The sequence below is a fragment of the Strigops habroptila genome, chromosome 2 (genome assembly GCF_004027225.2).
Source record: "Strigops habroptila isolate Jane chromosome 2, bStrHab1.2.pri, whole genome shotgun sequence".
Classification (NCBI taxonomy): domain Eukaryota; kingdom Metazoa; phylum Chordata; class Aves; order Psittaciformes; family Psittacidae; genus Strigops; species Strigops habroptila.
Window position 1 is genome coordinate 52,807,207 of NC_044278.2, and position 144,179 is coordinate 52,951,385.

The window sequence follows — 144,179 nt, forward strand, 5'->3', positions numbered from 1 at the left end:
TTAGCCTAAACCATGCAGCTATTTTCTAGACAGTACTGTACACAGCATGATGAATTTAACTTTTCCTCTATTTGTGAATACATAAGTATATTTTGCATAAATGTTTACAGACTTTAAATATACAGTTTCTTAGCTCTTCCTGCCTTCAGCTATGCAATGATAGACTTAAAAGAGAGTATCTGGTGGTATAGCAGATCCACTGTATAGCTGCAAAGAAAGCCTAAAGCCAAAATACATACACAAGAGCAAACAGCTCTACAACATGCTTTTCAGTAATTCTCCACTGAATAGCCATGAAAATGCATTAGGCGTAGAGATGGGTGAACGCAGCTGTGAATTCCTCTGTGATCCTGTACCAAGAGCTGTTCTGTGGATAATCCATTTAAAAATGCTCTTTGGCCTGAGCTAGCATGTGCCAAGTTTCTGCACCAATCATGACATTCTGCCTTGCCCAGATAGAAGCCAGTCAACAACTAATGCGATTACATGGCTACAATAGTTTTTAACAGGAAAATGGCTTAGAAACTTGCAATTGGATTTCAACTGATAATCCCTTGAATGCAAAGGTGGCTTTTCATGTACTGATGCTGAATGACTATTTCTAGCAATAGAAATGGGAGACAAAAGTCCAAAAAGAATTTTCTTCCCCCCCCCCCCCTTTTTTTTTTAAGGGTTCAATGTGTAAAGTATTTATGACTTAGTTTGGAGGTGACACGCCAAACGTTTCTCTGAGAAGAAAGATCTATTTGAATACAATGGATGTATTATGATCAGCAAAATATTTACTGTAAATTAGCTGTGTCCTTTGCAATCTACATTGCCGGGTATTGCAGCTCTATTAGGAGGCAACAACAGTCAAAGATGCCCAAAAGCATCATTTACTTCCTTTTGAAATTGCAATCATGGTATAGTGAAATTTGTAATACTTGCAGCTGAAAATTGCTTATTAGCTATCTATGAAAATTTAAGGTATTATATCCTAGCAGAACTGTTCAATTTAGCAGAATGAAATTCTATTTTAGTTTAGCAGAACTAATTTTATCTAAATAGCTGAAATGCTTTACTTTACAGGATGAATGAGACAAAATTCAAATCACACTAATGAGGCTAATTGTTCCATTTCATTCAAGTGAACCGAAACTTATTAAACATCAGCTTGTTGCACAGATTTTCCTGTCACCTATATTTTTCCTGAGTTTACTATGGAAAGACAGGAAGCAGAGCACAAAACCTAAAAGTTTTGCCTTTTGAACACATGGGCCTATCCCAGCAACAAGTTTTAATTGCCTCAATCACCCAGCACAAGGTGTAAACTCATCTCTAGTCAGAGCAATGAGAAGGTACTCAAATCCAGAATAAAATGCAGTAGAAGGATTACCTGAGGAGAAGCATGTAGAGCCCACATGCCTGCTTCCTTTTGTCTGTCACAAATAGCACTTCTAACGGAAAATCTTGGAACTTCTCCTGGGTCTTCTTATGCTAATGAACTAGCAATTACTTGATATTTTTAATTAGTCAATATTTAATTATTTCAAGTTCTCTGCAATTGTAAACATTTGCATTTTCCCCAGATTTCTAGCTAGGAGAAGCTATCTTCAGGAGCTAGTTGGCTGCCTGTAGTTTGAGGCAGTCTAGTGAATGTAGGAGTCCTTACATGACCTTAGGCTGACCGCTGCTTGACTCTCAGTAAATCTAGGCTGTGGTAAAACATTGTGGCTTCTCTGCAACACCATACATAGAGCACACCCCTCACATTAGGTTCTATTCCTGTCTAAGGTTACATGTGTCTACCAGTCCTTCATCGCTGGAGAAAACTAGAGCTGTTTTTCTATAGTGACTTTCCATCCATTGGACATCAGACACATCTGCATTCTTCTCTCTGCTACTTGTTTTAATACTTCTTTCTACAATGGGTTTTGGGGTGCATATATTTCCCCCCCATTTTTATGTAGGTTCTTTCATACTATGTATTCAGTTCTCCCTTTTTTTTTTTTTTTTTTAATGTAAGCCTTTCAAATACTACAAGTGAGTTTTTTGTTGGCAAAAGACGATGGATTTCCTGCATTAAAACCTGCTGTGTTCAACATCCTTTCATTTGAATAATTTATTAGTCCAAACCCCACAAGTACCTTAGAAAAACCTGAAACCATACCTCCTATGAACATATCACACCACATCCACAAATGCTGATCAGTTGAACACTCTCTCTACAACCTAATTAGTACATCTGAGCCATTTGCTTTTGTGCCAAAGTAACCTACAGCCAAAGATTCAGCCAAAAGCATGTCAACTGTAAGTGTTTTTGTTGCTTTGCATCTGAAGTTAAATGACTTTTCAAAACTCAGACTACATTCAAAAAAGGCCGATAAAAATTCATTACCTCTTCATACAGTGGGGAAGCTCCCTGTTCTTTGCAAGCTTCTTCTCAGAAAGTCGCTGGATCTTGCCTCAAGATATGAGAAATGTGGGCACAAAGTGAATGAGTGGGTAGTATTTAAGGGTGGGTAGTGTTTAAGGGTGGGAGTCATCAGATTTAAACCTCAGCAAAAGTTTCAAAGAGCTAGCTAACAACCAAGGACTTGACTCTCAGTTTTGAACTGTGCCAAAACAAACCCATGACCTAAAAATAAGACTCTGCATTGTGTCCACCATCTTCCTCTTTGTTCCCAAGAAAATTGGAGTGATACACTCCATCAGGAAACAGAATGAAAATGAAGTTTTTTAAACCATTTCCCAATGAACAGACAGGTGATTCAAATGAGAAAGGGTACGCAGACAACTGGTTTTAAGTCCATGTCAGACAAAGAAAGAAAGAAAATAAGTCAAGTCCAATTATCCTTCTAGCTTTTATAATTCATTCATTTAAAAAAAAAAACCAAAACCAACCAACACTAGAAAACCCCAACAAACATCTCTTCTAACCAAATTAGGTTAGCAGACTAGTGAGGCTGCCTGTTTCCTATTCCATCTTAATTATTTTTTTTTTGTTAATTAATTTTGAGAATATTAACATTAGCTTTCATGTTGAGGTTCTTACTTCTTCATAACCAGATTACATGATTCCAAGGTCTTTCATGTGTTTTCTAGTTCTCCTTTCAACGGCTTTCATAACCGCCTGCTTCTATTTATATTTCTCCTACCACAAAGCCAATGTCACTGAGATACTTCTGCTCTTGCTAATAAGAAATATTAAATCTGCTATTTTTGGAAAAGGGCTCAGCATCATTTGTGCTGACTAATTACTTTCATTTCTTTCATCTTGTTTTCCGTCTCTTTTGTTTTGCATTAACCCCTTACTGCTAACATTCTTTTGGCAGCAGTCTAGTGGAGCCAGGCTACCATGGCGCTGACAGCTCCTTAACAATAGGCAGAGATGCTGGAGTATTTCTGTGTCACAGGCTGCAAAAACATCCCCTTTCTTGATACAGTCACATTCAGAGATAAGCTGTGATGGGTCACGTTTTCCTTTCACGCTGCTTGTCCCTGCCCAATTGAGCAATGGCAGCAGAGACACATTCTTCTCCTAGCACTCATCGAGATGTAATAACAGGGTTCCTATTGTTAGAGAGGTAAGCCTTGCTTTTGTTGGCACCGATGAGAGCTTGAATGTAAACATCAACTTTGAAGGACAACATACTTGTAGCTAAGAGAATACAAAAATGTCTAATAATAACATAACTTCACTCCAAATTCTGACATGTGCTTCTGAGATGGCAAGTCTTTCCTGGTTGAAGTCATAAACCTAACACCATACCTTGAGTTATAGCAATCCTATAAAACACATAGAGGTCAGAATACAAGGCAGTTTTACCCCCCATGAAGCTTGTTCAAAGCTAATATTGAAAACAGCCAGAGCCTTCTCACAAAGAAACACATAAAAATAAAGGTCAGGATCTCGGCTCTGCCTGCCTGCGCCTTGGCCAGAAAAACCAGCCCAACAAAGACATGGAAGCAGCTCACTTTGTGCTCTTTCAAAGGACTAGCCAGGGTAACACTGACATGTGGTATGCATCAAAACACAGTGCCTGCTGTTGTTTGGTACTAGCAATCAGACTTGATTTTACTTTGCTTCAGGCCTGCAGGTGCACAAAACAGTTAAGGAGCTCCTAGTCCAAAACACCTTCCAGCTTGGTACATGCTGTCCCTACCTCTACTTGAAAGCAACAGATCTCAATACAAGATTTAGCATGATTTATATCTAACTGTGAAATGTTGTTTAATAGTGTTAAGTCTACCCATTAAATCTTTCTACAAACCAGATAATTTTAGGAGTAGTCAGAGATGATAATAACCTTTGGTACACTGGTCTGCTCACTTCCGGTTGCAGAAAATGAATGGAATGAAAAAGACACTTGGTATTTGGCCACTACTATAGTTCTGATCCACCAGAGCAAAATATACCATAGTACAATGCAAAGTCAGGAGAAAAAAAACCCTGCAGCTCTAAAATGTCAAGCTTGTACATTTAACAATAGTGATTTAAATCCATGCTCAGACAGGTAACAAACCTGTTCTAAGGTTTGTTTTAATCATCAGTTACTAAGGCCACAGGACCTTCACTGAGCCAAACGTCTGATTTTGCAGATTTGGTTTCTGGATGACAAAACACTGTCCAAATGTGAAGAAGTTTTTTAAAACATTGTATAGTTTATTTAAAAAGTCATCAGTGGCCTGACCATAACTAGCCACAAGATCAACAATATCATTAGGGCCAGAGGGACTGGTCACAATGATATTAATTTTTCTATTGCCCACATAAAGCCAAGAGTAATGACTGCCAGATGTATCCCATCCACTTTGCCTATGTCTTACTGTCAGGGAAGCGTACAATACGATTAGACACCTGGGCACGTTGCTGTACTATGTCAGATGCTTTTTTAAACTGCCATCTCCCAGATTCATGATTTATATTTAAAACATCCTTAGTCCCAGTGCTTTAAAACATAAAATGAGTGTGTAATCAATGCAGCCATGTCTCTCTGAGTTTACAGTCTGGAACAATGGCTTGAAATGACATAAATTGACTCATATTTCCTGGCAGGATGTTATTGCTGAAGTCTGGTGACAATTCTCTTAACATCAATCATTGCACTACTGATTCTGCTAGATCACTACTAACTAACCACCCGCACTGGATGTACCTACAGCTTTTGGCAAACGTTTGCTGTGTGAGGTTAGACATTCACATCTTTTTACTGAATGTTTAAAGTAAGTCCCTCCCTGGTCAGCAAAGTCAGGGAATGAAAAAATATATCTCTTCTGAATCTGGTCCCTCGATACTGAAAACCAAACATTGCCTTATGCTGGTTTAGGTGCCTGAGGACCCAATCATCCTTTCTCTAACTGCCACCCTTCAGTCTTCCTTTAGCTTCTCAAACGTGATTGTGTTGCTGTATCTAATTAAATGATATTTTATATAAATGTAATACTAGAGGAACAGATACCTATTCAACAGGGCTCTGCAAGAAGGTGGAAAACAAGAAAGAAAGCACACTGAGTGACCCAGATACTTAATTTCACAGTGCCTACCATATATTTCAAATCTAATGTGTGTCAGAATGCATGTCTATTGTATCTAAACTGTCAGTGATTTCAATGGATAGATAATGCTCCAAGGAGAGGTTATTGCTGGGTCCACAGGCACATCATCTAAACCTGCCTCACCTCCACAGAAAACTTTCCAACTTTCTAATTTGCAGCAAATACTGCAGCATGCAACGAATGTGCCATAGTCACCTTTCTGTTTTCTGACAGATTTTTGGCCATGCTTTCCTCAACAACTGTTAAATAGGTTACTCCACAATGTGCTACCATGTCTGTGGGAGAAAAAAAGCCAGAAACAGTTTTATTTACTAAAAACATGTGCTTCCTTTTTCTTGAAGATCATTTGGTTTCATTTGGTTTGCATAAGCAAACCAAAGAGGGGTAAAAGGAGTGAGCAAGCAACGTAGAATAAACTGTACCCTATCCACTGAAAGCAGCATTTGGCACACAGACAACTCACTAACAGTTTCTTAGAAGTGATAATTAGCAAGTCAGCTCCTTTCTGTTTGCCTGTCTCCTTTTCAGTTATGTTTTGCTATCACAGTAGTTCCAGTCATTTTCTTTCTTCCCACACAGCAAATCTATCAGTAGATGAATTATTATGGCACTATTTAAAAATTCATTTTTGTTATCTGCAGGGTTTACATGTAGCTATTTTTGTAATGAGTGAAATTGCATTACACAAAGCATTTTTGAACATTTGCCCAGTCACATCCTTTGCAACTCTTATACTTGTGGGGGTTGAGTTGAATGAAGTATTGTATGTGCTATGTATAGGCACCACTTAATGAAGGGCTAGCTCACGATGGGATCAGACTTCTGGGATTACAGTTACAGTACTGGGGCAGCAGCATTCCCAGAGGGCAGAGAGACATTCAGATGAAGGAGAAGGGTGATGAGCCTTGGAGAGGATAGCTTTATACAACATCCAGAGACCAGTTCCTTTTTCTTAGACTGTGGTTCTGGTTTACCTGTAGTGTCACAACAGCTCCAAGGACACATCATGACAGATTTCCCCCAGCTTGTGTACAGAAGAAATGCTCAGGAAAGGTAAAGTTGCATACTGCAAATGTGGAGGCCTCCAGGCATTGAGATAGTGTCCTTCAAACTCTTCTTTTCCCCTTCTTCTCACTTCTCCATTAGACAGCTTAATCTTTTCACCAGGTTTCTTCCATCTTTTTTTCTTCATCACTTACATTTTACTTGTTCTTACATTTTAATCGAAGTTCCGTTCAATTCTGCTGCATCTTCCTTCAATCAATGATATTTTTTTCAAATTGGGAATGGGGCGGGGGAGGAAATCCTGAGGGACTTTTTTCCCTAAATGTACAAATAGATTGCTTCTCACTCCCATTATATTAGAGGGCGGGCAGGTCAAAGAAAATAGAAAGGTTATAGAACACAACTGAATCAAAAATTCTGCTTTGCATTCATGAACTGTTTATAAGAATAAAATAATGCCACTTATTGTTTAGTTACAATCAAGATGCACATCCCAAGTGCCACTAGAAAAACTCTATGACCATGGCAATAAAGCTTCAAGAACAATACAAATCAGGCAGCAAGGCAAAATGACTCTGCCAGACAAAGTGTTTATAGCTTCCTTGAAAAGCTTTATTTTAGGTTGGTTTGGAAGAGAGAGAAGGGAAATAGCTAAAAGTATCAAAAGAGAAACTTTTCTCCAAATAAAACTTTTTATTTGGAGAAAAATATTCTTGTGTCACAATACCAAGAAGACAATGCACTGCAAAATAAATCTGAAATCCTGACTGAATAAAATATGTATATCATAAAAATGGAACTGTCTAGAACCATCTACTATCAAGCAAGGATGAACATAAACAGAAAAAAAAAATCACAAATAGATGAAAAATGTTGATATAAAGCTGCCTAGAAATGAGAATAACAAGCTCCAGTGAAACTTGGATGAGAAAGCAGCTTTTAAAAGCAAATTTTCCTCTTTGGGATAAACAAAAACCAGTTAGATTGCAGAGGGATATTTACCCATGATAAGTCATGCTTTTCACAGGCAATTTTTGAGTGCTGAATCTAAGGTTATGGCAAAGAACAGTCCAGACTAGAAGAACTCAATGGACAAAATCAAGCTCTCAGAAAAAAATCAAGCAACTAAATTAAGGTCACCTATGCCACCTTGATTCAAGCTCCCACTATATCATCTGCATTAGCATGGGTGTTATTACACGTTCATTACTCTTTTGCTACATTCAGTGAATAATTGCAGTACACAGAGTAGATGGTGTTTATTTAATAGCAAGTGAGACACTAATTTTTCAAAGCCTCCATCTGCAGTGAAAATGAAACTTCAGGTGCTATGATGAGCAGGCCCATGAGACCAGGTCCTGTGATCATGCAAATAAAGATAATTCCTGAACATAAGAGGCTAGCCTCTGTCTGGCATTTCTTAATTTTGAGTACTTGGAAAATTTGCATTTCCTTAATGTGTCCTTCTCTGTATGAATTTTCCAAGATTCTAAACTGAAGTAAACCAAAATAAAACAGAAGCTGTTGTATCATGGTGATGGTCTATATAGGTCATCAGTAGGGTCGGGAACTACAACAGAGGGTTAACAACATGTAAGGAGTATCTACTTAAACCCTAATTTCTGAATAGATGCATGTGACTGTGGTTGCAGAACCTTTTGCAGTCTTTACCCACTCTTTTCTATCTTCTCCAATTCATTCCACAATAGACTTCTCCCTGTGGGTTACCTGTTTGTTCCCTTTTCCATTCTTGGCTGCACAATGATTATTTCCCCATTTAGCACCTCACTTCCACAGTTTTTCAATCTTGTCTCAATAATTTACTAATAACCAGATTAGTCCTTGATGATCCCTGCCCTGTCCAGGTTCAGCTGAGCTGTGTATCACAGCCTCCTCCTTTACTTCCAGCTGACAGTCCAGGATTTTGCACCTCTATATTTGAGGCAGGGACTCAAAGAGATTTTCATAAAATGATCCTCTGGTTCAAAGAGGATATAATCTTCGGGTTTTTACTGGCAAAATCTAAGAAATCTACCCAGTGGTTGTATATGGTTCTTCAAAACCCTGAATGGCTGGATTTTGAAAAGGGCAGAAAAAGAAGAGGGAAACAGCACAGCGGACTACCTCTATTTCCAGGAGCAAATGTTCAAAAAGAAGGAACGTTCTGAATATTATTATATCTGAACAATTCACCATACATATGGATTGAGTCGCCTGTAAGAAATAGATTTTTCAGCAATTTAAGGGTACTTCTTAATTTTTTCACACCCTGTTACTAATGAGTGTGTTGCTTTTAATGAGACTCAATTATGTTATCATAAAAATATATATCCCTAATGTTTTCTTCTACATAACAGAAGTTAATAGGAAACATATTCTAGATAAGTATCTTCGTGTGATCACTCACAACTTCTTACACAATAAGAGTACATTGATATATCACCAATTGAGTTGCATAAAGACTACCACTGTGTGAAACTATCATTTTTCCATTTATTCAGAGCAAATCAACAATTAACTCATTGTATTAATTATAATACTGGTTATGTGCTGCTGCATTCTATTGTACAAAGCTAGATCTTGAGTGATGACTTCTCTGTAATTCATGAGTGACATTGATTTGATAGGGAGATGTAAGTAAAATTTTCTTCTTACACTAAAAAAATGTAAGATGAGGAAGGTTCTCACTGAAATTTTCCAAGAATTTTCAAGAAAATCAGTCTCTCTTCCATATTTAAGGTAGGTAAGATTTTGTTATTTAGAGTATTATCCGATTACCAAAGGTATAGATTCATTTTAATTTATTCATTTATTTATGTTAATTTCTGCATTTGTTCCAAATTATTCAAATCAGAGTTATATCACCCACAAGAATAAAAACTTGCTAGAATGAGTCAGTTGTAATGAGAAAATGTATATTTTGAATATGAAAGAAAGCACTCAAGTGGAAATTATTTTCTTTAAAATTGTGAACATCAATCTGAACTATAATTATAAAAAATTTCAAATACCATGATGTAGCTGAGCTATGTGATTTCATACTACAGACTCAGTTTATTTTTCCATCTAATTATCTAGTTTCTGGGGATCATACACTAAATCCTGTGGTCCAGTGATCCAGAATAAAAACTGGTAAGAATTAAGGAGGCATAAAGGTCACTCATGTATTCTGCCATTGCATTTTCTGTGTCTTGAACTAAATCCTTAGCTTCCTAGTCTCCATGGGGTCCAGCTGTAGGATATCATCTTTTCACCCATTTATAGCTCCACGCTTAGCACATCCAACTCATTCAAGGGGTAAAACCCTCTCAAAAGTCCAAGGTGTTACCTCCACTAATTTAAAAGAACTCTGGCAATGTCAGAATGGCATAAGAACAAAAAAGTTATCAAGTCCATCTCCCTCTACTGAAGCAGGCTGGACCATTCTTAATAGATGTTCACCTAGTCTCTCTTTCAAAGCTTCCATTAATAGAAATACACATATTTTTACACTAGGCAGCTTGTTCATATTACTAATTATCAATATGTTTTGAATATTATCTTTTTCCATTTGACTTGAACCTCTCACAGCTAATGTTGTCTTCCGGTGGACATGGAAGATAACTGAGTATCACTGTGTAACAGCCTGTATATACTGGAGGATATATCCTTTAACAATCTTATTTTTCTATACTAAATTAACTCAGTGCTTTCAAATTGTCCTCAGAGATCATATTGTCAAAATCTTTTACCATTTTTAGCTCTACTCTGAACTCATTCTAACTTGCCTACACCTATCTTAGGGAGTAATTCCTAAAATTAGACACTTCATTTTAGCTGAGGCCTCACTAGATCTGGAAAAAGCAGAGTAATTACTACCTGTGTCATGTATAGCCGCTAATACCCCCTAGATTGAAATTTGCATTTTTTTTTAACCACATCACACTGTTGAGTTATGTTTATTATGTTCTAGTATGCAATATCTTCAAAATCCTTTTCTGTAATTCTTCTGCCTGAGGAACAATTTTCCATTTTTATTTGATTTGAGTTTTTTGTTTGTTTTTATTTCCAAGTGCCTTAATATGCATTTTTCTTTATTGGATTTCATCTTACTGATTTAATGTCATTCCTCTAATTATCATATTTGTTAAATTCTCACCTTTTTTTTTTTTTGTATTGAGGTACTTTGCTGTTGCAAAATTTAATTCTTTAAGTGAGTTATAGCTTTCTACCCTGATATTGTTCTTTCATTCTATCTTCCCAAGTAACCCTATCTAGCAGCATTTTGAATTTGCTGTCTCTTTTGTTGGAATATACCTCTGTCAGTCTTTATCCTCCTCCTCTTCCATCCCTGCATCCTCATGCCCCATACACCTCATAACCACTTATGTCAACATATCTTCTGTCTTTGGATTTTCAAGTGGTATTATCTGGCTAGTTAGAATCACATCTAAAACTGCTAGCACTAACCATTTATTCAAATAAAAATATTGTGTCCATCTGACAAGTTGTTATTACGTGTGTGAAAAGCAAAATTACTCTTTCAAAGATCCAAATTTAATTAAAACCATCTATTACAACCCTTCTATTTCAATGCATTACATAGCTACACAAAAATAGCCTCATCCACCTACTCCTTCTGTTTGGCAGTTTATAGTAAATCCTTACCATTAAATTAACCTTATTCTTTTCCCCTTTCATCTTCACCCAAGTATCCAACCACACTGCCTCCTCCTGAACTTCAGAGCAGGTATGTGTACATTCTTGATCCACAGAGCAACAGCTCCCTGTGTTTTTCCTTCAGCACGGGCAGGGTTTCACCCTATATTTAAACTAGACAAGAGCATTGTAACTATTTCACATAAATGTTGACTTATGTCCTGAAGCCTCAAAACTTGCCAGGGTACTTTTCAGAGAAAACAAAGGATGACCTATTGTAATGACCTGCATGTGTACCAGCCCAAGAACAATGCAGGTTAGAAGTGCAAGTAAGGAGAAGCTGGCTGAGAAGGGATTAAAATGGATGAACATAAAAAGGCAGTATTTTATTAACACAACAAAATATCGCACAACATAGCCAAGCTAATAAACAAGAAAAATCTGTAATAGCTCTATAATTATCATGTAAATTGAGATTAATAATAGTAGAAATACCCATCCCATGCTCTTCTAATCAACAAATAGTAGATTATAGGGTAATTAGTATGGAATTTATGTATGATTATTAGGCTCTAGATTACATGGTGACTAATTACAGTAGCAATCTGAAGGCATACTAATGACCATGGAATCATCTGGCAAAAAGTACATAAATTAAAGGTGTAGCATGTCTTAGAATTGTATACATGATCAAACATGGACATAAATATAACAAAATTTTTTTCATTATTCATCTAAAATAATGAAAAACAGGGCATCTAAGCAATATTTCTGAGAAACCACAAGGTAGAGTATCAGCACAAGATTCAGTAGAAAATATTCTTCATGATTTATTGAATGACCATGACCATAAAAATAGCTGTATCAGTTTCACTAATTTGGAAAGAGGACAATCCAGAGAAAAAAATGAAAGCCTAAGAAGTATGATGGACTATCATGGTATTTTTGTGACTGTCACTCCTAATTAACTCCAGTGAGCAATGTACAGGATAATCTCTGTCCTTTCAGATAAGAGCACAAACTTAAGAACTTAAACCCAATGTGAATTCTTCCTGAAAATGTAAAACTAAAATTTATGAGATCTTCAAATTCAAACAAATATAAACCTGACTTCCTATGTCTACATAAGGACACCAAAGTATGATTTTCTGATTTGGTAGAGTATGCAGCAACTGTTTTGGGCTAAATTACCAGAGTGTGAGCATTAATGAAACTCAGACCTTAATTTAGGAGCCAAAAGTGAACTTTCAGTCCTAAGTTTAGATATCCTTAAAAACAATTCTCAGAAGAGATTACCATAAAGCACTATTTTAGTACGATTATTTTAAAACAATTTATTTCCTGGGAAAGCCAGAAGAGTGGCTAGTCTCTGGGCAATAAATGAGAATATTCACTGCCGTATCCTCTCCTTCACTTAATCAATGTCTGATTTCTATTGCAATCCAAAACTGTAACAATAATCTTTAAAATCGATAGAGAGTCTGTAACGAGCACGAAAAGAGAGCACGAGAGGTAATGGAACAGAGCATACACTCAGCATAATGTAATTAGAAGACTGGAAAAGTTAAACTCTAGTAAAAAGAATAAAGTGTGGGAGAAAGAATATCTAATGAGAACTAATATGGAAAGAGTGTGGACCATGCTCTTGTAGCTGCCTAAACCAGCTTGACTTTTAAGCTCTAGTTAAATGTTAAACAAGATCAATGGACTTGTTCTCAAGTGAACAATTTGACATAGCATGCTTCATTCTCATATTAATAAGGACCTGGGAATGTGCTAGAGAACATTAAAGTGTCCAGTGCTTCTTAGCCCTAAGGAAGATGCTTCAGAAAGTCTTTCTTACACAAAGGCTAAATTCTGCTTATCAACTAGCAGTTCTCATAAACTGTGAAGAGCACTTATAGAATCAGGACACATATCATTTGGTCTGTGAATCTTCCATTACTCCAGGCAGGAATTATTTCTGAAACTCTAGAACTGCCTGATTTCTTTTGAAAGTCAGCTTGGGAGGAGACCCTGCATGTACAGTTCTTTCCAGTTCTTCCCCTGCAGTGCAGAAGACTGGCTTGATTGTTCCTCTGGCATCATCCGGCCTCCTTAAGCAGGTACAGAAATGTCATGAGCTGAGGAATCACACAGAGAAGAATAAATGGTTATTGAGCAGCCCATTTTCTGGAGCTAGTGAAGCAGGGATCAAAAACAGGACTGTTCACAACCTGAAAAAAAAAATTACAAAGCCTGAAGCTATTTCTTTTCATTTTGTACTAATATTTTACACCTTCTTTGCAGGGCTTTCTCCAGGGCCTTTTGCCAGACAAAGTTTAGCAGTGAAGTGATTCTGGTGTCGCTGTGAAGAGCACAGTGAGGCCAGAGGTGGAAATGGATACCTTGGGCTGAGAGATGCACTTAAAGAAGCAGACGTTATAAAATTGTATATAGCTTATATCATACTCTGTCAGCATGTTTCTCTTCTTCAGCTGAATTTTTATTTCCATATGGTCCTCACTGATGTTTTCTTAAAAATGTTCCCACTCTAAGGTCACAACTACAGGTCCCAATAGCATTAATATTCACCTGGTTCAACATAGAAGCAGCATTGCCACATTAGCCATCATTTCACCTGAGTTAAAAAGCCCTGTCAGCAGGGTACTTGCATGACTTCACTGCTTCCAAATCCCAAGTGAGGATAACTACGGACTCTATTTTACCCTTCACTCCACAGTGAAAACAAATGCTAACCTTTTCCTGATTTCCTATCCTTTTTAGAGAAATTCTGCTGCTGCATTTACCTTATGCTTATGTATCATAGCGATAATTAACCAACACATTAATCCCCTCAAAGGGAAGTTTTTGATTAAAAAAAGGGTTCAGCTGATAAAATAAATATATATGAAATGGATAAGAAGGACAGAGAAGGATAACGGCATAGGAAATCTGCTAAATATTTACACTCCTGCAGAATAAGTAAAAAATTGAATCATTACAGACACATAGGAAAGACGTAAACGGATAGAAATACCACTACAGCAGGTAAAATAAAACTAAACAGCAGAAGGGAATACAGTTGTGAGTGAGAATGACTGAAATATGCCCAAAATTGTTACATGTTTTACAGAAATAAAAATGAGACAGAATGGAGGGTAAGTAGGTTAGTAGGCTACTAAACAACAAAAAATAGCAAGAGCTCCAAAACATACTGTTTGTATTCCAGAATGATGAAATATGTGAAAGATAGGGAGAAATATGGAGAAATAGAAATGTTAAATACATCATGAATGGGTTGCCCAAGGAAGTTGTGAATGCTCCATCCCTGGCAGTGTTCAAGGCCAGGCTGGACAGAGCCTTGGGCGACATGATTTAGTGCGATGTGTCCCTGCCCATGGCAGGGGGGTTGGAAGTAGATGATCTTAAGGTCTTTCCAACCCTAACTATTCTATGATTCTATGATTCTGTGAAGAAGAACAAAACCCAACTCAGGTAAATTAAGATGTATTTTACAGCAGCAAAGGGTCTAGTCTTCAAACTAAGAGCCATGACAGATTTCACATATTTTATGCTCTAAGTGGTGACATGCAATTACAGAAGAAAAGAGATTGCTAAAGACAGGAAAAGTAGAGATGTGAAATAATGGAAAAAGGAATGAAAAAAATGTCAAAAATCAGAAAAGATAATAGCACCTTGATAATTACTGTTGAGAAATTCATATGGGGACCTATCCAATATTTGTGGCAATGTGTTTCAAAGGAAGATAATAAATAACTATGAATGATAAAAAGAATTAAAGATTGGCAAGATCTTGGGATGAATTTGGCTCTGATGACAAATTGTAGTAATAAGATTAGAACAAAACAAATAGACCTTAGGATGTCAGACTTCTTTTTCAACTGCCTGAAGATGGGTTTTTCTCAAATACTTGTGAATATAAGGCCAAAATAAGAAAAAAAAAAGAAAACAAAAAAAGGCATGTCTGTTATAAAAGGTAAATAATGCGCTATAGGAATGCAAAAGAAATAGGAATACAAATGAAATCACTTGGAATCAACTCGTGGAGCATATTGTCAAGGACTACAGTTTAAAATTCAGCAGTTCACAGAATATTAGAAATCACTAAAGACAGGTTTCACTGTCATGTCTTTACCGACTATTCTCATTAATTTTGATGAACCAGATTATTTTGGAGGTGCAACAGCCAATTTTGTAATTAAATATAGATAAGCAACTCTCAGCTGGTTTTTGGTGGGGTTTTTTTTTTGTTTGTTTGTTTGGGGTTGTTTGTTTGTTTGGGCTTTGATTTTTTTTTTTTAAGAACATCAGTCTTATAAAACAGCTTTAGATGCTATCTAGATTCAGCAGGAAACACAGGCATTGTGACACCACTATATTCTGAAGTGAGTCAATGGCAAGAAATAGGTTGAGAAAAATATGTCTGTGAGGTCATCATCATCTTATGTGAGTTTCTACAGCTGTAGCACCATCGCACATGGCTCATATATCCTCTAGTCCTGACCGCCTCTTCTGTTTTTCTGGGAGAGATATTTTTACAGCAGTATGGCAACCCAAACCAAGGAATTGGCGAAGCTGAAAAAAAAATCTATTACTTCAGTTTTCAGCCTAATGACTTTGCCAGATCACTGGGAGGTTCTGGAAATGAGAAAAGTGGAAGGGGATAGAGGAAGAAGAAACAATCAGCTGAGGGCTGCTTATCTTGGCCTAAATCTCATTTTGCCCCAAAGGCTGAGGTGATAAGGCACCTGAATTTCCATCATGATTTTGTATACTACTAATCTGCGCATCAAAGGTAAAGACTTAGCTTTGCCCACACCACATTTGCCCTTGTCTCCTCTTATCTCCACTCACTCATGGATGACTGCTAGTTCCTCACTCAGTGCACTGGGCTCTGCAACTCTGGATTCAGTACTACGTTAGTGTAGTTAGCAGTGCTCATTCTTTTATTTTATGGCACAGAAAAATTCCAGTCCTTCAGGGAAAACTTCCACTAGACTACATTGCTTAAAGCCCCATCCAACCTGGCCTTGAATACTTCCAGGGATAGGACAGCCACAGCTTCTCTGGGCAACCTGTTCCAGTGTCTCACCACCCTCACAGTAAAGAATTTCTTCCTGAGATCTAATCTAAATATTTGAAAAATCTGAATATTTGAAAAATCCTGGCAGTCAGGTGAAGTTCCCGATGACTGGAAGAAGGGTAATATAACCCCCATTTTCAAGAAGGGGAAGGTGGAAGACCCAGGGAACTACAGACCAGTCAGTCTCACCTCTGTGCCTGGCAAAATCTTGGAGCAGATTCTCCCGGAAAGCATGCAAAGGCACATGAAAAACAACAAGGTGGTTGGTGACAGCCAACATGGCTTCACTAAGGGGAAATCCTGCCTGACCAATTTGGTGGCCTTCTATGATGGAGCCACGGAATTGATGGACAGGGGCAGAGCAGTTGACGTCATCTACCTGGACTTGTGCAAAGCGTTCGACACTGTCCCGCATGACATCCTTGTCTCTAAATTGGAGAGACATTAATTTGATAGATGGACCACTCGGTGGATAAAAAACTGGCTTGATGGCCGCATGCAAAGAGTTGTGGTCAACGGCTCAATGTCCAGTTGGAAAACAGTAACGAGTGGTGTCCCTCAGGGATCGCTGTTGGGACTGGTCCTGTTCAACATCTTTGTCGGTGACATGGACAGTGGGATTGAGTGCGCCCTCAGCAAGTTTGCCGATGACACCAAGCTGTGTGGTTCGGTTGATACGCTGGAGGGAAGGGATGCCATCCAGAGGGACCTTGACATGCTTGTGAGGTGGGCCAATGCCAACCTTTTGAAGTTTAACCAAGCCAAGTGTAAGGTCCTACACCTGGGTCGGGGCAACCCCAGGCACTGCTACAGGTTGGGTGGAGAAGAGATTCAGAGCAGCCCTGTGGAGAAGGACGTGGAGGTGTTGGCTGACGAGAAGCTTAACATGAGCCGGCAGTGTGCACTTGCAGCCCAGAAAGCCAACCGTATCCTGGGCTGCATCAAAAGAAGCATGACCAGCAGGTCGAAGGAGGTGATCCTGCCCCTCTACTCTGCTCTCATGAGACCTCACTTGGAGTACTGTGTACAGTTCTGGTGTCCTCAACATAAAAGGGACATGGAGCTACTGGAGCAAGTCCAGAGGAGGGCCACGAGGATGATAAGGGGGCTGGAGCACCTCCTGTATGAAGACAGGCTGAGAAAGTTGGGGCCGTTCAGCCTGGAGAAGAGAAGGCTGCATGGAGACCTCATAGCAGCCTTCCAGTATCTGAAGGGGGTCTATAAGGATGCTGGGGAGGGACTCTTCCTTAGGGACTGTAGTGGTAGGACAAGGGGTAATGGCTTCAAACTTAAACAGGGGAAGTTTAGATTAGATATAAGGAAGAAGTTCTTTATTGTGAGGGTGGTGAAGCACTGGAATGGGTTGCCCAAGGAAGTTGTGAATGATCCATCCCTGGCGGTGTTCAAGGCCAGGCTGGACAGAGCCTTGGGCGACATGGTTTAGTGCAAGGTGTCCCTGCCCATGGCAGGCAGGTTGGAACTAGATGATCTTAAGGTCCTTTCCAACTCTAACTATTCTATGATTCTATGATTCTAAATCTCCCCGCTCTGTTTAAAGACACACCCCCTTGTCCTTTCCCCACATGCCCTTGTAAAAAGTCCCTCTCCAGATTTTTTGTAGGTGCCCTTTAGGTACTGGAAGGCTTCTGTAAGGTCTCACAGGAGCATTTATTTTTCCAAGCTGAACAACCCCAACTCGCTCAGTCTGTCTTCGTAGGAGAGAGAAAAACAGGAACACTGAAATAGACTTAAATAAGTGATAGTCTACTTTATCTTAATGTTTACATGTTACAAAAGCAAAACCTAAATAATAAGCCAGTGAGTTAATAATTTGAGTTGGTTTTTGGAAGCAACATATAAAATTCTCATAAAAGCTTTGATATGAACACTTCCTTATTGTAATGATGTGAAACTTTCTAAGGACAAATAAATACCACCAAAAATTGTTCTGTAGCATAGCAAGAGGTCTTGAAGGGCTCCAGAGGTCATATAGTTTTCCCCATCTTAAAACAATTCTCTGCTTAGGCCTTGACAGGCTACAATGCAAAGGAGTGGCCTTGAATGATTGTCATACCTTCAGCAGGAACACTTCTCAGAACAGAGGCAGACCTTCCTCTCATGCAATGAATAATCTTTTCAGGATATTTATATCATTGCAGGGGTTTTTTTTGACATGTCTAATGCACTATCACTTCTAATGACAACTTATCGTTATGTCTATAATACAGGGGAACCCAGTTCTTTATACTATATTAACATGTGGGGACTAATAGAAAATACTTTAATTCTTTGGAAGGCCTTATCACAGAGATTTACATGTGTCAGTGATGAATCATTTGCTACTATTAGCTAGCATAGCTTTTATTGCTGCACTGAACTGCAGGGTTCATTTGGCAAGAAATGATTTCATATTTTCAGCAGATGTATAAAAACACAAAAATGTACATTCCTAATCTATTTCCTTTGCATCAGTAGTTCCACTTTCAATAATTTCACTGCTTTGTGAAACTAAAATTTAGTACATCTTTGGAAAAGAATAAATTGGGGTGCTAAAGAAACACTTGAAAGTGAACTTTTGAGTTTCCAGCAAACTTGTGTAATGGGCACACCTTTTCCTTCTCTTCAAATCACTACCCAGTGTCAGAAACCATCAGTAGGGCACTTTATTTTTATGAAGTATTCCTTTGCTCTGTTCTTATTTCATGCTTTTGGATTAGCAGAAAACAATTTCACACCCAGTGAAATTAGCATTACATGTAAGAAGAATAGTTTGAAGCTTCATTCTGCTGAATTGGACTGATCTGGTTCCTAGAGAGCCATGTCTATAATTTAAATGGTTCAGTGAGATCAAAGGTAATTTTTCACTCTTTCACTCTACTCTCACCGCAACTGGAGAAAACATTTAAACTATAAGAGTTTCAACCCAGTAAAGCACTTACTGTTAAGTATGTGCTTAGGTTTTTGTTAGTCAACAAAGCACTTAAATATTTCTTTAGTTCCTACTGACTTCAAATTATATATAAGCTTAAACTGAAACACACACGTTTGTTTTCATGAAACAAGGCCTAACTGAGAAATACATTTTAAATGGACTTATCCAAGAAAACCTTCAAGCTGACATCTTATTCCGTTAAAATCTATCAAAGATTTTATCCTGCTAAAAATCCCTGAGTACAGCTGAGGAAACCTTATCTAAGGATAAAACCTTTCTGTCAAAAAACTTTAAAGAAGTATCAAAGTTGTCAAATTATGTTCAACAAATAACTACTGATTTTTAAGAAATAAAAATAACCCATGTTGTAATGAGATTAAGATATGCAATATTTGTAATATTGCCAAATAAATGTTAGTAGCGCTTTTCAAATGAGCTAGTGATAACCATTTCTCACTGAATCTCAGAAATAATATCACCAATTTTTTTCACATCTCTATCAAATGTGTGAATCATCTTTGTGCTGTCTTCTTTTTTTCCCCACGAAACATTATACATGAAATAATTTTGGTAGAACAGCAGACTATACTGTTGAAACTCTTGAATATTTATAGTGAACAGAATATCAATGGCCAGGTAAAAGTTATTCCATCCTACAAAACAGAGTAGAAGATTACTGTATAAACCTGAAGAAATGTTTGATCTCTCCATCTTCCAATTTAGCCTCGTTACTCTCTTATCTGTAACACTATCATAATATGATTTTCACACATTAAGCTCTTGATGTGCCTAACTTCTGAAAACCTGCTGCATGTCCCTTTCTTAAGATACTTGCTCATCCTATGTGACATCCTCTGGGGAGCCAGGGTGGCATAGTCAAGTATTATCACTAACAGAAAACTGAGGTGAGCATCTGTCCAGCCTAAAGAGAATATGTTCATTCAGAAACACCTCACAAGGTGTTCCTCTGGTCAGCTCTGCATTTTTCTTTGGGTTTTTTCTCCCCCCCCCCTCCCCCCCTTCCCCCCCCCCCTCTTTCTGTATTCCCCAAGTTCCATCTATTCAAATTCAGGTACTAAAAACAAACGGTTGGCAGCCTTCCTCCTTGGCCATGCTACCTGAAGTGCTGCCCTTATTCCCACTACCCTACCCATCCTGCATGTCACTCAGTTTTCAAACAGAAATACTCATTCTCTTTGGCCTATATGTCTGCTCTTTTTTATTATTTACATTTGTCATTTTTCACATACTATGCTTTTCTACAATGAATTTGGGTATCCTTTTTGATGAAGAAGATGTGAAAAAGATGAAACTATCTGGCACAGTTTTCTATTCATTTTTGAGTAGTAACCTCAGCTGTGCAAGTGTCATTGGGAGATATGAACCTTGTTCTAAGCAAGGAGACTGCTTGGCTGTCTGATGAAAGGGGATGTAAAAACAGAAGCAGATAAGAAACCCACAGTATATAAACAGCTTATAACATGAAAGCAGCACCACTGATAAAATGGTTAAGGCAGTGAAGTATCTGAAGAATAACAGTCACAAAAAAGGAGTAACTAAACAGAGATCAAAACCTTATCCCAATGCTACAGAACCTACAAAGTAGTTAAATGCAGCCCAAGTTAAAAATGAAGTTAACAAAGAAACAAAAAGTATTAAAATACATATAGGGGTTTTTTTTAGTAAAGTAGATTACATGTATCTGTGATGCTCTCATGACACATGTAACATACAGGAAAGAGACAGAAGGAAAATAGAACCGTTCAAAAAGAAAGTAATTTGATTAAATGTAAAAAAAAAAGAAAGAATCTTACTGAAATAAGTGTAGAAAGAGCATTATTATAGTTTTTGTCCTCTTCCCCACCTCAAATCCTACTTTTCCCCCTGCCATTTCTAGTTACTAGGTTGCAGCCATGCACAGGCACATCTGAGACCAGAATAGCAACAAGAACTAAACTTACATGTGGAAAAAAAGTGAGCACAGATATGTTAGATAAAATAGACTACAGATACATTATGCAAAATGTATTAAAAATAATACATAATACTAAGGGTGCTCAAATAAAAGAAATGTCACACCCTATATCATACCTAAATGAAAGATCATTGCCTTATTCTTCTGTATCTGTTTATCCATGGCAGTATCAGACCAAAAGGAGCAGGAGTTCTAGGGGATTACTGTCTCCCCTTCTCAAGCATGGCTAGAAATGAGAATCAGGATGTTCAACAGAGCCTTGGACACAAGTGTTTGCCTTGTGAAGCCCGTCTGGAGCAGCGGGGACTGTGAAGAGAGAAGCCATGGCTGAAAACAAAACCTCACAATTCATTTCAATAGAAAACTCATGAGAGGTCTCTCTTGCTCTGTGGTATGCTGATCAGTAGTCAGCTCCATGTCCTGAATGGTCAGCCCAGTGAAATCAGAGGCAAAACTCTCCTTGTTTTTACCATGAGCAGGATTGCCCATCCCATTTATAAAGGATAGCAGTGGCTACAGATGGTTATATGCAGTTCCAGCACAATCTCTTAAACATCTCTGCTTCCTGCTGTTTCCTTTACCTTCAAATACAACAAAAAAGGAAAAAAGGTTCAGTCAGAGCCAGTGAAAGCCTTCTGCACAAGAAGAATGTCCACATGCATGCAAAATGCATCCAGAACACTGAACGAAGGTCTCTCTAAAAAATATCAGTGGGAAACACTGACCTCAGCTGCAGCCATGTACACTCATTCAGTATTCAAAGTGCTGATTTTTTCTTTCGAGGAGCAATGGGAGGGACAGCAACGGCATAAGGAGAAGGAAGCGGAGGATAAAGCTGAACCAAACTGATGGAAGTGCAGCCTGTCTCAGGATTCCCCACAGCTGAGTGATTAGGGCACTGAATGTCCTAAAACATTGTGAGTGGCAATGGTTTGAGGAACTGATCTGGCTAAAAACCCCAATAACTTTATAAATAAACCCTTGAACTAATTCCTGAACTGGCTCACCAGGGAGCTACCTAAATGTCAAATGCAAAAGTAAGAGCGTAGGTGGGACTGCTGATGGGAGAAAGAGAGGAGGAGGACAGGACTGTGGCAACCTGGATTTGGACCGGCTTAAAATGAACCACACCTTTCTATAGCCTGAAGCCTACATAAATTGTGACATGAGGAAAACTTGACACTAAAGAGATAAAGATATGATGGACTCTTAAGCCTGGCATCCTTTTCACTTTGATGCCTGTGACTAAAGGAAGATTCTAGCCATTTCTTTTTCCTCACGCAAGTCCCCAGTCTTGGATATGAAGATTCCAACAAGAAACCAAATAGAATTTAAAAAAATGTTGAATTAAAAGATTTATTCTGTTCATGCATTAGATGTGTGTGCCTTGGAAAAGACATTCTATGCACTTTCACTTTAAAAGTCCTTTAACTATTCTAAATATTGGCACAGAAATATTACATTTACCTAAGGACTCCTTGATGAGACAGCTTAGCTCCCTGAAGTTGGTAGCAACAGGTGGGCTTTATTATTCTGTTAACTACACTGAATGTTATAAAGTTCAGGTAACGCATGTCTTGCTAGGAAAAAAAAAAATTCAAAAAAAATCTCATACCAATAATTTGTGGAATTCTTTTATTTTACAATAATTTGTAAAAACACACCACATTTACATACCATTAATTCTATAAATAAATGACTTGTACTATATTTAATCTCTACAACTTTTGCAGCATTGCACAGAGTAGTGACCCAAACACTTCATATCATGGGCACAGTAAGAAAGGAGTGTTTGTGAAGTAGAAATGCAAAATATGGGAGAATACATCTTGCAGTTGCCTTCAGTAATTTAAAAGAAGGAGGCTGGAATGAGAACTTCCTTCTTACAATTAAGACAAAAAATGCTGGATATTCCATTTGCTGAGTGACTGCTGCTAAGCAGCATGCTATACTCACAATGAGATGTGCTGGTATGAATATACATAACTAGTTCTTTGGGGAAAAGAATGAACAAAATGATGTCCTAGTGTATTGCTACTCCATTCTGTCTTCCATATGAGGAAAATTCCACCATCTGTCTTTGAAGGCCTTGCCCAGCACGCTGGTATGTCAGTGTCTCATACTAGGTAACACAGCATTCCTCCAACATTTTTTTCTAAAAAGGTGGCCACGACTTAATTTTGTGAGGGGAGCTGTTTTGCATGTATGTGAGATATGTTTTCTGAATGCTTAACAGAACAAGTTCCTCAGCAAACGTAGGCAAAGCAATGTCTTGTTTCCAGATCTCAATCTAGTTTTGGCAGAAGCTAGGCCCAAACTTGCTCAGACTAGGCAGAAGTCTAGACACCCTAGTAACAGCATTTCCATGTTTGAACTGGCTAAGTTGGTGCACTTCCGAAGCAAGACATCAACTCGGCAAGACTCGACAGAATCATGGCTTTGGATGTAGGCATCCACGTTATATTCCTGGTGCTTAAATTCCCATTTGGATTCAGACACTATATTCATAATCATTTAAATGCTTTTAAAGAAAAGATTAAACATAATCATATTAAAATACAAGCATGATAGTTGCTTTATGAATGTGTAGATCCATTTGCATGATGTGTGACTGTTCATTACACAAATGATCTTATTTCCATACCATGGAGGAACTACTTCAGATGGGTGGAACAATTTCCCTCTTCCTTTGTCACAGGCAGGGATTTCTTGCACGAAAGGGTGCTAGTTTACTTCACAGAACTTGCCTGACCATGAACTTCTTTAGCAAAACAAAGCAAATGAAAAACAGATACCAGTACTAATTATCTTTACTAGTAATTCTTTCTCCTCAGAGCTAAGTCCCACGTTTTTAGGCACTGTGCATAATGCGACAAACGGAGAAGATACTCAGCTGTTTATTAGTAATAAGCACCACTGAAGGACTTCTCCATTTCCTTCCTACAGGTTTGAACAGGTTCTCTAGCAGACTTGTTGTAGTAGTTTTACTGTGATGGTAAAGGTATGCTTTAGCAAGATTTATAAGGAAAATTACATATTTGCAGGGAAGAAAAAAGCATGCTTTCAGGTAGACAAATGCAAACCTGCCCAGACCACAGGAGAGACTCTTCTGTCTGCTGTCATGGAGACATTTAAATGACCAATTCCTTCCTCAGAGAAAGAACAAAGGATGGGGCAGCATGCTTTCCTATGAAGTTTGGCCAAATTGGGCAAGAAACTAAATTTCATATCCACTGTTGCAACCCAGTGGCCAGCTCTACTTGCACATGCAATTTGTGAAGTTACGAGTTTTGATTCGCAATCTCATTGTATTTAGAAAGAACAGCATTTTGTTTCCCTGAATTACTGTGAATAATTATCAGTATCTGCAGGATAAATTCTAAGTAGGATACAGAGGTGGTAAAACCCACTAATAACATGTTGATGTTCTAAATATAAACACTGCAATTATATTGCTACAACTACAACTAGCGAAAGCTTTGGATGCCTGTCTACCAAGGTAGGAAGCAAACTTTAAGCATAAGACACACGGCATTGAATGGTGCCAACCTCGTGCTCACAAACATTGCTGCATTACAGCCTTTTTGAATGCAAGCTGTCATACTGGCCACCAACTGCTGAAGCACTTCAGTAGGAGGCCCTATAAAGAAAGTTTGAAGTTCTTGAATGCAAGTAATCTAATCATCAAGTTTGTAGCATAAACAGAAATATCAGTTGAAGTCAAACAGTACCTCCTGTGAAGTATTTTATGTCCTTTGTAACATCTGAGCAATTTCTTCTGAATCTGAATGATTTCTTAGTTTTTATGAAAAAGAAAAAAAGATTTCAGGAAGATCGCATATTGATCTTCTTGGGTAGACTGAAGTTAAGGGAATCTGTCTTGAAAATGATGATCACAATAACTTGTACCTTTTCCTAAAAATCATCTCTATTTGCAGTTATTTAGCTAAAAACTCAAAGTTGCAATTTATATACACTGAGATTTCTTCACTGTATCAATGCTTATTTTTCAAACTGTTATCTTAAACAAAATTTTCTGTTATTATTGAGAGGTTTGCTGTCTTGCTTGGTTTTGACGGAACAGGAACTAAATTCACAGCCTGACAAAACATTTATAATTTACAATTTAAGGAATCTTTATAATATTCCATTCAAGCCATGAATCACAATAATTTTTGTATATAAAGTACAGAACATAATGCAAAAGGAAATTAAGTAAAGTGGTAAAGCAAAATGGAAGTGCTAAACTTGCATCCCAAAAAGTACACAAATGAAATTTGAAATTTTGTAGCAAAAGTAACGTCATCCTCCCTGGTTGGTGATTCTTTTCACAGGCTGACAGGAAGCAGAGATGACCTAGCATTTTTCTGAATTAGTCATCACCCTTCATGTCAACAAGCTAACAGATAAAAATACATGTTATAACCCTGGATAATCATGACTGTAAACAAGACTGTAAGGAGCTCTTAAAATTCAGGGAAGATGAACATAAATTTTTAATTTTTATATATAATTTATGTATTTATACTCATTTTTATATACGTACACATAACTATTTCTCATTACTATGAGAAATACCTACTCCACACAGAAACTAGTAGGCCTTATATTGCAATGTTTTCACATTTAATAAAAAGGTGATGCAAAATGCCACCTATGTGACTGGATTTACACATCGGCTTTACAGATATCCTGCTTACTGGAGCACAGGATGGGAGCTGTGAACAGTGTAAAACTGGGACAGAACAAGGCATGGAAAAAATTAGGATTTCCTTCCCAATTTTGACACGAAGGCTTCTCAGTGACTTGGCGCACACACCAATTTTCCCTGTCTTACAGCATAATCGTCAACAGTTTCTTGGCCGCTGTGGAAGGAGCTATATTGGGTACTCGACGGCTGCCACGTTAGGTGCCTCCTCAGTTCAGCTCGGCACAGCTCAGCGCACCCGCCAGCCAGTCCCCGTCACCGAAATACTTTGCTAGCTGGAGCAGGGGGCACGGAGGGGCCGAAGCCGTTGCGACATCCACACCTACTTGAAAACCGGGAGTAAAATAACTTGTGAGAAACCCTTTGAAACGTGCGGGCGAGGTGAGGGACACTGGCTAACCCTGAAACATCCGAGCTACCCTAACACGAGCTTCCGTACGTGGGGAACGACCACCTCTTCCCAGAGCTGTCAGTGTGAAGTCAGGTGGGCCAGGAACCCGCTCTGTAAGGGAATATTAACTTTCTGTGGGGAGCAGACAGGACCTTCCCCCGCTGAGGGAGCGCTGGGGCAGCCGCCAGTAGCCGCTCCACCACTCACCCCACCCCGCACCGCAGCTGCCTCTCCGGCGGGACGCGGCGGCGGGGAAGGACGGCCAAACGCCACCGGTGACACCAGATCCTCTCTCCCAGGCTCTGCCTGCGACGCGGGGGTGGGGGAGAGCTCCGCGCTCCCGGCGTGCGGCAGCGCCGCACCTCTCTCCACCCCGTCCCCGCCCCACCAGCCCTCTGCGGGACCGTGCCGCAGCGGCAGGAAGGCAAGCCCCGCCCCTCTGATCCGCGTGTGGCGCCGAGAGGCTCGGCTCGGCAACGGAGCAGCTCGGACGGGCTCACCCTCGCCATTGTCTGTGTGCGCGGCGGTCCCTCCTGCGAGTGGCGGGTGGCGCAGCGGCTGACCGCGATGCTGAAGGGCTCCGCGCCCCCTCAGAGGCGGCAGCGGGAACGGGCTCCAGCCCCGGGGAGCAGCCACCCCGCCTGCTGAAGACTGAAACTTTGCGTCCCCGCGGCTTCCTCTCCTCCCCCTTCCTCTCGCCGGCCCGGCTCGCCCTTCTCCATGTGCTGAGCGGCCGGGGGGGCCCATGGACGCCTTCAGCGCCGCCAAAGCCAAAATGGGGGCGAAGAGCGGCGGCGAGGCGACGGCAGCGGGGCTGGCCGCGCCTCAGCCCGCCGCCCCGGCCCCCAGCCCCGCCGATCCCGGCTCGCCTGCCGCGCCCGAGCCCGCCGCCTACAAGCTGGAGGACCTGGAGACCCTAGCCACCGTGGGTGAGTGCGGGAAGGCGGGTGGCGGCGGGACCGGGAAGGAACAAAGGAGCTGCCTAGGTGTCTGCCTGCGCTGTGCCCGGCGGGAAGGGATACCCGAGCGTCCGCCTGCCCCCTTCCTCTTCCCGAGCGCTCTTTCTTTTCGTGCTCCCCCATCCTCCCTTCCTTTCTTTCCCCCGCCGCGTCCCGGAGCCGGCTGCTCGGCGTCGTGGGCCCGTTCTGAGGCAGCGGGGACTGACCGTCGGCTGTTGAGCAGCCGGCAGGTGCCGTTGGGGGCTATTCCCCGTCTTCCCTCACACACGCATCAGCGGCGCTGGGGAGGGGGCCGGCGGGTGTTGTGGCTGTGGGGCTGCCCGTGGTGGCGGTTCGCGGCCCGGGAGGACGCGCCGCAGCCCCCTTGCAGTTGTGACAGCGGAGGCTGGGGGCATTGTCTGCCCGGCGGGGCGGTGCGGGAGCGGGGCCGGTGTCGGCGTCCGCGGCTGCGAGGTCATGTTTTTGATCTGCAGCTGAACAAGCCAGTAACCGGGTTTGGTCCGTCTGTGAGACGGGGACAGTCGCGACTGAAGCCTGAAGACCTGATTTATCTGGTTTAACTTCATTTACCTGCATCACGATGAAAAATTCATCATTTAAATGTAGTTGTTAGGCCAGCGAAGAGATCAGACAGGTTAACTGAATACAGCTAAGTATCTTTCACATCCCCAACATGCCGTTGCCCGGAATCTTAACGCAAAGATGCTTTGCGTGCATACAGTTTTTTACAAGACAAGGTTTGCATTTTGCATCTGCCACGCTTACCAAAAGCTGCTTCTAACCAGCAGCGTTGCAGAGTAAATGCATGTGTTTAATAAATTGGTATTTCAGACATTGGTGATGATGTTCATTTGTTCATATCCACTCTGTGCATCATGTTTGAACATACGTACATTTAGTTGCATATATTTTTGCACCTGGTTTGAAGGCCTGCATGTTCAACTCTATGAAATTTTATTTATTTATGTTTTCTTTATGCCTGTGAAATTATTTTGGGTAGATTTGTTTCAGTAAGTGCTGTAATTATTTAAGATCTCTTCAGCCAAAAGGTGCGATTTGAACCCTTTCATAAGTGAAGTTGTTGGTTTTAATAGGCCTTTAAAAATGGAGTTGGAAAGGCCTGAGAATGTTGTGATCACTGAAGACTTCATTATCTTCTCTTGAGGTGCATTGTTTTTTGAGATAATTTTCCAGTTTGAAATGTGAAGAGGCGTTCTATTGATAAATTAATTGAGATTGTTAAGAGACTGCTTGAAAGGTTGGTAATGTCGTTTTTTCGCCAGGAGTGGTCAGTCTTGTTTGTTGCATCATGACTAATTGCTGTGGATACAATTGTCGTCACAGATGGTTATGACTTCAAGTGAAGCACAGGCTGCAAAAAAGTACTAATTTTTAAAGAAAGCATAACAGTCATGGAAATGTTGCTGAAGCCAGTGAAGAAATGTGGAAATAATCTTGGTGTCAGTTTTATACAGCATATCTGTTTAGAGTGTTCTTTAAGGTGCTCCTTAGAGGTTAAGGAAGAGGAAAGTTGTGATTCCACAAGGTATAAAAAGACTTTTAAAAAAGTGAGACAACTTCATACGAAGACACAGAGGAGGAAATAAAATGTAAAAGGAGCAGACAGCTGTCTATCAGGGCACTGACAGAATGCTTAAAGAATAGTCTCCCTTCCATCTCTGTCTTCCCCAGCTTGATTTTTTTGTTTCTGCTTTTCTTGAATAACTCTGAGAAGGTGACTATTCTTCACATCTTGTATGAAATATAGTTTCGTTGTTCTATAGGGAGAAGGAAGACAAAACACAGTACGTGAAGGGTATAAAAATGTGCACAAAAAGTACGCAAGGCTTCACCTTATCAAAGAAACTGAGCTGACTTCTTGTAAGTTAGTTTTAAAATGAATTTATGAGATGCCTGTGTGCCTTAGTAGAAGGCTGTGAGGAGGGAAGGGATTTAGCTCTTGACCAGGAAGCAATACAGGACCCCCAAGGTGATACTGAAACTGAACACATATATACCTACCTCTGGCATTTTATAAAAGATGCAGTGCCCTGTTGATGTCTATGTAGTGCATCTGAGATCTGAGCCTGTTACTGTGAGGTTGGGCTGCTCTGTATGCGCCTACTAACATGCTACATTGCATTCCTGAGTTAAATGGGCTTTAAGTTAAATCAGTGCAGAATAATATGTAGATATGTAGTTTAGCGTGGAAAACTCATTTTTGCTTGTCTTAAACCTTTTTAAATTAAGTTAGTTAAGTACAGTTTAGGTTTATAACACATACACTGAAGGAGTATATCTACAGAGGCTTTTTTTAGCAGTGGTTTAAGCCAATATAACCCTGTCATCCATTTTGATCTTCCTGCACAGATAGGTGAGATTAATGTATTGTCATCAATTTCACTGCAGCAATTTAGAGTCATCTGCAGTTTGATTGCTGTGATAAGAATAGCTGTTTTCTTTCTGCTGATGTTCTTCAGAGTTATGTGCTCTATCTGAGATATATGGAGATGTTCATGGGGGAGACAGGGATACCCAGAAATTACAGGACAGGAAGTTCTGGTATCTTCGCTACTAGAGAATCATTGTTGCTCATAGACATACCCAGGCTTAGAAACACTATGGCCTTGGAAACTTACCAACTTGAGAAAGTGGCAAAATAGGGAGTTGAGCTCCATTTTCTTAGAGTTGTTCATGAGTAATATTTAAGGTAACAAAATGACATTGGTGTCTGTGAGACTGTGGTCATCCCTGACTTGAGGCCCCTTCTTGGAGGATGGAATAAAGTTCATGTAAAAATAAAAAAATAAAAAAGTGGAAGCAGTACCTGGGTTGAATATAATAACTACTGTTTTAAATATCATCTGTTTTAAATTCATAGGCTAAGAGGACTAGCCCAACCACCACAATGAAGTCTGGATTGCACGTGTCATCTGTGATTTGTGTTGGACACTCCGCCTCATTTAGCAAAGAACTCACTATGAGGGAAGGAGAAAAAAGGGAGAACCGTGTATCATGAGGATTGATAGGACATTTACCTCCCCCAGAAATCCCAGGACTCAATCTTTGTTTTGGTGTTTGTGAGCCCTTTAGTAAAAAGCACTGTGACAAGAGACTAGGGGTATGCTTTTGGGGGAAGTGTCATAATATTTAGTTGATGAAGTGCAGTTACAGGTTTGGGGAGGGCACAGGAGTGGGATGCATACTGGTTTCTGGTGCTAAGAGAGGTTGAACAGGAAGAGCATTTCATTGAGGGTACTTCCTGCGGGTTGAATATGTGGCTTTGAAAGTTTGAGGTGTATTTTTTTTTTAACTAGTCCTCTTACATGAAAGGTGAGTACGCCCGCCCTGGAGCTGTCAAAGGCGCCTGGTGGCACTTCTGTTTTTTAATTAATTTTCCTTTCAAAGGAGGTTGAAATACAAGTGTTTGTTTAGCACACTCAGAAATTGCTGCTCAGAAATATTCTGTGAATCTCAGTTGAATTTAGATACTCAGCTGTGCCAAGGCTGAGGTAGTTCAGTGCTGCACAGAAGCAAAAATATATGCCATGACCACGTTTTCATTGAAGCTTAACTGCTGAAAGTTCATGGCCCACCCATTCTTATCTGAACCTATTTCAAACTCTTTGTAGATCTGATCAGTGGAAGAGGGAGACTGTGAACACTAGTGGCATAGTTTCTGAGTCATGTTTTGTTTTTTTTTAATGAGCATTTAACAAGAGCAGCCTCCCTATTCTAGTGGTCATAGCGGCTGCAGTCAGACACTGGACATATATCCAGAAAGTGAGATACTAGATTTTTAGTTATGCCGTAATAACAAGTAATTCAGGTAAACGGAATAATAAGTACAAGAAAACCAGGATATTTTTTCAGTTTTGAGTAGGTGAAGTTGGGAGAACAATTGTTACGTTCCTAAATTAAATATTTGTTAATACAGAAGGGGAAAGGAAGAGAGCTCCAGGAGGAGAAAGATGACAAACTTATTCTTGCCCTCTTGCCTGCGAGACCTGTTTCTTGCCCATTTTTCAAAGTCCACATAGGCTTTATAAATGTAAATTGTGTTTTGTAAATCTATTCAATTGATTGAAATATTTTAATAATAGTGTTTTCATGTGAAAAGATTCTTTTAAACAGCTGTTCCCATGAAATGCTTTACACTAAACAAATGCAGAACAGAAAATTGGGCAAACCAGTATTTTAATCGTTATGAGCATGGGAAAATTTTAAAAAGTGCATGGGAAAAGTGAGGCACAACATAGTTTTAAATACGTAATTTCACTGTGTTCACACACAAAATATGCTAGCCAAATATATTTCAAATAGCATTATGTCAGCAGGACAGTAGGTACAGAACTGCAGTCTGATGCTGTAAGGAGGAGTCTGCTCCTGTATAGGACATTACACACTATTTTCCCTGTGTATAGTCTAAGTAAAAAAAATCTGCACCAGAGTAGCTAAGTGCTTCTTTACTAGCAAGGAACACTGTTGAACACTGTTGGCTTTTTTTTTTTTTTTTTTGAAGAGGCTCAGGTTAGTTCTGTTTCTTACCAAGTGTTATTTTTGGTTTGACTACTGAAATCCTAACCTATTTACAATATTATGTTCTAAAGGACATGTGAGCATTTTTTTCCTGTTTTGTTACCTTTTCTTGATACTGAAATGATAAATAATCATGATTTTACTTGGCAGTGTCCTTAAATACCACAAGTTTTGAAAGAAAACATAGTCTGAATGTTGACTGTAATGGTGACCTGAATTCACCATTACATTTGTACATCCTTGAGACTTTAGTCATAAAGCCACATCACTTGGATTTTGTTTTCACTCTTTCTTGCTTCATTTTTCCTTCCCACAAGATCATACTTGTCCCAAAATAAATCCTTAGTATTGTTATAGCTGGTGTTCTAGAGAGAAAATGACCAGGTGTGACTCAGCTTTCTTCTCTTGCTTTTCCTGTTATCCATTGCTGAGGTGAATTTCAGTAGCATAATGTTTATGAGTAGGCAGCAACAGGTCCTTTCCCATAAGGTTCTTGTTCTCATTAGGCTGGAAGGAAATGGATTGGAACGAATATTCTCTTTTATCTTTCAGAAAGGTCAGAAAAGTTAGAGTATATGGAAGAAGTCTGAACATGTGAAAAATTGAAAGTTCACTTTTCTGCTTTTCTATCTTCAGTGTTTAAAATCAGTGTTGAGGTAAATGGCTAGTGTTTGCTGGACACCTGCTTCTTTTGCCTGTTTCTTTTGCCTTAATCTTATTTAGATATTTAACTCATTGCAGAAGAAATTGACTGTTCTTTCTCTGATGTTTTGATCTTGAACAGTGTGTTACAGAATGAGCTTTGACTCTCGAATATACTTCTGGAAGATAAATAATTTAAGTTGTATAAATAGCCAGAGATGCCCAAAAATGCCTTTTGCAATGCAAATAATCAAATAATCTGGAACCCAATTAGTGCTAATATTTCAGAAATAAGCATGCAAAACTCCTCTCCCACAAACTCAAAAGCACCTAACACCACACCTTCCCCCTGCCAACTTTACACTTAAATAAAACTAATGTTCCAGGTGAAGATACTGTAGAAAAATTCTTCCATCAAGTGTCGTGTGTCAGACCGAACTGAAAAAGATAGAAAACCTGAAGAGAAATAAAGATCTGATTTTTTTGTTTGTTTGTTTTTCTTTCCCCTTCTTCAAAGAGAGGAAATATGAACTTAGAAGTACTAGTGGTTGGCAGCATGTAGGTTCTTAGGGCTTGACTCACCTTTTCTGTGTTTAGGTTCCTGAGTTTGCATGTCTGGACTGTTTATAGTGGACAGGGAGAGCAGCATTTTGAAGATCTATGTCTTGATAGTTTGGCTTTTACATTATGAAAACTTAGGGAAACGAATCCCAAGCTGAAGTGTGTTTAATTCTGGTTTGGTCCACTTTAAGGGTGTTGTGGAATATACAAATATAAGAAAGAAACGGGTGGTGCAGTTTATGTACCACTTTTGTTTGTTGTGAGAAACAGACATGTATACAGGAAGGAAGAGTGAAATTTGTGAAGTAAAAGATGGAAACTTTGTGTTTACCTTGCAAGGGCTTGTCTGGGCATAAGCTGTTCTTAAGCAAATTAATTTAGGTTAAACAACAGAATTCCCTTACTGTTGATACTTATCAGTGTCAAACATCTTCAGCATTAACTTGTGCTATTGAGGAGTAGTTTAACAAAATGTCTTTACTTGGGAAAGCATCTTCCCATTTCTACACAGTTTTAGAGGTTTTTTAGCAGCTTCAGAGGCGTTGGTAAGTGAAATCTTGCTGAGTACTATGTGTTAGTGTGCACCTAGGATATTCAGGTGGTAGGGAAAAGCAATTCTCAAAATTATACTGTATTTCTGTTTTCACATCGGAAGACTATCTTTCAAATGAATTAACAAATGTGTCCCTTTTTATTAAAAAAAAGGGGGGGGGGGAAGAGGTATATGATACAACATTCTTTTAACCGCTGTTTGCACTTCACATTAGAACAGTGTTTCAGTTTTTATTTTAAATATGTGTTGCTTTAATGTTATTTTTAAGCAGTGAAGGTGGATCAGAGATTTTCTGTTGGTAAAGGCTCTTCTTTACAATAGAGACTGTAAATTCAAAGTGCTAAAGAAATTCACCTGGGAAGCAGGTGAATAAATTGGGACATTAGTTAACAAAACGCATTATATTTGAAAAGTGAGTGGGATGTTACAGAATGAGAGAATGTTAAAAAAACACTGTGAGTTTCATTATTGTGTTTCCGTGGATAATTGTAGCCTCGCTTTGTTAATCTTTGTAAAAGAAACGTTCCAATTTTTGCTCTTTGTGTTATGTTTACCATTTTATTTCATGTAAATAATATATTTTTCAAGGGTGTTGAAATAATTTCAGTTGTGATAGTAAGACTATAAGTTGGCAAATAAAAGACTTGTTTCTTGAGGATCTTCAGGGGGCGGTGTTTGAGAAGATGTTACCTCTGAAGCAGTGAGTCATATTTGTTTTCTTCTAAAGGTTTAGAGGAGCAGGGTGTAAAATAAAGTCTTTCTGTGAGCAGAAGGAGGACATATCTACATTGTGGAATACACAATTACATTCCTCGTTTTTAGACATACCTAAACTAGATTTAAACTGTTGTTAGTTCATTTCAGTAAAACTACTAGTTTATTGCTAAAGTGCTGTGCTTTTGGGTTAGTAAACTAAGCTTGCCTGAGCTGCTGTGTAATGCTTATTCTGAAGGATTTGTATTAATATCTATACCTATTTTAAGACAATTTGAGGGTGTTCATGTTGCAAAGCTGCTCTTCAAATGTGTGGATGCTCAAATTTTCTTTTGGTGTATTCTGGCAGCTGCTCTATCCAGTCTTAAATTATGATGATCTGTGGCATTTGTTCACGAAAACTTTCCACTTGGCTGCCTTTCTCTTCTGCCCTCTTTCTGCATTCCCATCCCAGCCTGGAGCGCTTGATCTGCTGGTCTGTTAATTCATTAACAGTAACTTTTGGGTAAATGTGTTTCCGTTTTACTCCAGGGAATCAATTGGTCTGCTTCGATATGCTTCACCTCAGACAAATTGCTAGCGTATGTGTTTTATTTATTTATTTATAACTGAAACACATTAAAATTAATGAAGGAAGCATCATTTCCATGTCACTAAACTGTATATATATAACATATAACATAGTATAACATATTTCTGTATAGTACCAATGGTGGTGGAATGTTAGTCTGTTGGGTTTTCTGGTCAGCTGAATCATACCCGAAGTCTTGCTTCGACCCTCAACTTTCTTAGTTTGTTGAGGAAGCAGGGAAGTCCAGCTCAATTTGATCTACATTATAGTTAAGTAAATCCAAATTGCACCCCAATTTGAGTATGTTGTGAAGTATCTGGATTCCTAGTCTTGTCTCTATTTGTTGGAGAGCATTTATTTAATACCAAAGTAGAAGTATATTGGTTATGTTCTTTATTTGGTGTGCAGTGTATTCCATAGCCTTTATGCCAACAGGTTGTGGTGTTTAAAACAGACTAATTTTTATGTAAAATATTCTTTGATCTTATTTCTTTCCTGGATATTCAGTTTGAGTATCACCTACTGCTTTCTCTATTGCATTATAAATTTTACATATATATACATATATATTTAAATTTATATGAACTCAGAAAGTTCTACAGTTCTACAGCTTGATATAGGAAGAGTGAGAATATGGAAGAGTCTTACGATCATTTTCTGTCAGCATATGTAGGACTTCTTAATTGGCTATCTATTGCACTTAGAAGTTTTTTGTTTCTACTAACTATTCATACAGTATCTAGAATGTGTAGCAATTATTTATTTTCCCTAGGGTATTTTTGACTTCCTTAAAGGACTGATTCTGAGCTAATTTTTCATGAAAGATCACATATCTGGTATTTGTTAATTTGATTCTACTATGCAATTTGCAAGAACTCAGGTGTAATGATTTGTATTTATTGAGAAAGACAACTCCAGGCAGAAGAGGTATATAATATAAACTATTATTAGCAGTTGTAACCTATGATGTGGACATGCATTTGTTTTTCATGTGTATATTTGGCATTGTATTACACATACTTTTAAAAAGCACTAAGGCTATCAATGCAATGCATTGTTTTGCCTGGAAAATGTGACTATTTAATTTCTGACATTGTCTAATACAAGATGAAAGCATGTAGGGCTAACAAGGTATGGGATTTTTTTTTGAACATGTTTCTTGCAAAGGAAGTAATGGCTTGTTACCAAAATAATGAAAAGTGACCATTTAAGGTGCCCAGTATGCAGTATTTTTCATAAGTTTTGGTATGGTTCTTCATTAAAATGTAACTTCTTACACAGCATTCTGACATTTTCTTAATGTTGTTCTGTTTGTATTGGGGAATATGGAGACTCTAAGCAATCTGAGATATTTACGGTAATGACACTGCCATTATTGTTGAAGGTACAGGGAGCTCTCTGGATTAAAGCAAAATGTCTAGTTAGTACTGCTTTGTATGCCTCTCAGGTATTGCTCCAGTCAGTAAATTAAATGCTCCAAAATTGTTTCAGTAGATACTAAGACAGCTATCTCTCCATACAGTCTTCAAGAACAGGCTGAACTGGGTGTAAGATTTTTACTTTGTTGATCTACTAATTAGGATGTACTGTAATAGGTATAAAGGTGGCAAATATAAAAATCAAGAGGCTGTGAGCTGAATGTGTTTATACGAAACTTCTGGGTGCTATAATAGCAGACTCTTCTAGACACTTGCCCCAAAACTGATGACAGGCTTCTAGCCTCAGACCTCTTACCCGCAGCTTGCTGTTGGCTTCTTACAGCTCCTTGGGTGCAGGAGATGATAGCCTGTACGGTTTTAATTTGCATGGCCTGCCAAAAATAACTTCAGAGTATGCATTGTAGAAGTTGAGTTTGTTTCCAGGAAAATTAGTGGGTAACTCCTTGTCTGTCCTTGGAGAACGAACAATGAGGACAGCTGCTGGTCTGACTTTTTCTAAACTTGTCCCTTCTTTCCTCAAAATGTTTCAGTTTGCATGTTGGTACACTCAATTTGAGTTCTGAAGCCACTAAACTCTTCCTGAATCTTTGACTTTCAAAGGCTTATGAAGACTTTGCAGTATGTCCTTATTTAACCCACCTAGTTGTCATACTCATAAGTGGTGGATATGGAAGGTATACTGATTCAACAACATTGTTCTTCCTCCTTTTTACATGATTGACATAGTTTAATCCACTTAAAATACATTCACACCAGCAACCATATATGTAGAAATTGCTCATTTATTAATATTTTTGGAAAGAATGTCATTTAGGATATGATAAATTTAGAAACATTTCCAAGTTTTCCAGTATAGCAACTTAATTTAAATTACTCTGTTTGAAAGCTTGCTGCATCTCTTCTAGTAATTTCACAGAGAGTAGCAGTGATTCCTTGGATCTGCTCATGGAAAATTTTCCTTAATTGAAGTTGGTTTAGATATTGGGTTTTTTTTTCTTTCCTTCTGGAAAAGGCAGCTGGAAAGAAGCTGCAAGAAAGAAAGTGTTTCTCACAACACAGAACCATTAGAAGGAAAACAAAGTAACAGAAGAGATTTGCAAAGAATCTGAAAAAGAAAGAACTAACACCAATGTTAATGCAAAATATTTTAAAATACATGGAAATACATTTCTGGGGAAAAACAGGTGTTTCTCTTAATTTTTTGGGATTTCAGTTGTATACATTACATCCTTCATCAGTTGAAAAGTAGAAACAATGGGAACATCCATCACTGATGCTATAAAGCCTATGAAAGCTATCCCTTTTAAGTGTTTAATAAAACAAACTGTATCCTTCATTCTAAATGAAGTGAAGAGAGTTTCTAGAATGATCTCAGCTCTTTATCTGCAACACTTATTGTAAGTTAAAAGATTTATTTTGGTGGCAGCAGAGATGATTTTTTTTCAGCTTTTGTTGTTAGGTAGGCCTAAATTTTTCAATGCTCCTGCTGCACTGTTGCATGTGAGTTAAGGCAGAGTACAGCCTTGTTGACTTGATTTGGGATAATTCTGGGACAACAATGCTCTGGAAATCTGTGATAAGACGATTTGAGTGGATCATAGTAATTTTGTAAAATAACAGTATTTGAGACCTGAAATCTAAAGGATATTTTGGAAGTATGCTTCTCACCTCCCGCCCCCCCCCCCTCTCGGGGGGGTGGGGGTGGGGGGAAGTGTACATCATTCAGTTTTGTGAGCAGAAGTTAAGCCTAAGATGTTGCTAGGGTGTAATTCCATAAATATTCACCCTGACTAACATCAGAGGCAGATTGAGAAACACAATCTCAAAATCCTGTTTAGCAAGGATTTTTAATATTCTTTAACATGAAATACGTATTAATTGTACCTTACTGCAGGTGATGTTACTTATCAGTGAATTCTTTATCTGTTGAAAAGTGCTTGCAATACATAATGAATAGAGAAGCAACAGTGTGAAATGGGAAATGTGAAAGTCAGCTGGCTTTGTGGCTAATTAGCCAGTCCGTCAGCAGCCTATTTTATTTCTGATAGGTCTGCAGGTAAACCTATATAACTTAAAACTAAAGCAGGAGTTGGTTGCATGGTTATTGATTTCATGGCTTAGCGTATGCTAGTTTCATGTTGCTTTTAAGAGTTTCCTCTTAGGAGTGTATCTTGGAGATAAAAGCCCGCAATGTATTAATTTTGTATTTGAATCTTGACCTTAAATGCCTAATTGCAGGTGAAATGCTTTGGTACTATGTATTTGGAGGCATGAGTTCATACCTCTGTGTTAATTTTAAATATTCTTTTTGATTTTTACTGACTTTTTTTCACAGTTACTGGGGTTTTTTTGGTTGGTTTTTTTTTTTTTTTTTTTTTTTTTTTTTTTTTTTTTTTTTTTTTTTTTTCTTTTGTTTATGGTTTTTTTTGGTTTTTTTTTTTTTTTTTAATAAAGAGAGTTCCTAGTGAAATTGGGACTACCAAAGTAGATGAATAGTCAGAGAAGGCTGGCAGGCAGTAACTGAGATGAACGCATAGGTGAGGCTTTACCTTTGCTTCGGAATGTTGCAATCCCTACCTAAAAATGATGTTGGAAAAAGAGAGTAGGATAAGGGGACTTAATGCTGTGTTTGAGACATCCTTGCATTTTGTTTAGGTAGGTTTGTGTTTCCGTGATGCTGTTTCTTTTCAGACCAAAGCAAACTGAGTGAAAGCATGGCTAGGAGCATGATCGGGTATTATAAATGACTGTATGTGAAGAAACAAATGTTACTAGTGCTTGGTTTGGTAGGTGTATCTAAACTTGTAGTTGTTGCTCCTTAATACTGAGTGTGTTGCTACTTAATACTGAGTGTGTGATGCCAGCAGCTTTATGTAGAAATAAGCCAGCTATGGATTCACTGATATCCTGAAGTTGGGAACTCTTGATTTAATATTGCCAGTTTATCTCCTGTAATAAAATGCACCGATAAACCTCTCTAATTTTCGTGTGTTTGGTCATTTAAGTATTTGTAAAGGAAAAAAAATTTCTGCTGGCGATTGGATGTAACAGCTAGCGAGAGATTCAGACCTTCAGATACTCCCAGACTAGTTGTGATTTCTAGCATAATTTGCTGTAATTTTTGATAGAGTTGTTAAGAGCTGCATTGCTTGAGAACAAACATAACTTTGTTGCTTGGCCTCCCTTGGTTCTCTGAAATATGATTCTTGATGTAAAATTAAACAATGATTGTAGTAATAGGAAAGAAAAAAAAAAAGAAAGAAGGAAAACCCCCCAAAAAACCACCCACCCAACCTAGAAATGCTAGGACACATGGCAGGGGGAGAGAGCGGAAAGAAGGAAAAAAAAAGTACTGTTTGATCACTTTGCTTTGGAGATCCTTTCATTGCGTAGTTGCATAGTTGGTTTAGTTTCATAAGCAAGACAATTTTTTTTTTCTTTTTTTTTTTTTTTTTTTTTTGTTTGGTGCAAACTACCATGCCATTAAGTACGGACATCTCTGAAGAGTTTTGCATGTTGAACACAGAATTCATTTTAAAGACTGAGGAACTCGGTAAACTTGACTAAAAAGAGCAGTGCAGTGAAAACAGGTGCTTAGTGACTCTTTAAACATTGATGGTACTTAACTTGTGTACTGGCAAATCCTACTAAGGGTAACATTTAATTCTTACGTCAAGGAGATATTTGTATTAGTCATTGGCACAGCTTCCTTCTGGTACCTCCTGAAGAGGTATGTTTTGGATAGCGCAATGCTAGTTTCCTCCCCCATGATTGGTGTAGGAAGACTTCTTATATATGAAATAGTAATTTCATCAGTCTCTACCTGGTCGTCTGAGACTGTTACTTGTTCCCAGGAAATGTGTAAGCATCTGAAACAAATTGTGGTTCGTGTCATAAAACAGTAAATATCTAATATGCTAAATTTTCTAGTTTGGCATATTTAATCTCTCTTCAGGGCAGAAGTATACCTTTTATCATTGTTGCTGAAAACTTAACATGTTTCATCTTCTGTAAAAACTGTTAATGAATGATAAACTAATAACCATCAGATACCAGTAACTTTCAGTTACAACTGATTTGGGTTATATATGAACCATTGAACTGGCCAGATAGGTTGATTTTGCTTTAATTTCTGATCCTTATATCTGACCTTGCCTTCTAATTTTAGCACATTTGTGCTTCTGCACTATTTCTTTAAGAGTAAGTCCTGAATTATAGATTATATTGAAAAGATGATTCTTTAAAATTAATAATTTAAAATACATTTCTGTTGGAAGGTGTGCTAATTCAACTATAATAGCGAGTGAACCTCTTGGTAAGCAATGGTGCCACAATTTTAGAGAAACAGTCTACAAGGACATGTCAGACATTCTTGGCACGTGAACTACAGCTCATGAATTCAATTAGTTGTAATGTAATCTATTCTATCAAAGTGGTGTTGGATTTACTATTCATTACTCTCTTTACTGCAGACTGTTATCCTATTTTTAAATATATCAGACTAGGTTCAGATAATTAATTCTGAGATTTTATGGAGTGAGAAAATGTGAGAGAGTAGAAGTGAGAAGCAACTATGGCAGTAAACAAAAGCTGTGGTTGGGTAAATGGGTGTATTCATATAAATATATGTGTAATACCCATATGTCCATGTATATGGGTATATGTTGCTAAGAAATTTAATGTATGATGAAGGCATACATAGGATAGTAGAGTGAAATAACTGAAAATCTGAAAGAAAATATTTTTATGAAAAAAGAACTCTTATTTTCAAGATTTGAATATTACTGACTAACTGCTTTCAGTGACTGGAAAGTGAGAACACTGGGACTGGCTAGCTCATAGCTGTAACTCTGATGTGATGGGTTGGAAATTGCGTTTCTATTAGTAAGGTCTGTCTACTAGTCTTCACTATTATTGCTACTATATAATATACTGGATACTCTTTATGACCATACAGATCGCTATGAGTTAAGACCAGAGAAATAAGTCCTCGTGGCCTGTGGAATAGAGCAATTGATAAAATCTTTAATGGTGAGAATTGTTTTCCGTGCAATATTCTAAATACACTACATGTAAGAGTTAAACTCTTTTGTCTAGACTAAGGGTTTGTGAGAATGGGTGTAACCAGGTAACACTGATCACGGAGAGGTCAGTTTTAGATCACAAGGTTCTGACCTCCTGATGCTTTTGATTGTCACAGATAATGCAGAGGGGGTTTGGATTTTTGTTTTGTTTCATTTTTAAAGCTTTGCTTTCCATTTGAGGCATTCTTTACATTAGCCAGCCCACTTAAGATAGAAAGCTGTCCAGGTGTATTGAGTCAGTGTATTGTCCAAATGGTTGTCCTGAAATGCAGTTTTTAACATCTCAATTGACTTGTCTACGCATCTTAAGGGATGTGACAGTGTGCTACTTTGAGCTTAGTCACCATCAGGTTAAGTGGGTGAATCCAATGGATCGTTAAGCTGAGATTCTGTAATTTGAGGTCAGTCTTGAACACTGGTTCTTAGTAAGGATGAGATTTTATCAGTCCAAACTCAGTACATGTGAAGACGTATGTAGTCGTCTTTTCCTCAATGCATTTAGAAACTGAACTAAATTTGACAGGGCTTTCAGATTTCATGGCAAGTTCTCAGGTCTTATGCAAAGATTTGTGTAGGGTATGTGCATGTGTATGTGCCTACTCTTTCCCTTCTTCTGGATTTATATGTATTTTAGTTTATGGTGTTCAAATCCTACAGTGTAAGGGTGAGGTGACTTTTTAATATTTTATTTTAATGGAGCCAGTCCTTGAATTGACGGATAATATTTAAGAAAGGCCTACTTTTAAACGATTTAGAAATCAAGTTTGAACACAGTTGCCATCAGAGATGACACTTGAGGTCTGTGTTTTGAAAGATTGTAGAAAATTTAAAGCAGCATATAAAATGCTCTAAGTATAAAATGGATCTGAAATCACTTATCTGCATTTTGATATAACTATTCCAAGAAGTAACTAGCTTAACTCTTCCCCATGGTTTATATTAGGTTGGAAATTTAGGAGTGAATATTGCAGCTCGATAAGACTATATCAAGGTGCGGTAAATTGTGCTCACCTGTCCAAACAAAGCATCCTTTCGGGAATCTTAAAAGCCTTAGCCTATGTGCGATTGAAGCATGTGCACTGTATGGTATTTTATTTCCCTGTGTCACTAGTGTTTAATTTTGAACTTTATCCTTTGCTCTTCATGTGACTGTATGAAGAATTCTCAGTTTCATATTGTGACTCATGGATAATTTCAAGTTGAGAAATTCTTTATCATACATATATATGTTTATTCCTTAAATATTTTGTTCAGGAGTGGCTAATAGTCATTGCAGATGAGATTTTTTTCTATAATCTTGTACATCAGTATTGCTTTTGGATGGGGAAAATTTATTGTTTAGAGAGCTCACCTATATCCTTGTCTGTTTGTGACATATTGCATCTTCCCATCTGTGTTTTCAAATGTAGGAAATTAGCAAAATATATTTAAGGCAAATAGTGATTAAAATATTGTACCTTAAGTGATTTTATGCTTAAATAAAAAAGGAAAAATTGTACAGAAAATATTTCCAGCACAAAAATGCTGGAATCTGGTATCAGCCAAAATATCTATCCTTACTATTGCATAATTAATCATATTGTTATGATATCCGTCAGACTCTGAAACTTACTTTAGTATTGACTGTAGTGACCCAGTCACCTCTTGATTTCTGTTTTCTTGTACAGTTTGTTTCTTGAGAGTCACTTTGGAAATGAAGGTTGTTTCATGAAAGCAATTATTTGTAGGCTGTTTGGGTGTACTTTTTCATAAATTCTCAAATTTTCTCATCCTGGTTCATCTTTGTCCATTTAAATAATTGTCAGTTATGTACAATGTTCTATTTGAAGTCTTATTTGTTGTCTTGTATGGGTTTCTTAGCTGTGATATTCAGAGGTATATGTTGGTGAGAAAATAGATCACAGTTTGGAGATGGGAGAGAAAGTGTGTGCAGGAAACTAACAAGGGCAATTTGTTTCTAACTGTGGAAACTTGGTAGAGTGTCTTTTCTTTCCTTTTAAGAAGCTGTATAGTAAAAATAGAAAAAAAATAATCTGCCCATTCTGTGATTCAGTAGTTTAGTAGGCTGAATTGAAGTTAGGAAACAGCGGGATTTTAATTGAGTTTAGACTTAATTTTCTGCATTATAGAGGAAAAAACCCTCAGCATAGTAGTTCATACAATCCTGAATAGCATGAAAAGTTTAAAAACCACAGTCCTTTTCTACTAGAGTATTTAAGTGTTTACACTAAACATAAGTGTTAAATTAACATTGGCATGTCTTCAGTAACATTACGTATTAATACAGAGAATATTTTCAGTCTTCTATCGGTAATGTAACGTCAGGACACTATAGATTTTTTTTCTGAAATGTTTAATTGATACTTGAGAATGGAATTTGGAGACTGGGATTTTGAAACCTGGTATTTGCGTTGGTGGATTTGTTCCAGTTCCGTATCAGATATAACTTTATTTGGATATTCTAGACTTGCTTCCTCTTTCTTGCATAATAGCTCTTTATGTAGAGAATATTATTATGTCCATTTTAGTGCCAAACAACAGTGATTTCATCACCTTATCGTGGACCGTGCTACACTATTTTTTGTATGGTATAGTATGAGAGAATTTGGAAAAGTAATGAATATGTGAAGTAAATTCTAGATACATAATGCATCTTTACTCTATAGTCTCTCAGGATTATCAGTTGATACTGCCATATGAATATAAACAAAGCCTTCCCTTCGAGGAATACTTTGTTCCACTTATGAATTCTCAGTGTATTAACCCGTAACCAAAAACAAATCTAGTTGCATTGCTTGTTCCAGATTGAAATAGTGTTTTAAGAGAAGATTCTTACTGGCTTGTAGCTTGATTTTATTTTGTAAAACTTAATTTACAGAAGACAGAATACAGGGTCTCAGTGGCCCAGCACACTAATTATAGCTTACCGATGCAAAGGAATTATTTGAGTCTTTTGGGAAGGTATTCATTTTGCTGTAGTTACAACACAAAGTCATTTGTGAATATTAGAATAAAGTCTCTAGCACTCAGTAAAACTCGTTCAAAAGAAAGATCAAACTAAATAAAATTTTCAGAATAGGGTTTAGTTGTTTCAGGAATCTTTTTCTGGTTATGTCTGCATAACAGCTCAAGTGCAAGGTAAACAAGGATTTCACCTGGATGGTCCAAAGGTAAGCTCTTTAATAAGTGAGGAAGTTCCAACTCAAGATGTCTGGGGAGGCTGTTGTTGTTTGCCGAAATAGTGGAGAAATTCTGTCTCTTGCCTTACATTTGGGGTGCAACTGAGCTGGTCAGTTACTGTTTGTACACTATTAGCCTGCAACTTTACTACTTTTACAAAAAAAATTACTTACAAAAAAAAGTATTGTAAAAAGACTTTTTATAAGTTCCCACCATAAATGACAGCAGGCCAAGAACAGTGGCAGCCTTTTAGGACACATATCCATTGTATCTTTTAATGTCCAACCATAAAGAGATGATATGGGGCTGTGTGGCCCTCTGTGGCAATTTTTGATCTTTGAAAGAATAAGGTTTGAAGGTATAATGTGAAGAACAAACTTTCTGATGCTTTAAGGCCTTAAACTACTACTCAGTGGACAGGCTTTGTCTTCAATGCCAGTGTCCAGTGGGGTTTGTGTTTGTGATTGTTGTTTTGGTTAGTTGTTTGGTTTGGGGTTGGTTGGTTTGTTTGGTAGGTTTTTGTGCCCCCCTCCTTCTCCTGAGGTAGGTCAGTGAGATTTTAAAAATTGAAGTCAAAAGTCTGACTGGAAAAAGGTTAAACTTTAAAAAAGAAATTGAGAAGAAGGTATTGGCTGCCACTGGACTTTAATTTCACTGCTGATTTGATAGAATTTGCTTTCTGAATATTAGTATCTGGATTTCAACCTGTCTTTTCTAGCTAAATCTCAATTTTGCTGGTATACTTGTACGTAAATATGCAAATGTATTTCCGGACTAGGGCCTTCTGTGCATAGTTCTGCGGTTACACACATAATGGCAGGGAATAGGTAATCTTCAACAGTTTTCTGTTAGTTGCCTATTTAGTGATTTCCTGAAACATACAAGAGAACTAAAATATGCTTGGGTACATTTAAATTAAGTCAAAGTCTTTGATCTGTTTTCATCCAGGTGCTTTTCAGCATGATTTACTCCTCGACCTTATACTTGTGACATTGTAGAAACACCATATTAAGTAGTAAATGGATAATCTGTGTCAAAAGTAATTATAAATACAGGTTTTGTGCACTGCATGTGAAATGTTCCCCTCGATTTATTTATCCTTTAGCACTACGTTAGATGAAGATAGAAGTGAAATGTAATTGAAAGGAATGTATTATAAGAGGTACCAGTCCCTCAAAGGCTTCTGTTCAGCACTGGTGAAGGAGGAAGTCGGTCAAGTACAAACAATGTGGCTTTTATTACATTCGTTCAGCAATAATAAACCTTTGTACTTTAGCAAGATTTTCTTGTTTGCTTTTTAAAAGGACACAGTCAGGGATATTAAGCCTTATACTTTCTTTGTAGTAATTTGAGACTGACTTACATCAAGAGTTTCAAGACAAAAATATGCTGATTTATGTAAAAATCCTAGAAGCGTATAGAGACACATATTTCTGGGTTGAAAAGGAAAGTGGCTAATCAGGTGTTAGATACCTATCCCTGTTTAGCCTCACATAGTTCAAAGGGGGCTGCTTTTAAAGTTTCAGGCTGTGCTGCTTGATGTATCTCTGATCTGTTTCAGAACTCCATGCAACTTGAACTTCTGTGGAACAAAGTGACTCTTTAAAACTTTGATGGATTACTGCATTTGTGTTTATTTTATTAGTCATCAATTTTATTTTTGTTTGTTTTTCTTAGATGAGAATATTTTCTTGAATATTTGCATTCCAAAAAACTCTCAGTTAATGTGCTTATTTTAATCTCTCCCTGCCAGAAAGAAGCGATTCTGTGAATAGGATTTTAATGACTTTTTATAATTCTGAAAAGTCCAAAAATGGCTTCTCTTTCTAGTATACTTTCTAATTTCTGGATTCTTTTCCAACGATTAAAAAGTGGCAGTTTTTGAGAATGCTTGAATTATCAGATGAAATAGATAATACTGTCTAGCGTTTTAACTTAGACTGTGTTGCTAGCCAGATAGATACCTAATTCTTAGCCTAACTGCACTCATCTTCCAAAAACATGATAGACCAATGTCTTTTTCATTCAGGTCAATACAGATTGATACGTTTTACTTTTAGGAGTCGTTTGGTATAATTTAACAGGCCTCATAAATGTAGTTCAGCCGAAGTGGTATAGAGCTTAGTTTCTAGTTGAAAAAGAGTACATCTTTAAAGGTTTCTACTGAGCTGTTTCTATAAAAAAAGTTTTGCAGTTGAGGCCTTTCAACACTTCATGTGCGGTATTTAAATAGGTAAAAGTAGGAATAATAATGGCTTTGTAATGTCCTATTTTCAATACAAAGGAAAAACTTTTCATCCGTTCGTCTGTTCATAATCTTTATATCAATGTGCCACAAATCACAAGTCGTGGAAGGCATGGGAAGAGTTACAAAAATACCACAGAAGAACCAAGTGGGTAAATACTAGTTTTATAAGAATTGTTCTGAAGACTATGGATGTTAAAGTTTTGTGAAGGGACATGGACATGCATTTAAATTCCATGTTCTAACAGCTGTTTAGAAACGTAAAGAATTAAAGGTTATCTTATTACCAGCAGGCTGGTGACTTTCTGGTCTCATTTACTTATTGGTCCCTGGTATTTCAAAATAAAGAGAGAGAAGAAACTTTCAAGGATTCTGCTTATTTTATTTAAGGGCACCCTGGTATTTACAGTAGTTTTATAGAACACCCAATAAGTTTTGAGCCAGAAAAAAAAAAATAATCTGGAATTAGAAAATAACTCCCATCATGGGGGTTCTGTTGAATGGCACTTTTTGGAAATTGGGAACCTGTCTCTGAGCTATGTGAAAAACAGGAAGCTTGACTGATGGGTATTAATTAGCCTGGTGATTCCTGTATTTTTAATTCTTCAGGATTGTAATTTAGAAAGATTTAAATGGGTGGGTCAACCACGAGAGTTGTTGACACAATTGCTTGGTATTCTTCTGGCATACCAAATCTTGTGCGAAGTTGAAGAGACGCTATACTAGATTACAGATTGTTACATGTAGTTTTAGTGTTGTGTTTTTGTAGGTTCACTGTATAGCAAGTAAGAAAGAACCTGAAAAATGTCAGATGTTTGGAATCTGGAAGCAGCAAGGAGTTTGGATGGTTTTTCCAGCAGCATCTTTGAGTCAAAAGTTAGGCTGTGCTTCTGACATGCATTGCTAGTTTCTTTTCAGCTTCACCTGAGCTGGGATAAAGAATTAATGATACTGAACTTTTGGTTGAAAAATGGGTTGACGAGGGATAAGTCTAGGATCCAAAATAGAAGTAAGAGATAACCACTGGTATGCTACTGGCAATAAAATTTCTGGGGCAGGTTGTCTGTAAAGTAATGGTCTTGCCTGGAATGTAGCTGGCATATTTCTTGTTTTGTGGTATCTCACATTACTGCTAAGTGGAAAGACATTTTCTCTATCCAAGGAGTTCCTATTGTTAGCTGAATCATAACATAATGAATGAATGAATAAAATCACAGAAGCAAGCTACCCTGGCACAGCTGCATATGATGAATGCTGCTCATGGTGAACACTACACAAGGCATCTCTACTTTCTGTGCTTTTAAGCTCTTTTAATCGGACCGTTTCCTCAGATACATGAATATTGAAGGATATAAAAAAGCTTTGCAAAAAGTGTTGTCTGACGTTTACTTCTTATATTCAATAGCAAGAGATACTGTTCTAGACAGAACAATAGGCAGCCTGTAAAACCTCCTTTAAATTTCTTTGTTTCTCTGGCGTGTTTTTCCTGTTTAGATCAGAGCCCTCTAGAGTGGTATGTAAGTATGGAAGCAGTGGTCTAAGAGTTAAGGTGAGCAATCCGCAGCTGGTTTGTGGACCACTGAAGACAATGAATTTGAGAAGGTCGAGTGGTAGTTAACCTCCTGTCAAGTGGTTTCCCCATATATTTCTCTCAAGTGTCAATCTTCTGATTACCGTGTATTTGAGTAAGCTGGTTTCTTTTGCTGTACCATTTCTTCCCCTTCTTTGTCAAGAATTATTGACAATCCCTACTCTCCTGTTGAAGACATATATTGCTAGGCTGGTCAAGTTCCATTCCAAGGTGAGACAGAGGTTAAATGGCAGACAAATTTGGCATTTGATAGTGATAAAACTAACATGGTTTATCTCTTGATAATCAACAGAATTAAGTCTCTTGTACGTGTGGCTACCAATAAAAACTAATATGTGACACAATAGGAAATGCTTCTTCTAACTGTAAATAAAATCAAATACGTACAATGCTTTTTCTGGGCATCTGTGGAGGTCAGGACCCACCCCTTTTGGACTCAGAAAACAGCCCTCAGGGTCGTGGATCTCACATGACCTAGTTTATTCTTCATTAAAACAGATGGTAGCCATCTGAGCAAGGCAAACTTAGTTTTAAGAAAGAGCTGGGTACTGAAAGGATGGGAGGCTGGAACAGCTGGCCCTAATTAATAGGACAAGTAAGGAGGCAAACTGAATATTAAATTAGTCACCTACATCAATAGCAAAACAGTCACTACATGCCTACTCATTCAATTGTTTTAGCCAATCAGAAGTTGCAGGATTGGTTTTCCTAGCATCAAAAGTATCTAAATGTGCATCAGAAATATTCCCACATTCTTTAATCTTTTCTACCAGGCTTCAAAGAGAGTGGAAGAATCCTGGAAACTGGCTGTGGTATTTTGGCATGGCTTTAGGGAATCCAGCTTGTTTTGTAAGACTGAGAATGCTCTTGTTGTGTTTGATACCCAGGCCAGGCTGGTCCTCTGCAGTTTTTGGACTCCTCCCTTTATGTGTGTTTAACATGCAAAGGTTACCTAACTGAGAAGATTGCTGGCATGCCTTCAAGTTCTGCAACCACATTAAATTTGCAAAGGGATCCCAAAATTTTATTGTTTCTGTTGTAAACAGATTAAACTGGATTAGCAGTGGTTAGCATTTTGTATATTTTACTCTCTTTGCCTGTTTAGTCCTGAAAATCTTGAATTGTGTTGCATGTTGCAAATAGCACAGCCACACTTCACTTGCTTCTGTTACTGGTGGCCAGAAACCTTGATTCGCTATTTGCCTTAGCAGGGAGAAAGGGACTGTGCAAGTGAACTACAAATCCTCCTTCAAACCTTCTAATAATTTTTCATGAGGTATAATTTTCTGATATACTTATTTTTTTCTCTAAAATGTGCTATAATAGAGATGAGTAGGGTTATCTGTGTGTGCATGTGTGTGTGTAGTCATTGCTCTTCCTTCAGCAGGCTAGCACTCATACAGAACGGTACACAGTTCCCTGCAGTTCTCTTGGTTTGAACTGAACATTCAATAAATGTCAGTAGAGTATTGTGCAAATCTGTAAACAATATTTCCTTTCATTATTATATGCAAGATTGGCAAGTACAGAATATTTCTATTTTAAGGTAGTCCTAAGGAATGTTTACTTATCTTTCACAGAAGGTCAAATTTAATTGGTTCATGCAGCTGAGGCCTGAGGTGATCAGGGGAGAAAAAAAAAGAACAGTTCTTTCTTGGGGATTAGCAGAAACTGTTCCATGAGCTTAGTGTCCCCTTCCTGGAGAGCAGAAGGCAGCAATACCTTGACAGAAGACTAATTACCCCACCTTTTTCTGCTTCCAAAAACCTTCCCTCAATTTTATGGAGCTGGGGTTCCATCTTACGTGCGGCCAGTTTGGCGCTTTAATTTTTTAGTTTTCTTCCCATGAATGTGAGGGGTAGAATTTCCACCTAGTCATAGCAGAAAGATCTGTTTTTATAAAACAGCTAGATTTTCTTGACTGTACTAAACAACCATAACACTACCTTCATGCAGCCTCCCACCTTGGCCTTTGTGTCCCGTTCCACCTCTGCCCTCCTCATTTGCAAGGAATAGAAACTTTAAAATCTTTGCAGAAATGGCTGAAAGCGTGAGCAGGAGATCCACATCAAAAGTTCCAAGTGAGATACTTGAATTGTAGTAATCTTTGTATGCAAACTTTATCTGGTTGTGTGAAGACCGGCTAAGCATAAATGAAAAAAAACCAAACCAAACCCTCAAGAATTAGTCCTATATGTGGCTTTGCAAAGGCATAAATTAAACCCCATTTCTATATTTCATACAACTGTGTTTAAGTTTCAGCAAGTTCCCTTGCTCCCTGTTGTTAATGGCCTCCACATGGTTCAAGTGTTTCATTGTTTGAAAATATATGTAGTGCTTGCTGTGTTTGCTCTTTCCAGTGAGAAAAGTTTAACTGAACAGTTTAAATCGTATAAGTAAATTTCAGACATCTTTCCAGAACATCGCTGCTGTTTTTCTTTAGGACTTTAAGAGAGCATATTGTTTGTCAACAATGCTGGAAGGGTGGTGATTGTATGTCTGGATACTGTCGCTACCAACTGATGCAGGCCTAATGGATTTTCTGAGAAGACATGAATGGGAAAAAACTGCATATTATGAGAAGAGACATCTGAAAACAAATGTTAGATGGCTTTTGGTCTGTATTGTCATCTTGATTTCCTTAGTTACTTGAAATTGGGCTAGAGACGTTTGAAAAAGACTTGCCTGCAATCAGTTCAACAATAAAACTGGTTAGGGAGGTTGTATGTTCTCACCTGTCTGTGTGGTCTTCTGGTTTTCCCAGAGGCTGTCTAGATAGGCGCTTGCCACTATTCTGGAATAGCCTACCAGGCTTTGCTGTTCCTGGCAGAGACATTTTTAAAGAGGCCGTGTTTCGAAATTTAGAACTATTGCTGAGTAAGTCCCTTACAGGTCCTTGTTTGAAAATGGATGGAACCTGTGATTGCTATTATTATTATTGTTATTTCTGAGCTGCACTGTTTGTAAAGTTAGACCAATAACATAAGGAAAAGTTAAAGCATTCTAAAATAAAAATTTCTAGGACACGTAGAATAAGTCATAAAACATGAGATCACTAGAGACCTAGGAGCAATTAGGTTATGTGTTCACTTCTGATTTTCCTGTCTGTGGAAGCACTTTGTTCATACAAGTATCAAAATGCGTATAAACCCAGCATTTACGTTATGGGTTAATGCTGTTAATTTCCGTGAGTCCACACTTGGAAGTCTCAAAAACGTAAGATGATTTTTAGTTTCAGTGTGCAATACGACTATATTTATTCTGGACAGTGTTTTTACTCAGAACTTAAATTTCAGCTCCTAATTCTTAATTAACCTAAGTAATTTTTTTTTATCTATGTATTCAATGCAGATGTAAATAATCAGTATTTTAAATAGCTTTAACAGGTGGCTCTGCTTGGAAGCTTTTGGGCCTTTTTAATTTCAGAAGCTCATCCCTGTGCAAATAAGGTTGTCATGTGCAAATAACATATAGTTATGTAATGTGACTGCATTGCTAAAGGATTTAATTGCATGATAAATTTCCCAGGGTAACCTGATGGCTTACTTCACTATAACAGCAGGCTTTATCTGAGACCTGTGTACTGTTTTCATGCTTAAAGAACTGTAACTCAGGACGGGTGGGAATATAAAACTGTTTTGATAGAATCTTTTGTGCTTGGACAACTGTAATCCTTGGTGGGGTCGTGTGGTGAGAAGTTTTATCTCGAAAGCTGGTTTTGAAAGCTGTGCTGGTAATGAAACCACAAGTTCCATCAAACTGGATCACTGAAGTTTTTAGTTTCGAGTTTGTAATATGAGTATTTTGTTTGTTAGTAAAGGGCATGCTCTTAAACAACATTGCAAGCGACTGGAAAGAATAAGTGTTAAATAAAATCTAAATGTTTTAGGTAAGAATACACATACAGAAAACAAACTTCTTTAAATATAATTTCTCAAGTTTCTTGAACCTACTGGAAGCAAAAACTCACCTGATTTTTCCTCCCCTCCCCAAGTAATTTTCTAGTCCACATCCCACTGCCATCTCCCCCTTCCTTTACCCCCTGCCTTGCCTCAAAAATCTATTTCCTTTCACACACTTACTCATTTCTCTGCACCCACTACATGTCTTAGAAAATTATCTTATAGTATAGATTGATCATAACTAGCCAGCACAACCTGAAATCAGTTGACATACTGAACCAGGTCTATGGGCTGCCTTGCAAGGGTATGTGCAAAGAAGGGGATGATTGTGAGCTTAAGGTATAAGATTTCAGTTTTTTTGGAAGGCACTTCTCAACAAGACAGTGACTTTTTACAAGTTAGGCAATTGGTTTGAATGCCAAGCATCCTGTACAATGGCACATATTTCTGTTGGAGAATAAAAATACCTGCTGTACTGTTCTAATGGAGCCTACATGGCATTGCTTAATGAGTGAAAAAACAATGAGCAACCACCTAACAAGCTGACGTGTGTTTGTCTTCAAATATATAATGCTGTGCTGCAGTACAAATAGCAGTGTGGCTAAATGTGCTACTTTTAACTTTCACTTCAAACTAGAAGAAATAGTTCAGTTATGTGTAATTGTCTTGAGTGCAATGCACTTATAAGGAAATTTAATGACTACTGTATTGAACAGAGAAATGCATAATACATTACTTAAAAGGCAATATGCTTTTATTTTCCTTTTATATTTTCAAGAGTGAATTGCGAAAAGGAATACATTAACTACAAAAAAAGGGTGCCTCAGATCTACTGTTTCCATGTAATACAATAATGCAATGCTATAAGCAGATTTTTTTATTTGTTTTTAGAAGGGGCAGCAAAGTATTTTTCTCCCATCACCCCTTTTTCCTACTGAAGAACTTCACCTCTCTGTGCACATTTAAGGGAATAATCTCCTCACCTGAGTCATTGCACACAGCTGTTCTCAGTCATGGAACCTTGGTAGATGAATATTTTAATCTTTTTTTTTTTTCATTGCCATCATGTTTGTATATTCTGTACTCATTGGGTTCTGAGTTCCTACATTTTGAACCCTGATTGACTTTTTAGCTACCTTGTTTTAATAATATATGGAAAGCTAAGTAGTGGGTTTTTGTGTGGAGAAGTGATTAAGTCCATGGCAAGTGAACATTATATAATTTTTTTTTTTTTTTATGCCACACACTGTGAATATAACCAGCTGAATGCTTTTGAGTTTATCATGCCCCTGCCCATGTGATCTAAATTAAAACTGATCTCTGAAATTTGAGAGAGTGTTGCCTAGCCTTTTGTCTGCACTTGAGAACAGTTTTGCTTGTTTCATGTATATTGGTTACATTTGAATCTTATGTATTACATACTTTGTTTATACATCTCCTTTACATTTTCTTGGGACCGCTTCTCTTCTTTGCAAGAAATGCTTCCAGTATCTATCCAAAGAGTAGCAGTATCACAATACTGTTATTTTTATTAAATCATTATCATTAAAAATTGAGAAATCCCGAGAAAAAAATTGTGTGAAAACAGTTAAAATGTAATACTGATGTATTGATGAGGAAAAAACCCAAACCAAGAATTGAGTTCCTGTAGGTTTTTAATGCAGTAAATTACCTTTGTTTTTTTCCTTTTTTACAACAAGTTGACATTTCTTCTTCAACTTTTCAGGCACAGGTACCTTTGGACGTGTTCATCTAGTGAAGGAAAAAATGGCCAAACGTTACTTTGCACTGAAAGTAATGAGCATTCCTGATGTCATTCGACTGAAGCAAGAGCAACATGTGCACAATGAAAAGTCAGTCCTGAAAGAAGTCAACCACCCCTTTTTGATCAGATTGTAAGTTGTTTTATTTTTTTTTAATTCATCTAACTTATGTAGAAAGTGCAGATAGTGTTCCAGAGCTTCATTGCAAGTTCTTATGTACTTAAACAACACCAACCATTTAATTTCTATTATGTAATCTAGACTAAAGTAGACTTCAGACTAAAATATTTATTACAGAAGAATCAAGAATTTAAAATCAAGAGGCATAATTTAAACATTTAAGCAATGATTTATTATAAGCTTTACTCTGTCTCTTGTTTTCATACTGCGGAAGAGATTTGCTTAAGGGGAGAACACTAATGAAGAAATGTTAGGATTGGCTCATCAAAATGACTTCTAGAATGATTCTTGATATTAGAATGGTGAGAAGACAAGTATTTCTACATATATATGTCCTAAAGTTATAATTAGATTTAAATATCCGCTTTTTGAAAACTTGTACAAACTTTAATTTTGCAAACTTTGTTTTTAGAGTTTAAGTGACTGCATCATGTCTTCGGCTTTATGATTCCCATATTTAAGGTTAAGTGGTAGAATCTGTTGAGAAACATGACTTAAATGCTTTTCATGAAAAACACTTTTTTTAGTGGAATTATGGTGATTCGGATGATCCCAATGATTCCTTTATGAAGGACAGAAGGCATCAGACTTTCACTGTTCACAACACCACAACAACAATATGAGTCCATATCTATTAATAGGATCAATAAACCTCTGGGTAATTGCACAGTTAATTTCCATTTATATTTTCTCATGCGTGGATACAGAGCCATTGACTAAAATTTGTTTTGCATTTACCTGCTTTAATCAGCTTTACATAAAATTAGACAAAATTAGCCTTAGTTAATCTCTAGCTGCAGGGAGTGCAACCTCCCAAGGACTAAGAAACTATGAGAAGGGAAAGGAAGAGGCAAAAGCATGGTAGTCATCTGAAAGATGGAAAGAGACCTGCAGAAGGCTTTTTCATTGGTGTGCTGTTGCTTTTTCCAGGATCGTGTTAGTTTCCAGCCAGTGTCCTGTGTGGGATAGTATCACTAAGATGAGTTGTAGGGTATGTGGAGTTTCGTATGCATGCAGAAAGGCAAGATAGAGGGGCTGAGTACATCTGGTTGGACTGGTTAAAATATGGATGAAACAGGGGCACAGGGTTTTATATGTGTATCTACGTATATCATGTATGATATGTATGTCATACATAAATTCTTTAAAATAAGAAAAAAAAACCCCAAACAAAACAAAAAACTACCCAAACCAGCAAACAAGCAAAACCCTTAACTCAGTACACCTGTGCATCTGGAACAGTGCAGCAAGTGTGGGAATAGAGAAACAGATGAGAAGAGAGACAGGGATGTTGAGAGTTCATGTCCATACGGAAGTGACCAAAACTCCAAACTGATATGTTTTCTTGAGTTTCATTCATGCCTTATTTCTACAATGTCAGATTTTTAAAATAACCAAAGGACACAATCTGAATAGAAGCTCGCTTGTGAGCAAGGCAAGCATTCTTCATGTCTTCTAGCTCTTGGCATTTTCTGTTGATGTGTTCAATGCGATGGTGCATCACCTATACTCATGTAATTGTCTATGTGATGCCTTTGTCCCTTGGCAAAGGAGACTCAAAGCAACCTAGCCATAATGATTTAGTTAAAAGAAAAGTAATGTTAATATTTGCATGCTTTAGGTTAAACAAGCATTCATGGCCAATTAGCACTGACTGCATGACAAATAAAACTTTCTGTGGCTTTTTGTGTGGCTAACAGTTTTTTTCAGCCACTTCCTCCCCTCCCCAATAGATGGGATTTTTCCATTAATTCTTTGACTATAATTGATTAACAAAAAGGGGAAAAAATTCCTATACAGTTCTGCTTCAATGCCTTTTAACTGTGTTGTCTCCATGGTCTTGTTTTTATATTTTCAGTTAGCATCATCATCTTAAACATGGATAGTATCTTCCTCTGGTTGCAAAACAATGAGTATGTGTCAGTGCATCAGTACTGTATTTTTTTAGCACTTCATGATAGAGAATTTTAAAGTAATACTGCACATTATTTATTTATGGTGTTCATCTTCCCTATAACTTCCTACATATAAAGACTTAGATAAAAGATTTTCTTTTTTTCCTTTTCCTGTTACTTTTGAGAAATACCTTTCCTCCATATATAAGGAGGTCCTGGTTTTTGTGAGATACTGAAGTTATTTGTCTACATATTTTTTTAAACTGTTTTTTGGAAATGCTTGTTTAGTGCTTCTGCAGCAACTGATCACTGGAGACTCCCAGGCGCACTTTTGCTGACACATTTGAGTGATGTATCAGACCTCTATGGGTGCAGCAGATCATATTATGCTGTAATTTTAATATCTCTTTGATTTTTTTTCAAGAGAACAAGAATTAATAAAATCAACTATGTCTTATAGTCCTGTAAACTAAAATAGGCTATTTGTCTGTAAGACAAATTTGTCTGTAAGAGTTTACCGTGGTATCTGAAGTTCATGTAGTGAAGCTGAATCGTAATGTTGCATGGCACTGTTATTCTAATCACAGCTTCTGTGATATTTCTGCGTTTTGTATTCAGATACCACTTAAAGCAATCCATATTGCAAATACTGAATTTTTATTATGCTGCTGTTTATTTTTGCAATTTTTTATGTATGCCAAAAAATGCATTAATTTTTCTGCAGATAGACAACCCTTCAAACGTCAGTTCTTCAAGAAATTAATTGCATTAAAACTATTGTCTTTAATGGGCGGGGTTTTCCACTTTTTTCCTCTGTATTCTTTGCCAGATTTTGGCCTTTCTCTCCCCTGTACATGGCTGTTTTGTTTTTTGGGGTTTTTTGGGTTGGTTTTTTTTTGGGGGGTGGGGGGGGTGGGTGTTTGTTTTTGGTTGTTTGTTTGGTGGTGTGTTTGTTTCAGCTTGGTTTTTTTTAATATGTGGTTTGCTTTGTTTTGCCCATTCCTGTTCCTCTTTGTTTATTGTAAGTGCAACTTTGCGTTACTACTTTAAATACATTTCAAGAGTGTTTTTTTTATGTAGTCAATAAAGATACCATGAACATCATCAGTAGCCAGTTGATGATGTTGATGACTATGATAGGGAAGTAGTGCCACAAAAGCAAAAAGCCTGTGTTCTGCTTTCTTTAACACTTTGAAGGAATGGAGGAGCTGTTGCTGATGTCTAGTTGTCTCATTTTCTTGGTTACTTCAGTGCTGGTATCAAGAAAGAAAATCTTACTGAACAAAAATCACTCATGGGTTTTGGAGCTCAGTTTGCTCTGCTTATTTTTCTTGAGACTCTGTGCCTTGATTAGGAACCAGCTAATGAAGGAAAAAAAAAAAAAACCAAACAAAAGGATACTTTCCATTCTTATGATCTTTCCATTCTTATGAGGATGCAGAAACAGCTACTAGAAGCTAAAGTAACTTCTATTCTTATATCAATAAACTAGGTAGGGGTACACTGTTCTTTATCTGTTAACGTAGTAATAGGGATAGCTGTTTGTTTTAAAATGGTAGAATATTCTTCCAAGGTGTTACTGGATACTTATATTCTCCTTAAGTGTCGAGTTACATTTGGGTGTGTGGTGTATGAGTTGTTCAATGTGGGTAGAAAGTAAAACAACTTAGTTTCGGGGAATGTAGGAAGAAGATTCCTGTATTCTGTAATGAAGCATTCGAAAGCCACGTGGAATGATTTTCCTTCTTCCTTAGCTGCTCTTTAATGCACCGCAGTAATGACTACCACAATAATAGTTCTTGAATTAAAGGCAATAGTTTGAGTAATGGAAGATACTTATGATTAGGTTAATTCTGAAGTATAGAAAGGAATCTCGTTTTGTGATAATTTTTGCTTTTCTACTGCTTTTGTTAAAGATACTGGAGAAGACCAGGCATTGCAATTTGATAGTCTGGTTGGGGTTGTATATTTCCAGGAAGAAGGGGATAGGAGAGGAGAAGGAGAACTCTCTGGTATCCTGTTTTTGAACATACTGTCATAAACATCTTTACAAAAGCTCTGCTTACGCACCATCACTTTGACAATATTTGATTAAATAAAAGGTAAGGTGTGTAAGAATTGTCTGTTCTTAGCAGACTGGCAGTGTACCAAGTCAGTTACTAGGTGCTTAGCAGACCTGTTTTGTACAATGCAACAAAGTCTATCAGTTAGATTTTTTTTTTTTTCCCTTGGCCTGTGCTGCGCATCCTGAACTATCTGCTTTACTTTTCAGGTTCAGTCGGCCACTTGAATGTCTGTTACATAGATTCTTGGGGTTTTAATATTTGTGGTATAGGAAGCATAAATTGATTATGTACATAGTTGCGGCAGAGATAATTTTACAGAAATATACTTCTAAAGCAAATTGGAGAGATAGTTTGTTTATTCAATAAAATAATGTTTTCATTACAGATTTTGGACCAACCACGATGAACGTTTTCTATATATGTTAATGGAATATGTGCCAGGAGGAGAACTGTTTAGTTACCTGCGCAACATGGGGCGTTTCAACAACAGCACAGGACTGTTTTATTCTGCAGAAATTATTTGTGCAATAGAATACCTGCACTCCAAAGAAATAGTTTACAGAGACTTAAAACCTGAAAATATATTACTAGACAAAGAAGGACATATCAAGCTTACTGATTTTGGATTTGCTAAAAAACTGGTGGATAGGTAAGTAGGTTTTTGTTATGATAATTACATTTTGCACATTAAACAGAAGAAAAAAGCTTTTTTTCAGAGCATTTCACCTAATGCTCCATGCAGTTCACGCATCTCAAATACCTTAATATGAAGGAAATTATAATCTTGAAATGGCTGCAAGGAAACCAGTATTACACCCTAGGTATAACTAGAAGGAAGATCACAGATAAGATACTGTAGAAAAATATGAGACTAGTTTTATATATTTAAGTTTTCAATTGTCATCTTGTGAAAGAGGACTTCAGTGAAGTAATATTAGCAAATATTGATATCTGTACATCAGTATATTAAATGGGATGTTAATCCTCCATACACATTGAATTGCTAAATGTTTTGTGATTTGTGTTTTCTTCTACTTTCCATTCAGAGAGTTTTTTTTTAAATGTGGGAATAACATTTGAAAACTGGATATTGTTTTTTTACTAGGCTGTTGCTAAAATGAAACTGCAAAATCTAGACAGAAGCAGTAAGGCCAACTTAGCAGAAGTGATTTATTTCACTGTAACTTCTATAATACTGTCAGCCTTATGTCCATTTCACTAGTGTATGCAAACTTTTTTGGTAGCACAGAGGACTTTTTTTCCCCCAGTGATTTCTCTGTTCTCGCCGTTTGAACTACTCTTCCAAGATTACAATGCATGTTCTTAAAAGGAAGCAAGAACTGCCAGTGGGATTGGGGGGGGGGAGGTGGGGGAGGCGCGGAACTAGCCTGTCATATTAGAAAAGTCGTGTGACGAGTTTTGGTATTATGCCCTTGGGCCACCCCTTGAAGGAGGCCATATCTGATTGTTCTAGCTGAAGCAGCCTAGTAAGCGAGTTAGGCATTACATAGGTGCTCATCCTCTTCGCTCCTCTATTTACCTGTTTTAATGCTGCTTTTGCAACAGCTCAGTGTCTGTGTGAAATTTTACAAGATCAGTTTGAAATGAAGGTGGATCTGAGGGATCAAATCATGTTATGGAGATCATAAAGGTTGCTTCCCTGTGGGTTACATTCTTACAGTGCTGGGTTGCCTTGGCACAGGAGAATGGTAGGCAACTAATAAGTACACTGGATCTATTCATCTTTAAGGTCTAAAAGTCTGTTTTAAAACCGTAATGTTTTAATATCAGCATGTTTGGTTGAATTCAGTTTCCACTGGTCAAGCAGATAGGTTTAAAAATGTGAGCTTCTTTTATTTTTTTTATTTTTTATTTTTTTAACTATTTTTTTAAATGAGAAGTACTTTTGCAGGAAGAGGTAAGGCTACTTCCATGTAAGAAAGTAGGATGATCTTTTTATAACATATTTTCATACAAATTCTTACCACTTCCTTTTTACATGTAGATACTGCCACTTAGTGGTTATTCTTAATTTGGATTTCTGTGGGTTTAAGGCACAGCAGAAGTAACCCTTCATTAAATAAGGTGATAGTTGAGTTCTGAGTTTATTCTTCAATCTAGGAGATGAATCTATTAAAGTAAATTTCTTCAAATACATTTTAGGACATAAAAAAACCCTTATTGCTACTTTTTTTAATTGGGAGGGTTTTTTGTGTGTCATTTCTTGGGGGTCGGGCAGTGAAGTTGAGCGGTTTCTTTTGAATTGAATCGTGGAACACTAAAGTAGTCTTGTATTTGTAGCTGATTTACCTATAACTGTACAACAGGTAATACAAATAGAGAACATAAAGTTGAAAGGAGCAAGGACTTTATCAGAGCACAAGCAGTTACCTGTGCAAGTCTGGTTTGTGGGAGATTTTTTTTCTGTTGGGGTTCGGGTTTTCTTGGGTTTTGGTCTGGTTTTTTTTTTTTGTTTGTTTGTTTATTTGTTTTCTTTTGTTTATAACTACATAGTATTCTCCGCCCTAGCTATAGTAATTTTCATAACACTGGGTTTTTTCCCTGTAAAGATAGACAGTTGTCAACAATTTATCCACTTATACACTCCAGTAGCTTATTTTGTTTCATAGGCTATTTGATCAAAAGTATAAAGAGATGTTTTGTCATCTTTATGCATGGCAAATGTCTGTACATGTGAACCTTATATGGGTGTATGTGAATATGTGTATATTTGTATGGGTATATATAGTGTAATATGAAAATAAAGCACAAAGTCTGTATGTTTTTCTAACAGCTGTGAAGAAGCCTGCCACTTAGGACCAACAAATGTATTCCTAGGGTAGGGAAGACAAGACATGATATGTAAAATAAAACATGGTCTGCGGAAGACCTTCAGTACAATTACAGTCTTGGTACAGAATACTTCCCATGAGTGATTCTGTAGTTGCTTAATAGAGATTTTTCTGTACATGTTTTTCTTTCTTCCCATTACAATGTGTGAAAGGGTGTTCACCATATTCATCTACAGTTAAGTGACTCTTCAGAGAGAGTGGCTGGCTCATAGCTTGTGTTCTCACTGTGGGAAGCAGCCTGCACATTTACCTGTTTAGTACATTTTCTGAAGGGCTAGAATCTAATTTTTTCCCTAGCGAAAGAGGAAAAACAGGAGGTTTTCTTGTCTCCTCCTGTTTCTTGTTGATATGTCCTTCTGTTTATCCTTGTTCCTCCCTTTTCAGTCATAGTGCACTCTTAAAAAATTCTAAATTTTTCTCCAAAACAGTGTCTTTGCCTCAGCTGCTGTTTATTTCTTCTCTTTTCCACCTTGGTGTTGCTTAACTGAAGACTTTATAGCCTTTTCAGTTTCTTGTAAGTACGTTCACATAAAATAGATCTGCTGCTAGTTTAAAAAAAGGGCAGTCAAGAAAAAAAGATGGGGAGGGGGGATGTTTGTAAGTGATTGTTACCTGAAGGATGTAGAAAGAATTTGCTTTGAACTTTATAGCCAATACATTTTTAGGTCTTTCCTTTTCTGGAAAGCACATACCACATGGATAAATGTATCTCCATTAAACATGTTTCTGATCTTTCTCACTTGTGGGCTTTTTAAAATTGGTTTTGTTTGTTTGGGGCTTTTTGTTTGTTTGTTTTAATTCCTGCATTCTTTCAGAGATGTATAAAACTAAAGTTCATAGAATTCTATGGTTTTTGTGCATAGATTTCACTGAGAATGTTATGAAAGTTTTAGGTAAAGTTAGGACTTTAATTATTTTTTTTCTTTTTTGAGGAGTGTTACTGTTAATTTGAGTTTGTTCAGTTTAAAAAAACAAAAAAACCAACAAAAAATCAAAACAAAACAAGACACAGCAAGTCTTGTTTCCAAAGTGTATTGTTTGTCACTGTTTGCAGGCTGGAAACAAAGCAATCTCCACTGAATATAATTATGGAGAAACTTCCAGACAAGAATGCCAAAAAGTACATTGTTGTTAATCTCCAGCATGTATGCAAGAAGCCTGTCAGGGACGGCAGAGGTGGAAGCCGAATGGTGTAGAATGCTAAAATACATTAACCATCAAGACTTAACTTCTTCAAATAATACTGTTAACAAGTCCTGCAAATATTATTTTATAACTTCTCTTTGTGACCAGGGTAGATTCTTATTTTCATGTTTTAAAATTAAACGTTCAACCTTACCAACTATTGCTTACCTGCGTTTCAGCTTTTATCTTGAAAACCCAAAGCAGTAGATTTCTTTTTGTAGTAGCTTGAATGACATGGTTTATTCTTATTTTTCTGCTTTATAATTTATTTTCAAAAAGATTATTTGGAATTTCTGATGAATATGCAACAGTCATGAAATAGTAATGATAAAAAAAAACCCAAACAAACCAACAAAGAAACAAAACCAAAAACCCAGACAAAACCAAAAACCCAAACAAAAACAAACCAGAAAAAAACACCCTACCACAAACTTAATTCTGTAAAACAGATGAAATCATCTTACTTGATACATTTTCCAAAATATTAGTTTGTTTCATGACTGACAAAAGAGGAAGTAATGATCTTACAGCACAAATACACAGCTTGACAAAGAATTTGAGTTTCCTCCAAGTTTTTGTGTACTTAGTAAACATAAATTTATTGATTGAAATTAAGAGAAGTAGATGACCTACTGGTGGTAATAAATTCTATTTTCTAGTGCAGCTAGGGGTCTTCAAGTTGTGTTGGCATTTTCTTAATTTCTGTTTTCCTTCTGCTTGAAAGAAGAGGTCTTGTTATTAACCTGTATCGTAATTGAGGATCATTGTAGATACATTGTCACCAGCAAATTATGCAGGTCCTGGAAGTCATGGTCAAATATTAGACTGATGGGGTTTTTCTGTATGTAAATGACCTTGATAAGGGATGAAAACCACCAAAGACTGCATCTTTGCTGAATTTGGGGTTTCATAGTTTTGGCAATTTTTGGGGAGGAAAGGATGACCATTGTGGGGCATTGCCCTGTAAACCATCCATTAATATCGTAGCTTGTCCATTAAAATGTATGTGCCTGCTCTGTCTGCCTTATTTGTACACCCCTTCTTCCCAAATACAGTGAAACTGTATTTGCAGAGCTCACTAAATCTGTATCAATAAAAATTAAGATGATGGACTGTAATAGAGCTTTTTAAATTTGGGGGTGGAGGAGTTATTTTGTTTTAAGAGATAACAAAGCATTGCTGCTTTTTCCTAATTACCTAGTCCTTATCTGGACAACTGCTAGATGGCAGTAGTGTGTAAAGCAGTGCTGTACATAAGAATTTTCTTACGTATGCTTGAATTGGAAAAAGAGTTTCTATTTTCTAGTTATAAAAAATATGCCACTTTTTTATGATGAAAACTGAATATGTATTCTTTACACTAATGAATGTAGTTTCAAGAACCATACATAGTGTTGTCCAGCACATTCTCACAGTTTACCTGGAGTAATTTAGCTTTTGCCATGATAAAACCAAGCTTAAAGAAATTCAACTCTATGCATCATAAATCTTCATTGAAAGTCTTGACTGACTGTACAGCTCTTCTTTCTTGATGTTAAGAATTTTTATGAATCAAGGCTAAGGTGTGAAAAACCAAACAGACAAAAAAGAAAACAATTAAAAAAAAAAAAAAAATGCGGACAGTCTGAAATTCCGTAAGGTGCATCTTGAATATCCATTTAGGGTTAGGAAAAAGATTTGTTAAGTTTAGCGGAACAGTGGTAGGAAAAATCAGAACTTGAAAGGAATATGTATGACTTCTGAAAGTGATTGCTATTCATCTTAATGCATTTTTCTAGGGCCATGTTACCAGTTTGATTGGAGAAGATTTTTCCTGCACTCACAAATAAAATAATTAGAGGGTTTTTCTGCTGCAAGTTAGAAATTATGTGCAGTGACAGTTAATTTTGAGACTATATTCTTTGTCCTGTCTGCCTAGAACTCTTCTTAAAATGCAGTGTGCTTTTTTCTTTCTTGTTCTGTGCTGTTGTTTCATCCTCTCTTGAACTGTACTTTTTCAAAGTTTCATCGTCTGACTGCCTACCTAGGAAAGTGTAATCTATTCAGAATGAAAGCACTTTTTTTTTTCTCTAGCGCATATTTAAACATAAGGTAGTGATACCAAGCAAATTCTTCATGGGTATTTTTTACAAAGAAGAGTTCACATTTCTGAAAGAAATGGTTTCAGAATATTCATTGTTTCAAAATGTAATTTGGTCTTTGTAAACATTAACTGCTTAGTTTCAATTTATTTCGTCAATTTATAGAACTTGAAATACACATTTCAGTTAGGTAGCAATAGAACAGTTTTATATCCTGAGCTTATCTTAAGAAAGCTATGTCTAAAAAATGACTGTAAAATATATAAAAAATAGTATCACATATCTCACACTTGCTTAGCTACACCTTGTAAATATTTTAAACAATTGAATACATAAAATGTTTTCTTTTTAAAGTGATAACAGGTAACATTTCAATGCTATTTGAAAAAGGGTGCTTAGATTGTGAAAGGAATCCTACTTATGTCTGCAGCTATTTACTGATTTAAACTATTACTTTTTTTGTCTCCTCCTCTTGCCTTTGTTTTTTTTAAAACAAAAAATTTTTCCTTTTGCTGGAAAATGCCGATAAGCTTGCCTTCTGCTGGGCCTGTCAGAAGTACTGCATGACCTCCCAGGGTCTGCAGTTTGCAGGGTGACAACCACTGTTAATAATTTCAAAGCAATGTAATAGCCTAATGGATAAAGTACCATACTACCAACAGTCAGGAAACAAACTGTACACAGATACTTCCTGCAGCCAGGAATTTTCTTAATTTCCATATATCTCTGTTATAGGAGAATTGGAGATCCTCATCAAAGCAGTCCTTTTTAGATCTTGTAAAGGTCTTTGTTTTTATTCTTGTATCTATATACATTAAATACATGGGCATATGTTGGGTAATTCCTATGTATATGTTTGGGGGTTTTTTTCTATTACTGTTGTTTCAGTTTCACTTTAGTGTGTTTGTTTAATTTTTTTTTTCTCTTCTTTTCCTCCAAGGACATGGACACTCTGTGGTACTCCAGAGTACCTTGCACCAGAAGTTATACAAAGCAAAGGCCATGGAAGAGCTGTGGATTGGTGGGCCCTAGGAATTCTTGTATTTGAGATGCTGTCAGGGTAAGTGATAATGATTGCTATATCACAGCAATATTATCTAATAACGTAATACAGGATTCTTCAGTAGTTTTTTTTATGCTATCCAGAATAGCAAATTCAGGCTAAATTTATTATTGATATAAGAGTTTCATTTCAGCCTCTGAAGAAAGGAATTGGAAAGGTGTACAAAAGAACATATATCGCTATTGTTACGGGGATTTTTTTTAGGGTTTTTTAGATTTGGTTTAGTAGTTGGTTTTGCTTTCTCTTTGTTTTGTTTTTTAATGTAAGATTTTTTTAACAGCCGCTCTTTTCCTTATCTGTTTTGGAAGTCCAGGTTTTGTTGAAGTTTAGATTTTTATGTATAAAATCCTTTATATTTAAAGGATGAAGAAGAGGACTACCAGTTTTCTTTGAAACTTCTCTAAGAAGTTTCTAGCATAGTGAAATCATATTTGCAGTGGGAGCTTTAGTCTTCCCAAATGCACTGTGGCAAGTAGGAAGACTTTTATTAATACAGCTTGTATTACTACTGAGCACTGGTTTTGTTCAAATAAAAAAAAAAAAAAAAAAAAAAAAATGAAAATAACAGGGAAAAGCTTAAAATGTCTGGAAGTCCATTTGCTCAAACTCTACTTTCGATGTTTTGGAATTTGCTTGATAAACAGTGTTTCTGAAAGGTACAAATTCAAACTGAAGAGAGACTTTCTGACATTAATATAATTCACTGCTTCTGACTTTAAGTATTAGGTAGATAAAATTAACTGTCAATTTGCTCTGATTTCAAAAAAGAAATACTATTTTCAATACTATTTAAATAACTGGTTTAGGTAGAGAAAACATGAAATTTTGCTTGTGTACTGAACAAGGCATCTGCTGTTTTTCTTTTTTGTCTTGATTATATCATTTGAAGGCACTTAAAAAGAGTGGGAATTTTGAAATAAATCTGTTTTGCCAGGATTGATGCAGTAGAACAAATGCAGGTGAAAGCAAGTTTTTTATGGCTTTGAAAGAAACATGGTATCAGTATCATCAATATCAGTTACATCAGTTTTGGTTGCATAGTTGTTAGAATGTCTTTTTGCCCCTGTACTTTCTTGCTCCCTCAGTGTGTGTCCGTTTGCCTCTGTGGCTTTTCATTCTGGATCTGCAGCCCCACAGAGTGGTTGGAATAAAAACATCTTTGCATGGATTTATTCTTTCTTTATCTGTACAATACTGTCAGTTCAGGGTTACTCTGGAGACTTCTGGTGTTTGGACAAACTCATCAGATTGCACGGACAGACAGTTCCCCTGATGGACAATCACATCAGAGCCCCAATCCGTCATGTGTGTTTGCTGTGAAAAAGTCCACCCAATCGCATGAAAACTTTATCCCAAGACAACATTGCTGCCCACTGTTTGCTTTCTTAATATCCCGAAGGCTTGCGTATGCATTGACTTTGAATATCAAGGCAATTTCCAGGCAGAAAAGGCATAAAAATGTACTAATAGTTCCCTACTGACCCAGGCAGGTTTGGCTCCCTTGTCTAACAAAAACTCATTATTTATGTAGGCTGATCTGTGCAGAAGCCAGGCTTCACATTTCTGCCACCAATCCGTGTAAGGGTGAGTGGCCTAAGCTGGTCAAGCTGGCTGCTTCTCAGAGGGATGAAAGGAGCAAGAGATTCCCAGCAGCCTTGTTGCCACTAATCTTAGTCCCAGACAGCATGAAGACTGTAGATAAAAGTGTCTGGGGCTGTAACATGACTGCAGGTGCTGCAGTTTCCCAGCTATAGTCTGAGTGATTTACCTTCCTGCCACAGTTTTCTGTGGGACCACTCTCTGGTCTGTGTAGTGTAAGTGTGGATATTGGGCATTTTTCCTTTCTGCACCTTACAGAGCTGTTGATGGGATTCTCCCTACTAAAGCAGTAATAGGAACATGATTTCCAAAGTTAACATACTGTCCACAGGTGTCAGTTAAGTCATTTCATCTCTGGAGTCAGTGAGACCTCAAGACTGCAGTATGCTGAAGTATGACTGCTATATATATTCTACTGAAATATGACCGGTATATATTCTTCATAAAAAAAGGGAGCAGCTGCAATCATTTCTATGTAGAATCTTTTGTGTCCTGACACTATCTGGCTCAAGGGTTAAGATTTGCATTCCTCCCAGCTTAACATAAACACTTTGGCTATAGAGACTCCTAATAAATAGAAATAAATGACACATTTCTAAAAGGCAACTAAATTCTTATATGGGCTGATTGGCAGAGCAGCTGTGTGCTGCAAGCAATTTTGTAATGTTTTTTGCTACAGTATTAGTGCAGACATGTTCTTCATAATGATTGGATGCTTCTATTTACTTTTTAGTGCTCAGGTGGAGTCTTTATCCAAAGCTGGGACAGGGACTCCATCCAAGTTTGTTTGGGCTTTTTGGTTTGGTGTGGGGTTTTTTGTTTGGCTTTTTTGTTTGTTTGTTTGTTGGTTGGTTTTTTGTTTTTGTGGGGGTTGGAGATTGATACTACTTCTTAGGAGTTTCAAGATTCTGGGGTTTGGGAGGTTGAGGAGGGTAGGGATTATGGCTCATGTGTGGCTTCTTTAGGAGGGCAGATTGTCACATCGGGCATATGCTTTTAGTATTTTATCAGCTTTCTGCTGTTGTTGGCAGTAGTGTTTTATGACTCTCCCTCACCAACTCAAGATGTGGCTTGATATTTACTATCAGGACTTCTAATGCAAAAACAGTCCTTGGTAACTTAATCCCTTGAAATGCAAAGAAGATTTGAAAACTAGTTGAAGGTGAACAAAACCTGACTTCAAGACTAAGTTGTTATCTGCAAGTAAATTACTGAAGACATTTGGTAGCTATTTCCTGAAGTTACTCTCTCTGAACCCCAGAAGCTATTGAAAATAATTGGTAGATGTGTGTGTAAGGAAATGGTCTCTCTAAAAACAAACAAACAAAACCACACTTTCCTGTTCTGCAGTGTCTTATTTCTCTGACTTCATCTCTAGAGGCCCGTGGAATTCTAAATCTGCACACACTAGATTTAAGGCAAGGTCTGTTTGAGTTTAAGATAGTAAAATATAGGAAAACTGAAGAACAGGGAGAACCAGGGGTGAGAAGAAATCTTTACAGAGCAGATGAGTAATATTGAGTTCATAGAGTTAATCTAAACAAGCTAAACAAACTGTCAATAGAAAGAATTGAAAGATCTTTTTGAGTAAATGTGTTCTGTTACAATCTATCATAGAGGAAAATATACTTGTTATTTAACATTAGATATGTTAGGGCATAATTGTACTGTCATCAAATGTGTAGCTAACTGAATTTTCTCATTTAATGAGGGCTTTGTGTTTTTTGCTTTTGCTTTGGTGATCATATACGATGTGCTGGTCTATCATTTTAGGTAGCTAATTGTTCCTGTCTACAGTTTCGTATTCTGTGTTTTCCCTTGAGGTTTTACAACTTCCCATCTTCAGTGCTAAAACTATCTGTTATCTTTGAGACCAATGTCAGTGCCATTGTTATGCATCAGTTACCAAAAGGAATGGTTTGCAGCTGTTGTCCCATATGCAGAGATTTTTTTTTTCTTTTTTTTTTTTTTCCCCTGCTTTTCTGTTGGTGGCAAAAAGGCAGCTGTTTGTGTTACGGTGTGAAGATAGTCTGAAACTCAAGGGGTTTTTTGTTGGTTTATTAGGTAGCTTCCAGCACAATACTTGTCTTGTTTTGTTGTAAAATCTGTACTGTGTTGAAAATAGACATTTACAAGTAGTGTCAAAGTCAAGTTGTTTTGTCCGTAAGAAAACTGTGTGATCTTTCAAAGCTGTTCTCATTTTGCATACAGTTCAAATGCACTTTGAGCAGTTCTGCCATTAAATTAATATAGAGCCAAATGTGATTTAAATTTCTCACAGGAATTCTAGACATAGTAATTTCAGTTTTTCAAAGTGGGAAAGCAAAGAGCAATTTAACCATGTGTAAATATGTGAAAACTTAAACATACTTCTTGTTCTTGATTTTACACCTCAGTAGTGTACAGAATGTAGTATGCAAAATAGACATATGCACACAGACAGCTTTTCTTAACTATACTGATGGAGATGTGAAAATATTTTAAACATTGGATTGTAATAGTGGTTGGAAGTTATTAATATGTACGGTTGATACTCAAAACGTCTTTATTCCGTAGAGGTTTTGAGACAGAAGCATAGTAAAAGGGATGGTTTGGTCATGTTATGGAAGTCAAGGTGGGACTGCGATTGGTGAACAAGTAGACAGTCATTTCATTCCCCTAACAGGTTTCCCGTGGTAACTTCTAAAAAGGTGACTGCCACTCTGAAAAACTGTTGGCACTGGGGCTAAGCTGCTTATACCAACTGTAATGATGCACTCTGAGCCTCTTGCAGTAATTGGGGTATGTGTTATATTAGTAAAGGAAGAACAACAGAAAACACTCTTGATTCTTATTGTAGCTGTAAAACAAGTATTCTTTGCTCATAACTTTATGAACGCTCTAGACAATAGTAAGTTTAGAATTTTAAATGCATCTTGATCATCTTGGGAAGATTATGAAATAAGTACTTTATCTGTCCCGCACAGAAAGACAGCTGCAGTTTGAGAGAATTTCAGGTTCTGAACAATCTGTGTCTTTCAAAGCTTCCCTAACACGACGTATACTTGAATTCAAGAAGTACAATTATGAACTGAACTGGACAATCTATTCATATGAGGATGCTTTAGAAACTAGTGAATAAGGGTGTGTCTGCAGTTAGAGGACAAGATCAGAAGTGGCAATGTTGTTTTGGAAAGTATACCCTTGGGTTTTATAGATAAAGGCGAAACATTTTAACACTGAAATATGTTTCATAGTTGATTAATTACTGTATTAATGTAACAAAAATATCTCTTGTAATACTGCAATTTTAATTCTGTATTCAGTATGTTGCATACAAAATTTTTTTCTATTTTTCAATAGCAGATTAAAGTTATTCTTCAAGTTAGTATTTGATAAATGATACCCTAATAAAAAGAACTACGTAATCAGTGATTTCTGAGGAGAATTACTTTAACATAATACTATTTATAAGGTTTTTAGAAATTCTTTTTCTAACTTCTAAAAATTTGCTGTATTAAAATAGGTTTCCTCCATTTTTTGATGACAATCCGTTTGGTATATATCAGAAGATTCTTGCTGGCAAAATAGATTTCCCGAGGCATTTGGATTTATATGTAAAGTAAGTCCATAACTCCCAACACTCTTTTATATTCTAAACACCTCCTTAGTACTGTTCCTAAAGGATCTTTGTAGAAGATTTTGTAAAACACCATCTTGGAAAATATTTTAGATTACATTTACTCTTGCAGTCCAAGTAAAACTATGTCTTTGGTAGGTTTCAAGCTGGAGATATGGTTCTAAGATAGTATCTGTGCTTCTTACTTTTGTGCCTATTTTAGAATATTAAATGCTGTTCCACCTTTTGCAGAGTTTATTGGTACCAGGTTAGCGCCTGGCAGAAAGAAAAGAGGAGAAATATTGGGAGATAGATAATTTAATATGAGTAAAAATTAGGAGAGCAGGAAGCAAACACTAAACCGTTTGTATGCATATGTACCAGTTAAATCACTCTCAGCATAACTACTTGAATAAACTCTGATACTTCAGAAGTTCCAGTGTAAAATCAACTTCCAATTCTGATAGCAGGGCCCCAGTTCAGTATGCAGTATTAAATATGCATATGTGCATTTTGTTCATAGTATTTTGTAATTGTTATGGGAATATTGCAGATGAAATGCTTTTTTTCCCTATTTAAAAAAATCCAGATTTGAAATAATTTTTAGTAAGCAGAACAGCGGAAGTGCAATTTTAAACATGAGCTTCTTCTCAGAAGCAGAGATGATTGAGTGAGTGAAGACAGGAAACTGTTCTTACATTCCCAGTTTAATCATTGAAGGTGTTTTGATGAAGTGACCTTAGAGATGGCACTTACTTACTGTCACCATGAGGTAAATAGATAAAATGTTGTACAGCAAATCTAATGAGATCTGTCCAACTTACCCTGACCTTTTATGAATTCTTTTGCAAAAATAATCACTTGGGGAGGATTTTTAAAGCCTCTACTGAATCATCAGGTTCACTGAATCAAGCACATCTACATCACCATATGCCGATTAGTGTTTCATATTTGTGTCTGTTCTTAACAGAGTTTTCCCTTGCAATCTTGAGACTGTTTCCAATTTAGTGTAGTCTCATTGTCTGATCTTCCTAACCCAGTCTGTCTTGGGAAGAAAACAGAGTATCACATAATATTGTGTGCAGTAAAGTATAAAAGTGAGACCAGAAGATGAACAGCTCAGATTAGGTTATTGTCATTAGCAACCTGTCTAACATGGAGAAAGCATTTAAAAGTAGAGGAGCTGTTAGCTTCTGTTTATGCTCATCATTCACAGACCAACACTGATTTCTACTATCCGGAAGACGTCTGGTGCTGTGAAGTTTCCTAGTTGTGGTAGTAACCATTCATATGTACGTTTTGCTCTTCAGTCTAGGCATGACTGCCAATGAATTGTGGGATACGTTAATCAGCATAGTTGTTCATACACCTCTTTCCCAGCTTTTCTTATTCAGTTTTCTTTCAGTGTGTGCTTGGCAGCTCATTCCTACTACACTACTGCCTTTAAGGAGTCTCATGGGATTCTAGCTTTGGCTTTCCTCCTTTCACACTTTGGTTTTGGGTGATCTCATTCATTTGCATTGTTTCACCTGCTTTCTGCAGCGAATTGTTAGCATAATGTATATCTCTTGTAACGTAAACCCCTCTTTTTAAATCACAATATGCAGAACTGGATAGTCTTGACATCTCTGCACCATTAGCTTAAAGCAAGTGCCAAGATTATTTTGTCCTAAGAACACAGTCTACTTCTTATGTTGTTTGTATCCTGTTTGCTTTCTCTCTCTTCTTCCTATCAGTTGGTATCTCAGCAAGGATGAAGACTATCTTGAGTCCTGTCCCATGCAGGCTATGTCTGAAGTATTAGTGCTATACAGTGTTTATAATAATTGAAGTTTAACTCTGGTCTTGCACAGCAAAAGTATTTTCCTTTTTGGACTCTGAGAAAACTTTTCTACCTAGATGTACTACATAAACTTGGTGTTTTTCTAGCTGTCTGTCCCCATCACCCTCCCACACTTTCAACCTTTTGAACTTTTGCTTTTCCTCCTGCTGCATGCTGCTATGTGTCTTGCGTAAGTGCTGTTCCTTCTGGACTGAGCTAACATCACACTTTTTGCTACTGTGTCCCGTTTTTTTAGCTGCCTTGCAATATGATCAGATGTTTTTTCTAAGGCCTTTGTCCTATATACATGAAGTCCTTGACGCATTTGACCATTAGTTCAGGTCTCTTCTGAAAAGCGGCTTCTGCCATGATGATGATAATAAATTAATCAACTAGAAATTAAAAAATTGTCAGCAGAGTTTTGTGTTACTTCATTTCTGATAAAAACATAAGTATGAATTATGCTCCACCTATTTCTTTGGCCGCTCATGAGTTTATAAGTTATTTTGTTACAATTTTTCTTTTTTTTTCTTTTTGTAAGCTTTTCTTTGCAAAGACAGTTTTGGAAAATACCAAATCAAACATGAGTGCTACAGCAGTTTAATGATAATTGGTCTAGAAAGACCTGAATGTAGAATTTCAGTCCCCAAATACGTACAGCAGCATATCTATTGGGTAGACTTTTAACATGATCATTTCTAAATTATTCTTTAGAAACTATATAATAACGAATCACTAAACTATCTGTTACTTGTTTCAATTTAATGGATATTTGTTCTTTTGAATGCAGCAAATGTCTTCATATTTAGTGACAATACAGTATCACTGAGCAAGGTCATCCCTTAATTGTTGTTTTCTAAGATAAAATTTTGAAGGAAGCCAAGAATGAACAATCCATTGTATGTTTTCTGGTTATATAGGAATAGGAAACTCCATGATTTGCCATTGGCCATATAGCCTGTGAATCTAGCTCTGAGTTTCTGGATTTCTTTTCAGTCCTGCATCTGTTTTAAAGTCTGCTTATAGCCATTCTTGTAGCCTTCTCTGTAAGGAATAGTCTTCTCTGCAAAGACTGAAAAGAGGTATTTCTGTGAAGGTGACTGTAAAAGGAGTGGGTCACATGATTTAATCTAATTCAAATATTGATTGGCTGGAATGATCATGAGAGTTTTAAAAATTGCTTTCTACCTTGACTTTTTTATTCTCCTTAGATCTGCCAATTGAATATTTTTCCAGTTGAGTTTTAGAACTATATTCCTGCCAAATACAACAGCTTTTCAAACAGTCTAGCACATTCATTCTCAGTTCATACATTCTTTGTGCATACACTTTTGTGATTTCAAGGTTAGGTGACAAAATACTGGGTTTTTTCTGTGTTAGTAGATATTACAGTTAGGGATGGAGAGATGCAGATGTGTCATTAATACCTTTACATTCTTTTCTGTAAATAAAGCTGTTGGGTTTTTTTAAATTAAGTTCTGCAAATTAAAAATTGCAATTAGCTGTGCTTTGTAGATCTCCAGCATTTCTTGCAGTATTACATCTCTCAGGTCTATTTGAGGCTGTAGAGAGAAGAAAGATGGCTAAACTTTTGTTCTTTTCTATCATTAGTACTTTATGCAATGAGGCCAGAATGCTATTATTCTAAAAGTGAGTAGCAAAGTAATCTCAGATAAAAAGTAACTGCTTATAGAAATATGAAGCCAGATTTTTCTCTAAACTCTTAAGTGACCAAGCTAGCTGTATGATACTCGCTTTGATTTATGTTGGCATTTTTTGGTGCTTAATATTTAAAGTTCTTTGCTATTAAAATTGAAATCCTTTATGTCTCTAAACTTACATTGATCTTCTAAAAAGTTGATTTAGCTTTATGTAGAACTGTTCAATAAACTAGAATTTCAGGGGAGGCTTTTTATTTTCAATTAAATTAAAGCTTATAGATGTTACTAGTTTTAAGCAGATGACTGGCTCCTCCATGGTTTCTCTGAATATTTAGCAGCCACAGAATTTTATATATATTAGAGTTGTGTTCTGCTAAGTAGACTTGAGATAAATTTTGAGATTTGGAAAGCCCAGCAAAACACAAAAATACAAAGTAAGATATGGTGCAATTTGAGGGGGGAGAGTAGAGAGTGTTTCTCCTGTGTTTCTTGAAAGAGTTTAAAAGGAACTTGCAAAAATTCTGCAAGATCCCTTTAGAACAGGTTATTCCTTTTTATTATTAATTCTTAAATGTCTAAAATATGAAGGAAATGAATGGGTAAATTACACACAGTATTAGCTAGTCAAAGGGAAGTATGGTCATATTCTGTAACATTTGTATGACAGTCAAATATCAATTGCCTTTGTTTAACAGAGAACATGTTTTCTTTACTGCAGAGACCTTATTAAGAAGCTGCTTGTAGTTGACAGGACAAGACGATTAGGAAATATGAAGGTCAGTATAAAATGTTAGGTGTAACACAGAACATAACACAAGGCTGAAAGAGTTCTGTAGGAATGATTTAGAACAGTTCTTCTATGGCTTTTGTTTTTATAAGCATGAAATTGAGATATATTTCCCATACATTACTTTGGTTGTGTGATCATAAATGCGGAGTTGAACTGCATATCCTTTATGATCATTTCCCTCCTTCCTCACTCCCACCCACACACAAAAAAAAAAAGGACAAAAAGACAAAAAAAGAAACCCTGCCTGTTTACTGATAAATTTGAAGACTTGGTGCTAAGTCCTGTAGCACAGGGCGACAGCTTATTTGATTCTTTCTTTGGAGCTGTTTAATCCCAGAAGGATCACTAATCAAATTTGAAGCTTAAAAATTATTTTAAGATATATAAGGATTGTTGTACCATGATGTTTGGTCATTGTCCTGGTAGTTTGGTGGGGCTGGTTAAGCACGGTCAAATACTCTTGCACCAAGAAGAATCCTATTCTGAATAGACTTCTGAATGCAATAGTTTACTAGTCCAAAATATGCTTGCATCTCAGGTAGCATTCCAGCCTACCCCAGAAATACAACTGTGTCTGTGATATGTCAAGGTGGAACACAAAACAATCTGGTGAATTCTGTGAGATGTCCTGATCTGCTACTACTTGTAAGGCACAGAAGATGACAACTGTGTTACAAGCTTAGTTGATTTTGGAGCTGTTCAGTAGCTATGGTTGGTAGTGCAGTGAAAAGTTAGTGCATGTAAACTAACTCAGGTGCTTTAACAGGCTAGCCAAACCACACATTAATCCTTTATTCATCGACTTGTTACCTTTGTTAGAGTGTTGCAGATACCTAAATTAACCTGTGTAATCTTCTAGTTCTTTAGAGATGGCTAAAACTTCCATTTGCATGGGCAGGAGGTTACAGCGTTGCTTTTTTGCACAAAGCACAAATACCTAAGTATAGATGCTAGAACCTGCTGCCCAAAGGTCCTTTTCAGAGCCTTTTACGGCGCGAACTTAGACTGGTAAGAAAAGCTAGGAAATAAATGTTTTTCTTATCCTTCAGAATCCTTTGCAGTGTTTTCGGGGGATCCACAAGGGGATTAAACCCAAACTTTCATAAGCTAAAAATTTAGAAAGATATCGGCCAGTTAAAATTTTTATATCTTTTGACAATTTTGAAGAAAAACAAAAACAAACTTTGGTTTATTCAAGCACAGATTTTGGGAAATGTGTTTGGCTGGGTTTTTTTCGTTGTCTTTTTTGGTTGTTGTTTTGGTTGGTTGGGGTTTTTTTTGTTTTTTGGTTGGTTGGGTTTTTTGGGTATTTTTGTTTTGTTTTTTAAGTCTGTGATTGATTTGAATCAAAAATAGTTCTAATTAGAAACGGAATTTGGGGTGGGCGTGGTAGGTCAGTCTTAAGTCTGATCCTTTTCCTTAATTACAGTTGGTTTAAAAAGTCTTAAATCCCATTGGGCATTTTCTGGTGAAGCATTCAATGAGATCTGCTTTTGAGGGAACTAGGTGATAAATTACACTCTCCTTGTTGCCTCTTTGGATGTGCGCATGGATAGTCCCACTCCATATAAATCTGAAAAAACCCCAAAGGTATGGTATGCTTCATTTCATGGAGCTGCATGTGGTATGAGCTTTGAGTGTGCATTAAAACTGTGCTGTGATCGGGCCTGAGACAGAGAACCATCTGGTTTTCTCCAGTGCTTTACTGCCTTGAAAATGAGCCTGTGCTAGAATCAAGCTTCATCCTGGAGAGGATAATAAAAGAAAAAACCAAACCTCAAAACCCCAAAAACCCAAAAAAAAAAAAAAAAAAAAAAGAAAACCACACCCAAAAAAACCCCAAACACACCAAACAAACAAAACAAAAAAATTTTTGTTCTTTATGTGCATAATCAAAATAGTCATCCCAGCGAGAATAATCACAAGACAAATACGCCTTTAACCATACATCTAAAATGAAAACAAATGGTTTTATATATATACTTTTGTAACAGTACTGAAAACCTCTTGTTGTCAGCACTAAACGCTCGCAATATTTGATACAACTCTGTGCTTGCCAGATGTGATTTTTTTATTTAAGGCACCATCAACCTAATCTATTTTTCTTTTAATTAGTGTAAGAATTAGAGGCATTTTCTAAAATGTTGGAGGTAACGGAAGTGGATGGAACTGCAGTGAATGGTTTTGCGAGAGAGAAATTTGGATCTTTTTGCTGAAATTAGGGGCCTGCTAGGGAAATATAAATTTATCCTGTAGAATCTTTTAATGATTATTACTAAGAAAAGAAAAAAAGGCTAGACGAGCCAGTAGTCCACCTTGATACTACAGTTCTTATGATGAAATACATCGTTTGGCATACATATAACTAAATATTTATTTTGATTTTTTTCATTAAAGAATGGAGCAGATGATGTGAAGAGACATCGATGGTTCAGGTCTATAGATTGGGATGCTGTACCTCAAAGGAGACTAAAGGTATGTTCTGCAAAATACTGTATAGGATATTGCAATCAGAAATCATTGTTCATTTAAGCTGATCTGTTAAAGTTTTTTTCCTGTTGCATCTGCGTGTTCAGATGTGTGTATGGGCATGTGTGTATATGCACACATCAGTAATTATATGCATTTTTTTCCCTTTTACACTGCAGAATTAATTATAGGATTGTCCACTTGCATTTTTGTCTGTATACAAAATGTCTAAAAAAACTCTCTGCATTGTTTTGCTGAAGCTTAGTTAATACCACATTTAAGAATTTTAGAATTTTGTAAGTTATTTGTTGTAGGTGGTTGTTTGGTGTGAGGGGGTTGGTAGTTTGTTGGTTTCATTTTTGTTTTGTTTTGGCTTTTTCCTTGCCCTTATATCTGTGCAAATATTTTACTCTGGGCTTTACACTTCTGTGCCAAGTTCAATTCAGGTAAATGCTTTAATAAAATGTAAAGGATATGGGAGTAGGAGGAATAGGGAAGGTGAGAGAGAAGGATTTATGTATGTGATTCTAGCATACTTTATAACAGCACTGAATTCTAGTATTATATGAGGGCAGATGTTTGCAGAAGCTATCAACACTGTAAAATGCTTTTTAAAGTTTTAAAACTGCCTTCTTTCCTTCCTTCCTCAAAGTTATAGTACAACTTCTTACTAGTGATTTTCAGTAGCATAGGTTGTTATATGCAGTCAGTCAAATATGAATTAAATGTTTGGTTCTCCTTTTCTTTGTTTTAGTTTCTTACAATGGATTTCTGCCTACGTATCATAAGTTGAGTTCATGCAACATAGATAAGAGATGAAGTTGCTCTTGATGTGTTCTTGTAGACAACATCCTAATATAAAGTTGTAGGTGACTTTTTTTCTTAAATCCACATGTTCTTTAAATGTGTGGATTTTATTTTATTTTTAATTACTAGTTTTATGTAGATCTTTTGTAACAAAGTCACAATTTTTTCAAATTATTTACTGTAAATTCTGGTCACACGAATCCGCAAAGAACACAAACTGGATGATAACACGTTTTGTAAGTATTTAAACTCTGAAGTTTGTGACAACCTACTGTATTACCAAATAAATAACAAACATATAATATTAAACACTGAATGTTAGAGGTACAAATAGAGAGTCTCAGGTCAAAACATCCTGTGTGTCGCATTTTCATGTTAAAAAAAAAAAAAAAGTCACCACAGCATTTAGATTATTATGAATCCAAAACTTGTTTCTTAATCTTTGTGATTGTTACATTAAGCTCTTAAAAGACAAGATGCTGCTTAATTATACGTCAGAGCGAGGATGTTAATTGGGTCAGAAATTTACTTCATTATTTCTAGAGGCAGCTATATTCTTCAGAATTAGTTTTCACAGTCTCCCTGTATTTTATATTGAAGAAGAGATTGAAAATATGAAATAATGGATACAGTGCTCCATTTTCCTTGTAAAAAGCATGAATTGGCCTACTGTATAAATGAAGTATTGATTCACGGTCCTGATAAGATCTTAAATATTAGTATTATATTAATGGTACTATTGGCTGAAAGAGAGAAAATACTTAATCTAAAATATAGGATTTTCCTTTCTCTTCCTTCTTTTTTTTTTTTTTTTTTGATGGTGGTGAGGGTGGGGCTTTCCTGCCAAGATACTTACAGAGGGGTGGGGCTACCAGGCGTTGCCCACAGTGGAGCAGACAGTCCTCTAGAGCAGACTAGATTTTTTTCTTAAGCATCTTCTGAAACATCACAGTATACTGTGGCTGCCACATGTAGAAGCAGGACTTTGCTTTTGGCTTAAGCTTAAAAGTACCATCTTTCAGGGACCCTTTCTTTCCCATTGAAAACCTGCTGATGGCATTGTTTAAAACTGAGAAGCCCAAAAGATCAGATAAGATCTCACAGCGAGCAGAAGCCAGACTCACCTTTTGAGAAGATGCAGAATAACGTTTTGCTGTACTTGATAGTTCTGTCTGTGGTATGACTTTTTTTAGCTATTTTTGTTATTGGCCTTAAGGTTTTCTTAGCCAAAAGTGTTTTGTTGGACTCATGACAATAGTTAAGCTCTCTGTTACTGAGAAGGGGGTAGAGAGATGAATGTCCGTTGAGAAAAGAAGAGTTTGCCCTACATTAACCTCTGCTTCAGAAAGGAGCTTTATCTCATTGCCTATGGCTGGAGAGGCTGAGTAATCTTGATGCTAGATACCAGACAAGGAAAAAAACACAGGTACTGTGAAGCTGGTGGGCAGTACTAGAAATCCAAAGGATCCTCTGAGAAAAGAAATAGAAAACAAGTATTTCTCTTGGCACCTCCAAGTTTCTGTAAAAAGTTCCATTTGAATTAAGGTGCTTTTACAGACATCCTTGTGAAGTGAGTTTTTACAGTGCAGCAATTTCTTTACGTGCTTGAGTTTATTGCTAGGCTAGGATAAAGCATAGTGGGTATTGTGAAGCATACACAAATTAGTCATTTACACCTCTTTAAAATCAATCAATCAATTTGGAAGTAATGAAGATGAAGCTTTTTTCCTGCTATTAGAAAGCAGTTACCCACACAGTTATCAGGACTCTTTCTTAGCTGAAGGCACCCTAATGTGATTACACACCTTTTTGCTTATAGACTACAGAAGAGGGGAGGAGTGAGGAAGGAGAGTGGCAGATTTTGCTGCGGAGAAGTGGCACTTGCCTGTAAACTTAGTTGTAGTAAACTTTTGCAGTAGTTACGTTCAGTCTGTGCAGCAGCTGGAGCTTGGGTGCTAAATAAAATAGGTATCTGTATTATAAGTTTCTTTTAACCACAATATAGACAAAGCATTGGAACATGTCTCTGCTGCTGCAAGCTTCCCTCTCTCATGCCATTCATTATTAGTGAAAAAGGTGAACTTCTATAAATATGTTTATCAGTCTCTTACAGAATTTCTGCTTTAATATGATGGAGAGGAGCTCACTGAGAAAACTTGAGGAAACTACTAACATTTTTGTTGTGCTTGTTCTGACTAGCCTCCCATAGTACCGAAAGTATCCAATGATGGGGATACTTCCAATTTTGAAGCTTACCCTGAAGATGACTGGAACAAGACGCCTCCGGTACCCCCTAAAGATCTAGAAATTTTCAAGAACTTCTGAATGTGATATCTACTCTGGATGAGGTATGTCCAAGTATCGGGAGTCCTCTCAAAACACTGAAGGTCTATGAGTGAGAGCTGTATGCAGAAATTACATCATCTGCTTCATAACAGTGATTAATACTTCCTTACAGCTCTTAAAACCAACATGAATCACAGTAATGCTGTTGAAATAAAATAACTGTTAAGCAGGCTTATGGAATGACAAAGGTAATATATCTCACAGGCTTTGGCATTCTGTGATGAAGAGTTATTTGTGTACAGATATTTAAGTCCCTCTGTCCTTAAAATAGTGTTAAAAGCAAATATCTAGATTGATTTGACAGATAAGGAAATGTGATTGGTTTTGATTGCAAGATTTTCATATAAAGAGTAAAGACTCTAGTTAGAGAAATAAGATTGTCAGATTAATTCTGTACACTGAGTTCTGTCTTATAACTGTGCCAGGCTGATATTTGTCATTCAATTCACATGCTCCTCTTTGTATTTTGTGTTCCTTTTTCATTGTGTTTTGTCTTAGAAACTGGAAGGAAGTTGAAGTGCTAACAGCAAGTCTGAAGAAAAATGGAGTACATATGTAAATGAAGAATTTCTTTGTGGATGAGAATGATACTGCATTCATATATGCATACTAGTGTATAGTAAATACCTAAAGAGTTGGAGGCAGGCAAGAATAATTTTTTGCTGTAAACATCTGACATAGGTAAATTGTAATATTGATAGTCTACTCTGAAGTAGACTCAGTAAAATGTTATATTTTAGGATTAGGGTTTTTTTTAATTTATGGTTTAATTAAGTTTCCTGCTATTCCCAGATCCTTTTTGCATAGTTAACTCATAGACTTAATTTTATAAGTTTGTATTAAACTTGTGTAATTAAAAGCACAAATTAGTATATATGTATATAATGAATACAGTACAACTAAAGCACAGGAACTGTGCAAAGATGTAAATTTTTGTACTTTGCAGAGTCTATGATTTTTATTTTTCAAATAATGTTTTTCAAGAAGTTCTCTAGGAATAAAAATCTTAAAAGGAGAAATGAGTTTTTCATCATCTTATATACATTTTATAATTCTTTGTAAAAAATAATTACGTTTTAAAAAATATTTGTACCTAAAATTTCCAATGCCTCACAATTGCAACCATAGTACTTGAAAGCAGAACGACAAGGGCATGTTTTATTGCGGTTTAAGATGCATCTTAGTGTCTGATTTATAAAGTTCTGTTACAGTGATGTCTCTTTACAAACCAGGATATTGAGTGATTATATATTGTCTGAAATGAGATTCCTCACATGAAGACTCTCTGTAAACATGCAATTCAGTTGCATACTGATAAAAGGGCTCTAACTGGCTCTTATCAGAGTTGTTGTCTCTCAAGCTTGCTGTCTTCTCCAAATGTAAAGTATGAGCCATAACAGACTTTTTCCATTATTGAAATAGATGTTGTTGAGTGCTTGGCACTTCAGAATATCAGAGGGAAGACTGAAAATATTAGAGCCTGATTCTTCTTCTCCTGCTTTTGGAAATGTCCTAAAATCTCTGCTGCCAGGAATTCCATATGTACAGAGTTCAAATGTTAGATGTAAGGAGTCTTCTATTTTCACCCTTTACTAACATCCTTCTAGCAGCTTGAGTACACTATATTTAGGAAGTATTTGCAATACTGCTTCATTTTAAGTAGCACCAAATATCAGTATGTGCATATATATGTACCTATGTATATGAATACATATAAATATGAAGGTAGATTGTGTAAAAGTCAGGATCTTTTTTAAGGGTTTTTTTTTACGTTACATATTGTGATACTTGTGTTAATATAGGAGAATTGGTTTTGAAGTGCTTCAATTTCAAAAGGTAATGACATTCTCTCAGATGTGGGTTTTGATAACTTTTAGTGAAATTATGATATTTAAACCTTCTTTTTTTTTCCAAAGCCTATCAGCTCACTGAAGTTCCACTACTATGATAGCTCTACAGAAAACTGTGTAAGTAGACCATACAGACAGTTTCTCCTACAAAGTGCTCTCCACATTTCTGATCTGAAATGCTACAAGAAATGTAGGCCAAAAATTAATTTTTCTGAACTAAATCCCAAATGCTTATGAAGTGGACATTCTATTAATCTCTAATGAAATTACCATGTTTATAATATTATGACAGATCTGCATCTGGAATGCAGAATAATGACTTCCATTTTCTTCTGTGTAGCTCTAAAGAGTACAGAAGTGCTGTTGAGATCTTGCAATTCCTAGGGTACTAGATCTGTTTCTTCATAAAGGAAGTCCTACCTTGAAGAGATTGCATAACTCTGCAAAAATGCACAGTGTGGCAAAATCAGGATACTTGAAAGTGGTAATTCTGGAACATCACAAAGTCATCTTGATGTTATGCAAGTGCCACAAATTAATGACCCCAGCTGCCACTCAGTAAAATCTGTGTAGGAATGTATAATGAAATACAGGAAAATCCATAGAAAATGATTGTTTTAACCAGGTGAAAATACCTTACTCTCTTGAAAAGAAAAATTAATTTGATCTACTGTTTTCGTATCTGTGGAATTAGTTATTCCATATCAATCAGAAAAACTGAAGCACATAAAACATAACTTACTTTGTCTAATGGGAGCAAGCACATTTCAGCTCTTTTTTTATGTGTGAGCTTAAACTATTTTATGGATTCTGAGTACTACAAAACCAGTTTCTTATTTAAAATGTACATACTGCAACAAGCAAGTGTGCTAAATATTTTTTTTCCCAAGTTTAAAAACCGTGGTGTGTTTAATGAAGTTGCATTTAACTTATGCGCTACATGAGTGGTTAGAAGTTTTGAATGCTTGAACAACAGGAGATAGTGGATTTTTTTCATGAATCTTGTCCATTGCTGGCAGTGGATGCACTGACACTCAGTATGACAGAGACTAAAAGAACGAATACAATCTTATTAATAATGCTAATCCATTGACTTTACATTGTTTCCAGAGCCATGCGTACCTATGCCTAACTACTGACCTCGTCAACATGCTTTCTAGTACAAAACTACTTTCAATTTTATTTGTCCTTACCTAAAAAAAATAACCAACCCAAAACATTCTTGAAGCATTATTTTGAGTGATCAGTTATTTTCTCTAAATTCTTAAACTTAAATGAGTTATTGTTACCTGCCCATTTTATTTATTTGCACAAGTGAGTCTGTTTTATTTTAAGTTTTTGCTGGGACTTCATGGCCCACTAGCGTAGTTCTGTCTGAGCACTCACACAGAAGTCCCCAGATGGACACTGCACTAAGGTCTCTGGATATATGGTTTGGTTTGTTGTTTGTTTATTTGTTTGTTTGTTTTAACAGACTAGAACACTTTTTCATTTTCTGTTCAAATATGGTATTCTCTGAAGTTCATTTTATTCTGGTTGCATCTGTTAATGTGTTTTTGCATATAGACTGTTGCATAAGGACTGTTTTCTTGCAAGAGCCCATAGGCCTTTGGTATTCTGCTTTGGTGAACAAGAATGTTAAACATTAAAAAACAACCTTTATTTTTGAGTTTTTTATATATATATATATATATTTAATTACCCAATTTGAGGTTTTAAGTGATAAACATGCATTATAAATCTAATTGCCTTGTAACCAAATGATATAAATGCTTCATGATTTCAATGGAGAATATGCTATAGATTTTTCTGTAAATTAGCTTGATCAATGAATACCTGTGCTACTGAGCTTTAACTAATGTGATCTTCCACTGTAGAAAGTCACTGTTAATGGATCAAATATAGGTACTAAACTATGTTTAAATGGATGAACAGGGATTTTGCAGTTTTGAAAGCAATTAAGATATGGCTGTTCCGCAGCCCATCTGCTTGCCATTCAGAAGAGTTGTGATGCAGTGCTTCCTTTGCTATAGAATTATTTTTCAGCTTTCAATGACTGTAGCATGATTCCTTTTGTACTGTACTGTGTACAGACTTCCTGTGTTTTGCACTTTTCTATGGCAAACCTTGACTGCTTTATAAATACTATGTTGCGTAGTAAGTAGTGATAGTGGTAGCAGGCATCTGTGTACCGCATAATCAGTTTGAACTGCTAGACTTGCAAGGTTAACTTGGACTAACGTTGTATGTTGCTGGTTGCTTGTAGCTCACATTTATAAGTACTGTTCAAAGTTAGAAAGTCAGCCCTCATTGCACAATGAAAATCACTGTGATCTGTACATAAACCCTAGTAAAATTTTATTGCTGTTTAATTTATGTAATATCTGTCAAATCTGGATTCATTTAATAAACCTTTATATCTTTTTAAATGTTTAAACCAAGTTTGTTTCCATTTGTGTTGGGAGGAGGTAGAGGTTCTTCATCCAAAAAAATGAGGAGGGGAGAGAAGTGGAAAAACAAGTGTTCGTTCTTTTCAGGAGTTAAGTCTTTCCAGAGCAAGACACAAGTGGTAGAACATATTTCAGTTGGCATGGAAGAAGCACCAAAAAGTGTATTTTCAAATTCATTTCAGTGCACCAATAATGAAAAGTGTTCGCTCAGACTTCTCATTAAACTTTGATTATATGACCCTAATTGCTTTGACATTTTCACAACTTAATGACCTGAACACTGTCTGGAACACTCATTTCAGTCTGTTTCTTTAAGCATCAAAAATATCCTTATGTTTGGAATAGGTAAGATTTGGGGGGGTTAGCACAGAACTTTGTGCTTGCTTCCTGCCTGGCTTAATTCTAGATTTCGTGTGTTGACATTTTTCTCCTGTAAACCACTATGTTGTGTGCTAATGGAAAGTGAGGGAACACTGCAGTGAGCCCTGGCAAGCTTTTAGTCATGTCTTTGACATGAATCAAAAGAACTGCTCAGTTAAAACATACCAAATTCTTGAGTGTTAGCAAGTATCCAGGATGTTTGTCAAGAATTTGGTTTGGCATCTTGTTCTTACCTCAGCCTTTTGCCATGCAGTAGAGGTTTTGTTCATTTGTTGTAACCTGAATACTATATCTTTTTTAACTACACATACAACTCTAGATCTTATCCAGCAAAGACATATTTTAAATATGCTTTTTCACTCATGCAGGGCAGGTAAGTTTTGCTGCTGTATAACTTAGTCTGATCACACTTACTTTTAGCATTACTCAGTACTCCCAAATCCGTCTCACTTCCATGGTTCATTAGCCCTAGCACTGTTTAAACAGCATTTGACAAGAACCCACCTGTTAACCAGTAACAGTATGATATTACAAGAAATGGTTGAAAGTGACTGGCACTGTTGCAACTCTGGATCTTGCCCAGTGCTCTCTGAACTGGTGTATAATTCACATACTGAGTATTTCCTTGTGCAAACTCCTGCTAGGTGCTACAATCGCAGCTTCAGCATTTAGACAGCTTTTCACAGGGGGAAAGTACAAGGCCTTTTTGCTGCCCTCAGTAGAAAAGTCTAGCTTTTCTTTCTCTCTTCCACTCCCTCCTTCCATCTACTATTCATGCATGCGTGTATGTCAAACTTCATATTTATCCTTGAAACCAGCTGAATGGTAAGAATGTCTTTAAATGTATCCAGATATTTTTCTAGTCTTGTGCAGGAATATTCCAAACTGTGACAACAGAAAATTTCAGTGGTAGGTAGAGCTATTATTATACCAGCTTGGATTTATGTGACAGTTACATCTGGTTTGCTGCATTTGTTTAAGTGCCAATAAGAATGAGTTGTTGGAGCAGCTGAGAGCCAAGCACCTCTTGCTGCATCTGTATTTTTGGACACAGGCCACTGAAGTTTCTAAGGGAAATCTTAAAACTGATAATGTAACCTGAAACACCACAAATGCAGGCCTATCTTACCTCTAGAATGTGAAACTCTAAGGTGCTGTGCAGGTGCTGTCTCCACTGCACCATTTTTTACTTAGTTTATCAGAGTAGGTCATAGGTTGAAAATTGTTGTCAATTTCATCTTAAACAACTAACCCATCAGTTTTATATTTATTCCTTCTTGTCTTCAGCATATTGTCCACATTCTGGACTGTGGTAATAAAGAAGGCAAATGAAAGAGAGAAACCAAGTAAGTTTGAATTGGACTTTAAGCCAAGAAATAACGTGGTATGCCTGAACAATACGTACTTGTACATCTACTTGCTCTAAAGGTTGTAGAGAAAATGCTGCCTGTTCTAGCTTTATGCTGTCTTCTAAGCTATAGACTGCTGCTCTTCCCAGTATTGTATAGAAAGAGATAGTTGTGTGAGACGAGTTTGTTTGAAGTTCAGTAAATTAGTCTAGTTTAGAGAATCCTTGAGACTAAAAACCCGTGGTTGGAGAAGGGGAAAAGTGCTTTACAGTCAGCATCCTCTTAATTTTCAGTTCTGCACAAGAGTAAGCAGAGTAGGGGGTTGTGCTTTAATGCTGCTACTGTTGTAAATCACATGAAGGAAACAGCAGCTTGCTCAAATATGCAGTATGTCAGACTTCCTTCAGAGCCTAAATTTAAGTCTTCTCACCTTGAAGAACCAACTCTTTCAGCAGCTGTGTGAGAGTGTAGCTGCACAGCTTAGCAAGTATTAAGACCTAGCCTTAGAAAAACTCCTGAGCTGTTCAATGGCAGCTCTCTTTAAGTCCGTATTTCTTCAGGAGTTAAGCATTAGACAGTTCAATCTTCGATTTAGGATGCAAAAATAAAATTCTCAGCTGTTTGATACTTCTGAAGTTGGGTGAACTAATGTCATAAATATGGAGTGACTCAAATTGTGTATGTGTTACCTACCTGACCTGATCTGACCTGATCTTAATTTTTTAGTTAAAAAGAAATTTTATGTTAATTTATGACCCTGTAATCAAGATGCTTGTAAAAATAATTAACTGAAGCAGGACTGGTACATGGTGTTAATATAGTGAAACTTTCACAAGTGGCATGTCTCATTTCTACGGATTAACAGTTTCCTTTGAGGCATGCTGACTAAATTATTTTATATTGTCCTCTTAGTTCTTGGTCAAGCTTTTACCCATTCTAGCAACATATTTTGCAAAAAGTAAGCACAGCTGAATAAATAGAAGTAGGTAAAATATTTTGTCTTTATGTTAACAAACATGAGCTGGGGAACATACTTAAATACCTTATCAAACAGCAAAGTTTCTTCCAGATGAATGCATTCATGTTTGAGTGTATTCAGACTTAGGATCTTTCTTACTGACCTCTCTGTTAAAGGAGTACTGCAGTCCCCTGTCATGATGCTTACTTCCTCCTGCCAGTCTGCCATCAACCACATAGCAACAGTGAGTGAGCCCATTAACTCAAGTGATCTATGAAAAATGCTCCCCTGCTGTGAACTGAACTTTGGATCAAAAGCACTACTTCTACTTGATCTGAAAGGGGATTTTCAATAACTGAGTGTAACAGAAGGCCTTGTATTCCCCCTGCAGGTATTTGCCACCAGGGAGCAAGACTGTTGCAATTTGCTATAAAGTAACACAAAATTCAAACAGCACATTTCAAACCCATTTAAAAGTATTTACGTAAAGCTCCTGTGACTCATAATCCTCAACAAAATATTGGTAATGCAAGAAGGAAAGTGTGGTGGCGGGTCATTTAAGTAACTGTTGTTAGAGACTGAGTCTGTTCTCTAATTTCTTTATATAAGGAGTTTTTGGGGGTTTTGGGTTTTTTTCCTTAGCAGGTCATCAGTACATGAGAGATCATTAGCTCAACCCCCTGCTCTGCTTACTCTTGTGCAGAACTGAAAATTAAGAGGATGCTGACTGTAAAGCACTTTTCCTCTTCTCCAACCATGGGTTTTTAGTCTCAAGGATTCTCTAAACTAGACTAATTTACTGAACTTGAAACAAACAAGTCAGGTTTTCTTGTTGACCCTTGGTTTTGAGATAATGAACTTTTGGATTGTGAAAATGTCTGTAAAGTCTGTTTGGATAGTGCGGATTCTGCCAGTAATTAACTATTTTAAATTTTATTTATATTTATTTATAAATATTTATATAAATATTTATATATTGCATATAAATATATATTTAAAATTTATAAGGTGATTACTTGCTTGAAAAATATGACAGGTTTGAAATACATTAATTTGTTTAAAATTTTAATACTTTAATACACTGACTTGGCAGTCAATCTGCATTCAATTTAAGAACAAGTTATTTAAATATATCAAAGGTTTTGATGTAAAATATTTTAAAGTTGGAAATTAGAGTAACATTGTCTGAATAAGCAGGTGTCAGGAAGGTGAGCTGATTTCCATTTTTCAGCTGGGGATTAAAATTGTTAGATGAGGAATGAAAAGAGGAAGTTAGCACCCATTCCTCTCTTCTACTCACATGTCAGAAATTATGTAGTAGGAAAACAATGTAGCTACGGCACTAGGTAGTGTTAAGATTGAAGCTTAGATACCTACAGGGCATTTCTCAAAACTGCAGTCCAGGTCATGGTGAATGCTCCACAACTTGTCCTCTGTTTTGTGTTAGATTTTGTTAGGGTGCTTTCATTGTAAAATTGATGACATGAGACATGTTGGAAGTCATTTACCTCCTGAAAACATGTTGGTGGTTGTCATTCATTGATAGTCTAAATGCCTTTCGTATGACTTTCAAGTCTAAATCTTTGATAGAAGTGCAAAATCTAGCATGTTGCCCCAAAAGCAGTGTTTACGTGGATGGAGAAGGAGTAGCTGATTTAATAGTGTTGACCGTATCTTTTTTTCGCATGCAAAATTACTTAGTATCTACATGAAACGGTAAATGACTTGAAGTTCAATATGTGACATGTCAGGTTTATTAAGTAAAGGAGGCATTGCAGCTTTAGAATATGGGGCTTGTTCACTGTTTTTGTACCTGTATGTGTATTAAACAGTACAGATGGATGTCAGAGGGGAAGTTAAGTTGACAATACAAGCAAGTTTTCAGATTCTGAGTTTTCTGCAGAGAAGATAGCTTTTTGTAGGTAATAAGTTTATCTAAAAATAGGATTCATGGAGTGAAAGAGCCTCCATTAAGGACAACCTATCAGCCTAGGAAACAAACTTCATTGGGCTTGTGGTGGTAGACAAGAATTGCAAAAGATTTTTCGAATTTCCAAGTATAAAATAAGAAGATTCAGTGATCAAACAGTGGAGTGATTATTTTGTCGTCGTAATTAAAAATGAAAACAAATAGACTTCCTTTTTGTACCAGTGCCAAAATCATGAACAGTGCTGAAATATATCCTCCTTATGTAACTTTGTTATGAGTCTGTGGGGTTTTTTCTGATTTCTAACCATCAATAATAATAATATTTAATAAAATAAAAATTCAAAAAGGAGAAGTTTACCTTGTATTGTCTTTAAGCTTCTAGTATATCCCCTACAGTGAGTGGAGATCTCATCCTACTTGAAATAATTCAGTCCATAACTTTTTTCTCTCTAAATCTCTTTAGTTGATACTAGACTGGCATAGCTTCAAGCAGCTAAACAGAGAAAAGCTGCAGGAAGATTATAGGAACAGTCAATGACTTTTAGAACATATGTTGTCCAAACATATGTTTGGGGTTTTTTTATTTGTTTCAATTTTTTTCCTCTGCATAGGGCCATAACACATGATGTATTAGAAGGAATAAATACAAGCCACCTTGGAAATCAGGTTTGAGTTAGAGTATAGTTTCATATATTGCCAAAAAGTTGTTGCATTTTACTGGCTTCTTTTAGCTAGTTCCCTTTAAAGACACCCAGTGCTGTATTTTCCTGTATTGTTTTTGAAGTGCTTGCTTCATGTACAAGCTTGTTTCCCTGCTGCCCTGAGGGTGATGTTCAGTGGAGTTCACTTCTATTAATTCTGTCAGAAAAATCTCTGATCTTATTTCTTCTCAAGGTGTAATGGAAGATAGCAGCAATAAACTACAGATTGAAACAATGCATTATCGTGAGTCACATGAAAGACTGAATGAGGAGTAGACAAACAGAAGAGAGAGAAAAAGGCCTATCATGCTAGAATCTGTAAAAGGATTTCCTGTAGTACATTTGCATTAAAACTCTTTAAACAAGGTCTTAAGATGCAAAGCTTAAGGATCAAAGACAATTTCTCCTGTAAATGTCACTTGTTCTATCCACCTAATCTATCTCATTTTGCATGTTTTGAATAGGGGGAAGTCAGTAAGTAGGGGTGTGTGTAACTGGCTGGAAAAAGAAGGTCTCTGGATAAGGGAAGAAGTGAATCTGGGAATAAGTGAAAAATTATTTTCTACGAAGTGCTCAAAACATAACACTGAAAAACAAATGTTCATCCGTGATGGGAAGTGGGAGATGGGGGGATATGTCTACATTGCATTTGTTTCTTGGTATCACTGTAGCACATTTAGTCAGTGTTCCTTTCTTTGGTCGGGGTTTTAATTTTTTTCGAATTGGAAACGAGACTATGCAAAATAAAAATCTTCAATGCTTATTTCTTTTGATACTGTATCCTCTTACTTCTATAAGAATAAAACCAAAACCAACTAAAAAAACTCCACCACCCATGAAGTAGTTGACTTAAGGCAGATGCAGCTTCTAGGGGTGGAGGGAGTACTTGAAGCTAAAGAATAGCGGCATCTCGGGAATGGAAGAGAAAGCGTTATTTCCTTGGTTCTATCTGAATCTCATACTCTGTGCCTTACGTTACACCAGAGGTGCTCAGGACTTCAAAGATCAGATTAGGTAAATTGATTTGGAGGGTGGGAAGGAAATTCACTAGGCAAAGTTTTGACATTTACTTGACCATTTCACAGAAGCATAGATTGCTTGAGGTTGGAAAGGACTTCCGCAGGTCATCTGGTCCATGCCCTCTGCTCATGGAGGACCATGTAGAGTCAAAACAATAAACCAGTATTTGCATTCATCCCAAATGACATTTCTGGAACTATCCTCAAAAGTTAAAAAAAAAATAAATAAATTATACAATGCTGGTTTTTATTTCACTAAAAAATAAAGCATTTATTTTTAGATTAATTTTTTGTTCCATTTTAAAGTTTTCCAGACACTGAAGTAATAAATTAATTGTTCTCAGAACTTTAGCAAAGTTGAAATAATGAGCTAAGGAATTTGTTCACTTCCTTGTCTTCTCAAATGCCATGGAAGGACTGTTTAACCTCTCTGGACTTAATGGAGATCTGAAGTCATGAAATGGACCAAGTGTGCTTGTGAACCGCTGGATGCTAGTTGCTTGTGGCAAGCAAGTCCCTTCTGTTTGAAGTTGGTGCTGATTTACTGTCTCTATAGACAGCTTTGGATTTTCATTTGGAAGAAAAATGATTTTTTTCTATATGTCAACCACCTCATGGTAGAAATAATGCTACCTCATTGACTGGCTGAAATCAGTGCAGAACCCAGCTCTTTGCAAACTGGGGGGCAGAAGACTGGTGTGCTCACATGCTGCCGGATGTGCACTGAGTCCAAAGAGTACTGGATCCTGTTCAGAATACACCTCTGTCAGATGAAGAAGTTTCACCAGAAACTTATTTCCACCCCATTCTTTCTATGGTGATGAGACAAGCTGGAAAATAATGAAGTCTTGTAACATTGTGCTTGCATTTCCACCAGACATGATTGTCTGGGTGACTCATAAAGGCTGAGGAGTTCCCGTTCAGCTAGCTGGAGTGTGGAAACAGAATGCGTCACCGCAAAAAAGCCCTTCCAGGAACCATGAGCCCAAGCATGATTGTGTTCAGCTTGCCAGCCAACACTTTCATCACAGGCAGATAGGAATGGAGCACAGTGAGATCTCTCAGAAAAGAAGACATTACCTCGGGCAGGAAAGACATTCAAGGCAAAGGCTGGAGCAGCTTCAAGTCTGTTCCTTGGGCTGGGTGAGAGAGTTGTGCAATAGGTGTGAAGAAAAAGGCCTGTCTGCATCCACCCAGCTTTGTTCAAGCACCTCAAATGTGTAACATGCAGGGTAATACATGTAAATGTATTGCTCATGCAGGGTGCCTCGTGTCAACAAAATAATTTCATTTAATGTTTTGGTTTTTACTAATACAGAGAGTACATCTCCTTCCTCCTCCACAGAAAACTCTGCCATGGGAATTGGCCTGGAATATGTTTAATTGAAAACAGAGGAAGGCTGATGCCATTTCCAAGTAATGCCTTTCTTCTGATACACTGCTCGCTTACTTGGCAATCAGTTTATGTACATAATAATAATACCATCTATTTCTTTAATCCCCCTCTTTTGAAATAATGATGTAAAAAAAAAAAAAGAAAAAAATTCAGACAAAGGAACATTTGACCACTGTTAATTAACCGAACCTGAATGGTATTTGTCCTTTTGGTGACAGGAAGATAGAGGAAGAATTGTTCTCCCTCTAAGAAAACCAGACAAAAAACAAACCCACTCCCCCAAAACAAGTTAAGGAATAAAATAACCACAGAAGTGCTTTTATAGTATATGCCAGAGTCATCATATTTATTTTTAAACAATAGTAAATCATTCAATTGTTTCAACCAGGCATAGTTCCAAACAGTTCTAAATTTGGAGTTAGAGAATTAATTTTGAAAATACGTGCAGGAAAACAAAACACTCTTCCTCTCTTGTTTCCTGTGTGAATTGATGAGAATTCAGGGTCCTCTTTAATTAACTTGGCAAGCATTACTCCCCCATGAACTGTCCTGTTTAGTCAAGGATCACAGAATGTCCTCACATGAAAAGCATGAATTAATCATCAAGTGTGTGTTGTGAAAAAGTTGTTTGGGTTTTTTTTCTTTAAAAATGAGCCACAGCACTATTAAAAGCATCTTAATGGGTTTATACTGTGTGCAGAAATGATTCCACTTTCAGCTTGCTGTGTTTTAAATACATTATATATTGCCTTCTAATGCTGCCAATCACTATCTTCTACATAGCAGTAAAAGCACAGCAAGGCAGAGTGAGGTACCATCAACTCCCATGCACCAAGTGCTCTGACTCCTGATGGTCCTGGTTCAGAAAGGAGTGATACAAATGAATCAGGAGATGAAAACTCTGCCGCAAGAATTTAAGTAAATGGCCAAAGAACTTCAAAATGTCCTCAGACAAAAAGAGATTGCACTGACCTCTGGAGGGGCTGTGTCTCTATTCACATGGGGCATCAAGTATTTCTTTGAGACATTAAGTGTGGACTTAGAGTATAAGGAGACTCAAGGGCTTTGAGACTTCAGTCACAAGATTTTTTATTGTATCCTTGTGAGTCTGCCAAACTTGAACTATATATTTTGTGATATTTATGTCTGCAAATTCTAGTGATTCTGAAAGTAACAGCATCACTGGGATCAATAAGTGTGGTAGACAACACTCACAAAACATAGTCCATTTCGTAGGAGCATTTTCAAAATCAAAGGTAATTTTGTTTTTTATTTGCTTTTCTGGTACTTTGTAAGACATGGCAATTATAGGTTTATTCCCGTTAAAACTATGCAGTTGTTTAATTCAGGTAAGTCAAGGTCATGCAGGTGGCATGTGATTTAAGAAGCCTGTGATGTTGATGTGTTCTGCTATCTTTAGTTTGCCTTTACTCACTGAAAATATGTTTATCATCACATTAATGGCACTTGTAAATTTGGCTTATACTTTAACATGGTAATCTGATTAGAAAGATTATTTCTTCTGTGATAGTTCAGCAGTTTCAAAGCACTTCACAAAACCAAGATAAATTTCTTCCCATGTCTGCGAGTCCATCTCCCTTAAGCCAGTCATAGTGAGTTAGCATCATAATGTTTCTGTTTTAACTGAACACAACGATGATTATTAACTTTGGATGTATAAATCAGGCATTTTGAGTGGAAAAATGTATGGTACTTGGGCTAGCACCAGAGTACTGTGAAGAAAAATTAAAAAAAAGTCCAAATCTGAATCAAAGTTACTGGGTTTTTTTTACTTTAAGTAGTGTCCCAGAGAAGTAGCTGAGAGATAAATTAAGGACAAAGTGATTCTATGATTCATAAGAATGCTTTGACACATGATTTCGTAGACAAGAAAAACTTTTACTAATATAACAAAATATTTTCATATCCAGGTCCCATAGGCAATCATTAAAAGTGTGATTCAGCAGGCTGGAAGTGCATCATCCTCGGGTACAATGACAGTGCCTTGATCCAATAAAGAGCTTCTGCAGACCTTTTTTGATCTGAGTTTTCCACAACATCCTAGATACATCCAAGTAGTGGGTAAAAATTCTCTTGAAGGCCTGCATACACTGAGCATTTGCATGCTGCCGGCATGCCAGAATCGAGCCTGGCACCCTGAATCACGTATTTCAGCTGGAGTCAAGGTCTAGCACCTTCCAGGTGGTTAGCCAGCATTGCCATGAGCAGTCACTGTAAATGTCCTTCTGGAGTGAAACTGGAACTTAAGATTCCTTGATAACTTTTACCTCTACAAGCGTCTGTCATTATGTGGAAAGAGGTGGATGAGCTAGTGCCAGGAAGGGTGAAACCCTGCTGGCAGTGGCACGGTGTGGACCAGTGAGACAGGGGCAGCAGAGGGATTGCCTCCACCTGCTCACCACAGGCACACAGCTGGGAAGGGCTTTTTTAGGAAGTGTGTTTGTGGTGAAGGTGTTGAAGCATTCTGCTGGGCAATGCGCAAAGCCAAACACCCGCACACCTCTTCTGTTTTTCAGCAGACTGTTTCTATAACGGTAACATAAATATCGGAGCCAAAGTAAGGAGTGGTCCTTTTCCATTGTATTTCAGTAAGATGAGAGTCTGTAATCACAGTCCAAGGGAAAGAAGGGAAAAAGACTTGTGGGGTAGAGCCTGTGGTCTGGGGTATGCACAAAGACGTTAAACAGAAGCCGGAGAGAGAAAGCGGAGCTCTGACAGCTAGCTGGGGGAAGAGGCAAGATCTTAAAGAGCAATGGGGTAGGAAAGGGAAGCTGTCACAAAGCCAAAGTGAACTAAAAACGAATGCAGCTGAAGGGACTTGAATGGAGAGATTTCATTTGCCTTTTCTTGAATGAAGCAGCAACTTCCTTAGAAAGGAAAAATGTTTAAAGTGTTTTTAACACATTGCTCCCTCAAAGTAGGCACAGGCCACTCTTCAGAGAAATCTCCTTCTCCTGAGGGGAGCTGGGGAGCAAGGCCAGGCCCGTCTCACCCCACCCAGCTTCACGACAGTGTAGTCCCATTTATGTCAGCAGGCAAAGCTCCTGTTGCTGGTGGCTGCTGCTGTTTCTTTAGCAAAGCTAATTGCCCTTCTGAGAACCCCTGGCTTCTTTGGCTCTGGAGGCTGTAAATGTGCAGTTTGCATTCTCCTTGAAAGCTTCTCTCTTTTGGTTGCTTTTGATGAATGCTGTTTTATTATCTTGTGGGTAACTTAAATAAATGTATATATTACTGTAGTTATATATGTAATAACAGGTTTCTCTCCTTCACTGCCACAGATTTTACGGTGAGAAATGAGCCTCCTTATTAGGTATCTGTTATCCATAGTGCAGCGCCAGAACTGTAAATTACAGTTTGTTTCCTAGTATAAATAGATAGCTTAATCTCGTTAGCTGTAGTAGTTTTTACAGTGAGACCCTATATTATTCCTGCCTGTGCTGTATCTCCTGTGGGTAAATGTGCCTGCCTGGTACCTTCGCCTAGCAGTACAAGTATACAAGCTTTGACTGCCAACTGAGAATTTATGTTTTTCAGTATTCTTGGGATAAAATTATGCAGAAACACTGTAGTGGGAGAGAAGATAAAATTATTTAGAGACAGGAATACTGAATATCTTTTGGTCACCAGAGATGAAGAATAAAACAGCAAAACTACAGTATGGGGTAAGCAGGCAGCTGGGTTTGCAGGCTAATTACTAATAACTAGCTTTTGCTGTTGACTGAACAAAACCTCTCTGGGAGTCCTAAGACAGTTTCTGCTCTGTTTTTTAACTTCCCTTTTCTGGCCTTCCTACAGAAGAACTGGTGTGCCCTCTTGTTTGCAGAATGATAGTCTGGTGGTAGCAGTATGGATCAGAAGGAGTTAAGAGCAAGATAAGTATAGGGTTTCAAATTATTTGAAAGATTTTAAAATGAGATTCAAAAATGCAATGGGATAGGCTTGGAAAGAGAATGATGTAAAGTCTTACTGTGTAAATTAATCCAGACCTGGTACTTGCTCTACATAAAGTATAAATTGTCATATCCTACCTAGAGCTATAACCAGATCCTGTCTAATCCCAGCAAATTAAAAAGAAAGATCCTTTTTGTTTTTGTTTAGGACCCTACGAGGTCAAGCAAGACCCCACTGGTGTGAGAAGTGTGATTCCTGAAAGGCTAACTCTGGTAAAAGTCTCAGCCTGCAGATATGGAGCCATGAATTTCCTAGAGATTTCTGTGACTGAGGAAAGTCCCGATTTTCCAAAATGCCACTCTGCCTGCTCAGAGGCCCAGCACAGTTAAACTTTCACATCTTCACCTTAGGAGAAGTGCTAAAATGGAGCACATGGTTACTCACATAGTAAGAATTACTGGAGGGACGGTAAAAACTAGGTGTGTATCTGAGAAAGCAAGTAAGTGCTCCTGCTAGAAATAATAGTCATACTTCTGTTGTGGGGATGAGTTTCTTCTCCTTTTTTGAGTTTAGGTGGCACACAGAGACACACTCACAAGATGCCTCAGTCTGACTGAGTGAAAGCCTCATATCCCCTCTTACAGATTGACACAAGTCACTGTGAAAGCACAGTCTCCCAAGGAAATGGTGCTGCTGTCATCTTTTGTAAAATAGAGTGATTACTTACCCCCAAAAATGAAAACAGAAGTTCTGAGACCACCATTTACTTTCTCAGCTATGACCATGCTTTTCCTTCAAACTAGGCGATATTAGAAGGGCAAGGTTCTAGTATGAATGAAGAAGTAAGAAGAGCAAAACCTCAGGGTTTTGCAGTCTAGTAGGGAGTTTTGGGCACCATCCCTGCACCAGAGATTATTTCTATGCCATATAAGCCAATGTAACTGTGAGGCACATATACCTGCTTTCTCAGCATCCTAACTACTTTTTTAGTAGTTCTAGTTTGTAGTTATACTTTCATGAACTTTCTTTCTAGTCCTGAGCCTGTAGGACAGAAGACCTTGGAAAAACTTCAGGTTCCTTTCTCTGCTTATTAAATTTCTTTTGTTCCTTTCTTTCCTGAGGAAGTTGGAAGGATAAGGAATAAATAATGAAAAACAGATTAGTTATATAATCATATAACAATCAAGAAAATTAACAAAATGCAAACAGCTCAAATAATTACGGCTGTATCACCAAGCCTTGACGGCCTGGCTTACGGAGTTTCACTGTTGCCGTTCACCTAATGCCCCACCAAATGTGCAAAGAACCAGTGCTCATGGAAGGGGTGCTTGCTGCATCTCTGCTCTCCCGCATTTGCAGTTTCCAAGGGGGAGAGCCCTGCACAAGCAGGACACCAGCATGGAGCCCATTTCCTTGATCTGTGTGTTTTAATCCTCTTCCAAAGTAGGGGCAAACAGCCGTGAGGTCAGTGTGAACCATTTACTCTGGGTCATATGTCAAAGGGTTCCTGTGCCCTTTCACGGTCGTGAACACAGTGTTGATGTATTAGCATTTATGCATGATAAAATTGTGGTACAGCTGCAAGTCATAGCAGTGCTGCAAGTGACATAAATGAGGCTGGCCAAAACTCCTTCTATCACTATGCCTTCTTCAGCTCTGGGGTTTACACTTGCATTGTGTTACACAGGCTTAGGCCAAACTCCTTTCTTCCCCAAGAAAGCTCAGCGCAGCTCCCTCACCCATCACAAAGTCCAAATCAGAATCACATTTCTGGATCATGAGCTGGACTCCTGGCCCCAGTCCCAGCTGTTATGTCTGGCTGGGAAAGCATATAACAGCCTTGAAAACTGCCCTGAACATGCTGTGGAGTAAGACAGAGAGGATGACAGCTTTTGCCGAGCCTGAAAACTCACATTTAGGGGATGGATGTGCCAGAGCTGGCTGGGGCTCTTGGTGGTGCCTAGTTTAAAGGAAGCATAGCTCTCCTCCCACTCCTCAGTTATCTGCTCCATTGATTTGGTCTGATTTTCCCCTAGCATGAGAAATTTAGGGGATGGAAGCTGAGATCATTTTCTGATAAAGCGAAAACATCTGTTAACCTTGGGTGCTGTCGTGTCTGCATCCAGCAGCCAAGAAACCTCCATTTCTGCTCCACATTACCACTGGGCGATACTTTGATCAGCAGGAAAAGTCTAGGGAAATCAGGTTTATGGAGAACAGAGCTTTGCTGGTGTGAATCAGGATGGCTGCTCTAGCTCAGCAGTAGGGTCTGTTGAAATACAGGTCCTCTGCTTCACTTGCTCAGTGAAGTTGTGCATGGTCAGTCCTGCACAGAGAAGTCGGAGAAGGAAGGAATTTCTGGTAAATCAATACCCAAGAAATGGACCTGCAGAGAATGCAGATGGCAAACCAATATCTTCTCAAAGTTATTTTAACTTACAATTTTTGGGGGGGGGGGGTGTTGGTGTGTATGATGATCCCAGCTGTCACTGCATGGAAGTTCTGCAGTGTGAAAGAGAAAATTTGAGTAAAGAAAAACCTTGCTTTTTCCAGTTCAAAATTGTCTGTGCAATCCTATACATATAGTACCTATAGAAAATCAAAATGAGAGTTAGCTATCGTAACAAACAGCAAAAAGAAAAAATCTTCATTTAGGATGTCTGCAACAGTAATATCAGGTGGCACTCTCCTGGACATGAAGGGAGGGCTCTCCCAGGACTCAGACAATTGGTACCCTGGCTTCCTTTCCATGTGTGTGAGACTTTAAGAGACAGTCTTAAAGTTTTCTTTGCTATTTAATTTTTCATATACCTGTTCCTGAATTTTACCTCTAAATGCCGTAAGATGGTAGTCATTTTTCTGAAACTCATGGTCTGAGATGTTGATACTTCCTTGAGTATCTCTAATCAGAAATGTTTGTAATTGATATCTGTTTGTGTACATTTGGTTACTGAGTAACTAGAGCAGAGGGATAACATCCAGTAATTATTTTGATTAAATCCTAGGTACTGTGTTCTAAGTGGAAAATCGAACATTTTGCAATGAGATCTCTGATATCTAACAAATCTCCAATGATGTAAGTAGGATTTTCTACGTAGTATTGCTGTGAGTATATAGTTGTTACTCTCTCGAGGTTCTTCAAATATATCTCGACAGCAGTGCTAACAGATGTGAGTTCAGGAATGCAGAATGCCGTTGTTATTCAGGCGATCTGACTGAATTTGGATGCTATTCTTGCAATTTGCTGTAATTATGTGACTGCAAGAGGTGCTGTTAAACACTGTAAGGGTCAGTGAGAGAATTTAATTAGATCATGCTGACAGTTCTTTGCTTTCCATGTATAAAGTATTAAAACCCTTGGACTGATGAGTAGAAAATAAAGATTAATGTCTTGCCATACTGTAAAGAGAAGGAAATGTGGGCATCATTAGCAAAAAATGAACCCTGATAAACTAGACAGCTATAATCCTTTTGTGGGAAGGATTAGAATAACAGAATATGACCTTTGGCTTTGTTAGTGAAAAAAGCCTCCTGAAATAAAGCAAAACTCCTGTCTGATTGCTTCAGGGTGACATCATATAGGCGCTAGCTGCCTCCCTGTATCCTCGCCATACGCCTTCTATGCAGAGCTTACTGTGGAGCGGGGTGGCTAGGAACAGCTGCTTTGCCTAAAATATTCCAGATAGCAGCTTCTCAAAACAATCTGCTGGTGAGCAGGGAACTCGTTGTGACTAAGTCATTTTTAGTGGATGTTTCATCTATTTGTCTCATTTTCAAAGCTCTGCTTCCTTCGGGATTTCTATTGCAAGAGTCATGAAAGATAGCTAATGTTAATATTTGCATTATGGATTATTGTTAGTTTGTCCTTAGCACACAATTTTACAATCTGTGTATGTGTGTTTGTCAGTTTTGTACCATGTTCAACGCAGATGGGTTGACCCTGTGACGAGGGCTCTTGGATGTGAGTCAAGTAAATAATTAATAACAGTGCCACCCACCCAGAAATCTGTGTCCTGGATATTACAAATGACAGGCGTGAGGGAAAACTGATGTGCAGAAAGAAATGACTTGCTGAGGGTCACTCAATTAAATATTTAAATTCAGCCTGCCATCCAGGACTCCTAACCTCCAAAGCCTGTTTCTTCTCTAAACAGTCCCTTGGTAATACTGCATGACACAGGAGCACAGCAGGAAAAAAGGCACCGTGTAGCTTCTGTTCACATACATCTACGCCAAAATGAAAAGTAAGAAATATGATAGAGTTGAGTTACCAAGGACTTCAGGACAGCTGAGATAACTCTTGACAACCTTTTAAGAATGTGTTCCACAGTTTTTAAGAGGAACCCATTTCCCATCCTGTCACCTATGTCAGAGGCCAGATCTGGAACCTAGATGGGGAAAAGTATTTCAGATTACATAGAAGTGAAGACAAATTCATTGCATTTACAGGCCAACTGAAAACATAATTCAAAAAAAACAGGTAAACACACACACTAGTCTTCTCTCTTACTTGCAGAAGAGCAAACGAACTTGTAGTATTTCCTGATTTTCTTTTGGCTATGTATGCATTTGAGTAGAAGTATTATCAAGAACAACAATGTATGAGCTTAATGCAAATATTGGGTTTTTTCCAACATCAGTGAATTTACACATCTTCAGAAATCTTTAGACCATTTTCTGAATGCTTTTTTTAGCATTCACCTGCCATTGTTTTTTGGATAAACTGATGAGGAAGTACTCCATCAACTCCCCATGGCATTTTACTTACAATATTTTCTACAAACCACACTATGAAAATATATATCATTTGGATTAAATAACGAAACTGACCTTACTTGATTTCCTTGTGTAATGCTGCTGAAGTTTGCAACAGTAACAATGATAAATATAAACTCAGAATTCCTTAGCCAATATTTTGTAATGAAAAAGCATCAAATTCTACAGATGTTGTATTTAGCCATATAATTGTTTTGTAGGGAGTCCAAGCTAAAACAGGTAGTTGGGAACAGAAATAGTGCAATTTGCCTCATTTGGGTGTGTATTTGCACAGTGGAATACTCTTGGTTTGTACATACAAATTGTACAAGAGGCCAAAGGCGTCCCCAGAGTCCATAAATGATGAGGTAAAACTGAACATAGCATAAAATAGAGCAAGAGATTGTTTTCAAAACTATAAATCTCTAGTCCTAAAACCAGAATACCCTCCAAAAATACCAAATTGCAACAATAATTTTAGCTATTTCTGTATTTGCCTCCTAAAAAGCACAATTCGGTCATTAAAATCTGTATGCTGATTAATATATTCACTCAAACCTCTGCTCTTTTCTGGTATTTGCATGCCAGACACTTAAACCTGATTTAGCTGCTTCATTTGAGACTCTGCAGAGGAAGAAAACAGGAGTTGTAGGAGGCAACCCACCACTGACCTATCAGGTTTCACTGAAACTGCTGTGTGGGATTAAGCAGGGAGATTGCAAAAAAGAATGGAAAAATCTATGCATCTCTGTGTCCTGAGGCAATGTCTGGCAGTTAACTCAAGCCTTCTTAGACCCATATATACACTTGTATCAGCTGAGAAATGAGATTTCACCACCTAGCTGGAGCTGCAGAATCGCCTGGCTGCTGAGAGGATGGGCGAATTGCTGGTATTCCCAGCTGACTTGGTAACAGCAGCACCAGTGCCTTCTGCTATTGCCTTGGTTTCACAATAAACATGTAGGTCGTGGGTGGGTATTTCCAGTCGGTGGTGTCTACATGCCGCATTTAGCAATAGACATGTAGCTGCAAAAATAACCAAGCCAGACTTTCCCGACAACTCTCTTCCCCTAACGCTGAAAGCAAGAAAGACAAAACATATTTCCTACAAATGTACAAAGGCAAAACAAGCTTCCTAGAGCCTGGACATAATTTTAAGGAATTTCTTTTTTAATCTCACACATCTTAGTTTCCTTTCACTTCCCTCTCCATCTAGAAAATACTAGATGCATAATAAAATTTTTAGACAAAGCACAGATGGCAAGCCTGGAAATAAGTAACTCTTGCAGTCCTGTAAGCTGCTTTTTGGCCATTATCAGTGCAAAGATGGCTTCATCTTCCTTGTTTATTTTCCCTGTCGTCTTTGTGACTTCCAGCTCAGATACAATTTCAAGTAGCTCCTAACATATATTACAAAGATAACATTTTTCTCCTGGCCCTAGCAGACATGGAATGAAGCCTCAAAATATAGAGTCTGGTTCTGTTGTGATTTGGCCTGTTTTCAGATCAGGGAATGCTAGGTGCAGAAAAAAAAGATATACTCCATCTGGCTGCACATCTCTCTGTCAGGGCAGGCGTGTTCCCCACAGCACATTTTCTAGTGTAAAGTCTAATTCTGAATGTGGTTTCTACCACTTCCTAACACTAGGCTTTCATACTTAGAGTTGATCTCATTGTCAGGCAGTTTTTCCATATGTTCAAGGATTTGCTTTCTCAATTCCATCCTATTACTCACAATAAACTCCCTCATACCATGTTTAATAACTTCTCTTCTTACTACCTCCAACTATATGCAGATGATTATATGTTTCCCTGTAGTCAGAAGTTAATCAGGTTGCACATGCTGAACACATTAGGACCTTCTAGGGTTTTGTGTGCACAATGGCTGGCCCCATGTCACTGAGTTTTTCTGAAAGAGGCCAGTCTCTCACACATGCCAGTGACCTGGGAGCATCAATCAGAGCTGCTTAAGTGTGCTGTAATGGGAGAGTAGCCAGGGGACATTCGTTTGGGGAGGAAGAGAAGCAGGGAGAAAGAGGGAATTCCTTCCCTTCTGGCACCTAGAGGGGAGCTGGGCATGGGTGGCAGGGAAAGGAAATTAAGCTCTGTGTCTATCAGATACCCATTTCCAGCAATACAAGGGCTGAGAGACTTGTATTGAATGAGAAACCTTCCTGAGCATCTCTCCTTCTTCCTGACAGCAAGGGAAGGAATGGAGGGGATAACTTCTCGGCTAACTATTTCATGACAGATTTCCTCCCTCTCTCCCCCATTCCTGGTGCCTAATCTTTATTTACCATTTTCCATCTATTTTAGGCTTCTGGCACCTCTAAGGTATGTGTGTTGAGCTCGAACTGGGGTGCAGGCAGTGGCAAAGTGCAGTGTGACCCGGTGGACAGTCCTGTGGGACCAAGTGCTGCTTCCTCCCAGCTCTAGAAAAGAAACAGGCAATAGGGAAGGAAACAGTGAGAGGGAAGAGGATGTTTGGATAAGGTAACTATTAATCCACTAAATAAAGACAATAAGAATCCCTTATGTTAAATTTAGATGTAGGTAGACAATGCTTTACTATATTATTCTTCTGGAGAGATTAGGATAGCAGACCTTATTCATCCCATTACGTACAGATTTTCTCAGCCAATTTGCATCTTACCATGAAGGAATTTACATCAGCATCATGTGCTCATGAGATTCACAAAACTCTCCTTCATCTGCCACCTTATCTCACAGGCATGTACCTTCCAGTGCCAAACCAGCATAGGTGTATTTAGTCCACCACTGTCCCAGCAGGACACAGTAATCAGTATGGTTTAGTTAATGCTGTCCAAGGGACTCGTTTTATAGATATGTTCTGAGTATTTAGACTAAATAAGACCATGCCCAAAGTAGAGGCTTCTGGCTTTCCTGCTATTTCAGTGGAGAGAAAATTAATCCAATTTGTGCAGGATCCGGTTCAGTTTCTTCTTTGCTTGTCAGGATTTGAAACAATGCCACCTTCTATCCAGTGGATGTAGCACTGAGGAGAGTCCTTTCCTGCTCACTAATTACTGATACTTACACTATGTATAAAATTCTTTAATACTCAAGCAAATAGAGAATGGAACCCAACTTATCTGCTTTTATGAAGCTGGTCTGCCTGGTTATCCTTCTTTATGACTTCCAATGTAAATACTGAACGACTTGACCATTAGATATTAGAGATGCTAGTTGCTCCATTTCATGTAAAAAGGGGTTATTTCAAGCAGCTAATTAAAAAAAAAAGGTGGGGGTGGGAGCGGCAATCCCAGGGACAGCAGTTGCCCTGTTCATCAGGACAAACATTGGTGATTTGGGACAACATGATGCCACAATGACATGGGACAGCTTCTTAATGTTGGCATTTATTGCTAGGTAGCTCAAGTAGTTCATCACAGGGCCGTACAGATCTCCTGCTTAGGTGTCTGTGCAGTTCATAGGAGTGGTCTTTGCTGGGGGTATGGATTTGGCTTTGCAACCTCATACAAAAAAACCCCCAAAAACTGCTGTCCTGCCTCCCAATTGAATGTCCTAATCAGTGAAAATGTAATACACTTTCACTGTTACCTCTCCACACTTCCTCTTAGCGTGAGCTTTAAGTGGTTCTTATGCACAGCTTCACTGGGTGTTCTGGTGCTCCCTTCCCAGCTTCGTGGGAACTTTGGGTCTGAATCCCTCCAACTGGAAGGAGACTTTCAATGCTTCCAGATCAAGGGATTAATTCTGTCCAGGAGTGTGCTCAACAGAAGCTTGCTTTCTTTATATCCTCCACGGGCCATGCTTAATGAAAAACTGTGCCTGGGCTCACCTTTAGCAGAGGCTTCTGGTTTTTAAGGAGGTTTTTCTCATAGTAAAAGGCACTTAAGCACCAGAAGGCAGGACTGAAGACGCCTTTCTACTTAGCATTTTCCTGTAACTGCTTTCCTACTGACAGGGTTAGAGTTTTTAAATTATGATATTTAAATCTACCTAGTTTTACCTTTGTGTTATGGAGGGAGGCCTCAGTGCTTTGGTCCCTGTTCCAATGGCAAGAAAAGCACCAAATCCTGTCTGACCTGTTCCATCCCTGCTGGTTCACTACAGAAAACCCAGTTTTATTTTTTTTTATATATGTATCAAATCTAAATTTTTGTCAAGAAGTAGAAATAATCTGTATCACCATTTTTCCTTTGCTAATATAAATATGTCAAAAAAAGAAAGCAGCTGAGGCAAAATACAACAAGAGATATAATGGCAGATTTTTTTTATATAACTCACCATTTTATTTGTCCAATTACATTGTATTCTAGATCGTTATATCTCCTGGGTAAGGACCGTGTCCTCTCTTTGGTTTCTAGCACACTGGAAGTTGGTAGCATATTTTTAGATAGTAATTATAGTAAAGGGATAAATTAAAAAACAATCAAGAAATAGGTGAAAAGGGCTATCTAGGTGTCTTTGTGTTAAAAACACTTCCATTCATGAGATCTTTCTGGGGCTCGTTTTTCTAGCGTTAACAGTGAGTAAAATGAAAATAAATTATAGTTGCTTGCATTGTTTTGAAGTCCAGAAGGTGACTTAGAAAAACAGTTTGGGATCACAATGAAAATGGTTTATTACTGAAGAAGCTGAAGTATCACCAGATTTAATCCATTGCCTACTTGTCTGCCAGTAAAATTATGCCTTGCATGTATCTACTATTCAGCCCTTCCAATTCTGCATGGTAATACAGAAACTTTCTTTAAAATATTAAAGAAATATTGAGCTGGCATTAATGGGAGAGATTTTGTCCTGTTGGAGAGAATAGTAACAACCATACCCATTTCAGGGGTACTACACACACAAAAGCCTTGTGATAGGACTGAAATGCTCTGAGGGTGGAGGAAATGTCTGGAAGTTGTTCAGTGCAGCCTGGACTTCTTTTTTCCATTTGAAATGAAGGCTGAGCTGTTCAGTTATGAATGAGAACAATAGTGGCTTTTGAAGGAATGCAGTTGGGAAGGTTGGCTTTTATTGGCAGTTTGTGCAAGGTCTGTGTTTCCAGAGTGCTGTCAGATGCAAGTCTGGAGTGACTGAGGAGCTGGACCAGCTCTTTTGTGTTGCATAAACTCAAATTTGGTCTTGCGGTGCACAGACCATGATGGTGGCACCAGCCCAGCAATAATCAAAGACAGACAGGGAAGAGAAGAGAGTCTCCTCTGAAAAGGGCAGTGTAAAAATTGAATTATAAACCAGAATGTGCAGATTCCACTTGGCTGGGTGGAAAAGCCCACTGTTTCTCTGCACTAAGGTTTCAATTAAAGGTAGGTTCTGGTTATAAATTTTACAGTGACTGCATCTGAATGGTTTCTTAACACTTAGCAAAACAACTAAAGGTATGGCTTTCCCAAGTTTTCAGAAGAAAAGTTTTGTGTAGTATTTCCTTTAGCAGCTTTGAAGCTTCTGTGAAACCAAAAATTAAAAAGGAATCTTCAGCAATTCATTGACTTTTGCTGACCAAAAATAAAGTTAAATCTGTTCTATCATTTAGTGCCTCTCTTAATGGAAAGTCACAAATGTGCAGGAAGGAACAAATAGTTCCCATAATAGGGAAGCAAAAAGCATTGGCCTGGTCAAAGCACATTCAGATGCACTGCAGTAATATCCTGAAGAAGGAAGCCTGGCAGGAAGAATTGTTAGCATTTTATTATTTATGTTACCATCGCCCCCAAGGAGACCCCATTGCACTAGAGTTATTCAGACCTGTCCCAGAGCTTTTTTGACCTGCTCTCCACCAACCTCTTTTCCAAAATCATGTTCTGCAAGAAGGGCACTCTAAAAAACATGAAATGCAAATTAAACATATTGTTACCATATCAGGTTTTTTAAAAATAGAAATGACCATTATGATAAATGTACAGTGAATAGGAATAAAGGTAGTCAGTATGGCAAATCAAGCCTATTCAGAAGGGGAACAGAAGGAATGTTTAGGTGATCTAAGTATGTTACAAGGTACTGTGAATTTCCTTTCTCATCTTGCCATTTTTTTCTGGGACTTAAAATCCGTATTCAATAAGCTATTCTTTCTGAGCAATGATCTTCTCCCAAAGCATACTTTGATGTTACAGGGTTTTTCACAGTCAACACAAAAGTGGTATTTCATATTGTAATAAGCATGAGGACATATTCCAGATGTACTGTCCCATTTCCACCACATGTGTGCACCGAACTATCTTTCACTCCTAACATGACAGCTTTATATCAGAACAAGTTTTTGAAATTCCCACTTACCTTGTAAATTCCTTAGATGTAGTTATATGGAGTTTATTCTATGTAAAGAACCAGATACATATTGCAGGATTTAAAAATTCCTTTTATCCCATTGGATTGAATGCATTAAATAACATGCAGAAATCCAAAATACATGTCCTATATCGTAGTATTTCTAGAATCCTGGCATATGTAGGAATATACTTGTGAGAAGAGAAAAAAAAAGTGTATTTGTGGTTATACTACATTCAGCAGAATAGCCTATTAAATAACTTTCTTGGTTTTTAAGTTGGAAAAGTTCAGTAAAATTAAATCCTTTTATTAATCATGTTTACTTTCCTTGCAGTACAGCTACAAATCCTGGTTAGACTCTACTCTTCTGTTTCATATAAAAGTAGCCTCACTCTAGAGAGCCCACAGCCAACACTCCAACCCTAATGCACAGATGAGCAAGCCACATAAAGGGAGAACATAAATATGGAAAAACTAATGGAGAAAACAAACAGAATACACACAAGAGTCCAATTCTCCACAAGCATTAGCTTTAAGTCCTTGCTTGTCACTATCTATTATCAATAGACTCAATCACAGATTACAAACCAGTAATTTGTTTTGACATTTTTATAATTTGATTCCTGATGTTTGTCCAGCATTCACTGAATGGGAGCCTGTAACACATAAAAGCTCCAAAATCTTGATCAGGATATTGAGAATGAGTTACAAGGGGCACATACTATAGAGTATGAGTTTTTTATCATTGCCTTCACTAGATTCTTTGCATCTGTGGTCCATTTGCCAAGTGGGATTACTTAACTCATTCCATCCTTAAGCTCTGTGGGAGAAGCAAGCAATACAAGTGTCCTCAATTGCAAGCACAGAAAGACAAGGGCTTCTTGCATACGTGCTTGCACCATGTTCAGAAAAGCTGTGCTTGGCCCTGACCAACGGCTGAATTTCTAGTTTAGTAAAAAATATGACATTAAAATCATAGAATCAACTAGGTTGGAAAAGATCTTTAAGATCATCAAGTCGAACCGTTACCCCAGCACTGCCAAGTCCACCACTAAACCATGTCACTGAGGGCCTCATCTACATGTTTTTTGAACTCTTCCAGGGACAGTGATTCTTCCATTTCCCTGGGAAGCCTGTTTCAATTACTACACAGATTACCTGTCACTCACAGTACTTCGCCAGGTTTCTCTACACACAGCCACCAAGCATTTTTGTGAAGGTGCAATAATGTCTTACAGACATTCCTCTCTTTTAATAACATTTCTGAACTGGAGAAAACTTTGCGTAGGCTCTATGACAATTTGAATTTTAAAGCATACCAAGCCATCTGCATTTCATAATCCCTTCTGCTCCAAAATAGCTATAAACTGTAGCATTGTATATGGCTTTTCTACAAAACTTGTACTAAGTTCCTCTTGATCTAGTTCACATTTCTTCTGTACATTGCTGGTTCTGATAATTTGTTTTACACTGGTTCAGGTAGTCCACATCTACAGATACTTCACCTAATTTATTGAGTAGTTCTCTGGCTAGAGCCTGCTTTAGGCAACGTAAGAGAAAAAAAATTAAGTTTTGATAATACTGGAAGAGAAAAAAAGGAGAATGCCTAGAAAATAAAACAAAACAAAACAAAAATCTAGTAGTTTAGGATTGTGAGAAAGAAAGGATCAAGGAAAAGAGAAAAAAAAGATAAAAAAGCTTAATAAAATCAGTGATAAGCTAATAACCTGATTTGATATGCCTTGACTCAAGGACTGCTGACAATGTTATCACAAGTCACTTTCGCTTTCTCATTCTTTTGCTCTTACACTTTACCATTCACTTTCACTTTCATTTTATTTTCCTTTCCTGCCTTGCCTTGCTTCTCCTCACCTTCCCCTGACTTGCCTTCCCTTTCCTTTTCCTGCCTTTGCCTTTTTTACAAGAGGTCTTTCCTTAACATGTATCAAGTACCAGGTCTAAATCAAAAGATCAAATATGAAAGGAGAGAAAGAAAGGTCAGAAAAAATCAGAGGAGGAAAGTGCTGGAAAGGGCTGAAGTCTCCCAAACCCTAGATACACTTTTAATGAGAATTATACTTGAGTGAGGCTATGACCACATTGTCATAGGCTTGATCCCCTGATCCTGGGGATCTCTTGGAGATGCTGATGTGCTTTCCTACAGAAATCAGACTCCTGGGAAATGTTGCATACCTGTATCTTTTTTCTGAATGAAGTTAAGTTATCTCCTATAACTGAGAACCGAGGAAAACTTCACTCACCAACATACCAGTTGAGAAATGAAAACTGCATTTGTTATTAAACAAACATTTTGGCTCTTTGAGCCCAGAAGATGCAGACATCTCAATGGATTTGCTTGCTTTTATGGAAACCAAAGAGAAAAATCTCTTTTCATATGAGAAATGTAAAAAAATTAAAATAACCTAAATTGTAACCTCTGCCACTAAAGTCAGGAATGTTATGTAATGCATTAAAAATGAAAGCCTTTACCCAACAGAGATCAATATTTTATATGAACTTTAAAATAGGTGTGGTTTTATTACATTCCACTGCTTTAATAACACAATAGATCCCCAAGCATAACGGAGAAGGGTAAGTCAGCATGATGTCTGCTTTATATTGCTGAAAGAGCTACCAAGAATAGTAATGAATGTGATCTCAGTGGATACATTAGAAAGCATATTCTAATGAATTTTCCCTTTTGAATAGCCGGCTGGCAGTTTCCTCTGTGAAGAGGAAAGCTAGAGGAATGAACATACAGCGGCGTCTGTTGTTAGGATTTTGTTGCTAGCAATATGTTCTTGACAGTTTTATATAAAGCCTTCCAGAAAACAGTATTTTAGTAGAATGCAATGTACTCTTTTATCTTCTAATGTCCCTTCCTTGAAACTTGGGAAATGGGAGAGGAAGCCAGGCCTTCAAAAGAGTAACAAAGGGAGTGAGACATTTCACAATCTTCAAATCCAGTGATTTTCAGTTGCCCCTGAGGATTAGGCATTCTGTTGATTTTCTGAGAGCATTCCTTGGGGAGTTGCTTTAAGAACTTCCACTCAGGATCTCTGAACTGTCATTCTGCAATAGTTCTCCTATTTATTACCATCTTTCTCGAAAAGGAGTCTTCATTTTTTAGTTGTCTTAGCTTTCTTTGTTTTAGAGAAAAAATATTCCTTGCTAATTCATTTGCAGCTACATAAATAAGGGGTGGGGAAGGCTGCTATATGAATGAAAAAATGGTAGTGAAAACTATTTTCCATTTGCGCAAGAGTTGATTTTTTGATGACCAAGTTCTCTGCTCATGTAAATGTGCCGAACTTCATTGTGAAGACGCTGAAGTGCTCCCAGTTATACTCACTCAAAATTCAGCTTTTCGGAAACCCACATTTTTAAGGATGAAAATAAAATTAGGAGCACTGTTCCAGGATGATTCGACTTGAGAGCTTTCTGAGATACTCGGAAGGAAATCCATCATTAAGCCCTAGATTATTGAGAAGATTATAGTCAAGTCTGCATTACTTAGGGTGGGTTCATATGGGGTTTGGATTATTCATGCAGAGACCCTTTACTTCATATGCCTACGTGGAAGAATATAGCCTTCAAAGCACTGCTGTGGTGTGTGGATTCCACTGCCCAGGCTATGTCCAGCTCAGAGCTTTTTCACATCACAGCTGATACAACCACCTGTGTCATATCTCTTTCCCTGTTCTAGACCAGATTCCATTCATTTTGTACATTTGTTTTGTATTACTTGTCTTTTTGCATTATCCAGATTACCTGTGGCAATGGGATATTAGGATATTTGAGAAGATAGTCCCTAGCAATCCCGTGTCTACCTTAGTTTCTCCTGAAAGCACACTATGTTCCAATTGTACAGCAGAATAACTGTTTTCCAAAAAATATAGACCACTGACAGCTCTGTAGGCCTACATTTGGTAAGACTCAGGGTAGATGTTCATAGAAATACAAGAAACACTAGCGCTTTCCTTTGCAAAGCTGTATTGCAGTTTCAGCTGCTCTTACCATGTGTGTGGTTAGGGATGTCTACTTATATCATATGAAAAAAAACCTGTAGTGATATTTTTATTCTGTGGGAAAAACTGAAGTTTTTTATTCCAGGCTTAAAAAGCATATGGCTAGACAGACCTTACGCCAGTTTTGCCATTTGGTACTGACTTGGTTTATTTTTACTCAGAGTGATGCTCAATGAACATAACATGTTGGTTTTTAGACTGCTTCCTAGAATGTTTCTATATTGACTTTATTCAGCATCGCATGCTTTGATTTCCTGAAGAAGTATTTTGTATTCAAATGATCTATTACAGGAAGCAGAAATGGGGTGGGTTTACTCTAAAAATTTTAAACTAAGGCTTTTCTTTTCTCTTCCTATTTATAAAAAGATCAATATCTCAGAAAGTATATGGAAGAAAGGATAAAGGATATGGATGTTGGAGTTTTTCCTTATTGCTGAGAATAGGGAAGTAGGCCAAAATAAAATGATAACAAAGCTTACAATTTTTGTTTCCTACCAGCCCAGGACCACCAGAGCAGTGTGAGAAAATAGGTATGATTCAGAAGTAGCACTTTGGAGGGAAAATAAATAGAAGACAAGATTGGAACATACAACCAATATCGCTAGGTTTCTCACTAATTCTGCACAGACATAATTGCAAAGTCCTAAAGTCAAAGGAGAAGAGACAGAGCCATTGGTTGGCATTCATCCCAGGGGTACAGCTATATATAACTGGATTTCTGTAATCTTCCTTTCCTGAAAATTGAGGATATAAAACCAAAAATCCTGGTTTTCATATGCCTACATGAACTGGGTTTGAATATTTTAGCCATCTAAAAGTTATATGTTTTCATCTATTCTGGGTAAAGCTGTGTGAAGTATTACATACACTTCAGCTAAAACCTTTAAGACACAATTAAAACTTATATAAGGTATTTTATTAAAAAAAATCTTTGGACACAATAATTTCATTAAGGATGCAGAAGTAAACTTCCTACAGATGTGTATGTCTAAACCTTCTTTGTTTCCATACAAGTTGGTTGTTCTGTTTGTTTTAGTATTTGAACAAATATATCTTTCATTGGCAAATGATATTTTTAACCTCTTAATATGGTATCATCTTCTGACTGACACGCGGACTATTTTTGTCTTCTTTTCTGTATCCTGTAAATGCATGACTACTGTAGGTTGTTCCATGACAAATACAGTGATTGCAGTAAATGTAGATGGTGTGTTATCTTTTGAAAGGTGTTTAAAAACACCCTGAAGCTTCTGGAAAAAGTGAAGGCACCTGGTTTGATCTTAAACTGGACAGTGTAAATTTTCCTGGAAGACTCAGGCCTGCTGATGAATTATCTGTCTGGAAAAGATATCACCATTGATTTTTATAAAAATTAAGCCATCTTTCTTTTTACAGCTTCAAATATTTTTACATGAAATGGTTTGCTAAATATGTAGAAATGGTAATATCCACTTAGCCAGTGACTACAAGTTTTGCCAAGTGGATTGAGCCTTAAAACTGTGGGAACCCCTGTCCGTATACACAGCGGATATATGAAAATCATGTGCATACACCAAACCCTTATAAAAATATAGAGAACTCACACAGATCATTATTCTCAGTGAGGTTGGCCTGTTTCAACAGTTCTTTGTGTGAGTCTACACTTTCAGGGATCTGTCTGGGAAGCAAGAGAAAGCTAAGATATATACTGATTGCCGCCTTGTACCAGTGCTGAGGTCAAAGTTTCATTAGATGCACCACATCTTTCTAGCAATTTTCCTCCACAAATTCTAAATGACCAAGACGATAACTCTCTGTCAGTTGCTTTCATGTCTTTTTTATAGTTTTATAATCAATTTTTTTCCACTTTTTTTCTTTTTTTTTTCCTACTAAATCCTACTTCTTCTCCTAATAAATAATGGTAGTGGGACTTTTTTATTTTTACTGAAAAGCAAAAGATAGAAACAGGACAGGATTTTAAAACCCAAATTCACATGACTGTATGTACAGATGTAAAAAGGTGATTTGCAAGTGGAAGGCAATATATTAAAGTGATATTGTTGTCTTTTTCCTGGCCAAGATTTGAGCTTAGGATTCTTGGGTTTTTCTGTAGTAAAAGAAGACATCACTAACGTTTAAAACACAGGAAGGAGCTGAATGATTAGCTTTGCATTTAGAGGGGGAATCTCTGGGAAGATTTCCATATGGATTTGGCATCCGTATGAAAAAAAGGATAAAACAGAACATCCAGCAAGAAAAAAAAAATAAAAAAAAAAATCCAGAAGTTTGGGATTTGGGATCTGTACTTGTGTTTGCAAGTCAGGCCCATTTCTGTGACATGATGACGGCATGTTCTTGACTTGTAGGGAAAAAAAAGGGTAATTTGTTTTCTAGGACAGTAAATGTATTTCAGGTTTTACTTGAAAAAAGAAAAGAAGGAAAAAAAGAAAAGAGAGAAAAATAAAAGAAGAAAACTTCTCAGGCAAATTCTGTCCCTTTACTCAATTTCTGAATAGAAACTCCATAAACAGGAGAAATATGGAAAATCAGAAACTCTTCAATACCTAGCAAAAGAAAGGAATAGAGGAAAAGAAAAAAAAACATCCAGAAGCCAGCAGTCACACTGTCTTTTCCAATACTCTTCTCCTTCAGTCTCAGGACCAAGTCCAAATCTGTTGAAAATGTTCAGTAAACACCCTTAGCAGAGTTGATTGTTGTAGATCTTCATCTGTAAACAGCAGGGTTACTTTCATAGCTCAAGTCGTATCTAGTGTGAGTGTGAAGCAGTTAAAGTAAGCGTCTAATGAGCAGCATGGATTTAAAGTTTCTTCCTTCTCTTTTAATGACCTGTTGGCTTACTGATTTCTTTTCCAACATGGATTCAGGTCTGGATTCAGTGCCTGGACTGAGGAAAATTGCAGCAGCAGCAGCAGTTGTTCATATGTGTTTTTAATTGTTCCACCTTTTTATTTGTGACCATTCTCCTCTCTACTGCAGCTGTAAGCACAGGGTTAATTGTTTCAAAGGGACCAATGAATTACTTGACTTGATTAACCTTTTCTTTTTTCTTTTCTTTTTTTTACCTAAGTCTTGCTTTATTTATGAACTTTCTAGTGTTTTTTTTACTATGTACTTCAGAAGCACCAAGTTATTTTGCCTCAGATTCTGGCAGTTAATCATAATTAATTATTTCATTATTTTTATTCAGCATTTTTCTGGAAGAAAGAAAAATGCATTTACTTCTTAAAAACTGCAGTTTTCTCTGAAATCTGTTATGTGATGATGGCTCAGAACACGGGGACCCCGCAGAGGTCTGCCTTGCTGGCAGACATCTGACAGATCCGTATTTTGTAAGCTGATCTTTTGCATAAAAGTGCAAGCTGTTCCATCTGGGTTTTTTGACTGTGTCTATATGGAAAGGCAAAGGAGAGGGTCTGAGAACAGGCATGAGATTTCCAAGCGTTGAACGTACTACTGGCGAGCACTTGGCTGTACCTGTGTTTTTCAGTTTCCCTGCTACTTTTTGTATCTGCCAATGATTGTTTCAGATCACTCCCATGCCGCTGTAGGCCACATAAATATACAGTGCTTTTGGAGCACTGGAGTAGGTCACTGAGGGAGGCTAAGAAGTTGTAGTTTTTAACAACAAGTTAGATATGATAGTGAAGTAGGAGCATCTTGAGGAAGCAAATATACCTCGGTATCACCTGAAGCTCTCTCCATCATTGCCTATTCTTCCATGGTACATCTTACTATATGATAGCATGCTAAATATACCTGAGATCAGCTTTTGCCATGAGAATGAAGCACATTTTTAGGATAGCCTGTCAGTTCACAAAGTGGTGATCTTGATGAACCTGGATTAAATTTAACAAAAAACCCTGCAAGCAGGCTGTAGGACTTCCAGTTCCCTGCAGATAAGGGTATCTGTCAGGAAAAGCTGGACATGTGCATAGTACAAAGTCATGATTCAGGCTAGATTAGATCTAGGCAGCACTTGGGTGAGATTTAACCTAGAAGAAAGCTTAGAAAGATGGTGTCACTTCTTCAGAACTGGCTTCTATTTTCAGACGTCTGTGTTGTTATAGGACCACCTGACATATTTGGCACATTAGATCTTGCAGACTGTGCAGCAGAAAAGTGACTAAACAGGAATAATAAGATTACCTTCAAAAAGAGAAGATGTTAAATATGCATACTTTCAATAGAAGATATTTCAGAAACACTTCACAATGTTTTTTGAGAAGAAGAAAGTGTTTTTCATTGTTGTCCTTCATCCTCCCACAGTGATGGAAATAAGTTATTACTACTCTGTGGAGGTGCTGTGTAGCACCAATTGTGGCATATGAAGGCTCATAAAATCATTCGCAGCTTGCAGACTCTAATATCTCAGGAGAGGTTTCGTTTTCATTTTGGTTTTTAAGAAACTGTACACTGCTAAGAGCTAAGGGAGAGAATGAGAGAAGGACCTATGCCCCCTAAAGGTCATAAAAGCTTTGGGGAAGAAATAAACATGTTTTTTCTGTTCTCCTTTGTACTAACACTCAAAATATCGTATGTGAATGAAACATACAGTTGCTTAGGTTGCAAGATGATGAACACAGAGTGAAAACATAGATATATTTTGAGCAGTCAAGGCGTGTAGGAAAACAGCTCTGCTTTGTCTGTCAGCATATTTGAAACCCCGTGTGCATTTTTTATAGCAGAGGTAGATGTTGAATTAATGTTATTTCACATATATATAAATGATATCTATCTATATACATACACAGAAGTATATAACTAACTAACGGCTTTCTTCCCAAATTGAATTCTACTGAACTTTTAAAAGAATGCCAAATCAGAGTTTCTCCTTCAGTTATATCCTGAAATTCCAGTTTCATTCTAAGGATGCTGAATTTAAATTTTCATCAGCACAATCCTCTCAATCCACAATGGCAACTCTGAATAAACTTTTTCCTAAAAATCTCATATTGGGGGTGGGGTGGGAGTGGGCACGTTGACTATTGATAAAATAAGATCTTTAGCTGAGAAGTGTGATAATACACAAAAATGGCTTGTCATGGATATTGCTTGCCTGATGCAGCACCTACTGTGACTTGTCCAGCATGTGGTTTTCAGAACTGGTGAAGCCAACCATGTCCAACAGTTTATGTCACGGTTCCATAAGGTGAAAAGCAGGGAAGAAGGCTTTGTGTTTTCATTTACTAATAACGTTATGGAAGACTTAACAGTATTTTCAAGGAAAAAACAAACCAAAACAAAACGTCTCCACTAGAATAAACCTTCACAACCTCTACATATATGCTTGTTTAAATTAGATTTCCTTTTTTTCTTTATTTTTTTTCCCTGCTTTTCAACTACTGGTTTTTGTTTTTTAGATGGACAAACAATAGTTACAGAGGGCTGGTTGTGGAAGTTGCAAAGCCTGGTCATGGATTTGACCACAGAAACTGGGAAAATTGGTCAAAAAACAAAGGCTTTTTTTGATAAGTACTTTCTAAAGGTTATATTTTTAAACATGTAATAACAGGATTTATAGGTCTGTGTTACTGGACACTTATGTGTGGACACTTGCAAGTACAGAATTCATGTATGAGCAGGCACACCCAGACACTTTGGAGCGAGCTATTTTTCTGAGCAAGCTCACTAGAAATGATTGAATTTCCATTCAAGGATGCCAGAAACACATTCCATATTTCCTAAATACTGTAAGAGACTAGTTTTGAATTATATGCCTCAGTATGCAGTAGAAATCTATTTTACCAGTAAGTTTATAAATCTGTGCTTTTCCCATATTAATTTTAATCTTTTATGTGGAAGATACAAAGTTGAAATGCAATAAGTGGTGTTAATATCATGCAAGGCATGTCCAAAACCTGCCTTCTTGCATTCCTTAAAAAAGTTTGGATGCTGTCCCTGGAACTGTTTCTGTAAACACCACTAGGTAGCTACATCAGGGACTGTGGTGATACCTCTAGTTTTTTGAAATTATTACATAGTTTACTGACTTTCCTCATTATGTGGTATTGGGTGACATAGTGTATGTGTAAATCTAAAAGATATTTATATGCAGGAAACACATATATTTCAGAATAACTGTAGAATTTCTCTGCCGTCAGCCAACTGGTGATCACCACAGAGTGTTCAGGGCTTAGGAGTTTGATGGTGAATTTCTTAGGGAAGATAGTTTTATGGAGAAGTTGATACAGAATATGGACCGATGTTAGGGCTGATTCTAGGAGAGTATTACCCTACAGTGGTAATTGATTGTACACATACCAAAAAAATCTCGAAAGGGAAGAGATTTCATCTTGTAAGTGATGTAACTGAGCAGATGTAAACAGGCTTCTTATATTTCTTTTCCCCAAAATATTCATGACCTGTTTGCTCACTTGCATGAGTGGGAGGTGGGAAGGAGAATGGGGGATGGCAGAAGAGATGTGGCCACAGATCTCCTCTGTGTGGGGCCCTGCAGGTGGCCAAGCCCATGACATGGCACTGGGACCTCTCTTCCGCCTTGGACCAGCAGCAAAGCAAGCAGCTGCCTGGCAGGGCACTACCACTGGTAGGCTTCCAGAGGCAAGTCAGGACACTTGTGTCTTGAGGTAAAGAGCTCCATCGGATATGCAACCACTGTGAAAGAAGCAGTCCTCACACACTTACTAGGTGCTAAGCTTTGTCACCTCATCAAGGTCTGTTGAAGTTTGAAGGTGCAGATGTCACTTGTTTTGTCTTTTGTTTTCTAAAAGTAAAGGTCAAAATATTTACCACTGAAGATTCCAGTTCATTCTCAGCTCCTTCCTGGGCACATATAGAATCATAGAATCATAGAATAGTTAGGGTTGGAAAGCACCTTAAGATCATCTAGTTTCAACCCCCCTGACATGGGCAGGGATGCCTCTCACTAAACCATGTCGTCCAAGGCTCTGTCCAACCTGGCCTTGAACACCGCCAGGGATGGAGTATCCACAATCTCCTGGGCAACCCATTCCAGTGCCTCACCACCCTCGCAGTAAAGAACTTCTTCCTTATATCTAATCTAAACTTCCTCTGTTTAAGTTTGAACCCATTACCCCTTGTCCTACCACTACAGTCCCTAAGGAAGAGTCCTGATCTACTGGGAATTGCCTATGATTTTTTTTAATTCAGAGTGAATAAAATGTGAAAGACCTGTGTTGTAGGTAGAACGGTACAGCCAATATGTTAGCATGATTGAAAGAGAAGGTGTATGCTCAGACATTCATCAATTTATAGTGCTGAGCACTGAAACAGCCAAGGGATGAGAATGATAGTTTTTGTTGCCTCTGCTTTTGAGACAAAAATCTCCATATGTTCTGTAACATGTCCAGCAGTGCTCATCCAGACAGAACTGCATAAAATACTACCTAGGCTGGCAGAAGAGGTAAAGGAGAGAGATGTATGATTTGTATGATTCAGTATTCTCAAATTTAAAAAAAAAAGAATAATCTACACCCAGAAGGAGAAAACTGAATATCCTTGTTTCAGATTAACTACTTATTTTTCATTAGATTCCACAGCGATGCATAAACAATATATCAATTACTTTTCAGCCTACCAAGGTGTCAACTTCATGCAAGTAACAAGTTTGTTGGCATTTATTAATATGTCCGTAGACTAACTGCCTCCATACTCTGCTCCTGTAGGGTTCAAATCCTGTTTGTGAATGATGAAAATTATTGAATAATAGTAAAATTAATTGAACACTTGCACTGATGTCCTGTTCAGATTATCCCTGAGAAGTTCTCTAGCCAGTCAGATGAATCATTTCCTAAGAGCACCCATTTCCCTCTGTTGATGACTGTGGGTTCCCCAAGTGATTGGCTCCACTCAAAGACTCTCCTGTACATGTCTTAAATGCGCCAAAGTAAATGTCACTTTAGCACAGTAAGGTTTAATCCCAGTTTTAGGGGAACATTTATATTCCAACAAAACTAAAAATGTTAGTGGTTTTATGATTCAGGCACCTTGACCTAGCTGTGTTATGGTGATGATAAGGCTTTAGAAATGCATGACTGAATCATGTCCTAAGTCCACAGTGGGCTTAGGGCCTATGAAAGTCAGCGTTGCTTTGCCTGCCTTTCTGACGTCAATTCTGGCATCCAGAGTGAATTTCAGGAACTATCAATCAGATTCATCAGTAAGGATGGGGAACACTGCCACACTACCACAGAAAAGAGTCTGGAGTTTTGGTCATTGATGGGAGCTAAGGGATCAGTCTGAATCCTTTCATGCAGAGCAGGCAGATGCCCCATGGTGTCCTACCTCCTTCTTTGACTTCCCACAATTACCAAGGAGTTTACCTTTGTTGAGGCCTTCCAACTGAAATAAGAAATAAAAGGAGGAAATTATAAGTGAAGAGATAGTTCCCACTGCATGTTGCATAAAGACTATTTTGGCAAGTGTACTCTGTGAAGAAAACCTCTTGTCCCTTGAGGTAAGCAAGGCAAGTCCATACCTAGTTTATGTGTCCTGACTCAATATGTGATACTCTTACTGCTCGACACTGCCGGACTCAGGTGACTGTGGCTGCGCCCCAAATCAGAACTGTGAAGATCCTTGAGATATGTAACATAAGGGACTCTAGGCTCCCACAAGCTTTATGCACCTCTTGGATTAGATGAGACTGAAGCAAAAAATTTGAAAATTTATACTTTGGTCTTGGAGACCCACCATCAGCAATTTTTTTCTATTCAACTGTTGTCTACATTGCAGTAAGTTAAGATGAATATCACATGGCTATTTGAGGTGCAGATGTTCTGAAGCTAAAAGCTTTGAAGCTGAACCCAATCTTATCTTTTTATAATGATGTTTAAATTAAGGGGTTGGATCCAAGCCTATCTTTGTTTTATATGTATCTTACATATATTGTATGTGTACACATGTATGTATAACTATGTCTCTTACATATATTTAACTAAATATTTCTATTATAGGCAGCTTTCCTTCCAGAACATTAACAGTGTCTGGCACTTAAGTACAGTTACAAATATGCAGACATACTAAATATGTCATTTAGCCTAACATAATATGCTTGAAATTAACCATCCCAAGAAGTACTTTTTAAAATATGGCAGCTGTCATATTTTTTTCCGAAGACAGGAGCCACTAGGGGCCACCATACACCTCAGAAAAATGAGGTTTCATTCCCAGAGGAAAATCTAAACCACATTCCATTTGTACATAACTGACTTCACCTTTCTTATGAAATGTTTTTGCAAAATTTGCAAAGGAAGGGTTTTCTTGTAATTAGATTTTCCTTTCTATTTAACTCATTTCCAGTGGCACAGTTGTGCACATGTTCATGACAACAAACCAAAGGTTGGGAAGTATTAAATGATGACGTCACTGCATAAAAGGTGCTTTGTTAATTACATAAGTGAAATGTGTTTAACGTTAGTTTTAAAAATTATGAAAATAGCAAAGTAGTCTGATTTGTGTTTTCAAATAGGTGCCTTCTGAGAGAAGACCATACAATTTTAACAAGGAATCGTTAACGCCAAAGCTGTAATTGAAGTTATGATGTATCACAATTACTTTCATTGGAGCTAGCTTTTCACTTAAGGTCTTTAGGATTTTAAAGGAAAATGTTCTGTTCAGTCACTCAGCTAACTATTCATAATACATACAATTTCTGCAGGAATCACAGTAAAAGCAACATTTAGAAAATTTATCTTGTTTCTTTGGCAGAGTCTGCATATACATAATTTTCCATCTCCACCCCTTCTCTTTATCCACACATGAATCCCAGCTGAATAGTAATTGACAATACAGAGCATCCTGTAATATTGAGTCCTTTGTTAGTGTCAGAAACGGGAGAATCCTGAAATCCTGAGTGGAAAGTGTTGGGTATTTTTAAACAGCGGATTTATAAGATATATATATGTACACACATGCACACAGAGCTAGTTGGGCACTTGGGCAGATATTCAGTCCATGTATATATTCATGATATGATTCCACCGGACCCAGCAAAATTGTCTGTATAGATTCCTACAATCTAGCCAGTAAGATTTATGGTTACCTTCACATTTGTTTATGGGTTGCATGTGAGAAATTTAAAAATATATCAGCAAATTTCTAATATAAGCTACTAGAATTCAGATTCCAACTAAAGTTTTCTTTTTTCTTTTCTTTTTCTTGTTTCCATTTGGAATATTCTGTATAGAATACTAGGGTTTCCATTCTCAAAATTCTTACATTTAGGGCAAGTCCTTAGCCACATTGGAAGGATTAAAAATACCAATTTATACCAATTAATATTTTTCAATTAAGATCATGTGGCATTCACTGGAGTCATAATGAGACTCCTATTAAAAAGTAGCTGAATCTCACACTTTTACATTTCTTCCATTTTATATGCAAAAATAGTTTTTAACTGGAAGCAGCCTTTCTTTCTCTTGGTTTTTCCTTGACTTCTGTATTCAGCCAGCCTTTCTGAAGCAGCTTGGACACAAAGAAGAGTTTGTTTAGGAGGCTAATACGTACTATTATACTATGATTCATACTTGCAGTGCATATCAGTTTCAAACTGCTGCTCCTTTGACTGTGTGAGATGGTCAAAAAGGATGTTAAATTTTGTTTAATATTTATTGTCTTTGTCCTTATTTGAGAAAAATTTAATGCATGAAGTTATTGAGAAATTTAGACTCATTGAAGCACATAGACACTAAAGCTTTGTTAAGTCACTGTTGATCTCTGTAATGCAACATCCTTATGTTCGTGGCCTGTGCTCTCGCAGGTAAAATGCAATGGTCAAATATAATGAAAACAGACTTCCTCTAAGAAGATTCTGAGAGGGATAGAGATCAAATGTTGCTCTTCCATGTTCTTTATTTTCTGAAAAGTCAGAACCTTAGTGTAAGATGATAGCATAAGGAGTATTAAACTGGTGCCAAGTGTAATACCTCAGGACAATAACAGACTGGCAAATTCTGGCATAAGATACTGATCAAGACATAAATCATAAGTGGGGGTAGCAAAAGTATTTATGATTTATTACAGAGTAAACCCTACTCTTCAGTGGGATACTACCATCTGTCACAAATGGTGTCCTGGATTTTCAAAGAATCCTCTGGATATTTGGCATCAAGTTCTTGAAAGCATTCAGCATGATTTGATGATTGTACTCCTTTCAGAGCTAAAAGTTGCTTGCATATTGGAAAGTGAATCTATGTGAGGAGAAAGATGTGGGGAAAGAGCTGGGTATCAGTCATTCCATTCACACGTGTGGAGCTGCCTTCTCTTTGCTCTCAAACTTACCGCATAATAGAAAATTTGCCTCCCTAGATGATTGTTTTCTCTAATTACCAAACCGTAAATGATAATCAGCAACACATAAATGCTGTGCTGGTGCCAAATTTCAAGCTGAGCAGTATCTTGCTGTCAAGGGGATACTGCCTTGAGCAACAATTATGATTTGTGCTTTATGTCTTCCTTTATGGCAGTGTGTGCTCATAGCCCAGAAAGTCAACCGTATGCTGGGCTGCATCAAAAGAAGCATTGAGAGCAGTTTGAGGGAGGTGATTCTCTCACTCTACTCCACTATTGTGAGACACAAGAGGGACATGGTCCTGTTGGAGCCAGTCCAGAGGTGGCTACAAAGATAATCAGAGGGCTGGAGCACCTCTCCTGTGAAGAGAGGCTGAGAGAGCTGGGATTGTTCAGCCTGGAGAAGGCTCAGAGGAGACCTTTGTAACAGTCTTCCAATACCCAAAGCGGGCCTACAAGAAGTCTGGAGAGGGTCTTTTTACAAGAGCATGTAGTGACAGAGCAAGGGGGAATGGCTTTCAACTGAAAGAGGGTAGATTTATATTAAATATTAGGAAGAAATTCTTTACTATGAGGGTGGCGAGGCACTGGGACATGTTGCCCAGAGAGGACACAGCCGCCACTTCTAAAACTGGTTTTGTTTCCTTGCTCATGTTTTTGTTTTCAGCACAAACAGCTTTGATCATAAACCCATATCCTTTTTTTTTTTTTTTAATGGATAGTATAATATGTGTGGGAGTTCACATTTTGAAATGGAGCTGAAAAATATTTTTTCTCCTCATGGTTTAGCTTTGGAAAATGCATATTTAATTTTTGCTTCAAACAACTGCTTACTTACACAAGGACATCATTTTTTGACACCTAAAATGATTACAGAATTTGATGAAATTTAAGCAACAAGTTTTCTTCCAGGTGTGATTCAGAAAGTTGAAATATTTCATTTCTGGCCTCAAAGCAGATCTATAGTTTTTAGATCTCTTGCAGTGTTTCCATGTTATATTCATAGTACCTATGTTTAAAAATAATGAATCTAAATTCAGACAGTCTTTTAAGAGCTTTAAAAAATCAAACCTGAATCTGAAGTTAAGCTAAGATGACATTTTTAATTGTTTATTTGTTTTCATTGTTCAAAGGAAAAAAAACCACATGTGGATTTCATATGATATTAAAATATGGGTCCCTCCCACTCCTGGGTTAAGCAAATAACTGGAAGTTTACTCACTACTATAGTTTTATGTATAACTTTTCCACTGACGCTTTCCATCTCCTGTTTTTTTGAATCAGCTACCTGCAGACTGCTTTTCGAGAAGATCTTTCCTCTGGATATCATTTTTCAATTAATTTTTTATTTCTCCTTCCTATGAATGTATAACTTCTGTTAAAGTCAGTAGAACTTTTTTTCTGGCCCCTGCTTTTTAGAAACTGCTCAGCTCATTTATTTCCCTGCTATCATCCCTTTCCCTAGACTGACCCGTTAACTTACCTGTCTGCTTTTACCTCCTTCAGTTCTTCTGAAGCACCATTATGTGTTTCCTCTAGTTTTGCTTTTTCTTATTCCAGCAACTTGCACAGGTTTGGTATAAGGATCAATGTATCATTTTCCATGTGTCCCCAGTAACTAACTCTTTAGCACAGTGTTTCACCATGAACAAATCTCTCCCCCCCCTCTCTGCTGTTCCTGATGGGCAAGATGACCCTCTGACTCACATGCAGCAAGCTGGAACTCCCTTTTCACAATCCTAGCAAAACATTCCTCTTTTGTGATTCCCAGAGGAAGTGAATGAGTTATAATAATGGAGGGAAGGGAGAAAAAGCTGCCAGTTGTTTCCACCTCTGGATATTTTCATTGCAAGGAGGGGCATTACTGTATTATTAGGAAAGGATGCTGTGCTATTCTGAGATCTTAAAACAGGAGGATGGTAAAAAAAACATTAAATGGTTTTAATTTTTGTTTTTATTTCTGTGTTTACAGATATGGGAGACTAACTGTCTCATTGGTCCTCTGGACTCAGAAACTGATTAAATCTGCCTTCGTCTGGGGATTTAAGTTGTACTTTGAATTGGATTAAAAGGCACACTGACCTTTCTGAGGTTCGATTACCTGTTTTGCTTGTGAACAAATCTCAAGCATGTACACAGGGTCTCTGCAGTGGGGGGGGGGCTTGCTGCATTCACTTCTCTCCACTCGCAGGTTGCCTGCAGTGTACTGAGGAGGGGCTATGGGGCCCGGGGGTCTTCTGCAGAGACCTGTGCTCCTCAGCCCCTCCAGAGGACTCTGTATTTTGCCACTAATGAGCTTGAGGACCGTTAACAAGCTGGCAACACTGTTTCTAGACCCATGTGGGTGGACATTTATAGCACTCAAAGCAAAAAGAAAGTTGGGTGGGACATTGTGTTTGCTACGGGTAAGATGTCTTACTGTAACAGTTAGGCATGAAGTTTCACCTATGGTGCATTAACATGTGTGAACATCACTTCCCAATTTTACATAGCGATGAGGCCCTGAAAGGTAACTGTTTTGCTTTACATTTTGTAGAGCTGATGAATCTGAGGTATAGATCAGCTCTTTCATTTGGTAAGCTCTTTTCTTTCATTTTCTCCCTTTGTACATTCAGCCCTGCAGAGATCAAAATTTCTTTTATCAGTTATGTATCATTACGGACAGCCTTGGAGCCAGGTTTATTCCATTGTTGTCAGAGTGGCACACTGGAGCACCCCCTGTCAGAGAGCCTGCTATCAGCATCTGGGACCCATCAAGTATCACCGTCACGTCAAAGCAGCCAGTAACAAGACCTCTCCCAGGAGAAATAGGTACTGTAGACTTCTTTATTCAGGAGGCCAATAGTGCTTTGGCTTTTTCTGCATTAAAAAAGAAATAAATTGTAGGGGTCTTTCAAATGTCTGCAGGTCTCTGAGAAAGAAGTTATCAGACAAAGAAAATATTAAATATCCTAATGTAAAAAGCATGAAGGTAAAACAGTGAGACAAAGTTGCAAAGTGATCTTCTCTTTTTTCTTTTCTTTTCTTTCCTTTTCTTTTCTTTTATTTTCTTTTCTTTCTTTTCTTTTCTTTTCTTTTCTTTTCTTTTCTTTTCTTTTCTTTTCTTTTCTTTTCTTTTCTTTTCTTTTCTTTTCTTTTCTTTTCTTTTCCTTTTCTTTTCTTTTTTTTCCTTTTCTTTTCTTTTCCTTTTCGTTCTTTTTCTTCTCCTTTCCTTTCCTTTCCTTTCCTTTCCTTTCCTTTCCTTTCCTTTCCTTTCCTTTCCTTTCCTTTCCTTTCCTTTCCTTTCCTTTCCTTTCCTTCCTTTCCTTTCCTTTCCTTTCCTTTCCTTTCCTTTCCTTTCCTTTCCTTTCCTTTCCTTTCCTTTCCTTTCCTTTCCTTTCCTTCCTTTCCTTTCTTTTTTTCTTCTCTTCTCTTCTGCTTTACGCTAATATGTAAGCTCATGTCAGAAAGAGCCATTCAAAATTAGTGCTAAGATATTGTATATTTAGAAAGCATTAAATAAAAAAACCCCACAAGGGATAGAAGTAAAGAAGTGGCACACCAGCAAATAAAATAATCCATTCACCCACATCTTAGCTCTTGACACCGCAGATTGAAAATGAAGGTTGCTGCTCTGAGGAGTGCTGAACTAATGAAATTCTGCTATTGAACACTGAATACCATGTTCATAACAAGATGTTGAGATGGCATGTTCTTGTTATCACCTGGGAAGAGAACTGTGATTCTTATTCATTTTAGCTGGCAAACAGGATGAATTACTTCAAACTATGTACATTCATCAGGACTGAAGGGTTGCATACATTTATACCAGACCCTTTATACCAGGTTAATTTTAATACACGTGTGACATGTAAATTTGGTGTGTGGTTGATCTGAACCCAATGTTATTTTTGGTCTGTAATGATTTTACACTAATAATTTTCATAGCTTGCATGTTGTACCTAATTAGTGTTATGGTAACATTTTCTATTAATGTATTTAACAGCACCAGTTACTAGCATTAAACAGGGGGTGTGCATATGACTGAAATACTACACATACATGAATGCAAACCATTCAAATAGGACCACCTTCTGCTTTAAGCAATATTAAAGCAGGATAATTAATGTAGTTCATGGGGGAAAGAATTAGACACGGATTCAACATTTGATCTGTGTATATCAAACATGGTAAGTAAGTGTGTAACGTTGGCAAGGGTTGCAGTAATCTTAGAATTGTTGCCCTGGTTCTGACACTTCCATGGTTATGAACTCAACATGTGGTATGTGCTTCACAAAACAATTCCACTATTGTCAAACTTCTTTGCACAGACAATGAACAAATTTATAGGACTATGCACACTGTGCATGAAAATTCAGTCTCTAAGGATTACTTTTTGTTTGCCAGAACCTGAACTATTTCCAGTACATTTGAGGACTTTCCACAGTGGGAAAACATCGAACTATGGGTGTGGGATAAACAGAGAGAGAAAAAAAAAAAGCCTATAACTGTTAAAATTTCCTCTAATAGGATTGACAGCTGGAATTAAATGCACCTGGGATGGCAAAAAGCATTTCACAGAGTATTGCATATCTAGAACTAACTATCCTTTTTTTATCTGTAGCAGATTTCTGTAACATACGGGACAGCATCCCTTTGTATGCATAACAGATATAAACCTACTTATTATAATAGGAAGAATACTTCAATAAATAACATAAGCCTTGTTTCACATTTAAAATTTCCAGGATTGTTGCTGGTTTCAGTTGCTGATATAAGCTTACTGACCGTGTCTTTCAAAAGTTTTGGGATACTGCAAGTTGCCATGCAAAAAGTTCATGGAGAAAGCAAAGAAGTGCAGCGGCGTGACCTGCTGTGTTCAGGCTACACTTTGGAGGCATAAGCCACCACCCTTACTTCATTTGATGTGAAAATGTCTTTATGGGTGAACTCTTCCAAATCAATGCAGCTTTCTTTCTACTAATTTACTAGTTAGCTTCTGTCATTGGTCTCATAACAACAATAATGCAAAGTCCTCATACCTTCAATTTTTCTATAGGAAAAGGATCATTACTCCAGTTTTACATATGGAGGAACAAACAGACGGAAGTCCAAATGCAAGGTCAGTTGCATAACTGAGAAAAATATTGTTTTCATTGCAGTTGTGCAAACCCACTGATTTGATGAGAATAAATGAAAATTGTACATTAAAATGTAGTGTAATTGTGTCCTTATCTGGGGATTCAAATTCTCAAGAGGACTTTGTTTTAGGTCCCATCTAATTAAATTCTGGGCACTAAAGGCTGACAGTAATGCAAGAAAAACATGATCCATGGCAACCTAGCACAGACACCACCTGAAATCATTAAGCATCTTCCTCTTTGGCCTCTGTAGCTTTATTTCTGCTGCTGTAGTTACTCAGGACTGGGCACTGTCCCAGACTGGGCATCTAGATGCCCCCTCTCCCTCCAATCGATTCTGGGATCAGGAAAGCTGGCAGAGCCATCCCTGAACTTCTGTGCAGTGTCTGGCAGTTCAAGTACACAGTGAAGAAAGGGAAGCCTTAGGACCTGGTCCCTGTCTCTAGTATTATTTCTATTTGCTACTTTTCTGTTTCCAGCTCATGTCTGTATTCTGTCTCTATTCCTAGAACCATTCACACATTCTTAAATTGAACAGACATTGGAATAAAACAATTTTTTTTTCCATTTTCTGTCCCCCAGACTTAGACCCCAGTGGTTAGGTTTTTTTCCTAGAAGAAGGAAAATGTGAATTTATCACTTCTTTAGCCGAGGAAGGGATTGAATCCTGGCCCACCACTTTCTAAATAAGTGCTTTCACTAGGAGTCTCTTGTTATAGGCAGAGGGCATCCCTTACTGTTGTTTTAGCATCAGTATCTCTGAAAAGAGGTCACTGGCTCTTTCAGATAATGTTTCTAAATCCTGATTAAACAGAATAGCTTCTCCCAGTCCCTGAGTCACATATTCAAATACTGGAGAAGGATGTAGTTTCAGTCCTATCTTCTGCACAGCATTTCTCAACAGGTATAGGTAGTTCCCTGTCCACTTTAGTTTTGTGGAGCTGCTACTATAAATCTTATCCCTTATGAATCCTCAAAGTTTAATTCTGGATTGTCAGTTCAGAGCAGTGATGAGCCACCTAAAAGGCAGTGTCAAGCTGGTAGGAATGTGTAAGCCTTGAAGACTAATGTATCTGGGGAAAAGGGACAGCCTGATGTGGCTAGGCAGTGAGTGTGACTCTCCAGCAAGAAGGGCATAGAAAACTGAAGCTCTCTGTCATTGCTGCAGAGCATTGGAAGAAGATCCTGGCAAGAGCTAAAACATGCATATGAACAGTTAGATCTAGTGATATGAAAAAAGCCACAAAAAGTGACCATTTTGTCTTGGCTATTATCCAACATTATAGAAAAATAGGGTTGGACAAGTTTTGCACAGGTTCTAGTTTTTCTCTTTTATCCCTCAGTAGAATCTGTGCATATGCTTGTCTAATATGCTCAGAAAGACATCAAGTAATTGAAACAATATAACCTCCTCTGGCATATTATTCTTTTTATTTCTCCTTATTTCTAGGAATTTCTTCCTAGCAGCTAACCTGAATCACTTTGTAGCTGAAATTCATGTCACCTTGCTTTTGTCCATGAACTCAGAGTAGAAGTTGTTTTTCCTTGCTTCTTTACAGACTCATGTGAAGCAGTTTTTACTTTCTTTTGGGACTATGATGATGTCCTCCTTTTTTTTTTTTTTTTTTCCCTCTCTAGTCAAAACAAGCTTATTTTCAATCTTTTTTGCTCTAAATCAGATTTTATAACTCTTGGATCAGCTGCTTTTTGTCTTCCTGAAGCGTTGTGTCTAAAACTGGACTCCTTATTCTAGATAAGGATGTAGCAAAGCTGAATTGACTGAAGAATTACGTAACGTCTCTTGATTTTGTTTCTGTTTCTCAATATGCTGTGTGCCTCTCCTACAACAGCATGCAACAGTTGACTCATGTTAGCTCCACATATATGTTAAGATTCTTTCATGAAGAGCTGCTAGCAGCTTGTTTTACAGCTGGTTTTCTGTTGTTGATTATTCCTTCATGAGAGTAAAGTCTTGTATTTGTTCTTATCGTGCCCCATTTTTTCAGACTATTTCTCTAGTCTGCCTTCTGGTGACTTTGTCATCTTATGCTCTCTTTGCATAGTCTGTAAATTTTACAAGCCCTTCTTCTGCATCATTTAGGTTCCCCAAAAAATGTTAGAGGTGACTACAACGAGAAACAAATCATTATCTATTATATATCCTTCTATTTTGCTGGACTTCAAGTTATTCATATTTACTACTAATAAAATGACAAAATAGAATGATAGCTTGAAATCTAGAAGTGAGGAGGTTTAAGGTGTACCCAGGAATAAAATGAAATCCTTGGAAGATCAGACTTCATTTGAAATTGGAGAAGCAGGGAGATATCTCTGAGGAATTCCTGTCTGACCCTAAATTAATAAGAACAGTGTTAACAATGGTAGCACTTTGACAGCTTTAGTTGTCACAGATCAGGTAGTAATTGGAATTAAAGATCCAAAACTATAGACAGGACTTGTGGAAGATGCAGACTTAAGCACATGCAAAGTTTATGTCAATCTATCTGCATTAATCTTCAGAAATCGCTTAGGAGAGGCTTGAAGTACAAGGAGGAAAGCAAGATGTGGGTACACCAAGCGGAATGAGCAGTGAGACAGGCAGCTAGAAAACAGATCCTGTAAAGTAGAAATACTCAGATCAAACAGCACGAAGTCACAAAACCAAAGTGCACAGGAGGTGGGAACATGCAGGCTCAAATGATGTCCGGAATTTGAAAAAACTGTGAGAATAGTAATAAATATAATAGCTTTAGAAAAATTCACAAGCCAGAGCAAGAAAAGCAGAATCAGGAAAACAAAGAGTAAAGAGGTGAGTGGCAGTGCAGAATGCAGTGAAGAAAAACTGCATAGAAACCCTGAGTGGCATTCATTTTGTCTTTCTTCAGCTGTTGAAAAAGTGAATTACATCTTCTAAGCTAGATGCCTAGGCTACCTCTGCAATCTGTGGTAAGAAATAGACATCTCCATAAAAAAGAAGATTAAATAACCATGCACCCCAAGACATAGGCGAGTGGGGGACAATGCACTGCAGAACCCAGTATAATCATATATAAAATGGAGAAGGTAAATAAGTAACAATTATTCTTGTTAGCAGTTATCAAATAATGTCAGAATTTGGAAACCAGTGCAGAAAGGGATGAGAAATCATAGAATCATAGAATGACAGAATCATAGAATTGTAGAATAGTTAGGGTTGGAAATGCAACTGATTGTCAACATTTAAATTCAGGATCAACAGAGGTGGAAAACAATTCATAAATATGATGCTACATTGTCCAGACGAAGCTGCAAATGATGGTCAAAGACGTCTAGTTGTGCTTATAGCATAAAGAAAAAGGTAACTTCAAGGCAGGAGGACAAGAATCAAACAGCAAATATCACAACATGCGTGTTCATTCTTCTTGAAGGATTTAGCATTTATCCCAGTTGGAAATGTCATAGTACAAGATGGAGCTTGGATCAAATCCGCTGTGGCTGTGCTGGTTTCTAGGGACTGGAGAGAGCAAAAGTGAACTAGACTTACAAGTGTGTTAGGAGATCAATAGGAGTGGGCAGCCCCCCAGAAGCTTATGCCAATTGCTATTTGTAATTACACAATTTTCAGTTATGAAGATATGGGTTATATATAACCCTTAACACTTCCACAGGCAGGAGATGAATAAACTGAGGTAGTTGGATCTACCAGTTCAAGAGGTGAGACTGAGAAGACTGGTCCCATTGTAAAATGCTGTTCTTACTTGAAGTCTTTTTTAAACTTGCCTTCTTTTAGGATCTCAAATGACATATTGGCCATTTACATAAATAAACCATACTCTTTATTTTGGCACATCCTGCAATATTTAGCTGACAGACACCTCAATCTAGCTGGAACTGAGGCTAAAGAGTAGAAGTACTGAGTCAGCACCTCGTGTTTGTCTGAGTTACGGACAATTTCAGTATTATACAGTGTAAAACTAGTCTTAGGTGTCAACTGAGCTAACAGGCCTGTAAAGTTCTGGGTCCACAATGACTGTTAATGATGGTACGGAAATCATCACATTTCATTCTGTGAGCTACCTTTCCACTTCATACCAATGTACTTCATTTTTTATCATATGTGAAGGGGTTTGCCTCTGTGTAGATGAAGTTAAGCTGCTTATTTTTAAAAGTAGGAAATATTTTGTTCAGTTCCAATGCACTATTCTGGTAATTTCCTTTCTAAAATACCAAAAGAGTCAAAACAAATACAAGAAAATGAGGGGAATATTCTACTAGGGTAATAAAAAGCAATTCACTGGGAAACAGTTGGCAGGCTATTACCTGCCATTTTTTACTGGAGGAGGTGTAGGCAGGCTGAAGTAGAGAAAAATCCTCAGAGATCTTTCCACTGCTCAGTGCATGAAGCCAGTATACTTCACATAGTGTCCTCACAGAGATGAAGGTAATAATCATTTTTAAATCATACATGAAAACATGTAAGACTTCAAAGCAGTTATAGTTCATATACATATAGGACTTATGTATATACATGGTCTGGAACTTGACTTCTAATAATGAAGTGTTGAGCTGCTACAAGGCTATCAGTACAATTATTAGTGCTGCTCTGTCTAAAAATGTTCCTGTTACTTATTTGGATGTTTAACAACAAAACCACTTCCAAGACACACTACTGTTGAAAAATGAAAGTCAATTTAGCTTTACGTGTATTTTTAAAATGCTTTTTAATAGAAGATATTGTGGACAGGGTTAGGGAAAAGGTGTTAAAGAAAAAGGTAAATTGCATGAAATTTAGCAGTAGCTGTGAATGAAGAGGGAAAACAGGATGCAAATTAATTATGCCCTAAAATGCCCTGTGATTATGAGAAAACACAGTTTGCTCAAGAGTTTCACAGCTCTCTCATATAAATCCCTGCATAAGCAAACTAAGAAAAAATATCCTATGATAAAGAATCATTTTTTGTTGTTTGGGCCCAAAATATTTTAATTAAAAAAAAATAAAAAAAATCCACTTTTGTCATTGTATAAAAGGAGAAAGCAACGAATTAGAATATCAGTAAATTAAGTATTCTTCATAAGTGATGGGGAAAAAATGGAGTAGAACTTCTGTAGCTTTACTGAAATAAAACACCACTTCTCTTAATTCTATCAAATAATCAAACGTGTTCTCTGTTTTTATTTTAGCAAGACAGGCTGCACCTCCAAGATTAAGCTCATCACATGAAAGGACTACACTATGGATTTATCTCTGTCATACAGACTTCTAAGTTCAAATAGGTGTTTCATTTGTTCTCAGTAAAGATGGATCTCAAGGTTTTTCAGAGTGTCATCTTGACTTTTGGCCCTATTCCTGTCACCAGTATTTCTTGTAATTTCCAACAATTTTCATAAATTTTTCCTGTAACCCCTTGTTTCTGCTTCTTTCTTCTCCAGTCAAGTGCCAAATTCTGTAGTAGACAGTCTTATTCCTTTACTCAAGATGCCATCATTCATACACTTTGTGGTTTAATGAAATATAGGTAAACTCCTGTAATGTGCACTGGTTCAATTTTCTGAGTCACACAGATTCTATATGCCTGGATTACTAAATATCTGATAAGGAGAATCAGTGGCATGATCAGGCTTTGTGCAATGCCACAGATCACATAGCCAAAACCTACTTTATTGTTGCATGGTGGGTCATATTTGTCTCTGCAAACACTTACACAATGAGAATATATGGACCACTCTTGGTTTTTACTGTTACTACATATCCAGATTAGCTTTATGCTTGGAAAACCATCACAAGCAAAATTTAAAATAGTGTAAAGGAGCAAAATATACTCTTTAGTAACCTTAGTTTGGCACTAAACTGCTGCCGTTATATCAGCCTTGGCTACTATTTCATGTTAAGACCACAACATTGGCCAGCAAAGCCAGTGTTTAATTATCTATTCTATGGTAGCATTAACACCCAATTTCATTGGATATTCATTGTTCACCAAAAAATTCATGTGGTAAACATGTGCTAAATGTTAATGCATATCACATAATTTACTCATTTTGATTATTATAGCTTTCACTCTGCTGAGATGGAAACATAAGTGTTTTTTTCTTGTGCTTATAAAATGTGTTGTGCTTTTGTGGTATTACAGTAGAGCCTTAAAAGGAAAGGAAAAATTCATCCACTTGGGCAACTTTACTCACTTAAGCAACTTTATGATTATAGTACTGTGATAGAAAAGGTCTTGCAATGCTTAAACAATTAAACTATTCTGCAACTCTGTGTTTCTTTTCCAGGGTAATACACAGACTGCAAAGACAGTCTTCTTCAGAGAATGCCTGAGAGAAAGAGTTTGTAACCTGGTCCTTAATGTGTCCTAAAAAAAATTAAATACTATGTTGGGCCTATAGGACTTGAAGGCACATGCAAGTATTTGTTGAAGAGTGCAGAGGGTTATTATACTTAATCACAACAGCTCTTTTGTCAGAAAATATAACTATCTGTCTTTATTTTGGTTGAATAAGGAAAAAGCTGATCGGAGAAAAGAGTCTGCAAAACCAGCTGAAGGGAAGTGACCTTGTTTCTTTGGAAACTGAAATAAAACAACTGAAACTTTATAGAACTTGAATGGAAAAGATTGCGTAAGTAAAAATCTGTTTGCTGTAATTTATCTCTGAAAATATCTGGTCTTTCTTGTTAAGTGATTAGTGGTACCTGAATAAAATTGAAGTACTTCATCAAATTATTGTTGCTTAAGTTGGTGGCAATAAAACTAATTATATTTAGTGTTTGTCAGCCTTGTGATCAAAGAAGACAGTGGTGCATGAGGATAGTTGAATCGAGCCTGGAATAGGTATATACTCTAGTTATGCCACACAGGAGCTGTTTGGGGATTCAGGATTCATCCTTCTGAACCATTAATAACCTTTGTTATTGAAGCTTCTCAGACCACTCAGCCACAGACTGGTCATAGCAGTGTCTTGCAGTTTGCTGAGAAGTAATTGCTACCTCATGGATGAATGTCTGTGGAATAGTGTTCAGTATCTTAATGTTCCAGTCTACAATACCAGTGTAAAAGCTTTAAGATGCGTGAGAATGAGACTGTGTAAGGACGACACACATTTTACTTGCTTGTCTTTGTAGAAATGAGAGATGACTTCTCCACCTGAAGTTTCTTCAAAGCTGACTTGAACGTGATTTCCACTCATCTCTTCCTTCCAGATGCTATTTTATACATATTATTGCTTTTCCTCAAATGGAAATACAATCTAAAGCCTATCATAAAGCTAACAAATCAGTCCTGTTCAGAGTGGTTCATCACCAGCCTGTAAGTGTCTGTACATAGGAATTTATTTTTTCTTTTTAGCAGTCTTAACCTATTAAATAGGGGTGAAGAGTTTAATCAACTAGTCTGCAGCTTGAAAGTGACTGCTAATATCAGTAAGAGGGCTGCCAGATGATTTTCTTCATAATTCATTGGAAATGGGATATGCACTATATATTATGCATACAAAGAAGTGGAATAGGGTTTATTCTGGCATCACAGACCACAGCTATCTCAGAAGCTTCAGAAACCATATGGGAAAGGTTTCACACAGCTTTGGAGGCTAAGCTTGCACTTGGCTTTTATTAAATTAGTGAAAGCTACACAGAAACCAAAGTGTTACTCTTGATAAAGCAGATTTTGTGTCCAAAGGACGTTGATAGGTGATCAGCAGTCAGACTTCTATCATTTCTCCACACAGCTTTTGATAACAGCTGTACCATTTGGTTTCTGAGACAGTCTTAGTATCCAGAGTCTTGCAGGAAGGTAAATGCAACCTCTCAGTCAGGATCTGCCATTTGTTTTGCAGATTTCTAAAAGCCAGGTTACCAGGCCAGGCATCTTTCGCAGGTACATAAGCTCATCAGTCCCTAGATCTCATGAGCTGTTTTTCTTTTCACAAGCTATTTCATGAGCTATTATTCTCATGAGCTTCTATCTCATGAGATTTCACCAATTTCATCTGTGCTTGCAGGCTCAGAAATCACCAGGCTCCTCAAGAAGGCTATGGGTAAACAAACATGTTTGTTCTGAAGACATATAAAAAAATTTTAGGTCTAGCACTACCTTACACTTTTGACATTAGCAACTGGTATATGTTTGTCTTTGGATTTGACCAGACCCAGGCTGATCCATGTGCCAGTCTGAATCAATATTGGTACATTTATATGGTGTTGTGCCAGTTTCAGCCTCGATAGAGTTATTTTTCTTCCTAGTAGTTGGTGCAGTGCTGTGTTTTGGCTTTAGTCTGAGAACAATGCTGATAACAGACCAGTGTTATAATTGTTGGTCACTAGTGCTTACCCTGATCAAGGACTTTTCAGTCTCTCATGCTCTGTCAGTGAGGAGGGGCACAAGAAACTGGGAGGAAGCAGAGACAGGACACCTGACTTAAACTAGCCAAAGGGATATTCCATACTACAGCATGTCATGCCCAGTATATAAACTGGGGTGAGTCACCTGGAATGGGTCAATGGCTGCTGAGGGTAGGGCTGGGCATCAGTCAGCAAGTGGCAAGCAATTGTATTGTTCATCACTTATGTTTATTGGGTTTTATTCTTCCCTCTGTTTTTATTTCCCTTATAATTATTCCTGGTTTTATTGTTGTTATTAACAACTTTATTTCAGTTATTAAACTGTTCTTATCTCAACCCATGGTCCTTTACCTGTTTTCTGATACTCCTTCCCTTCCCAAGACAGGGAGAGTGAGACAGCAGCTGTGTGGTCCTTAGTTCCTGGCTGGGGTTAAACCACAACAGGTATTCATCAGCTTCAGCCTGAAAATCATTAGTGCTGATTTTTCTTTGAACATTGCCTAAGCTGAACTTGTAGCAAATCTTGTTATAAACCAGCTTACCCTCAGCTGAGGCCTGATCAGCACACACTGAGTGCTTGGGTTTTGTTTATCCTGTGAAATTGGTGGTACACATCAAGTAAAAAAGTCCTAGACAAGAAGTGCTGTTATGTAGCAAAAAACCCAAACATAAGAATGTATGAAAACATAAGAATGCCCTATCCCTGGAAGTATTCAAGGCCAGGCTGGGCGGGGCTTTGCTCAACCTGGTCTATTGAAAGGTGTCCCTGCCCATGGCAGGGGGGTTAGAACTAGATGGTCTTTAAGGTCCCTTCCAAAACGAACCATTCTATGATTCTGTGAATGTGTAAGTAGGGACAAAATGAAAAAAAAAAAAAAAAAGTAGATGTTTTGATACATATTTTTCAAATACAAATCACAGAACCATAGAATCATAGAATAGTAAGGGTTGGAAAGGACCTTAAGATCATCTAGTTCCAACCCCCCTGCCATGGGCAGGGACACCTTGCACTAAACCATGTGGTCTAAGGATCTGTCCAACCTGGCCTTGAACACCGCCAGGGATGGAGCATCCACAACCTCCCTGGGCAACCCATGCCAGTGACTCACCACCCTCACAGTAAAGAAATTCTTCCTTATATCTAATCTAAACTTCCCCTGTTTAAGTTTGAAGCCATTGCCCCTTGTCCTACCACTACAGTTCCTAAGGAAGAGTTCCTCCCCAGCATCCTTGTAGGCCTCCTTCAGATACTGGAAGGCTGCTATGAGGTCTCCATGCAGCCTTCTCTTCTCCAGGCTGAACAGCCCCAACTCTCTCAGCCTGTCTTCATATGGGAGGTGCTCCAGCCCTCTTATCATTCTTGTGGCCCTCCTTTGGACTTGCTCCAACAGCTCCATGTCCTTTTTATGTTGAGGACACCAGAACTGCACACAGTACTCCAAGTGAGGTCTCACCAGAGCAGAGTAGAGGGGCAGGATCACCTCCTTTGACCTGCTGGTCATGCTTCTTTTGATGCAGCCCAGGATACAGTTGGCTTTCTGAGCTTCTTTTGATGCGCACACTGAAGCCGGCTCATGTTAAGCTTCTCATCAACCAACACCTCCAAGTCCTTCTCTGGAGGGCTGCTCTGAATCTCTTCTCCACCCAACCTGCAGCAGTGCCTGGGATTGCCCCAACCCAGGTGTAGGACCTTGCACTTGGTTTGGTTGAACTTCATAAGGTTGGCATCGGCCCACCTCACAAGCGTGTCAAGGTCCCTCTGGATGGCACCCCTTCCCTCCAGCGTATCAACCGAACCACACAGCTTGGTGTCGTCAGCAAACTTGCTGAGGGCACTCAATCCCACTGTCCATGTTGCCAACAAAGATGTTGAACAAGACAGGTACCAACAGCAATCCCTGAGGGACACCACTCGTTACTGTTTTCCAACTGGACATCGAGCCATTTACCACAACTCTTTGCATGCGGCCATCGAGTCAGTTCTTTATCCACCAAGTGGTCCATCTATCAAATTGGTGTCTCTCCAATTTAGAGACAAGGATGTCATGCAGGACAGTGTCGAATGCTTTGCACAAGTCCAGGTAGATGACGTCAACTGCTCTGCCCCTGTCCATCAGTTCCGTGGCTCCATCATAGAAGGCCACCAAATTGGTCAGGCAGGATTTCCCCTTAGTGAAGCCATGTTGGCTGTCACCAACCACCTCGTTGGTTTTCATGTGCCTTTGCATGCTTTCCAGGAGAATCTGCTGGCCCTCCTGCTGCACTTTCTTCTAGTCCGGATGCAACACTCTTGAGCACGTAGCAGGTGATCCTTGAATACCGACCAGCAGTCTTGGGCCCCCCTGCCCTCTAGGACTATATCCCATGGAACCTTACTAAGGAGGTTCCTGAGGAGGCCAAAGTCTGCTTTCTTGAAGTCCAGGGCAGTGAGCTTGCTGCATGCTCTTCTCATTGTCCTGAGGATCTCAAACTCAACCATCTCGTGATCACTACAGCCAAGGCTGCCCTGGAGCGTCACATTTCCAACCAGTCCCTCCCTGTTGGTGAGCATGAGGTCAAGCATGGCACCTCTCCTTGTTGGCTCCTCTATTGCTTGAAAGAGGAAGTTGTCTTCCACACAATCGAGGAACCTCCTGGATTGCTTGTGCCGGGCCGTACCATCCCTCCAACAGATATCAGGATGGTTGAAGTCCCCCATGAGGACAAGGGCCTGCGAGCGTGAGGCTGCTCCTATCTGTCTGTAGAGCGCTTCATCCACAGAGTCCTCTTGATCAGGCAGCCTGTAACAGATCCCCACCGTAATGTCCCCCATTGCTGTTTTCCCTTTGATCCTGACCCACTAACACTCTGTTAACTCATCACCCATCCCCAGACAGAGTTCCATACTCTCCAGCCTATCACTGACATAAATAGCAACTCCCCCTCCACTGGCCTGTCTTTTCTAAACAGCCTGTAACCTTCCATTCCGACACTCCAGTCATAGGAACCATCCCACCATGTTTCTGTGATACCAATGACGTCATATTCCTATAGCCTTGCACACATCTCTAATTCCTCTTGCTTGTTCCCCATACTACGGGCGTTTGTATAGAGGCACCTTAGCCGAGCTCCAAATGAAGCCGACTCAATGGCTGGAGCAGCTGAAACATCTCTACATTGCTCCAAGCACTTATTACAGGTGCTGGCAACTGACCAGGAGTGTTGGGATGGATCAATGCTCCCCTCCCCCAACACATCTAGTTTAAAGCTTTCTTGACCAGCCTGGCAAGCCTCCTACCAAAACAGCTCTTCCCCTTCTTTGTCAGACCAGCTCCACCAGCCTCCAGTAGACCTGGCCTCCCAAATGGAGCCCCATGTTCTAAATAGCCAAACCCCTGACTATAGCACCACCATTCTAACCATTTATTAACCTGCCAAACGTGCCTAGCCTTTTTAAGGTCCTCTCCTTTGTCCTGGAGAATCGATGAAAAAACTATCTGAGCTCCAGAGCCCCTAACCACCTCTCCCAGGGCTCTGTAGTCCTTCTTAATGTTCTTCAGGCTACTACTATTTATATCTCTAGCACTCACATGGACCACTAGAAGGGGGTAATAGTCAGCAGGACTTACTACAGCAGGTAGCCTCTCAGCAACATCCCTGATCCGAGCCCCTGGCAGGCAACACACCTCCCTCGAGACTGGATCAGGCTGGCAGATGGGTGCCTCTGTGCCTTTAAAAGTAGAGTCCCCTACTACTATGACCCTCCGCTTTTTCCTGGAGGCACCAGTAGTGATCCTCTTTACTGATGCATCAGCAGGATGCTCATTAGGTGTGGGAGGTGCTTTCTCGTTAGCCCCCTGCAAAACTGTGAAGTGGTTCTGGGTGGGGACATCAGATTTAGGAGGAAGTCCCTTGTCGTTAGTTGTCCTCTTCCTCCTCTTTTTGTTAATTTTTCTCCTAACTAGTTCCCAGCTTCCTGGATTGCTGCCCTCCTTCTTTCCTGTATGAGCAATGCTGGACATTTGCGGCCCCTGTACAGTTTGGAAATCAAGGAAAAAGGCAGATTGTTAGTCACAGCAAGCAAAAATAAGCTTTAAATTGTTGTCAAAAGATACCGAACTTATCTGTGTCTAGGAATATTTTTTCAGGAGATGAATACTGTTATTATGTTTTTTATTTACTATTCACATGCAGTTACTGCTTTTCTAGCAGCTTTCTGCCAAACAGCAAGTTGGCGTCCTAATCACTCCCCCACCCCTCAGTTAGCCGTATTATGCTTTCCACTGTAATAAGGACATCACAGATATCATACAATATTGCTCAGGAGTTTATCTTAAATAGCATTGCTGAGAAGTATAGCGGAAGACATGAGATGTGTTTAATTTTTTTTTCCTCTAATTTCTGCTTACATTTTAACTATAAGGCAAAGTTACCTCCTTCACTCAGGAGGAATATTGAAACTCAATTTACCTTTTAGACTAGTCAAGTAATGCTATATTTACTGTTCTGCAAGATTAAATTCTTTAGATAATACTTTAGAATTATAAATTACTTGCAGACACATTGCTATATCAAAATGAATCATTACTTCATCTAACAATATTGAAATTGTATTCAAACAAGCCTAAGATAAAGTTATAAATCACAGTATAGTCAAAGATAATATTCGATTACAACAGTAATTTGTACTTGTGTTCTGTTTTTATGCTTTCACCTTCACAAAGTTGCAAGAAATGTCAAAAAAGGGAAAAATACTTTCAAGGAAAATTTTTCCATTAATAGCAAGAGATGTTGGATTAGATCCTACAGTAAAATTTTTTATCCTGTAAAATGTTCAGTAGTTAAAGAGCAAAAACACCTGGTAACTACTGAGGATTCATAGAATGATAGAATTCACGGTCAAAAAGCACTATTCACTGTTTGTGATCACTAAATGTAGAGGCATAGAATAGAATCATGGAAGAGTTAGGGTTGGAAAGGACTTCAAGATCATCTAGTTCCAATCCCCCTGCCATGGGCAGGGACACCTCGCACCAAACCATGTCACTCAAGACTCCATCCAGCCTGGCCTTGAACACTGCCAGGGCTGAAGCATTCACAACTTCCTTGGGCAACCCATTCCAGTGCCTCACCACCCTCACTGTAAAGAACTTCTTCCTTACATCTAATCTAAACTGCCCCTGTTTAAGTTTGAAGCCATTGCCCCTTGTCCTACCACTACAGTCCCTGATGAAGAGTCCAAATATGATTCCTGCATTACTGAAACTAAGTTTAATAACATCTTTTGGAAGTACTGAATATCACAGACAGGATTATAGTTTCATGAAGAATATATTGAGTATTTCACAGTATTTCACAGGCATTAAAACATTAGTTTTTATTAAATTGTTTTCTGGAGGGTAAAATAAGAAAAGCAAAAAGATGGTTATTGTTCATATACATTAATATTTTGTCTGATATTATTTACATATTTATTCATGGATAACTGAGATCCAGTGTAATAATTTTACCATTCACTTTTTCAGGTTTTACATCAAATTATTAGATAATCTAGGTATTTAGTTTCTTAGATTTTTTTTTTAAGCTATTTCCCAAAACTCTTCACCCAGAAATCTGCATAGCCAGCTGAGCTGCGGGCTGGTGTGTGCTCTGTTATGACATAGAGCTGTGTCAAAGCAACCACACTGTTTGGCGAATTGCAGGCACTGTGTTTCAATGTTGACTTGGTTACTGTGTGTTGACTCATGTCTCAATTCCTCAAAACCTTATATGGTCAAATAATACTGCCTGTGAACCATTAAAAAATAAGTGTTGCCATACTTTGCTGAAGACATGGAGCAATGAAAAGAAAATTAATTCTTCCTTTATTCTTCTCTCATCTCCCCTCATTATTCCCTCATCTCCCACTAGGTTATGAAAAACATTGCTACAGAGGTGCAGCTTCCTTGAAAGAAAGAAAAAAATTATCTTTGGTGGAGCTACACTGCATAATCCAGGAGAAGATGCTATAAAGCAGCTACACTTAGGAGAGAGAAAACTTCAGTTCCAGGCCAGGACTGACAAAATTTACTTAATCCTGGCAGTTGAACTGTCTCAGAGGAGGATCTCAAACTTAAAGTAGGACACTGAGAACTGACATGCAACTTGCATAGTGTATTATGAAAGCATGCAGAAGAAATATTCGCCACAGGTTATTGTGCCAGTAGCAGTTTGGTTGCCGACAGTTGACAGATGAGAAGAAAAATCACCATTTTACAAAAGTGACAAATTCAATTTTTCTCCCTTTCCAAGCATCTTTAAAAGCTGCATATCAATATGCAGTTAAAATTTAAAAAACAAGGTTGTGTAATTTTTTGGCCTTAATTTTTATATGAATTATGGACAAAGAGGGGGGTTGAGATATTTATATACCCTTATATGCTATACTATAGCTCAGAAGTGAATCCTGATCTTCTAAGTCTGTATCTGAATTGCACTACATTCCTTCCTTCTCTGCATCCTGGGGCATTGCCACTCCTGGACAAGTAAGTGGCCAGAACAGAAGGAGAGAGAGAGAAAAGTATTTGTGCCCTGATTCACAGAAGTGTTTTGAAATCTAGCTTGGATTTAGACACGTGTCAGAAGCGAATGAAAGACCATGGAGCTTGATACCTCTACTGTCCACTGCCCGTGGGCAGTGTATTTTGCTTCCAGATTATCTATGCCTTATGTCCACGTTGGCTAGCCAGAGTCTGTCAAGATAGATCATAACAGGCCTAATGGCTTTTTCATGCAGCTACATCGCCACTGAATCCCAAAAGCATAGGCAAAGCACTGCAGCACTGAAACAGTTCTACTGAGCTTTGTTTAGCCTCTGTCAGCCCATGCAAAACTAGACCTCACTACAGTGTGGGTACAATATAGAAAGAGCTGAGCTTAGTTCTGGTGGACTTAGCTCAGATCCAGAGCAGTCATATTACTCACTGTCCCACTTCACCTTGGTTTAGGAAGAGCAGGCAGCCGTAAGCAGAGACCTAACCCATACAGTGAGGTGCTGTGCTCGGGCAGTTCTGACTCCTGAGTCCAGATTCTGATCATGTGCTGACAACTATGTGACAGGAGGTGATCTTGGTGTGCACTATCCCTCTATGTATCCCTGGCTTCTTAGTACAGATGTCTAATTCTGCAGAAAAATACCCTGTTCCCCAAGAGGCTTGCTCTAAGTGCCCAGGGATGCAGAGTACAGGGGCTATGTAGGCAAATTCATTGTGGATTGGGAATGGGAAACTTGGGTCTGCAGATAAGGAAACTAAATTTAAAATTGGAGAGATAGTCCATCCTATGGGTGTGGGAAGGTACTGGAAAAGAATAATCAGTGAAAAACCTTTTTTAATGAGGGATAGGCATGTTATGAACAATTCCTTCCAAAGCAGTAAGAGGAAACTCTTCATCTAGCTATCATATGCAAAAAGGCATTTTCAAATCGTGCTTTTAAGCAGAAATAGCAATGCACTATAAAGCTTAGATCCATTTTTTTCAAATAGATAGAAGTAGTAGTACTCCAGTTCGGAACCATCCCTGTTTCTTCCATATGATTTCTGCATATTATAATAATTTATCAAACTCTGTGGAGAAAGAAGTCTGAGTCTGTTTTTCATCATTTGGCTTTTGACCATTATTCAGATGGGGATCAAAACAAACCATATCCTGCCCCTGTGGAAAATACATTTATACTCAAGATATGCAAAACAGGATATGACAAAATTCTGGAGAAAAAGTACAGTACTGCTGATACATGAGGTTCTGGTATAAATCATTCCTCTGCTCTGGGATTCATGTTGGAAACTGCTCAGATAGATGATTTGATGCTTTCGAACTCTAAAGGAATAAATAGAAAGGAGAACAAAAAGACACTGATTTACAGTGAAAATGAAGTCATGTGTTTACACTGAAGGAGTTAAGTCCTCATCAGAATCTGTAATTGTAACATATAATCTGCTTTGAATTTATATCCAGCGACAGAATTATAGTATAGTTATTTCATCTGAGCTTCCCAGTTTGGACATGTGCTAAAACTTCTTAGTTAATCAGCTAAG

At 37.7% G+C, this 144,179-nt stretch overlaps 2 protein-coding genes across 4 annotated transcripts; one reads left to right on the forward strand and one right to left on the reverse strand.

The window, feature by feature from the left end:
- Positions 1-23,760: 23,760 nt before the first annotated feature.
- Positions 23,761-27,053, reverse strand: LOC115604066. 2 transcript variants are annotated; one of them, XM_030476761.1, is made up of 3 exons: positions 26,777-27,053; positions 26,286-26,387; positions 23,761-26,207 (listed from the first exon to the last, which is right to left on the reverse strand). In XM_030476761.1, the coding sequence occupies exons 1-3, from the start codon at positions 27,021-27,023 to the stop codon at positions 26,095-26,097; spliced, it is 462 nt and encodes a 153-aa protein (XP_030332621.1). In that variant the 5' UTR covers positions 27,024-27,053; the 3' UTR covers positions 23,761-26,094. The 2 variants fall into 2 exon arrangements, 1 of the variants encoding a protein (XP_030332621.1); XR_003990118.1 differs by having other exon boundaries at positions 26,286-27,053.
- PRKX (protein kinase X-linked) lies at positions 26,715-84,720 on the forward strand. 2 transcript variants are annotated; one of them, XM_030476759.1, is made up of 9 exons: positions 26,715-27,205; positions 53,983-54,151; positions 58,546-58,809; positions 65,219-65,338; positions 70,446-70,541; positions 74,740-74,797; positions 77,209-77,286; positions 80,287-80,435; positions 80,932-84,720. In XM_030476759.1, the coding sequence occupies exons 1-8, from the start codon at positions 27,022-27,024 to the stop codon at positions 80,410-80,412; spliced, it is 1,095 nt and encodes a 364-aa protein (XP_030332619.1). In that variant the 5' UTR covers positions 26,715-27,021; the 3' UTR covers positions 80,413-80,435; positions 80,932-84,720. The 2 variants fall into 2 exon arrangements, with proteins under 2 accessions (XP_030332619.1, XP_030332620.1); XM_030476760.1 differs by lacking the exon at positions 70,446-70,541 and having other exon boundaries at positions 26,948-27,205.
- The last annotated feature ends 59,459 nt before the right edge of the window (positions 84,721-144,179 follow it).

What these genes read in the sequence shown, in the direction of transcription:
- PRKX (XM_030476759.1), top strand. Translation starts at nt 27,022, where the DNA reads ATGGACGCCTTCAGCGCCGCCAAAGCCAAAATGGGGGCGAAGAGCGGC. An exon ending in CACCCCTTTTTGATCAGATT is followed by an intron (nt 54,152 to 58,545) that starts GTAAGTTGTTTT and finishes TTTTCATTACAG; the next exon opens with ATTTTGGACCAACCACGATG. An exon ending in GTATTTGAGATGCTGTCAGG is followed by an intron (nt 65,339 to 70,445) that starts GTAAGTGATAAT and finishes GTATTAAAATAG; the next exon opens with GTTTCCTCCATTTTTTGATG.
- LOC115604066 (XM_030476761.1), bottom strand. Translation starts at nt 27,023, where the DNA reads ATGGGCCCCCCCGGCCGCTCAGCACATGGAGAAGGGCGAGCCGGGCCG. An exon ending in GCACACAGACAATGGCGAGG is followed by an intron (nt 26,388 to 26,776) that starts GTGAGCCCGTCC and finishes ATTCCCTTACAG; the next exon opens with AGCGGGTTCCTGGCCCACCT. An exon ending in GGTAGCTCGGATGTTTCAGG is followed by an intron (nt 26,208 to 26,285) that starts GTTAGCCAGTGT and finishes GTTTTCAAGTAG; the next exon opens with GTGTGGATGTCGCAACGGCT.